At 35.6% G+C, this 118,559-nt stretch overlaps 2 protein-coding genes across 2 annotated transcripts; one reads left to right on the forward strand and one right to left on the reverse strand.

Annotated features, from left to right (window-relative positions):
• Positions 1 to 676: 676 nt before the first annotated feature.
• On the reverse strand, positions 677 to 8,944 carry SREK1IP1 (SREK1 interacting protein 1). The gene is made up of 5 exons (XM_068176325.1): positions 8,854 to 8,944; positions 6,331 to 6,378; positions 4,608 to 4,748; positions 2,975 to 3,053; positions 677 to 1,286 (listed from the first exon to the last, which is right to left on the reverse strand). Exons 1-5 carry the CDS (start codon positions 8,864 to 8,866, stop codon positions 1,097 to 1,099), a joined length of 471 nt encoding a protein of 156 aa, XP_068032426.1. The 5' UTR covers positions 8,867 to 8,944; the 3' UTR covers positions 677 to 1,096.
• A 214-nt stretch (positions 8,945 to 9,158) lies between these two features.
• CWC27 (CWC27 spliceosome associated cyclophilin) lies at positions 9,159 to 105,550 on the forward strand. Its single transcript, XM_068176321.1, has 14 exons — positions 9,159 to 9,313; positions 9,995 to 10,091; positions 11,640 to 11,752; positions 12,944 to 13,087; positions 13,798 to 13,896; positions 14,052 to 14,155; positions 15,125 to 15,194; positions 17,675 to 17,754; positions 19,965 to 19,998; positions 23,853 to 24,028; positions 75,725 to 75,822; positions 85,044 to 85,153; positions 87,948 to 88,051; positions 105,143 to 105,550. Exons 1-14 carry the CDS (start codon positions 9,272 to 9,274, stop codon positions 105,303 to 105,305), a joined length of 1,434 nt encoding a protein of 477 aa, XP_068032422.1. The 5' UTR covers positions 9,159 to 9,271; the 3' UTR covers positions 105,306 to 105,550.
• Positions 105,551 to 118,559: the final 13,009 nt, after the last annotated feature.

Below are 118,559 nucleotides of genomic sequence, written 5' to 3' on the forward strand. Positions count from 1 at the left end.
AGAGACTGATTTGCATTTCAGAGTTTATTCTAAGACAGGTTGCTGACTCTTCACTAGTCTATGCATTCAGCATGCCCACCCCACATACTACTCATGCTTTATTCTTGTCTTTCTTTCTGGAAATAGGCATTTCATTCCGTATCTGAGATAAGCTGACAGGGAATGGCACTCTTTTGTACTGGCATCACGTTTGTATTGCAAGAGCTTTGGAGGCTGTAGTGTAGCAGGGATGCAATCACGACTTGGGGCCTGTACAACAGCAGGAGTTATGCCAGGGTTAGCCTTCAGAAGTCTGATTCATGCAAAGTAAAGCTAGTAACAATTGACATAACTGAAGAAATAGCTAAAATTTAATACTAGAAGTCTTGTTTTGATATTCAAACCTTTACATCTATGTCAAAGATGAAATGATCATAACTGTAAAAGAACAAAACCCAAGGAAAAAGGACTTTAAAAATTGATAGCTTTTGTTTGCATCTATTTATTTTCAGTTTGCTTATAGTGATCCTGCCAAAAGAATGTGTAATTATGTTTCACAGTCTATGACTAGATCAATTTTAGAAGATAATTTTGAAGGATCAATCTTTTTTAGCTTCTCATTGCTCATTCTTCCCCTCTCATGACCTGAACACTGATTCATATTTGCACATACTGATTAATGTATGTAAGCAGAAAATGTTGTGTAAAACATACATTTTTTTAAAGGGTAAAAGAAAATCTTACTTGAATTTTCAAATTCAGCTATTCTGACATTAAGCATATTTAAGTCCATATCTTTCTACACAAAGGCTTGCAAACTGAAATTTACATCCTTTACATCTTACTGTAAAGAATTTCAAACACAATCACAACTGAACTAAAAATAAGAGTGAAGAAGTAGTTGCATGGTTTAGTATTAATAAACCTGAAATACAGAAGCAGATTTTTTTCATAAAATGGTCCATCTAATAATTTGATGCACTGATGTATGCTAATAGATTTCTCAAAAAAAATATATATATATCATTTTAAAACAGCATTGCAAAGCATAAATAAACTTGCTATGAATGGAAAATCATCTTCTCTGCAGAAGCTAAAGCAAAAATAGACCACCATGTCAGTCACTGCTTGAACTGTCTGAACTGTTAGAAGATGAACTTTTTTCCTTTCGTCTCTTCTTTTTCTCCTTTTTATGATGCTTCCCTTTCTTAGATTTATGCTTTTTCCCTTTTTCCTTTTCTTTTTTGTGTGATTTTTGTTTTTTTGACTTTGGCTCATCCTCTTCTGCTGAACTTGATGAGGAAGATCTAGTAAAAAAAATGCAGATCAATATGTAATTAAAGAAGGAAAATGACACAATAATAATTTAAGGTGTCAATATTTTTGTAATGTCACAAATTGAATTTGGTGTAGAATTTGTACAGTAGCATCCACTAGAAAACTTATGATATCTGGGCCTGCATGTTTAAGTTAAATGATGACTTTCCTAATATGACTTTCATGCCAGAAAAGCAGTATGTTTATAATACAGATTAAAAAATAATGGGATAGGCAAGTTGTGTGGGTTTTCAGTCTTTGAGAAAAAAAAGACCCAGAGTACATACCATCAAAAAATAAAGTATGACAACAAGATAGAGTTTCTGTTTTTAAAATTCCACGTGATCAGTAACAATGCTAATTAATGCCTTCAGATATATGTCCCTGATGCAAAAATCTAAGAGAAACTGTTATGAAAACTTTTTATGTTCTTGCAGCTCATACTATTTTGAGGAAATAAAATACAAGACTGTCAAAAGTCACATCTGCATTGTGACACATACTCTAAGAAGATAAGGTCAGGAGTTGAACTAAGCTAAAGAATTCCTGGAACATGTAAACTCAAAGGAATGTTTGAGTATGTATAATCTTCATGAATATGGATTTGACCAATGCAATGAAAAAGTATGTAAGAAAAGTTGTTACAGATAACCACATGCATCTGGCTATGGCTATGCACACAGCACTGTTACTTTTGCTTTATCCCTTATTAAACTTTTAAAAATTTCAAAGAGTGAGCCTCGTTTCTCACAAAACTGACAACCAGACTGACTCTCTTCTGTTCTATTTCTTCACAAGTGTAAGGGCTGTCTTCAAAAGTGGAAGTTTGAGCTACACAATGTAAATAAGGAAAAGGAAAAATGCAAATACAACAGGCATTAAATCCCGGTTTTTGTTCTGGAGGGACATCTTGTGGTCTCCATATACATTTTTACAGTTTATACCTTCCCGTGCAGTTCCTGGCACATTCTCTTATCAGTTGTCCTAATGAAGAAATATTAGTCTCATCTAAAGTCTCACTTAAAAAAAAAAGCAAAAAACCCCAAAAAACAAAGTCAGTCCACAGGCCAGAAATCAGATTCACGATTGGGGGTATTACGACATTTTAGGCTTCTACGCTAACAGGTACACGCAAACTCAACACCTGTTCAATATTACAGAAGTTTCCCTTTTGATAACTGCGAGCTACTCAGAGCCTGCAGGTGTGCTTACATATGTGTGTGCCTGCACGTGTGTTTACATATGCATGTGTGCACACAAAGAACCCTACAGTCTCTGAATTTCTGAGAGCCTTCTCCACCCTGGCTAGGCTGGGGAACCATCGCCACAATCCTCCTGACGTGTTCTTTTCCCATCACAGCTTGCTTAGAGTTGGACAGTCAGGGGCACTTCTGCTTTTTCTGATCTGCAGACCTACAGCTTGCTAGAGCTTTCAAAAGTCCTATGATCCTTACTCCACAGCAGAAAGCCTGTGACTCCAGCATTAATCTAAGAACATTTACCTTACCATTATTTTACCATTAGTCAGTTCTCACTGGAAAAAAGAAAACTTTTCAAATGGAAGAAGTACTTGCAAATAAAGTTGCATCAATAGAAGCAATATTTCCTGAGAAAACACAAGTCTCAAAAGTATTTCTAAAGCTGTGTCTTGAAATTAAAAGAGGCGTGTGAAGGTTACCTTTTCCTCGGTCTTTTTAATTTTGTTTTCTCTTTGCTTTTTCTTTTTTGTTTCTTTTTTTCTTCCTCTTCATTTAAATCTATAGGTAGAAAGTTAAAGTTTACAAAATACTTGTCTGAATTAAGATCAGCATTAAAAAAGTAGGTTCAATAGCAATGTCAATTTACTACAAAATTCTTGTTAAAAAGCTCTCTTTTTCTTCCTTCGAATTCTGGTTAGTTTAGCAATTTCAGAAATATATGGCAGTAGCAGCAGGACTTTTATACACAACTTACATTGTATTGACATTGATCTAAGTACTAAGAATGAAGGAAGGCCTGTAAAATGTAGCAAAAAGACCTTTTCCTATAAATATGCACCAGATTCAGATTTTCATATCTGTTCTTTATCACAGAAATGGTGATAAAGTTCTGGAATGGTCTGCCCAGGGAGGTGGTGGAGTCACCATCCCTGGATGTGTTTAAAAAAAGACTGGATGTGGCACTCAGTGCCATGGTTTATTTAAGGTGTTAGGGCATGGGTTGGACTCGATGATCTTGAAGGTCTCTTCCAACCCAGTGATTCTGTGATTCTTCTGTATTTTAACATTTAACATACATGTCCAAGTCTGAAAACTAGAACAAATAAAGAAAATAATATTCTGTTAGGCTTCCCTGAGTTACTTCCACACATCCCTATTTCATGCTTCACAAACAGCAATGCCATAAGTGAGACACAGCTATTTTTCCTGCAGATATCCATCTTCAATAAGCTTAGGAAAAAACCCAACCTTTACATTCAAAAATACATAATAAGTGGTAAGTATTTATTCCGAAGAGGCTTGGTCCAAGAAAGTACCATTGCAGTACCAATTCAGCACTCTTGATAAACAGCCCATCCACTTCTTTTGAAGTGTACAGCTAACTACAGGATTCTATCTATCCCTTTTCCTTTCTAAATAGCATCTTCCGTAGGAACTAAATGTTAGTGCCTATGAAAGCAAAAGAACAAAACATAATGAAAAACAGAAGGGCGGAAGAGAAGAATGTTCATTCATTTCAAATACATTGAGGTGAAACAAACTCCCCTTCTTGCTTAGGTGCACAACCTCTTTGGAGTCCAAATTCAAATGAACTCAAGTATCTGATAAACAATCTATTCTCACTCTGACAAGGAGTTGATACTCAGACCTTCCAAATATAGAACAGTACTTCTCAAAATATGAATGACTGAATTCCAGTCTACTAGCTTTTTCAGTCAAAATCCTGCTTAGGAACTGGAGAGAATTTCAGGTGTCATATTTCTCAGTAGTTAGAAGATGTTTAAACTATATGTCATAATCAGAAGATTAACTCAGAACACACACGTCATTTTCTTCTAGGCAACTTCTTAGTGAAAGATCAATTAATCTCTTGTATTTAGGGGGCCCTTTTGAGATATTCCAAACAAGTACATTAATAACTTCTTACAGAAGGAATTAATCATAAAATTAAAAAAGTGTGGGTGTATCAAACCTCTGAAGTCTAAACACAAAGTAAAAGACCTATTTTTAAATCACAGGCTAAAATAACTACACGGGAGTTATCAGAAAGGATAAAATGAGAGTCCCTGCACATCAGAAGACTATTATCCAAAACCCAAAAAAACACATTACTCTTTTTTTCACGCATGGCTTGTAATCTCTGTAGTTCCTCTTCCTCGCTGTCTTCACTGCTAGTGCTGCTAACGTCCAAAACAATATCTCTTTGAGGATCTACTCGGAGGAAGTTTCGACATTCAAATGTCAGATGACCAGCTGAATAAAAAAAATATACAGAAAGAAAAATTACATTTTACAAAAAAAAAATCAAAAACTAAAGAAAATTTATTTTTGTATTATTCAGTTTTGAGAAGTGAAAGGAAAAAAGGTAGGCTGTGATCTGTGAAAGGGGCAGGAGAAAGCTTACTTTGAAAAACTCTCCAAGAATCTGATAGGTTCTGCAATACTCTTCTATTTAAGAGTGCTTTATGGCCTCTCTCCTATTCTGCTAATTTGAAGATTTTTTTCAACTTTAGTTTCTATTTTTTAATGGTCTTAGGTACTTTCTTAAGAAATTACCTAAAAACATAGCATGAAATATTTAAAAAACTACATTAAGTGTTGCATTGCTTAACTCCCTCTAGTGAAATGGTAGAATCCTATTTACTTATAAGACATAATCTTTAACAGCCAGCACTTAATACTGACTAAACTACTGCCTGACCAGTAGTTTTTTTAAGTTACATCTTGATAATCATTACCAGCTAGAAACCTTGTGCTGAATACACTCATTGAAATTTTTAAAAAGTGAAATTTAGAAAAAAGGAAGATATGGTTTGGGAGACACAGTAATTCAAGTAGTAATTGAAATAAGCTCACGTTCTTAGTAAGGATGATAACAAACTACCTACACCTTGAAGACATATTTTAGGAACACATAAACATGGATCACATGATATGACTACAAGTTTCCTTCTCTTTCAGAAAGCTTCTGATACTTGCTGCATGTAGAAAGAAAGCACTACATATATATTTATATCACTGTTCTTTGAAGGAACAGATACACAAAGCAAGTCATTGACAAAATTTGTTGTTAAAGCCTGAAGTGAAAGAATGAAGAAAATTTTTTCCTGTCATCCAATGTAACATTTATATAAAAAACCCAAAAAACTTAACTCACTGTGCTAAAAGTTTAAGACAATTCAGTACAAAACAGTGTCCATTCCCTCAGTGTTCTAAAAATAAGAGTCAGTAATTAAAAATTTAAATCTTCACTAAGACCTGTCTCCATTAATACGGAAAGTAGCCACTGACATTTACAATCTGTGTATAATCCAAAGTATGAGCTAAATGCCAATAGTTCAACTTGTAAGCAATAAAGGTAGCTGTTTCTTGAAATACACAGAGCACAAAATAGTATTTTCTTAGCATAAAAGATTATACAAATTTTAAACTATTTTTTCGGATGAATTAGATTGGACTTAACTTCAACTGAAATGCCTGCCTCTTTGCAGTCAGATTCAGAAGAAGCACAAGTGCTTATATCAGTATATATCAAAGAAGGTGCTTTCAATTAAAAGTTTCTCAAGTAATTGCATTGAAATGTAATATGTATGAATATAATAGCATAATTTTTTTTTGTTGAGAAACTCAAAGAGCACTGGTAAGTGTCAGAAACCAGAGAACGAACATGAAATAAACAGAAGAAAGAAAACATTTTAATTTAAATTGACAAATGTCTGGGCAACAAGGGAGAATACTTCTTTCCTTTTTTTCCCCTCTCCTCAAAAGCCAGTTCCAACCAACACCACAACCTGAAGAAAACACTGTAAGTTCATATTGCTTATTACAGACTTACGGTAGCCACACTTCTTGCATCCAGCTCTGATATTATCCTTATTTCCACCTGAAAGAGAAAATTTCACCAATTAGGTGCTGTTGAAGAGAACCTTCAAGTTTCTTTCAAATGTGGCTTGATAATGTCAATATACAGATAGAAGTGATCGCCCCTCAAGAGTATTAAGTACACCAAAACCTCTTTAAAAAAACTGCCTAAGGCTACTTTTCTGTGCAGTAATCTATCAGAACACACTTGACTAATTTAAACTGCTAGAGATCATTTAGTCTTATACAATTTACTGCCAAATCCTAATTTGATTTATTGTGACCTTTTCACTTGTTTAGTTACAGTATGAACACAGTAACAGACATCTAACATTCCAGGGATCTGTATCACACAATATAAATTCTAGCACTGCAAGGATGTTGACAGGCATTCACTGGAAACTCTGAAGTGATTTGTATTTTAATTACAAGAACTGACTTTACAAGGCAATTAAAAAGACCAAATCAAAAAAATCAATCATTGAAAACAAAGAAGGAAATTTAAAAGTCAACAAATTGTTAAACCATTCTGAATCCAGACAACATGACACCAAACAAAAATGCAAGAAAGCAAATGTGTAAGAAAGCAAAGACAGTAACAGAAAAGTTTGGATTCTAAGCAAGAAAAAGATCTGAATAATGCAAATGTTAGGTATGGAAAGTGTGTGATTCTCCCATGTGAGACAACAGTTAAGTTAAACAGACACAGTAGGACAATTCAGGAGAAGCACCAGGGATTTGCCCCACCCCCCAACAGATCAATCTTAATTTTAATAATTTAAGCTATTGGTAATGAAAGTGACAACTGAATTCCCAAAATCAAAGGATGCTATTCTATCTCCCAACTGAATGCAGAAGAAAAACGCCAGAGACTTAAGCAGTCATATACTATCAGAAATTGAGTATATTGGTCCCATTAATTTAAACTATGACTTACTGAAACAAGTACTGTCATTAGAAAATTCTACTCAAAATAATAGAAACCTTCAAACCCCAAGTTGAAAAAACTACCTTGGAAACTTGGACATCTCAGGTATATGCCTTAAAGAGTGTTGGAAAGCCAAGAAACAATGATCCATACATTCCACTATGATCCATACATTCCACTATAGCATGATTTTCTGCAGATCCCAAACCCTTAGTATTACATATCCCCTTCAAGGTCAGCAGTGTTCAGGTACCTGTTTTGTGCCTACCTTTAGAAGGACACCCATGAGACAGATAGGAAGGTAGGGAACAGAGAAGAAAGAGTCACAAAATAAAAATCAAAATCCTACCTATAACCTGCAAAGCCACATCAGAAAAACACTCAAACCAGCATTTGCTTTTTCACTACTCCTTGGGACTAGAAAACAAGATCACCCAAGCCACCTACTTTGTCCCAATTTTCTGAAATATTTCTGAGTCAAGCTCAACCCTACTGCATAGCTGACCCATAGGTAAAGTAGGATTTGGTGTTCCAGCCAAGGGAGGTCAGTAAAGTCATGTGCACACTACAGAAATCTCCCGTTAGCTGGGCTTTCCAAAAGAGACACCCAGCAGATGACAAGAATGCAAATACACTTATCAAATATCCCTACCGAATTCCTAGGACTGAAATTTTGTTATTGTTTTAGGCTTTAAATAATAACGTTAGAAGCAGGAGTTTAGGCTAGATGAAATTTTAACTGATTAAAAGCAAACTAATTGCAAGAAGCTTCCTTTCTCACTCCTTCTTCTCTTATCTTAATTCTCAAGACAATTAACAAGTGGCACAGAACTAAGAACTTTATTCATTCACTGGAGCCTAAGACTGAAAAGAAAACCTGTGGAAACCTTTGAATGCAAACATGTCTTCCTCAAAAACCCCTTCTAAAATGGGAACAAGCTCATGAAGGCCTTCTTTTAATCAGAGAAGTAGATCACCAAAGCTCAGGCCTGTTCAGCTGTTCTCGACCCAAACACTCCCCTTTTTTCAGGGCAGGAACACACTACGGAGGGAGCAATGGCGATCGTGTTCGGCCAACACACACCTGAACACCTCGCAAGTCGCGCAGGTGTTTCTGCCCGCCCTGACTCACAAGAACAATCTACTGGGACACAAGCATTAATTCAGAACGACAGCGGAGGCGAAAAGCCCAGTCTGCAACCACCGTTCTTTAGCTCTAACCTCAGAGAAGGAGGCGATGGGAACGCAGCGCTGGGTCACCCAGAAACTCGGGGGGGCCCGCAGCCCCAAGAGGACGCGCCGCAGCGCCCCTGGCTGCCCCTGCCCAGCGCGGGCACGGCCCCATCTCATCTCCACCTATCTCCCTGCTGCAGCCCCCGGCAGCGCGGACCGGAGCAGCGCCCGCCGCCTCCCGTACGCTTCCCAGTGCCGCGCACAGCCGCGCGCCCTCCCCGCGCAATTGTCCCAGTTGTCCACCGCCCCGCCGCTCGTTCCCGTCCCCACGCTGCCGGGCCGGAGCCGGCCGGCGCTGCCCCTGCCCCGCCGCGGTCCCGGGCGGGCGCCCCTCACCCGGCAGAGCCATCCCGCCGTTCTCCCCGGAGTGGACCGGCCCGCACGCGCAGCGACGCCTCTCCCCGCCGGAAGGCTTTGCCCGGCTCACTCCCGGACCGTACCACTCCCAGGGAAGGCAGGGGACCTCAGCACTCCTAGAGCGGGAGCCACGGTGGGGGACCACAGATGTGTGGAGAAGCCTGCGGATATTTCCCCAGACACTTTTTTTCTTAGTGAATCTCGGAAAGACTCCGGCCGACGACTCATTCCTTCATCCTTTCTTCCGGCTTGTGCAATTTCATCCCCCCTTCCCTGGGCTGCATACGGACGCCCAAGATGGCGGGCGGCGGGGGCTGTAGGTAGTGTTGGCGGCGGCGCGGAGTGTGGCGTCGGCCGCTCGGCAGGGTTCACCGGCCGGGCCGGTCCTTTCCCCGCCATGAGCAACATCTACATCCAGGAGCCGCCCACCAACGGGAAGGTGAGGCTGCCAGGGTGAAGTCCTGGAGAAGTTGTGCATTGTAGGGTTATAGGGGGACAGGCGAGAGGAACACGAGCTAGTTTGGATAGTGGTGGTGATGATGATGGTGATGGTGGTGGTGAGTGGGGGTGGGGAGGTCGTTGTTTCTGTGGTTGATTGGTTTGGTTAAAGTTATTTCTTTGACGCTGCCAGAGTCAAAGCATGTGGTGTGATGTCTGGAGACATAACACAGAGCAGTCCTAGGAGCTTTTAATTTAATTTCCTCTGTTCCCGATTATATCTTACCTCCTTAATTTTGTTATGATCTCTCACTGAATGTAATGTTCTTTGTAAGATCGATACCTTTGGATATTTATGGCTTTTTCCCCCATGTTGTTTCATTATAGAAATGATAAAGGGTATCTTAAGTTTCTATGAAGCATGAGCCACGTTATGTGTTATGTGTTATGTTATGTATTATTACAACTGTATTATACATCTTTATTTTACATATTGATTCAGAGCTGTATCTCAGGTTCTGGAAATGCTAGTTAGAATTAACAGTAGCTACCTGACACACTTAAATATATACCACTTTTACAAATATAACGAATTCAGATTTATTTTTTTTAGGCAGTTATACCTTTGGTCAGTGACTAAGTTACAATAAAACTGAGGCTACATTTATCTGTATCTTTATAGGTTTTGCTGAGAACTACAGCAGGAGAGATAGATATAGAATTATGGTCAAAAGAAGCACCAAAAGCATGCAGAAATTTCATCCAGCTATGTATGGAAGGTAATGATTGAATGGGGTGGGAGTTGTTGAAATTAATTACTATGTGATCTTTATGCCCTTTCTGTAAAATAGAGGTCATAATTATATTTTGACTTTAGTATGTCAGTAAGTTTATTTGTGTTCAGAAATTATTAATTAACACTCTGACAATGTTTTTCATGGTTACCAATGAAGCTGGTGGAGAAAAAAAAGTTAAAATTTTGGATGATTTTCTCAAACTAAGCTGATGACATAGTATTGAAACATTGTCTTTCAGAATCTTGAGAGGCTTTCTTTCAGCAAATGTCTACAAAGTATAACAACATCAGTGTGTGCATGAAATGACAGTGATACAATATTGGACATTCTCCAAAACTGTCATTTCTGCATCACAATTTACACTACCATTTCTTTTTTCTTTTTTCCCTGAGTGCTCCTAATGTTTCAATTACTGTATTTTTTGATTGATAAAAGCTCTGTAAAACTTTCCACTGAAGTAGTGGGTTCTAGAATGAGAAGCTCCCTTCTGAGAAAACTGTAAGAAAAATCTGTGAAAGGCTTGATGCCTTTATATGTTTTCTAACTGGTATTATTCTCCCATTTAAGCATTTGTAAAATTGTGAAGAGTTCTTTTAGCCTTCATCTGTTAAACAACAATAGCAGTCTAGGCTTTGTGCCTCCAGCACAGATCCAGCCTGTTTCGTCCAGTCTCTCTGCCTGAATGTTGAGACTTTTTGCAATGGTAAAGGAATTTCTCAGCCTGTGATAAAGGTTCATGTATACTCAGTGGGCTTTAGTTCTTTTCTGATTTTTTTAATTGTTGTATAGCATCTTGTGCTTTGTAATACATTTAAGTATTTCTCATTAATATCCCAGCATATAACCATCCACAACTGTGTCTAGTTATGCTGCAACATTTGCACACCCTGCTTTGTCTTGCAGCATGCTGCAGATTTATTATTATTATTATTATTATTATTATTATATCAACCAGGGGCTTGGTTCAAGTAAAGTTTTGTTTTCAATCCTTTTGTTTTCTTATGATCTTGTAACCTCTATCAGATAAATAGATAAAAGAAGATAGCTTAGAGAGCAAAATGTACCATGTATTTCATTCTGCAAAAATTATCAGTTTCAGTACAGTATAGGTGTTGAAAGTTGTTCTATGCTGGTGAGTGAAAGTGCAAATCATCTGTATATGGATATTGCTAATGTTGTACGTGAGATCTCATCCAGGATAGGGCACAGTATTTCTACTTCTCCTTTAAAATTGGTGTATTTTGATAGTCATTGCAGTAATAAGATCTGAAAAGCTGAAAAGAATGTAATTCATCAAGGTTATCTTGTCGGTGATGGGCAGGATTTTTTGCAAAAGTAACATGTGACACCACAGGATGTGATTTTGTAGGTTTGTGGGGAACAGAATGGAATCAAATAGAAGCCAACAGTGGAATCTAATTGCAGTATTTGCTTTCTAGAACTTCAGTCTCTGGATATCACTGCATGATCTATGTGAAGATTTGGGTTTGAGACCACTTACATGTATTTAATATCTTTTTATTTTTTTAGAGTATTACAATAACACAATATTTCACAGAGTAGTGCCTGGCTTTATTGTGCAAGGGGGTGACCCCACTGGTACTGGATCAGGAGGAGAGTCAGTCTATGGAGCTCCTTTCAAGGTCTGTATCTATATCTTACACATTAATTGGTTTGGTATTCTCTATCTATTGTTATCCAACTTCTGAAAAATCAAATCTTACATGAAACGCATACATGAGCAGTAGTTTCCTTCATGTGCTACTTCAGTGTGTTTGAATATGCCCTTCTAAACTGAGAGTTCTTAGATCTAGCTACTCTGTTATAATGATAAACCTGGGGGCTCAGATCCTGGACAAAGCTACACACAGGCTCAGCAGATGTGTTCTGTTCCGCCAGAGTGTTTTATTTCAGGTGGGGCAGACCCCTTTAATTTGTGACTGAAGCTGCAAAGCCTGTTTCTGGACCTTCCATCTTCTTGCTGACTTTTGCATCTAGCACAAGTCTGAAGTTTGTGGGAGGGAATGGTACCTGAGCAGAGAACAAAACAAAAATTACCAATATTGTAGTAGCATTGCTACTTCAAAGTAGTGGTATCTCAGTATTGCAGTGTTTAGCATTGTGATATGGCAGTGGTATTCATTGTGTTCTCCTTGCTTTGAAAGGAGCCCTATTTTGTCTTCCTAATTCCGGACAATGTTCTTCCTATGGATTTTTGCATTACTCTATTACAACCAGTTATTGTGCTTTTAGTAACTTTACATGAATTAGGATTTAAATTCAGTTTTCACATAAATACAGTGACTGTCAAGAATAGTATTTTTGCAAGACGTGTATGAAATGCAGTTACTTTTAAAAAGTTTTTTATTTTCTTAATATTGGGGGGATAACGAATGCAAATTAAAATGATGAATAACAATTGATTTTTAGGCAATGACTGAAAAAAGATAAAATTAGCAAGATAGAATTTTTTTGATTAGTAATACGTCTTTCTGTTATTGATACTTTAATTTCTAATTTGTTTGGTGTTTGTTTGTTGTGTGTTTATGGATTCTTTTGAGGATTGTTTTTTTCCATCATTAGAAGCACTAGGGGTTAGAAATACTGACTAAAAATAATTTTTACTGCTCAGTAGAAACTTCTAAATATAATTCTGGCATTGAGTTTCAAAGTACTTGGGATTTATTACTGTCTGAATTTAAAAGAAAATTAACGGCATTTTTTTGTGTGTGCATGTTGATGTAAGTAATGTCACTTCTATCTCGCTGCAGCTAAAGGAGTGAAAAGATAGCTTAATACTGAAGTTGTTCACTTTTCTGTCCTGCTTTTACCAGGATGAGTTCCACTCGCGATTGCGATTTAATCGAAGAGGACTTGTTGCTATGGCAAATGCTGGGCCCCATGATAACGGGAGTCAATTTTTCTTTACATTGGGTCGTGCAGATGAACTTAACAACAAGCACACAATCTTTGGAAAGGTCTGTTACATGAATTGGAGTCCCAGTTTAAGTCTGACGAAACCTACCACAAGTTTCTCTGAAGGCTGGTTTAGTATTGTTTGCTACTATGTGCATTTGAAATCTATTTCAGTGCTTTCTATGCTCTCTCCATTCTCTTTGTTTCTTATATCTGGCAGTAATGATTCTGTGGGTTGTTCCTGTTATTACCTATCTTGCTGTTGTTACTCTTCAAATTTGTATTTTCATGTTGTGCTACCTTTAAATAATCTTACTTGTATTATTATGGCTCTGTTTATTAATCAGTTCATTTAATACTAATGACATGTTAGAAAATTCTATTTAGAATTAATTAGATTCTAATTACCCAAGAAGGGTCATGAAAATGAATTTACCACTCTCATTATTTACTTAAAAGAAAACAAAGCAAGTATTTTTTATTTCAGTGGGTTTTGTTTTTCTGTTTCATAGCTCACAGTAAGACTTCAACATCTTCATCTGCATACATTCTCAAAACTACCTGTATTCCTTCAACTTTTGCCATTAAATTTAAAAACCCAAACTTTTGTACATTGTACTTGCTGTTTTTTAGAAGTCTTACATGCTTACAGTATATCCTATAGCATTTGTACTTTCAAAATTTTTTACATAATAATTGCCTTCTGTTTTGCAGAATAAATAACACAAATTATAGTAATGAAATTTCAAGCCTTTTTTTGTACATTTGCCAGGTTACAGGGGATACGATATATAACATGTTGCGCCTGGCTGAAGTAGAAGTTGACAAGGAAGAGAGACCTCTCAGTCCACACAAAATAAGAAGCAGTGAGGTATGTTCTGTTTGAAACGTGACATTTAAAAATTCTTTTGTGCATAGTCTTCAGAAAATTTGGCTTGTCCTTTTGCATATTGCTTTAAAATATTGAACCACTTAATTACAAAATATTTACTAAAGACGTGTTTAAAATACTGTTTTTTTAAACAGGTTTTGTTTAATCCTTTTGATGACATTGTCCCACGACCAAACAGAAAACTGAAGAAAGACAAACCAGAAGAAGAAACTAAAAAGTCCAAAGTAAAAGGCACAAAGTAAATATATGCAACAGAAATGGTGGTTCATTTTCTTTCACCTTTATTTATATCTTGGCAGGTTTTTACTTCCATTTCTGCCTTTGAAGCACTTCCTTGTTTCTGGGGGGTGGGGTCATGCAAATCTAGATTCTCTGACTGAAATGTTACTGTGCATCTGCTGAACTGTAACTGTTTCATGCACGGTGATAGTTTTCTGAAATAATAGAAGGTAGTTTATCTTTCCCATGTCCTGCAATGTGCAGTCATCTGACTGAGATGACACTGCAGTTAAAACTTCCTGGTGGGAGTAACTGGGTCACAGCTCAGTTGTTTGGGATTTTTTAAACTTATTTCATCAGATACCATTTCTCCCCCACTGTAGAACTTAGCAAGAGGCAGGCATTTTGACGTGGGAAATTTTAGTTTCTGTGAATGAAAATTCACAAACATGCAGTGTAAAGTAATAGGAATGCTAAAGTGGGCATGCTGTCAGTTCTGCTGTATAAAAATAGAACATGTTGCAACTGACTGGTTCCAACAGTGTGAACAATTAACTCTTGAAAAAGAAATTATAGCACATAAATTTTTTTAAATTTCATTATGTGAATGTGTACACAGTTGAGACGTTTCTGAGCTTTCATATCTTGAAAATCTTGTGTCTTGAATGCTGCTCTGTTGAGAAAAAAAATGCAACAGAACTGTCAACATTCAAGAGTCTGGGAAAGTGAGTCAAGACAGGATTTCTTAAACTGTGTCTTAACTGATGCTTTGCTATCCTTGTTTTATCTCAGACAACATGCTTTTCTGAATATTTATGATTTATTGCAAAGCAAAATGCAGTAGTTGGTTGCAATTGGTACATTTAGCAGGACAGAAAGTTTTTTTAAAAAGTCATGTACAACATGAACATAATATATTTAAAGTTAATGGAATGTTACTAAGACAGTATTTAAAATTTTACTAAAAATTTTCTTTTTTCTCTTAAAGAAACTTTAACCTGCTTTCCTTTGGGGAAGAAGCTGAAGAAGAAGAGGAAGAAGTCAGTAGAGTTAGTCAGGTATTATACCAAATTATTGTTACTTGTCTTTTCAACGTAATTACCTTTTCTCCATATTTGTGGAAAGCTTTAAAGTTTTTGGTCTTCTTCTTATGTTTGCATTTTGAGCAATAATAATAGCAGTTGCTTCAATTTTTAGGATTCTGCTGTTACAGCATTTTGAAAAAACAAAAGTTTTTAGCTTTCTTGATTTTGAGGGCACCTTAAGTTACTCCATGAATTTTTACATTTCCATGAACAAAAAGTTTCATAGTATAAATCTATGTCTGCTGTTTAAAAGTTGTGGAAGCAATTGGTACTTCATTCTTTTTCAAGTCCTTTATTTATGGTTGTAATTATATGATAAAATACTTGAATACTGATGATCATCTTATGCATTTCCAGTGCATGCTTAATTCCATTTTCTTACATATATCCATCCATCTGTAAGCAAAACGAAGTGTGATTATTGTGGAGAAAATAGTCCATTATCATAATTTAATAGTGCATTATAGTGAAATGTTCGCATTCACAGAACCAGGATTGCACAGGTAATCTTTGGTCTAACATGTTCTTCCCTGACTTGCACTTAAACAGCATTAGCTTCAAAATTTCTTAAATAAATTTCTGATTTAATGTCTACTGCTGACCAAATTGTTTTGGTAGACTTCTAGGCTTTCTACAGTACCTTGCTCCTTGGATTAGTGATCAGACTACATGGTTCTACATCCTGTACTACAAAAGTGAAAAAATAGTTGTTAGTCCTCAGACGTTAGCTAAAATACAAAAGAAAAACAGTGAATAATGATGGACAATATTATAGTGAGATTATATCAGTCCAAATGATAGTAGAGATTTATTTCAACAGCAGCTTTAACTATTTTCCTTTCTTTTTTTCAACTTACCAGTCAGATAAATTTTACTTGTTTACCTTAATATGCTCATCTACTATTTTGCTCTTGCTGTTTATCTGGCTTCTGATACTGGGTTTGACTCAGTTGCTTGGACTTCCTTTGTTTTCATGCCAAATACTTGTTTTCAGTTAAAAATTATCTAAATAGAATGCCTCTTTTCATGTTAAGCCTACTTTCAGTGTTTTCATGCTCTCTTTCAACTCAGCCTCAAAATCTCATCTCTTATTTTTCCTGACTAAATTCTGGGTTGGTTGTAGCTAGATAAGTAATCACAACAACTCTTTATGAAGAATTTATCTTCATTCTTTGTAACAAAATAAAATCTTCTTTTTGATACCTCATTGTTTGTTCCTAAGAGGTCTAGATCAGTGTCTCAGTAGTTCTAGACATTATCTTAATCTGATTAAGTTGAAGTATGTGAATATCAGCACTAACTTGCATTCTCTGTTTTTGATAAGAAAAATGGAAGGTCAAAGTTGTTATTGAGATTCTTTTACACCTGCAAACTTAGAATCCTATGAGCTTTTTGTGGTTGCTAGATGCAGTAAGTCTTGCTTGTTTAAGAGGGTCAGAGAAGCTCTGAGTAAAACCCCTTTAAGGCCATGAAGGCTATTAGTGCAGTCAGGGATCTGGCTCTAGGGCCCCCACTGGTCGTTGATCAGTGCTAGCCTTCAGTGTCCAAACTGCTTATTTTCTGTACCTGTTTGGAGCACTTTGCCATACACAGCCCCACCACCACTCCAAACACACCACCCCTTCCTTAATAAAGGAATTCTCTTTACATTTGCTGAATGTGTTAGTCTTTGTTTTCTACATAATAAAAAATTGTAGTTGTATTTAAATGAATAAGATTTTGTCCAAATGTCCGCTGTCTTCCCAAAAGCATTAGACAATGCATCTGCAATAGAGACATTCACGGTACAGGTCACAATATGGACTGTTCCTGTAGCAGAGATTTTCAGTCTGATTTTTCTCTGAAAATGAAGAATACTTTTTTTTCAGATTAGCATGTAGAATGCTTCCTAACTGCAGTCTTTCTGCCTGAAAACCTTATGTGTTAAATTTATTTGACTCCTTGTGTCAGTAGATGATTCCTAAATGATGTATTCCAGACTGATACATTGCAGTTTGTTAATTTCTTTTTTTTCCTTAGGGATCTAATTAGTGTTCTTCCAATTGATAAGTACTGTTTTGTACATGGTGGTTCTTTCCATTGTCATCTGTCATTATTGGAAAGTTAAGTTCTTACCTCTTTATTCACTCAAGTGTATATGTGCTAGACCTACCATCTTTATTATGTGTAATGATTGTACAAGACTAAACAGTATCTCTTTTTTTCCTCTCTCTCTGTCCTTTAAAACTAAGTGCATTGCTATCGCAAAAATAAATCTGTGGAGTCAGTTTGATGTTTCTCTTTCTGGAACACTTTATCTTCCTTCTGTTCTTAAAAGTGTTTATGTTTACTGGATAGGCTAAAACTAAAAAGAAACAAGTTATGTTTTTCTTACCATAATCCCTTTCCGCTGTCTAACCTCTTAAACTGAAATGAATAATAGCTTTTTTTCTTCTTTCTTTTTCTTTTAACAGAGTATGAAGGGAAAAAGTAAAAGTAGTCATGATCTCCTGAAAGATGATCCACATCTTAGCTCAGTTCCTGCTGTCAAAAGGTTAGTATGTAATTTCCAATTTCTAAAACAGATCTACTTTCAATATGTTATAACCAATTATCAGCATGTTTACTCATTTAAGAAATGTCAATTCACGTTACTCTTTAAAAAATTAAGAGTGCCAGTGCTAAATCAGACCAAATATTTCTCTAACCCACTAAGCTGTCACCACCACTGGCCCTCAGTGGATGCCCAGTAAAGAGTAAAAGCAATGCAAATGTAAAGTTTATATGAGTAGTCTCCCAGCTTCCATTAACCTTCACCTCAGAGGACCGTCACAGTTTGATGTGGTTCATCTATTTAGTAATCTTTAATAGAGCTCTCCTCAAAGTGTGTATTAATTCAATTGTAACACTGTTTCAATTCACACTATCACGTCTACTGCAGAAGAAGTATCTCCCTTTTTCTTCTGAACCTGCATGCTACTAGTGGCATTTCACACATTCTCTCATTCTGGAAGAGACAGCGAGTTGACAGTCCCTTTTATACCTCTCTTTACCACAATCCTTTCATAAGACTATCACTTTCATAGCCTAAACTTTTAAAGTTACTTACATTTTCTTCATGGTGAAGATGTTCTGTGCTGTGATTATTCTAGAGGGTTGCTTTTCCCAAAGCTCTAACCCTGCTTATGCTTGAAAATATCTTTTTTTTCCCAGATCTAAAGAACAAACAAAATATCAGGTTAATCGAAAATCTGTGTGCTTGAATAACTTGGTTTTCTTATCTATTTTTTGTACTTTATAAATTCTGATTTTAACCACAGTTGAGTTATAAAGTGAGAAATATCCATGAAAATATGTTAAAACTCCAAGAATTTGCTTATTTTAGAATCCTAGACTAGTTGGTTTGGAAGGAACCATTAAAAATTACCACATCCAAACCCCTTTAGTGAGCAGGGACATCTTCAACTAGATGAGGTTGTGCAGAGCCCCATTCAGCCTGGCCTTGAATGCTTCCAGGAGTGAAGCATTTACCACCTCTCTGGGAAACCTGCTCCAGTGTCTCACCATCTGCATCATAAAAAACATCTTTCTTATGTCTAGTCTGAATTTACCCTCTTCTGGTTTAAAACCACTACTCCTTATTCTTTCACAATGGGCCCTGCTAAAATGTCTGTCCCCATCTTACAGACCCATGCTAAGTATGTAAAGGCTGTGTGCTGTAAGATGTCCCTGGGGTCTTCTCCAGGCTGAACTATTGTGCCTTTCCCTATTGGAGAGGTGGTCATCTTCATTGCTCTCCTCTGGAGTCCCTCCATCAGGTTTCTGTCCTTCCTGTGCTGTGACGCCAGAGCTGATGCAGCACTGCAGGTGGGGTCTCACCAGAGCAGAGCAGAGGGGTAGGCCCTGGCCCTGCTGCCCACACTGGATGCGGCCCAGGGCACAATTGGCTTTCTGGGCTTCAAGTGTACATCATCAGCTCACGTCCAGCTTTTCATCCACCAGCATCTCTAGGTCCTCCTTGCTAGGCTGCTCCCCTGTCTGTATTGATATTGCCCTGACCCAGGTGCAGCACTTTATTAAATAATGTCATTGATTGCAACACATCTAGAGTTTCTTGAATGATCTTGATTACTCATTGATTGCTTTTAGCACACTTCAAAGCCTTGACTTGTGGGACTTCTTTAGTATTCCTTGTTTTTTCTCTAGCATAACTTCTTCTTTTAAAATGTGGGCTAAAATCATTCAAGGACCCTTAGTTTGTGATAATTAACCGTGGGTGTGTTAGCTCTAGTGTATTCAGATAGATTTCTTTTTTAATTCACCAAGCTGTAACTGTATAACAAATTTAAATCTTGATGTTAAGCTTTAAGTATCAGTAAAATGCATCTTCCAAAATATAAACTAGTTGCAATGAAATGCTACTAATTGTTTCATAAATGAGATCAAAAGAATCTTAACTGAGTTTTGGTGGTTTTAACTGTACATATTAGTGTTTTGCTTGCATAGCTCAAGATATGGCTAGGATTTCTCCATTGTATGAATGCCCTTGTTTTTAAGCATTTTTAATTAGAAAAGATTGTGATAGTCAAATTATAGAAAATTATATTGATACTTTTAAAATGAATGTGAGGATGATATAAAGTAGTAAGTTTACTAAAATTTCAGGTGGCTAACAATTTTTTATTTAAGAAATTTTGGGTTTTAATATTATTTTGAATCTCCTCTAGCACTTCAAAGTAGTTACTTTTTTTTTTTTTCTTTTAGTGAAGTGGCAAATGAAGAAAAGGATTTGAGTGAGGCAAGTATTAATTTTTTACTAATAATTCTTTGTTTTTTACTGTGTGCAGATAAGATATCCTTTGGGGAACAAATGTTACTTTAGAGATCTTTAAGAACTAGCTCAAGTCAGATTTCTGGCAAAAGTGTGAAGGCTCTCTCTAAGCTCTAAGGTTTGGCTATTCACAGCAGGGTAGAATTAGCATACTACCTGCTACCTTTTATGGAAAATGATGGTATCATATTTCAGTTAGTAGATTAGTTATATAGGAATATGGGATATGGATGTGTACCAAAGGGTGACAAACCACCAGACTGATAAAAACCCTGAAACTGCTTCTAAAAAATAATTAAAATCGAGTTTGTCATGAATAATTATATAATTGCAATGTTTGAGGGTAAGTCGGCATGTAAGTCAGAGTCCTGTTTGAAAGATTTCTTGAAGAGAGCAAAAACTCAGCAAATTATTAAATTGTAGCAGTGAAATTGTATTGTTGAAGACTGTCACCTCTGAAAGATGTGGAATTGGAATAGTCAAACAGTAACATTCTTCTAAACATGGAGGCAGTTTTAAGTACAAGAAAGTTGTCATACATGGTGCTGGTAAGCATAAATTTGTTACCTGAAGTGTGTCTCTGTCTCCAGCCATAGATCATGGGAGTACCCCTTTGAGTTGCCATTGAGATAAGGATGTTATATATGACGAGTGCTGTAATCTCCCATTCATCTAATTGAATCCTGGAAAGTATTGTTTTCTATATCTGTCCATCGTGCACAAGTATTAACTACACTGTGTGTTAACACAGTGGAAGTAAAGGAAGAGCACAGCCTGTCGCATTCATGTGCCTAAACAAAAAACATCTGCTTACACATTTTTCCTTTTTTCACAAGGCATAGTATGAATTAAGGCTTTTTCACACTTCTCCTTTGTAATTCCAGCTGTGTAGGAACATTTTAGTGTTAGAAAGGTTTGGAGAATGGTATTTAAATAGTAATTTTTCAAATATTCAAATATCCCTTTGCTTAGCAAACTGGATTTGGGGAGTGCAGAACATGGATGTATTAGGTTGAAGAATAAAAATGTAAATAAATATACCTAATTAAACCAAAATTGAAAATATGAAGGCTTTTTCTCATTTTTTCCTGTAGAGGTGTTCTCTTTAGATTTTATTACATTTAGGTTTAGCTAACATCTAGCACTTCAGGCAGTTACCTGGGTCTTGTGAAGTGGTACTAGTATTTTATAATCTCTCTTGGAGTTAATTTAGTTAACACATCATAGGATCAGTTTTGCATTTACACATGTGAAACATGTTGGTAGTTTTATAGCCAAACCTGGAAGCAAATAATTCTTCCAGATCTTCCTACTTCCCCCAGCCTACAAGCTCATAGCTTGTAAGAGAAACACTTGTTAGTATTCCCTAAGCACCTGGCCTTGCTGTTCATGCTATTAAATACCATCCTGTTTATCTTACTGCAGTCCTTAAATTTGTACATTTAATTCTTTGAGAGAGCCTTTGTATTAGTAGCACCTCATGGCTATTTTGTTAGGATTCTTTTTGTGCCCAAGTCATTAATGAAAACATTATATGAAATTTATTAACATTTTTTTTCCCACCAGTGACATTTCTTTTCTGCAAATTTTCTTTTTCTCTTCCTTCATATTTGTCTGCCAGTTGCTGAACAGTAAGTTTCATGCAGTACTATATGTAGATAAAATTAGTTATCCACCCCTCAGTTCAATAATTTCCTTAAAGGGAAAATCACATTGCATACAGTAGCCAGTAGTCATTCTGTCACAAAATGTCTCATTACCATTTTTATTTTCATATTAAGGAGAAGAATAGGGTAACTCCACCCAGCTAGTAACAGCAGCAAGAAGTAATACAGCTTTCAGGCAGGCAGTTTTGCATTTCTGTGTGACATGGAGAACAACCGTCAGCCAACAGACCAGCCACTTCCCTTTTGAGTTGCCATGCAGTTCAGTCTGGATTGTTGAATCTATTGTTAGATCTGTTTGTTGAGAGAGAGAGGGACTGAAGGAGGAGATTGGGCAGGAGAAAAGAGTAGAGCTGCAGGAGGGAAAGCAGTTGAGGAGGAAGGGCATATCCTATTTTCTCCATGTTTTTCTCGAAGAAAAATGGTTAAATACTGTGCAAACTGGGGCTTATGTATGGTTTGGGAAGTAGTGGATTTAGCCAAGTGGGACAAGTTAAACCATTTTGTCTTTCCAATTTTAACCCTCTTCCTGTTACTCAGATAAATACAAATTTTAAGTAGCTTACTACTTAGCAAATGCTGTTTGTCTAGAGTTGTGCATTTTTATTCCAGAAGTTCTCCTTTCCAATTAATTGTGTTTCAGTGAAATGCTCTTACCTAAGCCCTAGTCAAATCTCCACCAGGAGTCTGTCTTTATCCTTGACCGTTAAAGACTTCAAACACAAAATCCTGTCACTTTTTTTTGGACCTCCCCATGCTATTGGAGTTTGTAGTCACCCATCTCTCTGACAATTTTTCATGTAAGCAAATCTTCTAGAAGTTTTCATTATCTCCTCTGTCAAATAATATCTTTCTGTTAAGGGAAATGTTGATCCTCTTCCAGTTTTCTCTTCCCCTGCTAAAAAGGAACAGACAAAACTGCCCCAACAACATTTCAGTCTTTTTATTGGCAAAACATTCAGCTGTTTTACTGTGCTAAATATTCAGAAATTCTTTCTTATTTCTGACTGTTCTTGTCTTGTCTAAATCTCAAATCTAAGCATAATAGTCTAAAGATTCCTAAACAGGGACTCCACTACAACTTCTGAAATCCAATTCTTGATTTTTCTCTTCTATTCCCAAATTTTGCCTCTTGCTGCTTTTACTATTTTTATTCTCTCCTCCTCCATGTTTATGGACATGGTCTTCATACTACTCTTCGTCCTACCTGTGTGTCACACCCAGGACACGTACATGTTCTTACTTCCCAAGTGCTTACATTCTGGCAGTCTCCTGGATACAGTGAAGTCCTCCAGATTACTATTTCTAAGCGACCTTTCTTTCTTTGGCTAAAATTAGAATCACATGGTGTCTTACACTTAGCTTTTGCTGATAAGCATCACACCAAAGTAAATGTAAAAAGATATACCATGTCATTTTCAAGCTGTCATTCTTCAATTAAGGTTCATACGGACTTCCTTCTTCAATAAAGGAAATAGTCAAACTTAGATTCCTTGGTCTAGTCAGGCCACTTGATCATTCTCCAGCTATTTCTCCCTTCAAATGTCTTTGATCCAAGGTGCTTTATCCCCTTTTGCCTACCTGTTCTAGGCATGGAGGCCTGAAGCCTCTCCTTTGACCTCTGTAGCAAGCTGCAAAGATCGATTCCACAAGTTTTCACAGCCTGTTATGATCAATTTGTTATTTATAAATTCCCTAACGGGAGCTGATGGGCTACCCTCTTTTATCCATCATGACTGCAGTATAGCCATGTGGTAGGGAGTTAAGTTTTTCTTTCAGTGGAAAATGAAAGATGGTACCATCATGTCTCAATACCTTTGAGACAATGGTATTGTCTCAATCAAATTTTGGATTCATGAGCAATGGTACAGGTAATATCACACTGCTGTGATGTCATCTACAGACTTGTAAGAGTTAATAGTCTAGAATCGACTCTTAGTTTTTTTAACCCTACAGATAAGAAGTAATTTGTGTATGGAAAAGAAACTGTAATATTTGTGATTTTTTTTGTTACCTCTGAAGCAAATAAGGATATATTTCTTTGAAAAGTTTGCTTTTTTCTTGGAAAAGATTATATTTAAAAGAAAAAGATTTCCATATTTGTCATTCTGTACTGAAAAAAATCTAAAGCAGTTTTATCATTTTAAATCAATAAAGGATGAAGAGGAACATGATGAAGATGCTGATAGTGTAGAAGGTGAAGCTGCTAGTAATGAGAGATTTCAAATAAAGGAACGCATTGCCAAGAAATTGAAAATTGATACAAGTGAAAATACTAAACAGCAACTTCAAGAGGAAGAAACCAAGACAGAAAGGAAAACTACTAGTCGCAGGTAAGGATTATGTTGTTTGGTAGGTGTTTTTCTTTAGATTGTTTACAGTTTTAAGGTTTTCGTAATTTATTGATTCCTTGTATGGGAGTTTTATTTTTCCCTGTGAATCAGAAATAAAGTATATTTATATGTATATGTCAGTCTTTACTTTCTTCTCAGTTGTACTATTGAGTTTAGCAGCTTCTTTGGCTGTGTTAATATATAGTAGCCATCCACCACTGAGACTCACAGAAAGGAGAGTCATCCGGCAAAGTCTGGTATAACACAGTACTCATCCCTGCAGTGTACCAGCTTTCCAGCACTGCAGTGGACACATCAGTTTTTCTTTACAGACATAAAAGCATTGATTCCTGTCACGTAATTTAGTTGTGCCAGTGTTTGTGAACGTCCCTTCCAACTCAGTTGATCCTTCTTCTCACCACTTTTTATACTGATCATGATGTCACATGGCCTGAAATACCTCTTTTGTCAGCTGGGGCCACCTGTCTGGGCTTTGTCTCCTTCTACATCCCAGGCACTCCATTTCTCCTGCTTGCAGTACAAAAAGCAAAAAAGGCTTTGGCTCTCTACGTAACAGCTCTGTGTTCAACACAAGTCCAAAACACAGTCTCATGCTGGCTACTGCAGAGAAAATTAACTCCACCTCAGCTGAAACCAACATGAAACTAGTTCTGGAGCACTGATCTTCTATTTTTCAGTGTCCCTTTCTCTCAGTAAGAGCAGTACATACTAGTACATATAGCAGTACATATAGTACAAATTGCAGTACATAAAATAGAGTATCATGATTTTATGGCTATCTTAGACATAACTAGGTATTTTTTTAAAGAACATGTACAAGACATCTTGCAAAACGGATCCCCTGATTTTCTTTCTGTTATCTTTGAAGTTATGTGTGTTGCTTTGGGATTTGGCGGCTGTACTATCACTGCTGTAGGCAAACGGTCACAGGAAGTGGAGATCAATTAGTATGATGGATAACTTCAATCTCAAAATCTGGTTGATAGTCCTGTGGTTGAGATTGACACAATGTTAAGCTTCTCAGAGTCAATGAATTGTTCTTGGTTGGGGAGAATAAACAATTACAGTTTAGCGTTAACCATATTTGGTTGTGGAGGCAAGGATTTAGAAATTTGGAGGTTTCTAAGAAAAGCTCTCTTTGAAAAAGATCCTTGAACTATATGGCAGCCAAATAACTTCTTTACAACAGCCAAGGGCTTTGGAATCTGTACATATTTACTACCTACCTATCTGTCCAACTACCTCTCCACCAATCTGTTTAATTGTCCCTGGGGTTTTATTAGAATGGCTGCTGGAAACAAAAATGACTAAGATGTAATAGCAAGTTTGTAGCATGAAGAGAACACAAAGCTAGAGGATACCCTTAGGAATGAGGCACTCAAAGCCCAAGTTTACATCATGTTATAGCTTTTTTTAAGAGACATTTATGTAGTCAGTCTGTAAGCTGCTGGCTGTACATGTGGTCGGTCAATGTGTTCTGTTTGTGGTTATTCTGCTCTTTCAGGGAGGCAGTAGTAATAGTATTAAAGCCAAATGGGTTATCTTAACTCAGAAGAGGGTTTTATTGGTTGCATTTTTAGCAGTTGGGAGCCATAGCCTTGGGAGATACTGCTTTAGTATCACAAGTAACATAAATTTCTAGACTTACTGTTTTCCAAATAATTGTCTGCAGTCCTCTGGCATGAAAATCAAAGGCACATTATTGTTTGTTATAAATAATGTGTTTTTACATTTGAGGTCTGTTTAGATAAAGTAAGATAAACAATATTGAGTTTCATTGTCTGAAATAGTGACTATTTTCATAGAGTACTGGAGATGTTTAATAATATACTCATGGGTGTTCACCACCTACTGTAGTCAAAGCCTGTGTTGATCAGAGGTAGAAATGTGGGAGGTGTAAATGTCAAACAAAAAGTTGGATGGGCTATCCATAGCTTGAGGGTATTGTCTACTGACGTATCAGAGGGTGAAGAAATTTCTGATAGCTATCAAAATTTCTTCTCCTCAGATACTTAAATATGCTAGTAGAATAATTGAACTCCTAACAACATTTGTTTCAGAGTACTGTCTTTTACATGCATGACTTTTTCTGGAAAACTGTATTCATTTGTATCAGTCCAATTTCTTTTAATCCAAATGTATTTGTGAGGTCTATTTTAGCGAAGCAGTGTGAAAACAATAGACACTTACTCAAATTCATGGTACTGAGATCCAATACCACTTCTAAATGCAACCATACTTGAAGTGCTCAAATGGTGAAGTTAATTTTAGTCATTTCAGTATTTATTTTAACCTCTTATTTTTAAAATAGCTATATACAATTGACAACTTCAGATTAGATAAGAAAACTTGAGAAAAAGAGCCTCCCAGTCATTCTGGCAAGTTGTTAGAGAAATTCTACTGGTCTGGGGTTTTTTAGAAAGCTTAAACCTAAACTTCACAGTTTAAAATAGCTGTTTACATATAGGAATGTTTAGAGATGGAAAAAGTATTTGCCATCATTGCATAAGTAATAAAATTTCTCAGCATCATATTAAAATGGCAGTGGTTTGAGATGTCTATCTGAAGACTTCAGAGTAAGTAGTTCTCTTGTAGTCTGGTAATTAAAAATACTTCTTATACTTTTCATCCTGTAGGTGGAGCTCGGATGCTACACATTTCTGCTTACTAGCTTGAAAATTTTTCAGTGCTTCTTGTTTGCAAGTCATGCAATGTGGGATTAAATACAGTAGACTGTACAGTTTTTCACTGTATAATCAAGTTCAGTTGCGTCCTTGTAATGGGTATTGTATTAAATGGCAATACGAAATAAGTGCTTAAAATAGCTAAACTATTGAGGAAGAGAAGCAGACTTTTTGAGTAGTTAATATCACTTTAATTTAATTTGGTGTTTCTGCTTGTATATTTTCTCTTAATAATCCTATAATTTGCAGTTGAACTAAGTAATCATATTTATTTTGTTTTACAAACTATTACTATCCCAAGGAGATTAATAGTAGTAGTAGTAGATAATTACTGCTATCAACTACTTGTAATTTATAATAGCTCTATTACCACTCCTTTGCATTCCTGTTATTTTCTTAAATCCATTTGTTTGTCATTGGTAAAATAAATAATATTTGAAGCTTTATGTATTTTCTGTGGTATATATAAGTAATTAGTTCCTTCATCCTCAAAGCAGAAACTTGTAACATTTTTTAAGATGTACTTCCTCAGGCTTAGTTTTTTGTTGAAAGACAACATGAAATAACTTGGACAAAGACTTGCACCCCCACTGTCCTGTCATCTAGACACAATTATAATAAAAATAGTTAATAATGCCAGGCAGGGTTTCAAGTTCATGCTAAATCCAGTTCAGACCCTACAGTAAAAATTGAATATTGTCAAGACACCTCAACATTTTCTTGGCATCAACATGAATAAACATTGCCACACTGAGCAAGCAAGTTTGCTTTTCTAAAGTGCTTGTATAGTACTGTGGTGTGTAAAAGCCAAAAGTTATTTTACATGATCACATGGAAATATTTTTTAAAAGTTTTTGAAATCAAAACTTTTCTCTTTATAAATCTGCAGTTGTTATAAACAATGAGCTAGATATTTTGTATTTGTAAATTAATAATTTATGTTAAAATATGTTGTTTTAAATGCATTTATTGTGTGCTTGTTACCTTGTGCTTATAATGCAAGCATTACACTGTGAAAAGTAGTAAAAATATGTATTTATATGTTTCTACTTATTTAAACTTAATCTAGTATCTCGTCTTGTGTTCAGCAACCTACTTCTGTTAATCGGCTGTAAATAAGTATAGTAATGTGATGCCCAGTACCATATATTTAGAGCTACTTATTTACTTTGGAATGTTAAGTTTATCTGTTTCTATATGAACAGATATTTCTTCACAAAACTACTGTTTTAAATTTAATAACTGTACTTTTAATCTTACTAGCATTTTCTTAAACTGAGTGTAACTTACTATCAGGCTTTGTCCAACAATAGAGTTCTTCAGTTGTCAGTTTAGCACCAGAAAATAGACATTGTATGTTAATAAGACTGGCTTTTGAGGTTCTGAATAGAAACTCTTTCTGCTACTGACTTCGAACTTCACTGTACCTAGAGAACAGCTGCTGTTTTCATACAACAAATTCAGTTATTCTCTTAATAGTGTTTTAAGCCAAAGGAGACAATTAGATAAACTGTGTATCTCATGCCATAATTTACTGCCAGTTACCCTTGTATTGAATTCACTGTTTCGCTGCAGCTGAACAGGAAAGGCATTCAAATATAATTTTTGTAGATATCAAGAGAGCGTAGTTTCCTCTGTATTTAGTCAGTGAGTATATTCTATTCCAGTACTTAGATACATGATTCCTAACAGTACCTCTTCCAGTTTTACATTTTAACTTGTCTGGGTTCAGCTTGTAGCTACTGAATTACTTTTTGCTGAGCCTTTTTCTGAAATTCACTTCAGCAGACTCTATTTTCTCTTACTTCAATCACTTAAATTCTAATTGAGTCCTTTCAACAAGCTGTAGACATTAAGTTCTTTCTGGCCTTCATAGTAAGAAATTTTATCTAGTCGTCAAATTACTTTATGGCTTGGGTTTTTTTCCATCTCCAATTTTTTGACATTCTTTAAATCTCTTTCATCATTAATATCTTATTAGCCTTAATAATGCTGTATATAGAGAACAGCAACTGGTTTTTTTACTTCCACCTGTTCATTCGCAGGTTGACCACGTCAGCTCTTCTTACAGCCCTTCAACTGATATCACTTTATGTTGCTTGGGCTTTCCACTTTCTTTTCAATCATCACTCTCTGAGAATTAGTTTGTCATTTTCTCTGTATCGTAGTTCCTAGATCTTAGGCTTTTGTTTTATTCAGCAAACCCAGATTGCCTAACAGTTCTGATATGACAGTTTGCTACTGTGACAGTTTGTGCAATTCACTACTAATGGATTTAGTGGAGTTCACTGGAGTGGATAGGTATATTTCTACTCAGTGGTTATGTGCCTCTGACAGCTTTTTTAAGCAATAAATTTGTAGCCTAGTTCTTGAAGATGGTCTTTTGGCCTTTTTTGTGTTGCAGGTTTTTTTTAAGACTTCCTTACATGTACGTACTGGGAAGCACATTTTCAGCTTTTTTTGCTTGACTCTCAAATTAGCCAAGTTAGCAACCAGTCAGGAACTTATGCTTATTTCTACTAAGAAACTCCCTGATAGCACTGTGTCAAAATTTATATGCTACTCTGAAACTTAAATTTCCCCTCTTTCAATTTTTTCTCAAAATGAAACTCCTTGTACTCTGAAGTTTAACAATGCCTATTGCAAGGTGCTGCACCTTGGTCAGAGCAATCCAATGGATTGAGAGCAGCCCTGAGGAGAAAACTTGGGTGTATTGGTTCACAAGAAGCCTTACATGAGCTGGAAACATGCATTTGCCAGCCAGGAAGCCAGCTGGGCTGCTTCAAAAGTATGGCCAGCTGGGCAAGGGATCCAGTATGAAAGACAGGGATAAACTTTTTAGCAGGGTCTTTTGCAATAAGAATAAGAGGCAATGGTTTTGTTTTTTTCAAAAAAGAAAGGGTTAATTTAGATTAGGTATAACAAAGATGTTTTTACAATGAGGGTGGTAAAACACTGAACTGGTTGCCCAGAGAGGTGTTGGATGCTCCACCCATGCAGTTTGTTCAAGATCTAGCAGAACAGAGCTCTGAGCAACCTGATCTAGTTGAAGATGTCCCTGCACGTTGTAGGGGCTTGGAGGCAATAACTGTTAATAATCCCTTCCAACCCAAACCATTCCATGGTTCTATATTGTTTGTTAAGGGTAATGCTTGTGTTTCGTGGGGAAATCATAAATACTTTTTTTTTAATTAAAAATCATTAATTCTGTATTTCAAAAAAGGCTTGTTCACTCTGTTTAATATGCTTAATTTTTACGGATTTTTTTAGAACTAGGATCCATTATTAGTAATAAACTGGCAAAACAGCTTGTGTTGTTTAATTTTAACTTAATTTGAAGCAGGCCATTTTGTTACTATAAGAAGTGTCCAAAGCTTTAAACAGTTTTGAGCAATTTATATATTAAATTTATAAATTTCAACTTTATGCAAAAGTAGCTATTTAATGACATACTGAAATAATTTTAAATAATATTGAATAAAATTCTAACCAATATTTTTGTAAGAGTGCAAAAGCTCCTATAATGATGAATTTCAAGAGAGCAAGTAAATAAATCTTTGCTACTTGTCCTATTTCAATTCAGGGTAGTGAAATGTTTCTCTTTAATCCTAACTTTTAGTGGTCTTTATTACACTAAACATATTTAGGACTGTTCTAAGTGTTCTGCTTGTTGTTCTTTAGTGGTTAATAGATTTCCATTTCTGTTCTTTCACTCTTGGTTTGAATTGTTGTTTGAAAAGCTTCTTGGAGAAGTACTGGGCATTGAAATGTGCTGATACATATACAGAACACTATGGCAGTATTTTAGTCTTTCTGTTTTTCTGTATCTTGATTGAACTGTTTCCAAGCAAAATTTTATAAGGTTAGTCACTTGCGTTAAATACAGAAGAATGCTAGTTAAATTAGACAGTTCTTCTTGTTCATCATATAAATTCTTGAGAAGGTATTAATTCAAGCATGCAGACTTGGCCGTGAAAACCTGACAAGGTTGTAGGAGATAATGCAGGTAGTACCTTACCTAAGTATTTTCAGTGTGTATCAGGACAGTGTTCTTTCACTACAGAAGCACTTTATGGAAATCTGGACAGGACTCAGCCTCAGTAAAGGGATAGAATTTGGATTATTATTGGAAGTAATGAAGTTATTCTATTATTTATGAATTGACTTTACAGCTTAAGAGCATGGAAAGCACCTGCCAGTTGTCAAAATCAAAATATTTTCTGGGCATTATGCTGTAGTTACAGGTGCTCCATCGTACAATCCTTGCCTCACAGGCCAAACTCAGCTTGTACTCAGAGCGCAAGTGGGGTTCTACCTTTGAAGAGTTTCGGAGTTTATATCAGAAACAAAGTAGACAAAATGACACATGCCTCCAGTGGTTTGCAGATGGGACTCTCCAGAATTCTAAATACATTTAAAATTGTTTAAGAGAATATGTCTTGTGTTTTATAGCCACTGCAAATGATATGCAGATATGCATAAGCTGAAGCTACCTGATAACATTTTTTTTAATCCTGTGGTCTTAAGAAGAAGAAACACAGACACTAACTGGTGGGAGTTCATTGACTAGGTATCAAAAACAGTGGGAATGGGAAGCAACCTGAAAAAGGAACTTATTTTTATATATTATTTTAAAACCAAATTTGGTTGAGTGTGTTAATATAACAGCAGTTCTAAGTTTCCGCCTTTCAGAAGGGATAAATACTTCCACATATTTGTAATTTATAAACTGAACTTTCTGTTTGTTTCTGTTTGGGCGTTCTTTGGCTTCTGTGAACATGTCTTTATACACCAGATCCCCAGAAAAAGAATATTAGATACTTTTATGGTGCCTTGCTTGATCTTGACTATGGCAAATGTTAAAGTGGAAAATCACACACACACACACACACACGTGCAAATTCACTACAGATGTAAAGAGAAAAAAGGAAGATACTTAGTTTTACATATTTCAGGTGTCTGGAAGAAGGGAAATGTTTTCAGAGTATTGTGATTTGGTACTGATACCCTAATTTTGTAATTATATCATATGCAGTCACCAACAGGTCATATAATCTTACAGTCATACTTACCTACATGTCAGATGTTTATTTTGATAGGATTCTACATTAATTCATGTGTATTTTGTATGCTTTGAGTGATTTGTCATAGTATATAAATTCAATAAGGATTTGAACTGAAATTGCTAATTTGTAAATTGCCATTCATCCACAATAATATGAAAATTGCTCACTTTTGCAAATGTTTACATGACTCAATGATTGCAGTGAAACTATTAATGTAAACAAAAATTCATAAATAAGCCTGACAGCCAATGAAGTTCCTTTGGAATGGAAGTTAATGATTTTATGGTATGAGGATAAAGGAGAAAAATAATATTTTGGTGAAAATGACAGAAAAAATCCTTATCCTTGGGACTGAGCGACTTTTTCTTTTTAAGACTGTCTCAAGAGATTGTCATCTTCGGTTCGTGTCCACTTGGCCTGGTTTTCTTGCCAATTTTTATATAACTAAAGTGTTCTAGTTGCTTGTGGCATTCTCAATAGAGTTGATTGCTTACACAACCTCAGTAAATCAAATTCTAAGAAGTAAGCTACAAAATCAAGGCCAGAAGTAAGCTATCATAGACAAGAGACTTCTAAACAAGTTTTAGTGGTATAGAAGGTGGGCAAGGCCTTCCATCCACAGCGTACTGTATAAAAGATATCAGTCTTACAGTGGAATGGGAGCAGCCTCTTGCTTAGATTAGAACCTTGAATGACATTTACTATTGTTTTAATCTTTATATGTTTTATCAAGTAATTTTGTTATTAGATTTTTCTCATCTTCTCCACTAATGCCATAGCATTAATGCTTTCAAAGTACATTTAATTTATATTTTCTTTTGCTTTACATACTTCTTTTCCTCAGTTCATGAGGGATCACTCACTTCAGTCTATTTTTTGTAAGGATAGCAGTAATTGGTTTATCTAAGTGTAATGTTTCATATTTTAATCATTTTTATTTAATGTATTCCTAAGTTATTTTTTGACTGATGATAGTGTCTCTGTAATTGTTTAAGAAACTGAAAACTATTACCTACTTTTCCTTTGATAAAAATGAGTTTTGACGTAATCTGCAAGTTTAAGAATGTAGTGGGTTTCTTTCAATTTGCATTTTTATTTTTTGTTCAGGAAATTCAATATTTTGGACACATATTACTGACACAGGAAAAAAGATGACTCCAGAATTATTTTTAGAAATGCATTTATGTTCCGAATAAGACTATTTTCTTTGTGCTAAGGATTGCACAATTCACTTATTCTTTTCAAAATAATGTAAATTTTTCTGCCTTCTTTACATTAATAATATTCATTGTAAAGACAAAATAATCCCAGACATACTCTTTGTAGAGTTAATGATTGGCAGTAACTTAAAAGCAGACTATACTATATTAAACACAAGCCCAGATTGTTTGGGCACAAAACCTAGAATCCCAGCACTGAGATTTTTCTTGGCTAAACATCAAAGCATGTTAATAGGTAGAGTGTTAGGCTAGGACAAAGACAGGATTGTTACTGTGGTATATTTCATCCTGCTGCTACTTGGCAAGACTCAGTGTATTTTTAGGTGAAGTTTGTGTGTGCATTTGTCTAGTCACCTGGAAAAAAGGATGCGTATATGACCCGTGAAAATGCAGTTACTGTAATGGGAGGTGAGAACGTGTAATCCTTATTATACAGTGAATTGTTAGCACTATATAGTCGGCAAGATGCCATTTCAAAGAGTTGGAGTGTTCTCAGTTGTTTAGCTGCACATGTGATTTTTTTTATTCTTGTAACATAACAAGATGGATTTAACAGTGGTATAGCTGTGTACTTTTTAATTGCTAAATGTTCATGCTCCATTTCCTTTCTTTGTTTCAACAGAGTTGAGTAGCATGGGAAGAGATGTTTGAGAGTTTTCTTTTTATTATAGAATATATTTTCTGTAAATGTGAGTGGTTTATCTGAAAGTGGCACTGCAGTGAAGGATGACTGGAGTATGTTCAAACAGTTTCTTTAAACATCACATTGGATGTTTAACTCTAGACATTCAATCCATATTACAATTCAATATTTTTATTATTTGTACATGCCTTTCTATAGAGCCAAGCAGGTAATAAGTATTTTTAATATAGTGTAGAAGAAGTGATATTGGTTACCAGATTCTGGTTATGGAATGTTTATGAGTAATGGTTTGTAAATAAAAAGAAGGGAATTCAATTATTGCCTAAAAAGTTCTTCTGTTACATTTCTGATAATTAGTAGTTAATAGTAGTTGATAATTTGATAATAGTGAAACAAAAAAAATTACAGAACTTTCTGATCTGAATCACAGAATGGGTAAGGTTAGAGGGGTTGAATAAAATCTGTATCAACATGAATAAAGCAAACCCAACTTGAATCCTTATAAGGTTATATCTGCTTCTAATGAGAAGAAGCTGTTTATCCAATGAAAATGGAAAACATCCAAAAAGCCTGAACCTTGAAAGCATAAGGCAGAAAAGGCTGCTAGGAACATTTCATCCAGTGATTTACCTAATAGAGCACACAGGACTCCTAAAATTTTTTATCTCTTTCTTATCTTTCAGTGGAAAAAAAAATCCATTTTAATGTAGAGAATATATGCCACAAGAATTTTCTTTGGCAATTGCCTTTGTTATTAAGTAAATAAAAATGCTACTGCTTTTCAGTCCTTTTGGCTCCTCTTGGACCCTTTTTCACTCATCTGCTAGCCTTCTGTTAGCATATCTTCATTTGCAAATTGTACCAAATTTCTCTTGGACTTTGGTGTATCAAGTTGACTGGGTATTAACCTTCTTTTGTGGCATTTTACAGTTTTCTCCAGCTTTTGTTATGTGTCAGCTTCATCAAATACTATACTCTGTTTTCTTTCTTCACACAGGATAGTCTGATAGTCTGTCTTTTCTTTATGTCCGCAAGTACTAGAAGTAATTTTTTCATGGTTCTGTTATTTTTGCTCAAGAACACTTTGTCAATCTTGGGCATATAATTATCAGAGTTATATTTTCTCTTTATAAAGAATGATATAACCCTACTGTTTCCCTTTCTTTCACTCCCTGGTTCTCTAGATTTTTCCTCCCATTTTATTCACAACCAGTGTTCCTCATGGCTCAAAGAAAAATGCCTTCTAAAAAACACTTGGAAACAAACTGCATGAGCGTGTTGCTTTTTTTTTTCCTCTGATGCTTATTTTTACTTACTTTTCTTTCTGTTTTGGGATAATTAAAGAAGACAGAAAATATATCATTCTCAGATATCACATCAGGCTTTCTCTGATATATGAACAGATAGAGCTATTGAATCTTTTTTCCTTCTCAACATTGTAAGTTTTTGGTTTTGGTTTTTTTTGGGTTTTTGTTTTTGTTTTTGTTTTGGTGGGGGTTAATCCCTAACATAAAACAATAATAATAATGTAGGGAGGTTTCTGTATGTGCTCAGAGATGAATGTCTGTATATCTTTAGCTGTGTCTCTTGTCATAAATAAATGGACAATGGTTGCTAAAACATCAGTTTTCTATGTAAAAATAATTTACCCTGTGAAATAACATCTGAGGCCAAGTTAAAACTTTTTTTCCTGTATGGTACCATTTTTTGATTCAGGCCTTTGGCAGGAAATTACAAATACCCAGCTTTACCCTTTATTCCATACAGTTGTTTATTCTTTGTATTTTCCTGGACCTTAAGTATAAAATTCAAGATACTGGTAAAATCAAAGTATAAATCCAAATATCATGTGTTGGTGGCATCTTTTTAAGTTAAATTTTTATTGTAAAGTGATGGGGGGTGTATTTTAGTATGTTAAAAGTTGTAAATATGTCTGTGAATATGTCTGTGAATGAACACCCAACAGAAAACTGATTCAGTGAATTCATGTAGTTTCTCCTTATTCTGCTGGAGATTACTGTTGTCTTAAACCCAAAATACCATTACTAATAACTGGATCAAGTATTGCTAGTTTCTGTAGAGCATGGCATTTTGTAGAGACTGCCTTTTTTACCAAGAAGGTCTAAAAGGTTTGGACTAACACTAGAGAATGGCTGTTACTCTGAGGGGTTATTAGGATATTGTAGCATCTGGCATGAGGAAATAACTCTGGTAATGCAAGTAGCACTGTTAATGGCAGTGGGACCAGCAGTTCAAAATACTCAATTTCATGGAGCTGTATATAGCATGTGAATTTTCATTTTACAGTTTGCTACTTTCACTGTGACATATTTTCTAGTTCTCCTGGGTCTCAGAGCTCTGAGATTAGTGGCACTACCCCTTTACTTTCCAGTAAATTAGGGAATGCTTTGAGGTATCAGAGAGATAGGGACCATAAAAATGAGCAGGAGAGAATAATGTACAATGCTGTTTGCTGTATTGTTCTTGTCCGCTCATTTCTAGCTAAGGGATATTACAAAAGAAGGACATATTGCTGGGCAAGTTAGTGAGCAGTCTGACTTTTATTGGATTTTGTTCATTGCTAAAAAAATGGGGCTTAACTATCTGCAAAGAGAACTTGGTTTTAAAATTTGTATAAACTGTGTTACTTCAGTGTAGAATGAAAGTCTTAAAATCATGCCCAGCCTATCAGATAACATGTAGAGACACCCTGTGTGTTCTTGCACATGTTCTTAGAGCAGTGAAGTTGACTCTTTTGGACCACATGATGGTGTGTGGAGTTAGGGTGGCTTATGGAGTCCTGCAAAATCTAGGCTGAACCCAGCTGTATCTCCATAGTGTCTTTAAACCTCTAGATTGTGAAATGTACAGAAACATACTCACCTGGGAGAAGTGGGGTGTGAAGGTAATTAACAAAACCAACCAACAAAATGAACACATTAACAAACAAGCAACCAAGCAAAATCCCACAATAAACACAACAATGTAGTTCTTACCACCACTTCCACTATTTCACATTTTGGCTCATTGTGCACCTGAAAGTCTGTGATCCTCTCAGTAAAAAGGTTAATGCACATTGTTTGACAACTTCCCAAGTTAGAGAACAGCAAAGCATACCATAGTCACAGTTGGATAATTTCGTAATAAAATCGCTTTTTAATGAGAAGTATATAAGCAGTACAGACCTTTTGAAGTTCTTCTTAAGTTTGGCTGATAAGCAGCCATACTGAGCTCATTGATGGAAAGGCATTATTTGCTGAACAAGCCTCATGCTTAAGACTGGAAGTCATTCTTACGTCATTTCTTGGTTAATTGGATGCACCTGTGATTTGTTAACAGCTCTAATCCAGTGGTCCCTGAACCACGTGTGGAAGGGTCAGCAGGAGAGAGTCTGGTGCACTGTGAAGCATTGTTAGAGGTAATCTTAGTTTGGCAACCTGTCATGCCTGTTAAATCCAGATTGTCACTTTTCAGCTCTTGATGTGAGCTTCTCAAAATGAGAATAGTGCAGAGAACTGTAAAATTAAGTCTGTTGTTCTTTTCCTGCAAGGCAATGCTTAGTTAAGAACACAGGGATTTTTTTAAGAAAGTATTAATTTGTAGGTTTCTCTTTTGTAATGAAAAAGTCTTTACAATGTCGTTCTTTTGACAGTTGGAATTTGTTGTGTTTTTTAAAATAGAAGTGTAAAATTAATATGAATCCAGTGAAATACGTCTAGATATCTATAGGTACACATGCATGTAAATATTTTTGTTGGTATTTCACTCTCCCTTTCATGTCATAGAGTTTGGATCCTCAGCAGTCTCAGGTGCTTGTTATTATGCTGCCTTTTATAACTGTAATCATATCTGGTGAGACTGAATTTTCAGTATAGTTATTATAGATAATTAATTATGTTGGTGCTATTTATATACATAAAGTTTCTTTTAACTCCAGTGTGCTTTTCAGGGAGTTAAGTAGTTTGAGTCTTGCAATAAATCAGGAAAATACTTCCTACATATGTTTATCCTATACCTGAATTTTGAAAGTACATCTAAGGGTCTTGGGCAGTAGAATTTGCCTTTGTCTTTTTTGTACATTGTATAATAAACAGGTTGCTAAATTTGTTTAAATAATTTGAATAAGTTTACTTAACTGAAACACCTCTTGTAACATTCTTTATTAAATAGAAATAATCTTGCTAAAAGTTATGATACCAGAGAATCATAAAATTATAGGGTAGGTTGGAATGGATTTACAAAGGTCACCTAATCTAACACTTCTGCAGTGAACAGGCATATCTTCCATCATATTATTTTGCTCAGAGCCCTGGTCAGCTTGACCTTGAATGAACCCCAAGGATGGGATATCCACCACTTTTCTGGGCAATCTGTTTCAATGTTTCACCACACCTGCTGTAAAAAAATGTCTTCCTTACATCTAGTTTGAAGCTGCACTCTCTTAGCTTAGATCCATTACCCCTATCCCAACAGGTCTTGCTGTAAAAAGACTATCTCTATCTTTTTTATACAACCCTTTAGATACTGAAAGGCTGCAGTAAGGTTACCACAGAGCCTTCTCTTCTCTAGGCTGAATAACCTCAACTCTTTAAGCATTTTTTCATTGGATAGATGTTCCAATCCTCTGATCATTATCATGGGTCTCTTCTTCACCTGCTCCAACAGGTCCTTATCCTTCCTGTGCTGGGACCCCAGAGCTGATGCAGCACTGCAGGTGGGGTCTCAGCAGAGGGGCAGAATCCCCTCCCCTGGCCCTGCTACCCACACTGCTATGGATGCAGCCCAGGATATGGTTGATTGTTTGGACTGCGATTGCATGTTGTTGGGTCATGCCCATCATTTTATCCAGGAAATCTCCAAGTTGTTCTTACTGGGGCCGTTCTCATGACATCTTGCAGCAGAGGAATCATGTTTTTTTTCAGAGAAAGTATAAGTTGGTAGGATTTTAATTATTGAATTAACATTTGAATATTGATTGTTAGATCACAACCTCTGCTTTGGAAATTGTTGGTTGTATATGAGATGGAGAGTATTTCTGAATGCATGTGGATTAAATACTAACCTAGTACAGGGTTCATGTTTCATTATTTCCTAAATAATTCCTTAAGAAATAGTAGTAACTTTACATATAGCATGTCATTGTCACAGAAATGGCATTATGGTATTACTCTCATTTTAAGTAAATGTGTACTGTAATTCACTGTAGATGAAGTGAAAACTGTTAATTTATGCCACTTCTGCTGTGGTAGGAGATAGGGTCCAAGCTAATGTTATGAATGTATTTTCCCCCTATAAGATAGCATTCTCAAACAAGTAAGTTGTGTGGCTGTTTCAGTGACTAGAGAACGCAAAATGGAAAAAATTAACTGTTATTGTGAATTGAGGTCAGCAGTAGCATAATCACCACCAGAAAAAGAGGATGGACTTAATGTGTTCAGCTTATTCTGAACTGCAATTTTGTATTTATATTTTTTTAATTTTCATTTTTAATGCTTATTATCTGTGAAACTCAAACTGACAGCTTCTTCTTACTTGGGATGTTAATTACAATATACTTTGGAGTATTCTGATGAAATATGCTGTTTTTATAATGCAAATAATATGGAGGTTTCAGACTATTCCATAGATACTTTATGTGCTCATTTTTTCTTACAATTCAACACTGAGCAATTCAGTGTTCATTCACAGTAACCTAAGACAAAAAGCTACCAAAGTATTCCTTAGGTTTGTTCATGTTGTTAGCTATTTTGATTACGAAATAAAATATCTGGAACTAGCCATTTTGTTAAAATGTCCTAAGAAAAACAGATCACTTCAGCCATCTAAAATGTGAAATTTTTTATCACCATTATATGTTTGAAGTTAAAGTTACCTTTCATCAAAGAAGCGTGTTTTTCTCATCTAAAAATTAAGTGCTTAAATGAAAAATAAACCTTCATCTACTTAAAATAGCTGTATTTCTTATGTCATGGTATCCCTTCTACTTCATAGTGAGGATAGTATCTTCACAGTAATTACTTTTAGTGGGAAAAGCAATTGAATTAAATTTGACAATATTCATTTTGTGTAAAAGCATAAAAATTGAATTAAAAACTAATTTTTATTTTTAAAAATAAGTTCATGGTCCAGTGAAATCAATCCTTTTAATTGAAGCTGTTGGATTTTTTAATAACACCTCTGCCCAGAAAAAAGAGCTGTAGCTGGTGGAATGTTAACAGATTTTAGGGCATTATTAGGGCACTGTCATATATCCTTCCTATGTAACTAAATGTAGGCCTCTTTGAAAAAAATGCTTACGCCTACCAAATAAATAGTATTTATATTGCTTTTCATATTAATCAAAATTCAGTGATACTTTTGAAGAGTTATTATCTGTTATAAACTGATTTTTGTTTGGCAAATCTTTAACAAAAATTATCCGAATAATATGACCATCCTTAATCAGAGACAATTTTTTAATCACGTAATCTATATTCCTCTCCACATCAGTTACAGGGGCTGTCCCTCAATTCCTGTCTGTAATTTGTATGGTTAGAAGTTTCTCCTGTGAAACTTCCAGTGGACGCACAAAAATAAATAGCTTAACTTGTTCAAAGTGTTTTTTAAAATACTTCTATTTTGCATCTGCACAATTTTATCTGCAGTCTGTCCATGGCAGATATACTATTATAAGGTTATAGCAAGGCTTTAGAGTTGTAGTTGTAGCCATTTTCTGATGGTAAGTTAAAGGATTAAGCAGATCTTTTCAAAACTGTGTCATCAGTAAGGTGGTAGAATATTGGTGAAGAAAAAATGCATTCATGGGTGTCTGTTTTAATTCAAGCATTTCCTCCACAAATTTACTGCCTAGTAGCTTTTAGGCTCATTGTTTTTTTTTTCATTGACTGATGAAATGATAGTTGCAGGCTGTTGGCAGAAAAGGATGGTTTTGAATGGTGGCTATTGTTCTGTTAACATTAGACCCTCTGGCTAGAGGATCAGCAAGAATGCCTGCTAAGATTAAGTGACAATGTTGTCTCCTGTTGATGGAAATAACTTGCTGATAAACTATGACAGTACAAAAAGCCCTAAGGACTTGGGGTGGGAAAAGCTGTATTGCTCAGCAGAATTCTCACTTGCTAGCCAATTTGTCCACTAGTATCTATTGGGAAGTAGGAATAAACCTTACTTGTTTGTACTGTTTTGATAATTCTTGAAACAATTACAAATCATGAGGTTCTATTTCTGTTTCTCCCTACTTTCATGTTACTTTTTTGATACTAAAACATCCAAGGCATTATCTGATCCTGACAAGGAGTTTTATAATGTCTATTAAATAAATGTATTTCCAGTGCTTTTACTGAAATTTGTATCCTAAAGGGCTAAATCGTATGTTCGTATTTCATACCTTCATATGTTTGAGTATTTCTTACATTCAGGCTAACTGTAGATAAGCATTTGTTCTATAATTGTTTGATCAAGCTCTGCTACCCTACTCCAAAAGATACTCAGCTTTATTTAAATGCATTTGTGAGAAGTACTATTGTGATTCATATAATGCCATACAAATGCATGCTCCAAAATACCTTAGATTTAAAATGTTCTGTCATTCTTGAAATACTTTAATGTGTACAAAAGTTTGGAATTCTCTAAGAGAATTCATCTTTACAGTATTTAATCTTGACAGCAATGTGTACTTCCAGAAATTTTTAATCAAATGTTAAAACTTTTAATTTAGAATTACAGGATTACTGAGGTTGGAAAGACTGTTAAGATTAGTAAGTCCAAACATAAGCCTGATACTCCCAAGTCCCCCACTGAACCATGTCCCTAAGTGCAAGTTCTACATGTCTTGTCCATAAATACAGTGATGCACAACACCACAGTGTGAATAGAGAAATTCTTAGCAAGTAAGATTTTAATGCAGTTTTTAAAGAGATATTTCTCTTGATTCATATGTATTTGAAGAAGATATTATGGAAATGTCATTTTCTTTTTTTTTTCCTGTCTCCAGTGATGATTTTTATGTTTATCAAGTGTGTTGAGGCTATCCCGTACTCTCAAATCCAAACAATGCAAATTGTTATCTGTGTAAGTGGAATGAAATTATCTGTTTTAGAGCACCTGCAGATGAAGGTGTTTTAGAGCTTCTGTGGTTCCAAATTTTATGGATAATTTACAGTATTACCAGAATATCATGACCCAGTCTTAAAGTGGGATTGCATACATTTATTTTATTAAATAATAAGAATTGTTCAGACTTGAACCTGAAGGTTCAAGTAATTTTTTGTGGTTACTCTTACTCTAGTGAAATAATTTTTTCTGGCTTAAGTTAAGCTCCTTGAAACTTATTAAGCTCCTTGAAACTTAGTAATTTTTTCTTATTATTATTCCATTTTCTAAAAATCTAGTGCATCCTCTTGGGGAATATACTCTGCTGTAGTAGTGGTTGATTATAGACTAAGTCTTTGCTCCATGCATAATATTTTAATCCCCTTTAGCTGTGCAGAAGGAAGGTCTTGATGCACTCTTACTTTGACTTCTAAGAGTAATCTGAATGCAGTACTGAATGAAATACTATTTTCTCATATATGTTACCGAATCATCATTACATCACCCATTCCTTCTTTGCCCAAAGTGTGAAGAAGGACTGTCCTGTGGGCCAAAGCTGAGCACAGCACTAGAGGTGTGGGCTCACCAGTGCCCAGTGCAGGGGGACAATCCCTGCCCTGCTCCTGCTGGCCACACCATTGCTGATCCAGGCCAGGATGCCATTGGCCTTCTTGGCCACCTGGGCGCACCCTGGCTCATGCTCAGCCGCTGTCACCAGCACCCCCAGGTCCTTTCCAGCCACTCTGCCCCAGCCTGTGGAGCTGCCTGGGGTTGTTGTGACCCAAGGGCAGGACCCAGCACTGGGCCTTGTTGAACCTCACACCATTGGCCTCAGCCCATGATCCAGCCGGCCCAGATCCCTCTGCAGGGACTTCCTGCCCCCCAGGACATCAGCACTCCCACCCAGCTTGGTCTTGTCTGCAGGCTTACTGCGGGTGCACTGGATAGAATCATGGAGTTGTTTTGGTTGGGAAAGACTTTTAAGATCCATGGATCAAGCTGTAAACTTAACACTGCCACATCCACCACTAAGCCATGTCCCTAAGTTTGGGACATGCATCTACCCACAGTGTGAAGGAACACAAGTCCTATGAGGAGCAGCTGATGGAATTGGAGTTTTTTAGCCTGGAGGAAAGGAGACTCAGGGGAGACTTTATTGCTCTCTAAAACCACCTGAAAGGAGGTTGTAGTGAGGTGGGTTATGTGGGTATCCCACATAACCAGAACAGAACAAGAGCAAATGGTCTCAAGTGGCACCAGGAGTGGTTTAGAAAGATTATTAGAAAAAATTCCTTCTCCAGTACAGTTGTCAAGCACTGGATCAGGCTGCCCAGGGAAGTGGTGGAGTCATTGTCCTTGAAGATATTTTTAAGATCTGTGTGATGTGGTGCTTGGGGAGATGGTTTAGTGCTGAGCTTGGCATTTGCTGGGTTAACAGTCGAACTCAATGATCTTAAAGGTCTAGTGCAACCTAAAAAATTCTAGAATTTTATTATCTGCTCAAAGAATCTCTCAAAAACTGCAATTAAGTGTGCTCTAGCCTATTTTTCACAAATCTGTATGTTCTTACATTGACAGACAACAAGACAGGGTTAAGAAAACCTGTGTGTATCTGCTGAGATTCTTCATATCATTTGCAAGGGCTGGATCTGTATTTTAAGCTTTGGTAAATAATACATGCTGTCCACGCCAATCAAAATTTTTTGTCATAGACAGGCTCCATTTCTCTCTAGGACAAAAGATCTGGTGTGATACCATTCTGTACTAGACAGGAAATTTGGTCCTTTGTTTCCAAGTCCTTTTCTCCCTTTGCTAAATAAGCTCCTTTGCAGTTTTTTTTCATGCTTAGTTTCAGTCATGGTGATATTAATTTACTGTTTGAAGCCTTATATTTGCCAGTGAAAGAAAAAACTTGTATTTCAAATGGGTACTTAAATGGAATTATGAAGGACTGTTTTTCCAAGTATATATTAAAGAACTCACCTTAGTAAAAGTTCATCTTCTGGAGTTCATGTTTCACAGTATAACAATTTATTTCATATCTTAAGGTCTTTTTCTATGGTCTGTCCTTTTCCCCATAGATTAGCCAAGAAATAAATATTTTGTGGTAGCATTGATGTAAAGAGTTAAAAAAATCTTACTATTGCATTCTTTGGAATCTGCAGTTAAAGGAAGTAGGTATTCTGTTGTTCAAGAAGTGCTTGGACAACACTCTTGGGCGCATACTGTAATTTTTTGGGTTGTCTCATGCAAGGCCAGGAGTTGGGACTTTGTTAATCCTTGTGGATTCCTTCCAGCTCAGGATATCCTATAATTCTGTGATACTATTGGCAGGAATGGTCGTCTGTATTTAATGAAAAAGAAGTCAGAGGAGTTTTTTTTTTTTAAGAAACCTTTTTCACCATTAAAATGAAGATGTAAAAGATATCCAATTATAGGGACTTTCTAGTAGCACAAAGTCATTACATTAAGTAATAATCACATGTATTTTTTTTTTCTCCGAGTCTTGTGGCTGTGTGCTAAATTATATGTGGGTATATCAATGTGGGTAGACAGAAGCAGAACAGGTAACAAACCCAGCAAATGCCATAAACTAGCTTAGTGATTATGAGTATTTAAAGTATGACGGAAAAACCTGAAAAATAGGGAGGTGACCAAATTACTTGGCAAAAATTAAAATTTATTTGATAGTTCCAAATAATCATCAGCAGGTCTGCAGGATTATTTTACCAATCTCTTTACAATCCCTCTCTTACTCCTATAACCCCACCTCCTGCTTTTGCATTTTTACTCCTTACTAAGCACACTTGTTCCAGCCCTCATCAGAGTAACACTGACTTATTTCACTTTCCTGTAAGAAAGTTAACTTAGCAAAAGGCATTAGAAGTATGGCTGCCTAAACTAGATGTCATGGTAGATGAAGGAAGAGCAATTTAGGAGGGTACAGTAGTGCAATACCTTTTGTTTTCAGTGTCAGCTGACTATTAAAACAGCTGGGCTGTTACATCTATGCATGCTGCTAAATTTCAAATAGTTTCTGTAGAATATCAGTGTTAGTTTCCAACTGTCCAAATGTATTATAACACATTCAGTACTTTCCTATATTCTCATCTTTTTATTTCCATTAAATTATTTCATTTGTTAGTTACAGGTAGAATTGTTACTTAATTGTGAATGAGAAATATGGACTGTTGTGATGTTATGGTAGAAAATATTCTTTGAAAAAATATGAAATCATGTGATTTATGTAGAACTGGTACTATTGCAGCACTCACCCTGGAAAAGAAAATCCAAGTGCACAGGAACCCCAAACTTTAGATCATATCTTCAGTTTTCTTTCCCATTATGTTCTGTCAGTCTTGTAGTAGTAAGATACAATAGTGTTTCTTGAGAAAGAGACCTCAGTGTCTCAATGGAAGGAAAGTGTATGTGAATAATATAGCTCAATTATTTTTAAAATTATGTTCATATTGCCTTTGAGATGCATACTTGTAAGAGTCTGGCTCCTTATATTTATTTTCTAGCATGTTGCCAATAACAGTTTTCTATCCCAATATGAATGAAAGAGTGCATCAGTCAACACTTGTACAGTCAATGTTTTAGCATTTCTTCCACTAGTACCATTCTCTCAATAATGAGGAGAATAGCCTAATGCAGAACAGCAAATTTCTTCCTACTATTTCCTTGGGAACTTACATGATGAATTAAAATACATGATCAAATTCTTTCTCTTCTTCAAATGTCTTTTCAAGGTCTTAGATGGTATTATTTATGCTTATATTGTTAAGTTCAGGTAGAATCAACATAAAGAAGAGCAACTTTTCTTAAGTTGATTTGCCTCTCTCCCTGAAAGTTTTTGACGGAAAGCTAGGAAATTACTAATTATTTTAAAGTTGTGATTTCTTTTCTGTGGTATATGTACTGCTGTAGTAATTTGCCATTGTGAGATCTTGTTATTCTGTTTTTCAAATCTGCATGGTTTATTTCTCTCTTAGTTTTTTTCTCTTTCTTATTTAATATTTCTGCCTGATCTACTTTGAAGTCATGTTGAGCATTGTCCCAAATTAGGTTGGATTTTTTTTCTTGCTTGTGTCCTCTCCAATTGGTGATAAGTTATTATCCATTGCTTGGGCTGATTTGAGATTTTAAATGTATGCTACCATAAATTCTAAATATTTCCAGTGTTTTGATTTACAAGCTTTATTTTTTTTATAGCAGGAATTTTAAAACATCGTTTGTTTCATACTGATTTCTTGCAAAATATGCTAAAAGGGAATTCATGTACACCTGATGCTCTTTTCAGGCTTTCAATGATTCTAACTTTATAAAACAGGAAAAAAATTCCATAGCGTGAAATAAACCATACAATGCCCTCTAACTCACTCTCCATGGAAGAGTCTAGGGTTACATAAAATTTTTGCCAACCCATCACTAAAACTGCATTTTTGTCATGGCTGTCATAAGAGTGATGGATTCCAAGATTTTCATGTTTTTTAAAAAATATCTATGACTTTTGACATTGTGGTTTTTTGCATGTGTGTGGGAGGATGTGATGGTAAATAGTTTGAGCCATTTACAGTGAGAACTTTCCAAGTTGCCAAGTTAAGCTTTGAGCTCCATGGGAAGCAAGTGGAGAACAGGAGCTCAGCAGCAGTTCTGCAGTGACACATAGGATTAGGCATGTGAACTCTCAGTGAGAACTTCTGCTTCTTCCAGAGGTAGTTAGGCATCCGCTTTCTCAGGAGGGTGGGGTTTTTTGTTACTTAGAAAGGTCAATAACTGTAGTTATACAGTGATTGCTGTTTGAGATCATGCTGTGGTTCTCAAAACAGATTCCAGTCTGCTTTTTGAGGGGTTTTTGCCTTTTTTGGTGGAGTAGAGTACTTGAGCATCTTGGTGCAAAAAAACATGGCTTATGACAATTTGCACTGCATTGCTGTAGTTTTTAACTTCATCTCATGCTCTTAGCTTTTAAAAAATACCTGAGGAAGAGCTCCACACATGGTTGTTGATTATGGACAATGAATTAAATTTGAATAAATGCTGTTTTGTGTTTTGCTTTGAAAATACGATAGAGTAGCAAAATAATTCAGTTTGTGGATTTAGTGGTTTCTGAATTTGGCTGAGACTAGGGTTTGCAGATAACTTCAGGAACATAAATTAGAACTGCATTGGATTAAATAACCGTTTAGAAATTCAATCTATTTTTACCTTATATGCCTCTGTATTTTCCAGTTGTCTGTATACATGTTACAGTGCTTCATAATTTGATAACTAGCAGATATTTGGATGACAGATTGGCTTTCAAAAGGAAGCAAAAATAACAGGAAGCTAAGTTTTGTACTACAGATTGGTCTTGTATCAAGAGAAGTATTCGACATTCATGTATGAAGTACTCATGTTAAATGCTGTTTGTTTATGATAACCTGTGGTACTTCATGATCTGTCTCAATTGATCTAAACTTGTGGTTGAAAAGAGGTGCAAAACCAGTTATGGTTAATCAAGAATTATTTCAGCCCATGCATACTTTCTCTTAATGAAAGACTCTGTTTTGAGGTTGTTGTCTGTTAGTCTAGGTAAACTGAGTTTTGCAGCTGTGTTGTACAGCAGAGTACAGGGACCTTACGTCAGGCAAGCTCCTCCTTAACAGACCCAATGTATTGAGGCATCATGTACTTTCAGACATGTCCAACAGTCCTCTTTGTCTCAGAGGTCTGATTACACACAGGAAGATTTTTTCCATCAAGTATGTCAGATTTGTACAGAAGGAGTTTTATGTGTTTATTAAAAAGATTGTATGGGTTTTCTAAAAGAAGTTTACTACGAATTTTTAAAATGTATAGGTCAAGAATAAGATGTAACCATTTGATCCTTCATAGATTACGCAGAGCTTGGAAGAGAGTATTTCCTTGTAGGTCTGCATGTTTCTGACATTAACTCAAGTAACCATGGTGTTTATTAAATTCGTCTGAATACTTGAGCTTAAATAGTCTAATAGTATTCAAGCTTTGGAAAGTACAGCATATTCAAAGAATTTTCAGTATATTTTCCTTTTGAATTTTTTGTAGATAAATATCCAAAATTACAATGTTAGCGCAAACCATGTTCTCTCTATGTGAGTTAGTAAATCCTGCCTGATTCTGTCATCTTCATACTAATGATTGTCTGAAGAGATAGTATGTGATGGAAACTTTGATCAGATATCTATGATTTGTTCATTTCTTTTTATATAAAAGTCTGTGTTCTGTTTTATAAATCTTAGTTAACTTTGGGCACTATAGATTTTTGAATACTTGGCAAGGAGGTATGTTTATTTTGGCTAAAGATATGGAAACGTGAATATTTCCGTTTTCCCATCATGTAAACTAGTAATGGAAAAAAACATGGATTTTGGACCTATTAGATCATGTAGTCTGACCTTCATTATACCATGGTTTGTCCCACTTACCCTTTTCATAAGCCCAGTAATCCATGGTTTTGAAGGCAGAAGTTGTGCCTTCAGAACATGTTCAGAATATGTTTTGAAGAGGTGGGTATCATGATATGAAGACAAGAAAATGTGGAGAATACACTTGTTCTTTCAATAGTTTCTGGTAGTAAGAGGGTATCCCTTCTAAGAAACATTTGTGCCCAATCTAAAACTATATCTTTTTGCTTTTCTGTGCTAGTGTTAGTCCTAATGTCTCAGTATTACTTCCTCTTGTTTCATTTGTACATTTATACTGTCTTAATTGTTTTTTCTTGGAAAAACTGACTAGACAGTGTTGTACTCTTTGAAAAAGGTTTATTTAAAAAGGGGTAGTGGAAGACTCGAGGAAGTACTGACCAGCCAGTTTCACTCTTGTGTCAGGCAAGATCGTGGGGCAGATTCTCTTGGAAACTCTACTAAGGTGCATGGAAACAAAGGGATGATTGGTAATGGACAACATGGCTGGTAACAGCCAACTAATGCAAATTATGCCTGACAGATCTGGTGACCTTCTGTCTGGGATGACAACATAGGTGGATGGGGCAGATCTAATGACATTCCCTCCTGGACTTACACAAAGTGTTTGACACTGTCCCACACAACATCCTTATCTCTAAATTGGAGAGACGTGGATTTGAGGGATGGATCACTGGGTGGATAAAGAACTGGCTGGATGGCCAGCCACAGAGTTGTGGTCAAGGGCTCATGGTCCATGTGGAGAGCAGTGAGCAGCGGTGTCCCTCAGGGGTCACTGCTGGGGCCAGTACTGCTCAACATCTTTGTCAGGGACGTGGACAGTGGGATCAAGGGCACCCTCAGCAAGGTCACTGACAGCACCAGGTGTGTGGGGCAGTTGACACGCTGGAGGGAAGGGATGGTATCCAGAGGGAACTGGACAGGCTTGAGGGCTGGGCCAGTGCAAACCTCAGCCGGGGTCAACAAAGCAAAGTGCAAGGTCCTACAGCTGGGTCATGGCAATCCCAGACACACCAACAGCTTGGGCAGAGGAGTGATTGAAGCTGCCCTGCAGTGAAAGATTTGGGATGATGGTAGATGAAAAACTCAACCAGTTCAGAAAGCCAAGGAAATCCTGGGCTGCGTCAAAAGGAGCATGGCCAGCAGGCAAGGGAGGTGATTCTGCCTTCTGCTCTGATGAGACTCCAGCTTGAGTGATGTGTCCAGCTCCGGTGCCCCCAAAATAAGGACAAGGAACTGCTGGAGCAAGTGCAGAGAAGGCCATGAAGCTGATAAGAGGACTGAAACACCTTCCCTGTGAAGACAGGCTAAGAAAGTTGTGGTTATTGAGCTTGGAGAAGAGACTGTTATGTGGGGACCTCATAGCAACCTTCCAGTATCTGAAAGAGGCTGCAGGGTAGCCTGAGGGGCTCTTCATCAGGAGCTGCAGTGCTAGAACAGGGACTATTGGGTACAAACTACAAGAGGGGAAATTTAGGTTACGTATTAGGAGGGTGTGAGGTTGATGAGATAGTGGAACAGGTTGCCCAGGGGGGTTGTGGTTGCCCTAACTGGCAGTGTTCCAAGGCTAGGCTGGCCAAGGCCTTGAGCAAACCGACCAAGTGGGAGTTGTCCCTTTCCATGGCAAGAGTGGTTGGGACTAGATGATTAAGGTTCATTTCAACCCCTTAGCATTCCATGATTCTATGATTCTTTATAAAAAGTATTTTCTTCAGTAGCTGAGCAATTTTTTGGCTCTCTTCTGTGCTGCCTATGAAGTTGCGCTTGTTAACTAACTATTTTCCATACAAATCTTTAATAATGGAAAATTTATCACTTACTTTTTACAAAATACCCTTTTTTTTTTTTTCCTTCTCATTTTTTGTCATATTTAGCAGTTTGTTGATACCAAGGCAATTGGCCAATAGAACTGCTGGATAATCCTAAATCACTTTGCCAAGACTGGCATATTCTCAGTCTTCTAATTTTCATATGATAAATCAAAAGTGAGGAGACAGAGAGTCACTCAACTAATCCTTCTGGAAATTTAAATAGAAGTTGACTGATTAAATTGTATTTATTATTCCATTAGATTAATTCTAACAACTTCCTTTACAACTGATGGAATGAAAAATTGTGCATTATTTTTGTGTAGCATGATTCTGGTTTTTGCCAAACACAGAGATATATTTTTTTATTTGTGTGTTCATATCTCTTGTTGTACACAGTGTTTTTCAATTTGAATTGCTGCATGCAGTTTCCCAGTGAACCAGTCTGGGTTTCCTACCAGTATTGTCCTTTTTATGTGTTGCAGAATTGTGATTTGGGGCCACCTGACTTATGTCTTTAAGGATTTTCAAATGTAATCACAATTTCTTTGCATTCTAGTATTCTCAATTTGAAATAATTCTACAGTCCTTCTATAATTTTTATCAGTGTTGGAGAACCAGCTCAGTTGTCACAGTATTTTCATATGCTTGTGAGCTAGTTTGCTCTTATTTTCTCTTTGTAGTTTGTGATCAGTGGTCTCTAGGCAGTCATTCTCAATTCAAAAACCGACTAACCTTCATCTCATAATGAAGTCTGAAATACTTTGTGTTGGATGCAATATCAGTGATTAAAAGGTCATGTAATGCTCTTTAAGCTCTTTTCATCAGAACTTCCAATATTATTTCTGATTTTTCTCTCAGTGCCTTATTAACAGATAATTTTACATTATTGTACATTTTTGGGGGGGGTTTTATAGACAACTCTAAATATTCTGTTTTCAGGATGTTCAAATTTTTTAGTTATCAGGCTAGTCTGCAGGCCTGGAGAACTCTTCAGCTTCAAAAGTGTTTTTAAATAATTTCTTGACTTCCTTTTACTCTGCACTATCTTTTTTAGCTGGAATTCTAGTCACTGATTTCCTCCTAGGGTTTTCAACACTCTGTATTGATCCTGTAGGTTCAGTAATGTCAATTATATCCGTTACCCAATTATAACGATTAGTTTCTTATCACTTAATACTTGGAATATGGGTTCATTCCTACTAGAAATGAGTACATTGTAGTAAATTCATGTAATCTGAATACAGAAGGGATATATTAGGTCATCTAGTCTGTCATCTCATCAGAGGGGGATTATACTCTTACATATTCTCTAAAATGGTTTTGAGAGCAATATGTTCTGAGTAATGGTAGTTCCATCATGTCTCTTAATTACTCCACATACAAATATGTTTTCCAGCAGCACTTTGTGTGTGTCTGTGTCTGTGTGGTTTTCCTACTGAGTTACTAAGTAACTGAGCTTTAATATACTAGCAATAGTCTTGGTCAAACAGAACTGTTTCAGCAATGTATTTCTGGTTTTGCTAGTTTTGTGTCCTGTTCTTTCAGATGGCAGTGCCTTTTCCTAAAATCCAGTTTATATAGATGCTTCTAAACAGGGATCTTTTGTGCAATTCTGATATCTTTTTCTATTTTTATGAGGACTGCTTCAGTAAATGAGTTCATGTGTCTTAGCCCTCTATATTTTCCTCTAGAATGTTGAACCATTCTGATTTCATTGTTTCATTTCATTCACTGTTGATCCACTGTTCTTCATAGTGTACTGACTTTTTACATTAATATGTAATCATGATCTTGGAAAAGTGGAACAGGGTCATCTGAAATACCATTTCATTAAAAAGTTGGGATCTTAATGTGCTATGGTTCTGTTTAGTATTTTTTTAATCCCTCTGTGTGTGTGTGGATAGAAGTTGTTTGATATAGCCATCTTTGTAATGTTTTTTGTCACCCTTCTCCCTGAAGTCAAGCAATAATTCCTTCATTTAATTGTTGATCCAAATGTTTTCATATACATAAAATACTTCAACAATTACTTCTTTTGTTGTTATTAAAAAGTATTGTGGATTAGTCATGAATGGTTCAGTGCAAATCCTTGACATCACATAATGAGAAGTTACATAGTTGGCCAGTATCTGTTTTTCTCCTTTGGTGCTAGCCATTGACTCTGCTTAAAGTTAGCAGTTTCTGTGCATGGTCTGTCACTGGCTTATACACTAGCAGCAAGTAAAAATTTGCAACAGTACAGCTGTAGTAGTGTGAGTTCTAAAACTTAGAACAAGATTCACGAAATTGCTTTAAATATTTAGTGAGCTTAAATGGAAGTAGCTAATGGCTGTATTCGCCTTTTTTTGTAAATTTTGATTATTGTTTCTACATGCAGTGCATACAGTTCACCTTTTGGTGGAGACATAGCATGTTCTGCAAACATTTCAGTGGAAGGTAAAAGCTGCTGACTCATTGAATTCAAAAGGCTAGGCATTGGGTTGTGTGGTAAGAGGAGAGGCTTGTTAAGACTGAAACTGGAGACAGACAAAACACTGTCCAGGTCTTAGAACTTCTTACGAAATACATAAACACGTAGCACAGAATAGAGGTGAGAGGAGTTTGGAGGTATCTTAAGGAAATGAAGTTAGAGGAAAAGGATGCATTTTAATGAAAACTCACTATGTGTGCTGGAAACGTCTTTTATATGCCCCCCAAGCAGTTGAAAGGGTGCTTTTTTCATTTCATGAATTGAGACTAAAACATAACATCACTACTCTGCTGGAGACTCCTGTGGGACAGGTGTGGTCAGAAAAAGACTGCTAACACTGTCTGAAGAGAGAGAGTCTGAGTGAGCAATGTCTTGAGGCAGTTAACATTCACTGTTTTGTCACACTCATTTACAGACCAGCATTTTTATAAATCTTTGTTTGCTATGTTTTAAGTTATTGACTTGAAGTTCTTTGCATGTAATTCCTGCTCATCTATATTGAAAAATAGCATGAAAAAGCTGTATGATATTAAGTTAATCTAACAGTCTTGAACAGGAGCATGAACAAGCCAGAAGTTTCCAATTACAAAAACAACAGAAGAGCAAATTATTTCTTTCATTGTTTCTATACTTGAAAATATTAAATATATAATACCAGTTTAACTCATTCTAGGTTTTAGTTTTTGAGTTCAAAACAGGAAAGACACAAAATAGTAAAACTCTTCTTCAAGTGGTATCATGAATTGGGAATTTTTTAAGAACAAATAATGGGATACCTATGCCCAGGCAAAATTAAAACAATACAAAACCCACCCAAACAAAGGCCTGAAACATAAGTAAAAATGCATGTGTATCAATAATCTCAAAAGTATTTTATGGAATCTGTGCATCTTCAATACTAAAAACTATTCCACTAAGAAGTAGTTTAATGAATTGTTACTTTTAACCTTTATTTCCCTGGGTCCATCACTTAATATGTACGTCTTTGCAGGTTTTGGGTATATATGAGAGAATGTGTATGCTGTTTTTATTCTCCTGGCTACTAGCCTGTCTGATGAGATATCAAGCTGTTAGCTAACTATTGCAACTCGTAGTTTCACAAACAAGATTATTACTGCATTTCCCAACATAGCAAGTGGGTCTCCACTCCTACTGCAACTTAGACATATTCTGTATGTATTCACCAATCTCTAAAATTTAGTGTCTTCATTCTTAAAAATAATGTTTAGTAGTCCACTGTGCAGATTTTTTCAAAATCACATTTTTTTTCCTGCCCAACTTGATTATTTTTTTCTCCTATTCCTTACTTGCATAGACCAGTTTGGTTTGCACTGGCATGGAATGCAAGATTGCCAATTGTCCCAGAAGTAGCTTCATCCAGACAAACACCATGAGCTGTATTCAATTATTGTTCCAACATTAACTTTTTAAAATATGATATAGACACTGCACTGAATTTGGTTCCTGAAATACTCTTTCATGATGTGCATTTAAACTGCAGGATTGAGGTTTTTGCCATTTACATAATCTACTCTGTATAAATAAGTCTTTCTATTTATTTAGTTTTTGTATTCATATTTAAAGGCATTTGGCAATTAAAACTGGAGAGAAAAAAAGTTACTTTTTGTATGTGTGTATAAATAAATCCAACCTGGTGGTAGATTATGCTTATTTTTAACAAAACAAGCATGTAAAAATTGTAAATGGCTGATCTTTCTTTGCTGCCACTTGATGTAACCTGTTTGGAAGATGGTCTCTTGATAATGATTTTTAAAGTTATGCTTAATATTCCTGCTCATTTTGAAGCACTCAGCAAAGTTGGTTTTTTAAAAAGAAAAGTAATTTATTCTCCCTTTATAGTCTTGAGGTTTATTGACAGTGAGGGCATCAATACCACCATATGTAACTGTATTTTATGCCATTAAAAACTGGATCCTGTGTTAGCATGGAAAGGACACAGTCTTTGCCAGCACATTTCCAAGCTATTGGCAATCAGAAAAGTGGGGCTGGGGCATTGATGCAACATGCAAATACAGAGCACAGAATCACAAGTTTGTGTTTAGAAATTAATATAGTTCTGCTCTTCTTGTTCATTGCTTTGGTAAGTGGGAGTAGGGAAAGACAGTGGGAAAAATAAAAGGACAGAAGGGGCTACTGACTGACATCTGCTTACACATGGTATCAGTTGGGGACTTGTGGATATTATGGCAGAGGATGAGTAACACAGGAGGCTTTTGAGGATGAAGTTTTAGTTTCTGTCTGGATTTTATCACAGAATTTCAATCTAGACAAAAGAGGCAGGAAAATAGCAAAAGAGTGTATGGGGGAGGAGCTGAGAAGTATTTATATACAAAGCTAGACTGTTATGGGAATGAAGTGACTTACCTTTTTTACACCACAGCAGATGCATGAAAGTCAGTTGCCTGAAGTCTTTTTACTTGTCTCTAGCATACACAAATTTTCGTATTCCTTGTGCTCATACAGTCTGATGGGAGTCAAAACACACAATCTTACACAGTTGTATGAGATTGATCTCCTGTTGGACAAATGTAATCAACATTACATGGACATGTGGTTTTGGCATATTCAATTTACTGAATACCAGGATAGCATTTTGAGCTAGTTGTTTCTATTACCTGTACACAAGGCAGAATCTGTATGTTTCATTAATACCAATTAGCACGGTCTTGTGAAGAAAAATAGCAAAAACTGACATTATTTTCTTCTTTCCTATGTTGCCCTTCTTAATGCAAAGGTAGACAAGATTTAAATCATCACTTTGGGTCAATTTCATTTTGTGTTTCTTTTTCTTCTCTCAAATTTAATACATTTCTGTTATACTGCTGTAATTTCAAGGCATCAGTCCTCTCCAGAAGCAGCAAATTCCATTATCTTAAAACACAATAGTAATTTTCTGTTTTAAGGAGGCGTCTTTGAAACTTAGGTTTAAAAACTACATAATCACTCATCTCTTCTTTCCTAAATGCTCTAGAATGTATTTCTGGAGAGTTGTGAACTGCTGCATTTCTGCAGTCTACTTAGCCTGAAGGTAATGCCTTACCGTGTACTGCCAGGGATGTGGGTGCAGTTACTACTTATGCCCCTTTCCAAATGAATTAATTTTCTAGTTTGTTGGGATTTTCGATAGATCTGTATTTTAGTGGTATTTATATGACATCTGTTAACTGGCTAAGCCCTCACTACCTTGGCTTTGCTTTCTAGAGGAACTTAAAACCACAATTTTTAAGGCGTTGTTTGTTCTCTGTTAGTATGAAATCCTTTGTGTAGAAAATGCTGAATATCATGAGATACAGGAAAATTAAGTAATTAAAGGACTACTTCTTTTTCTAATGCTGTACTTTGTGAATTGTAGCTAAGAAGTTAAATATTCCCCTATAAGAATTATTTATTAATTTTGCCCTATCTACTTGAGCAATTTTACTGCTTTCTTATAAATGTTTAAGAAATTACTTTCATTTGTCATAAAGTTCTGACATATCTGCTTAGTGTCAGGGGTGGGTAGGAAGGGCAGACATGAAGCCTGGAAGGTGAAAGACGTGGCTGTACTTTCCTAAGACTCACTTCTGATGCTGCTGGTTTCAGTCTTTTGCATACTTAAATAAACTAGTTGTGGAAAAACTCGTTCTTAATGAATTAACCCTTCTTTTTAACTTTTAAAGTAGTTTTAGTAAAGGTATTGATAAAAGTATAAATACTGTGGCTTTTCAGTATGTCATATACACATCAGAAATGTTAAGTGAATCCATTCTCTTTTTTTTCTTATGTTTTATACCGGATCAAAAATTGTGCAATAATATGTGTAATTTGAAGGTTTCTGAATTCTTTGTAACAAGTGCTTAATCTTCTGCAAGAATGGTAACACAAATATACAAAAGACAGTATTTGGCAATAGTTTAGATAACGATGATTTATTAAAAGGATAAAGAAGATTGTAGAACAGTCTGAAAAGAAAAATAACTGGTAGAAAGGCAGGAAAAACTGTTGCAAGAGTATCTACTGGAAAACTCATGAGCCTTGAGCCAAAACTGATGTCAAAGACATGAATGTCTCATTATGATGAATAACCAAGTATCACAGACTTTTGTACTTAAAATAAATGCTACCGCTGGATCCGCTGGATTTACTGGATATTTAATTTTTCGTGTATTTTTTAGTTTTAAGTTTTCTTGTCAGAAATCATCTGGTTGGTGCTTTTTTTTTTTTTTTTTTTTTTTAATCTGGTAACACAATGAAACAGAAGAGTTTGGTGGCTTCTTGTAGTTGCACTGACACAGAAGAGAAGCGGTTAAGGACAAGACAAATCAATGTTATTCTTGAGAGGGGGAAAAGGGTAGTTCTTTTTCTGCATCCAAACTACATGAAGTGATGTTAAGTACTTGAAAGTGAAAAAAGTGTGTGAAAGAGCTGACTAGCTGCCAGCTTAGTGCAGGTTTCATTACAAGGAAAAAATAGATTTTTGAGGAAAGAAAGCCCGCAAAAGAAGCTGTGAACAAGCTTTAAAAAAAAAGCCCTGAGAGCAGGTGGAGGCAGTGTGCATGAATGATGTATTTATGTAGCTGTGAGACATAAACACATGAGCACAGCAGCTTCCATATAAATGTGGAGTTCAATTTGTCTTTATTTGCAATGTGCAATTTTTAAATGGAATATACTTTTAAAATGTTCTGAACATGTAATTAATAGTTCCATGTTTTTGTGGTTTAGGGAACACTTTGATCTTGTAATGCCTACAAAAGTCCAATAAACTTTTGCTGGTTTTTAATGGGTTGTGTTATATACCACAGTTAAAAAAAAACCTACTTGCCAGGTTTTAACTTGATGATTTCCTATTAATGTTTTTTTGTATAGTAATCGCTTCAGTGGATCACTTAAAAAAGGTATTGGCTGTTATTGAAATCCTGTGTTGGGAAAGATTCTGAAGTAGGGAAATTCTTTGAAAAGTAATGAGTTACAAGAAAGTTTCTTCATTTATTACTTGCTTTGCTATTAAAGCTTTGTTTATATGAGTTTGGTTTTACTAATTGTGAAATGTTCTGCAATATATGTCAGTAGCAGAAATTATTATTTATCTTTTCTTTCTATTATTGTAAGACTTATTTTAAACAAAATGTGCAATGGTTCATGACTGCTTGATCATTTCTGAGACTAGATATGCAAGGGAGATTATTTTATACAGAGTACTTAAAATTATTTATAATATTTTACAGGAGAAACATTTATAGGCCTATAGTCTATTTATTAATACATTATTACTTCATAATACAATGAATGCTTACTGCTTTCCTCAGCTAAATTATGTGAAATATGAACAGCAGCCTTGTCTTTCAAGTTAGAATTTTAAGGATGTAATCGTGTAAATACTAAATTCCCTTGGGAGTATGTGTTGGAAGGCATTTATATAAAATATTAATTAGCTATTCACAAAGTACCAGACTTAAATGATACATAATTCTGCTTTGGTACTCTATTTGTTTTACAACCCTCAAAATTTGTAGAATTGTGGATTATGAAATTCCTGGTTTTGTTCACTAGAAATATTAATTGATTAGTAGGATCATGAATATAGCTGTCTAGCATTTTCTTTACAAATTATTCTTTTTACTGTACCTACTAAAGGATAAGGAAACTTTAAAAGAAGCCAGTTATCCATTTTACTTTTTCAATGCATTTTGAGTACTAAACAGAAAATCTGTTTCTAAAGTATCCATGCTACTTTCATTATTTCTTGAATTCCATTCAGTTTAGAATTACAACTGAATATAGTCTCAACCAAGTGCCTTCTGCCTTGGCTTACCAAAAAACTTGAATTGATATGGTGCTGCAAGATCAATTGCCTTGAGAAGCTGTAATTGGCATTTTAATTTAATATTAATATAATATGCTCTATTTTGTATTTGAGATTGCCTGTGTGTATACAGTTTAACTGTTCAGTGGACACAAGGTAATTTCTAAAGCTTTAGTGCCTACTCATATCTGAGGACGTACAATAGCATATTTCTTAAGGGAGTTTTCAAAGAACAAAACCAGGAAAGTTCCAAGATGTTGAAAGGAAGGGAGAATCAGAATATTTGAACTGGATATCAGAAATATTTTCCAAATTATGAAACATAAGGAAATGATTGCTTGAGATATTTATACTAACAGTACCAAAAAGTGGTACGTGTCTCATAGGAAAGAGGAAGCAGATAAACTAACTTAGTAGATCTTCTGCATTTTCTTCATCCAGCTTTAAAAATAATTTGCTACAAATTTTGAAGTATCCCTTTTTAGCTGTTCCAAAAATCAGTTTAGCATTTGTCATGTAGTTTTTGCAGTGGAACTTCAGCCAGGACTGGTATGACCAGAATATTAATTCCACAGAAATTTTTAAAGAGAACTGTTAATGCTGTCTTCAGTTTTGTTTGCATTGTCTGTGGATTTCTTGCTACTACGTGGTTCTTCCTATTGACTAACTGCACTTTAACTATCTTCCCTAGATTTTTTTTCTTGCACTTTTCAAAACAGAGTTCATTTCTGCCCAAATTTTAATTTTTATAAGTCTTTTAATGCATTTCTGGTTTTTCACTGCAGATAAGAATTATTTAGTGTCTGTAGATTTTTATTAATATTCTGTTTACTGTCTGATTTGTAATTTAGCCAAGTCAGTTTATAATAGCTAGTGAAGAAACACAGTTATGAAAAATACCAACAAATTCACAACAAAAATGATCACTGAAAGGTAAGATTTATGGCTTTGAATGAATGATGACTATGTAAAAATCAAAAGAGCAAGAGCAAATATTTCTGAATAATCTGGTTACATATAACATGCTTATCTTGTGTGTATTGAGTCAGTATAACTGCAGCTCAATCATTATGTGAAATGAAACACTTTTTACAAGAGTAGTATTTAGTCTGAGCTTAAATGTAATTCCACTTTTGTGGAAGTGCAGTGCATCTGTATTAGCAGACACACAATGATTTAAAAAAAAAATCTGCTAGCAGATGGTGTTCAACAAAGAGTACTATTGTTTCAGTATGAGATGCTTCAAATGTTCTGGGCATTTAGCCCAGACAGAGCCATTTTTCCTATAGTATGTGATCAGGCAATAACAAAAAGAATGAAAATAGAGGTGTCAGTCCATATAAAAATATTTTTATAACTTAATATATCTAACAAGTCAGTGGCAATTATTAAACCAAGTTAAATTAACAAAACTGATCAGATCATTCTTTTTACATTTTCATGTCTCTCCAAACAGTTATTTGGCATTATACCTTCTAGGAAAAATGAGTTTGGAAAGTTAAGCTACCTGCTGGTACTGTTTAAATGCCCACAGATAACATAACTCAAGCTGCCTGGTGCCTGAAAGTGAGTGTTGGGGCAATCAACAGGAACAATAAAAATCTGTTCAAACAGAAAATCCACAAATCCCAAGGATTTGGAGCCTCCCTGTGGATTTTCCACAAATTTTGCTGTTTTCAGCAGAATCTAAGCTTTTATTTTAAAGGTGAACTGCAAAGCTGAAAAGAAAATTGAGTTAATAAAGTATGTGCTGAATCCCCTGCTCTCCTTTTGCAGCCTCCTAACTGAGGCTGTGTGCCACATGTGTCTCAAGTTTTTCTTTTTTTAAAAAAAAGTATCAACACACTCAGTGTTTAAATATCATCTAATACTTACTTTTTGACCTCAAGAATAAGCCTCATCTCAATAATCTATTAACACTGAAGAATTTCTTTAATCCATCATTTTGTTTTCTTCAACTGAGGTGTCTGCCATCCCTCAATTTAGTCTCACTTTGTTTTTTTCTGCATTTAACACTTTAGAATATGAACTTTTGAGCATACAGCTGTAACCTTCTGTTTATAAGGATATTACAGATATAAAATAATTTTAGAATAAAATGTGGTACATCTGGCTTGAATGAGGATTGACTACTGATTTTAGTTTGCAAGCATTTTCCCAAGTATTTTTAGATTTAAATTGTAAAAATCAGATGGACTCTGACAAAAAGAATTGAAATATGGTTACTTAAGTGACATGAGAGTGTTTTATGTGAAGTATTTCAATTGACATTCCTTACTTGAGAATATTTAGTAATAATCTTTAGTAGTTCTGTAAAAACAGGAACAGGATTTTATTGACTAATCAACAAATGAAAACCAGATCCCAAAATGCTGATAATGAGAAATAACTAATACTCTAATATTATATTATAATACTTTATAGCATACTGTACTATATCTGTTCCATGTATTATAATACTATACATTTTGAAGTAAAAACCCCTGAATTACTACATATGTGTTATATTTTATGTTATTATGCATAGACTTTATGATAGAAAGGAATTTTTTTATTATAAGGAAAAAGTAACATTGAGGATCATGAGACCTGTTACGTCTGTCCAATGATCTTAATTGTTATTAGCACTGATTAACAGATGCAGTGAAGAAATTAAACATAAGATGAAAAGTAAAAAGAATATTGGCAACTTTTTTACCTTATGTTGTTGCAGAACGACTGCTTCTTGGTATGATCTTTTTATATTTTTCTTCATTAACTGTCAATAAATGTTCTTTGCCAATAATTTCACTAAGAAAATTTAAAAGAAAGGGGCATCCTTTGATTTCTAAGTGTGGGTATCATTATTATTTTAACTGTCTACCTAACTATTTAAGCACTGAATTTTATTGGTTTATTGGTAGACTTTAGTATTTTTAGGTGCATTCTGATTCTAAATTCCAAGCAGCCTAGAGATAACACACCATTTAGTGCTAAGAGGTTGGGACAAATAGACTCCTGGAAATTCTTAGACTTTTTCACGAAACATGTTTCTGTACTTAATTAAAACCCGTGTTGCCGGCTTTCTTATGATGCCACATGCCTGTTTTGTTTCCAAAGTAGGAATGAACCAGTTACTAACTTTATGTTCCTTAATCCAAATGAACACTGTGTTCAGCAGGTGATAGAAATATTTCTCTGTGTTACAGCTGGATTTCTTGTCTGTTTAATGGAACTTGTCTATACCAAGAATAATTTGCATTATTTCATAGAGTGCAAAACATGGTTAAAGTATATGATTACACTATGTAGTATATTATTTTAGCAATAGTAAAGCAGTTGCATGTTTATTAAATAAAGTACTATATATACAATTTATGTGACAGCATGTTTATATGTGACAGATAAATGCCCTCTATAGCCCTCTACTGATCGAATTGATGTCAGTGGTGGCATTATTACAAGAATCAAACTGTTCTTGTGATATGGGCTGTGAACATGTTGCCTGTGTCAGCTTAAATATAAAATTTAGTCAACTGTTTTATAATAAATTCAACTAGTAAGTACAAAAACTTAATTGACCGAAGCCTAAAAATATGAAACTTGCAGGATATTTCCTAACTGAAGCAATTACACATGGTATAAAATACCTGCTAGGTAGCACCTGTCTTAGAAATGCTCAAAAATGAGGTTAGTTTTCCTTGTATACTTACAGCTAGTTGTTTGGAAATGTTTTCAGCCTACATATTTTAAGCCTATGTAATTAATAGATTCATTTGGTTTTTTGTTAGGTTGTTTTTTTGTTGTTTTTTTTTTTCATTTTATTTCATTTTGAGATAGGTATAATACATTAAACTATACTTATAATAACCCAGTAGAATTATTTATATATAAAGCAGTGTATAAAACCGAAGGATTGGAGACTGCACTTACAATACTAATAATTGACGTGGTTGTATATGACAATGTGTTATCTCTAAATTGCTGTGGCCAGTAGAATAAAACATCCTATTGAACATCCTTAACTAGGTTTGATACAGATAATGTTAATTATTAGTCAATTACAAATCTTTTCAATCACACCTGAGTGTGAGATGATCATCTGAAGTAGACTTCTATTGTAATATAATGATTCAGGTCCAGTTTCAGATCTACAGAAAAAATAAAACGGCTTTGCTACTTGATTTCATTTCTGAGATGTGCTTTAGCTCAATTTAGAAATTCTTTTCTTTCAGCCTAAAGAGCTATCAAAATATTTTTTCTGGCTCACATATAGTCCACGCTTAATTGATATACAGATGTGAGATAATAATGTAAGAGGCATTTTAGAGTCATTCTTTATTCACATGAGCCGGGAATGGGTAATGGGAAAAGATTAGTGATTAAACTACTTCATAAGAATGTGAAATCCACCTGGAGTATGAACCAGATCAGCTCAAATATTCCTCTGTAAAATAACTTAGACCTGAGATGGTTCTTGTAGAACTCTGAAATAATGGACCTTACTTTTGGTTATTCATAGACTTCACAGATTATAATAATTGTTATAGAAACTACCACTTAAATTTCATAAAATCTTTTGTAGTGGTCTTACTATGATGCTAATTTTTCACTGATTTTTGTGACTCGTGTAGTTGAAGTTAAAAACTAATGTACAGAATATACTACACACTGAAATACATGCTTTGATAACACTGTGGGAAACTGGGGTCATTTTTCTGGTTGTGTATAAATTGGTGTAATTAATTCTATACTCTTTAGTCATTCTTCAGATAACTCTTTTGTCAGGTGTGGCATGATGGTTGAGCTTTAAGTGTTGAATATGGAGTAAGTTTCCACAGTTCATAAATACTGAGTCAGGCTTTGATTGTATTTCAAAATTTATCTATTGGTTATTAACCTACTTCCTTTTTTTATCATTCATGCATTACATAAAATTAGAAAGCTTTTGCTTTTTGTTTTACCATTGCATATCTCACAGTTGTTGCTTTCAATGTTATATCAAGATTTCCAATTACGTAAAATAGGACTATGATCTTTCTAGGATTAGCAAAAAGACTTCGTTTCTCTCCATTCAGAAAGAGAAAATGATAAACCATTTTCTGTGATGAATATTTTTACATGAGCGATATTTAATTTCTAAAATCAATTTTAAAAATAAATACATTTATGCACCTTCAGACATGGAGCTCTCTACTATGGCAGATACCACTCCATGCTTTTGTGCTACTAAGTCAAGTAAGTGTCAGTGTTTTAGAAACCATAACTGATTTAAGAATAAATTATGCCAAATTAGATCAAAGATCTTTTTAGCCAAATGTCCTGTCTCTTATGGTGGACAGAAGCAGTGTACTGTTGGAATACTACTGGGCAACTTTTCCTTTTTCCAACAATGTGAAGTTCAAGGCTTATTTAGTCAGGAAGTTCATTGGCCTTTTCTGTTTATAGTTCTGTGGTATGTTTTTCTTCTGTGACTAGACCTAGTTGCTTTGAACCTGTTCATGGTTTTGATCTGTTTGGTGTCTTATGGTAATACATTCCTCAGTTTAATTGTTAGCAGTGTGGGCAGTTTTTCCTTTTATTTCTTTTAAATATGTTGTTTTGCAGTTTTATTTTATACCCACAAGTCCTTGTTTTATTAAAAGTAGCAAATAACACCCGTAGCTTACATTCTGTTGAAGATATTTTTGTCCTCTGTTTGTTTGAATGTATTTTTTAGGCTCATTAAGATCTCCATTTATATTGTAATTCACCTTCCACACAAAATGTCTGCAGCCAGTATCTCTAATCACATCCTGTCTCTGATGTCTGGAATCTGATTTACGAATAAACTTTGACATGAGGATGTCTTCTTTTTACTAGATAGCCAGAAGGACTTGATGGCCCATTCTCACCAAAATCCCAGTTGAAACCGATCTGCTCCTCCTGTCAGCTTATTTAGATAAAGGAGATCATAAAATCAAGGCAGGAGGGTTTTAAAACATCCTCTTAACCAGCTTGTGTCCTTATACAGAAGCAGGGGTAGACTGAGCTATGAGTGCTTGACTGATGAGTGAGCTACATAATTTTTCCAGAGACAGTGAATTCACAATATATTACTTTGCTTATTTTGATTGCATTCTATTGTGCAACTCAGGAGGGTAATTCCCTGAAGTGCTATGTTTACTGTGTATGTCTCTGTTTTCTGCCTTAAATAGCAGGATGCTACTACCAGATCATCTCATTCAGCCTGTACCTAGCAATCTCTGTCTTCAGGAGTTCCTCAGAAGAAGTATGATGTAAATTGTTTTGACAGTGGAAATCCTGGCTTTTGACTTTCCCATAGTGTCCTACATCTCTACCCTGTCACATCATGTACATGTGGTTCCTTCATGTGACAAAAGAGGGCTTGGGAAAAGCAGTTGCTGCAGCTAGGTTCTTTTCTTGCTGCCAGAAAAATTTTTTCCAGTCTGCTCTCTCTTGTCTGGATCAGAGGAGCCCCTAGAAGAGGTGGCAGCCAGGGAGGATCCCCAAGCTGGATGAATCACCCTGTTGGATCCTTTGAGGCTCAAATAGTAATATTGGAAGAAGGTGGGGGGGGGTGGTTTGTTTTGAGTGAGGCTCAGTGATTGTTTCTAGACTTGAAACATTCTGCAGACAGTCTTTAAACTGGCATTAAGTTGATGACATTTTTATGGACAAAAAAGCAATTTTATGTAAAGTTGACATTTGGGAAAAATTAAATTATTTTCTCTTCAGATATCTACTCATTTCAAGTCTTAAAAAAAAAATCTGTAGTTGCTTGTGGAGGAATACATTAGGTACATTATGTAGAATGTTTAGCTGATCTTTCAGACATTTCAGTATTGATCCTGAGAGAACCTTAAGACATACTTAGTTTCAAGCTTTTTTTACATTGCTAGAACTACTAGCTACTGTGTACTCAGAGTTCCCAGTTGTAGTCTGCAGTAGCAAATCATTTTAACATGGTTTGGGTTTTTAAAATACCAGTTACGTAGAGATTGCAGAGCAGACTCACTCAGGAATAATGTTGCAATTTTGTAATAGGGAAGAATGTTAAAATCTATAAATGTCTAGGCCAGCTAGCTCTATGAAAGATTTTTGGCAAAATTCTTTTTTTAATACGGTCCTTCAATGTAATTCCAAATAAAATTTGTTTATTTAACATTGCTTCTATTATAGAATTTACTGTTTTGTATTGACAGGTAATATGGTAGATCATAAAATAACTCTGTATATCTGTGGTGACTATATTTTACAGTGTCTGATAGGTTTTTATGGAAGCCATTTGGTGATCTCATCAGCAACAAGTCTGTTGTTTCATTACTATCAGATTCAGTGGGTTTGTGATTAAATCAGCAGAATGGCGAACATGAAGGGAGTCCTGTTCACTTTGCAATAATTTCCATCTGTTAAAAATTTTTATCATATGTTGGGAAACAGCAGGCAAAACTCAGAGCAAGTCTTTTATCCAATTTCCAAGAAATGGTGATATATAATTGGCATATATTATATTCTTAGTTTAATCTGTCCAGTTAGATGTTTTAAATAACCTATAGTTTACCAGTATTAGTAGAATATATAGAATACTATTTCCATCATCCATTGTATTATTTTCTTTTGAAGACTCTGGTGCTGATACAAATACCTTGGTGCTTAGTAATCATGAGCACTGATGACACTTTGCATAAAATGGAGAGTCAGAGTGAGACTTGTAGAGAAAAATATCCATTTGGCATATGCTGCTGTCTGAAGTGTCTTTGCCTCCATTCATGATGTAGGAATCTGCAAGTGGAATTGTCTGGACAGTGGCCAGTACCATTGGCCTCAGAGAACTGGGAAAGGAATCTATCAGCAATACCCATAAGCTGATTTGTAACTAGATGGTGCCAAGGCATAGAGTATTCTATTTCTTCTGAAATTCATTTTTAGCACTAACTGTTCTAAATAGATGTTCCTGGTTTTCATGTAAATGTCAGACATACTTTTAATAATGTGAAAGTTTTTTACCCCAGAGAAACTATGGTCTCATCTGAAAAGTGAAAAATATTTTATCTTTTCTAAATTACTGGGATATTACTGAGTGCCTCCTTGCCTAGATATTAAAAGTTTGCAGTAAGTTGTGGTTTTACTACACTTTTTCATGTTTCTTCTGTCTCATCTTCTTCTAAAATTAGTAATTCCTTTTTTCTTCATCTTCAGGTCAGGGGTCATTTTTCATTATGGGAATAATCTTAGTAATATTTTCTGGAGCTTCCTGTATTACTACATTGGCAATTTTGGCATAGGATATTCAGTTTCATTTATAGTATTCTAGATGGAGTAATGTTGACTGTCTCTTGTAGAGCCACTATAATAATTCTTGGTTTATTCTACTTAATAACTGTGCATTTTCTGTTATTGTTTTCCACAACTATAGATTGGTAGAGATCTTCATTGTGCTGTTACTATTTAAGTTCATAGGCTCTTTTCATGAACTTATTCTGTTACTTTAGAGTAACAGTCCTTGTAACGAGTAGAAGGACTTTGCTCTGCAGGATATTCTTCAGTTTTGTAAGATAATTTTTTTAGAGTTTCTAAGAACCCACTTGTTCCATTTTCCATTTGTGAGCTAAAACCATGAGAAATCACCATATTTTGTCTGGGGTTGGCTGAGTTCCTGATTTTGGATCTTACGGAAATGTATCTCACTCAATTTATTCAAAATATCTAACTTGAAGTATTAATTTAGTTATACTGAAATAAGCAATATAATTGCTTATTCTTGTCTTAGTCTAGCTAATTTTTTTCACTCTGCGCTTTATTTTCAATCCACTTTTCACCCTTTTCTCTCTCTTTAAAAGGCACATTGTATAGGCTTTTTGAATATATAAAGCTGTTCATCTTGTTGTCCATGACTTTGTTCATCCACACTTTCACCAGTCTGTTTGAATGAAATTACTGGATTAGTGAAAAAACTTAGAGACTCGCTGTTCAAGTTTATTTTTCCTTGTTTACTTGATTAGTTACTTCAAACAGAAGCTGTCATGATGTCCACTGTGCTGTCCTTGGCCATCCCTTTTGTTCTAGAGATGCAGTGTTTGTTCCTACCTGGCCATGTGGTACAGCACTGGTTTTAAGGTGAGTTAGTGAAGCAGTCATTTCTGAGTTCCTTTCTGAGGATGTACTCTGGAGCTTTATCACACTTAAAGCTGGTTGAAATTTACCCTTCTGGCACCTCTCTATCTGTTCTTGTTTCATATTTATGTCCAAATCAGATCAGGTTCTTGGAGAGTTACTCCCTAGAATCTTCTTTTGAGAAAGCTGGCACAAATCAATCATTTATCCAATCAGCAGTTATTTTACTTTATTATTGCTTTTAATCCCATGTGACCTACTGACCTCTTGCTTCTTTTACTTCTCTTGTTTAAATTAATTCAATCATTTTTGCATTAAACTTTCAGCTGTTTCATCTTTAAAACTCATCTTAGCCCCTTTAATACACTTTCTAACATAAGACATTTTGCAATCTATTCTGACATCTCTAGCTTTAGGTTTGCAGAGGAAAAACTTTTCTAAAAATTATTTTACTGCTTGCTTGTCACACTAATTAATTGCTTGTCTTTCTGGTCAATTTTTTTGTGAGCTTTACACTGCAAGTAATACTTTTGGGATTTTTTTTGTGCTTAGCCTTGCTACTTCTAAGGGGTTTATTAGTTTTATCTAAGGTATTAGAACCTGTTTGACTTTTCTGGTGAAACCACACTTCTAAAATTTAATATTGAGTTACAGATTTGGTTTGCTTCCCCTAAGAGAGTAGAACAATATAAGACAATGATCTAGATATGAAAATAAGAATATTAAAGATGCTTATTAGTGGCTAAGAGAAAAAACATGTTGAATTGGTTTATTAAAAAAGACTCTGATAAATTAACCTGCCTGTAGATATTTCCTGAGCCACGGTAAGCTTTTTTTCTTGGCTAAATATTCATGATAAAATTTATTTGGGATTAATCTGGAGGAGATGGTTAAAATTAAAGAGAGGGAAATACAGAACAAGAACTGCAAAATAAGTAAGAAGTTGGTCAAAAGTGAATATGAAGTATGTTGAAAGCTATTTTTTTTAATAAAATTTAAGGCAAGTTCTAATTCCAGGTTTTCAGTAATACTTTAAATACTTAAAAACCCACCACAGTTTGTTAATAGAAACTTGTAAAGACTATGAAGTTGGAAAGTAATGTTAATGAGACAGGAATATCCTAATGCAAAATTGTATGATATCAAAAGCTTGAATGATAGAAATAGAGTGAAATTCAAGAGTCAAAGAATCATACAGTAAGGAACAAAACCAAAAAATCCTCCTGTGGGCCATCATTCAGAAGTGACAGAGTGAGAGGAAAACCTCTTAATTGTAAGAGTTCTGTTGGGCTGCAATGTGAAGTGTTATTAAAGAAAAAAAAAAAAAAACAAACCGCAAACCCTACTTCTATAAAGCATTAAGCTAGGCATTTGGAATCCAGATAGATACAGCATTGGTCTGGATGAAAGATGCTATTGATCTCCACTTTTTCTTGTTTTGTTTAACAGTTGTTAACTATCTTGTGGTAAGCAAAGTTAGGTTTTCATCTTAAACTGAGAAAACTTAGATTCTCCTATGTGTTCCAGGATCTGCTGTGAACACAGAAGGTCCACATAGTGCATAAAATCAGCCTTAATATATCATATGTGGTATATGATATATGCTTCTATACATACACTAATGCATACATCTGCATTTTCTGGCAGTGTAACTGGTGGCTGAACAATGTAAGCAAAGAAAGTTTATAGTGAAAGCTAATACCCTTTATTAAGCAAACTGTGGAAGAAAAATAAACTAGCTGAAGAAGAGCTCGTGTGCCCTGAAACCTGTGGGTTTTTTTCCTTCTACAGCTGTGTTAGTAACCATAATGAAATATATTGCCTCTTCTTTGGTATCTTTCTTGCTCAGGTTTGTACTTCATGTTCAGCTTATGGGCCCTTTTTTCTGAGTTTCTCCCAGTAGAGAGTAGAGCCAAATGGTAACATTCTTAATCAGTTTCAGCCTGTAAGAATTCACTGCACAGTACTGGGACTGCTGACATACCACATAGCTTACAGTTCAGTATGTATAATTAAAATAGAGTGCCAGTTTTCTGAAGTGTTAGTGATGTGATGCACCTATTTACACTCAGGTGTATGGTAGTGAAAAGACAGTAACAGTTGGCCATGTAGTCTTTCATAAACTTGCCAGTCCTTTTAGATTTCATCATTGAAATTTTTCCTCGATAAAAAATATAAATAGTGGTGATTCATCCATAAATTAATTCATTGCAGAAGTTTTTAACATTTTATTTTTAAAACATGAAATTGCAGTACTAATTGCAAACTGTAGTATACCAGCTACTGCTAAAATCAAACACAACATTAACTGTCAGCCTTACTGTTAACACAGGTGGCCACACAGGACACAGCAGCTATATTAAAATGTTTCATCTACACTTTTCCATTGTCAAGACTGCTGAATATGTCTGCCACCGTTTTTACATCATCATCTTATTTGAGATACAGTTGCAATACACCATTTGCAGAAAACAGACATGTCTGACTTCTACAGCAAAACCAGGCTGGCAGAGAGACAAAGTGCATATTCCAAATCCATAATTTTTATTCTCATATTTACAGTTGTAAAATTCTTGCAGTACCAGAGATGAAGAGTAATGCAATCCAGATAAAAATAAGATTCTTGAAACCTAGAAAAGTCTTAGATGTATGTGCCAAATGGGAAATTTGCTTCCATTCCAAGAATTGCATGTTCGCAGATACCCCAAGGAGCAGAAGGGGGAATATCAGAAAAGGCTTCAAAACTGACAGTGTAGAACAGAACATTCACCTTGATTCTTCCACACATTCTGCAAATCAGCTAGTTGTGCAAATATGACATTTGATATTGTTTTGTTTTATCATTGAGGTTCTCTATTTGAAAATACTGTTTGTATTTTAACTTAGAATTGGAACTCTCAAGTTTTTCAAGAGTGCATTTTTCAGGAGTGTCTAGCAGAAAACAAAGCTATTATCTGAACAGAGATTTCTGTATTCTTTCTCATTGCTTCTGGTATTATTAAGGTGCCTGCTTGTCAGTTCTAGAATAACTTTTCCATATAAATCATGGGCATTGAAAATTATCATTAATAAATATAAGAACGAGAACATGAAATGTGCTATTAATGGAATTAATATGTTTGGGAAAAGATGTGGCTTTTTGTAATAGGATCTGATTGAATCCAGAACTTCCTTCCAGGCTATTAGTTTACATGATGAAAGGATAATATTGTACTATAGCTTGGTTCTTATTGGGTTTATCTAAACTGAATTAAAATCATCTCTTCTGCTATGAAATTAAGATGAACAGTGTTGAAGTACTTCAGTAATAATTTTATTTTATTAAGATGTTACAGGATTCTACTCCTGTAAAAATTAAATTTACGTAATAATCTTGACATACTTTTTATAACATTCTAGAATTGCTTTTAAAATTAATATGAGTATTTTAGGTTGTTTTCTTTGTTCAGATATGCTTACTTGGAACAACACTTTCTAAATAATGTTACTGTTTAAGGAAAACCAGTTAGTAATTTTTTTTTTATGTTACTGGATGAGAAGACAGAAAAAGCAAATGGAAGGAAATTGTCTTTAAAAAATATAAACAATGTAATTATAATACTAAAAAATAGAAGGGGAAAAAAAACGCTATGCCATCAAAAATAATAATTTAGTCATTACTACAGCACTTCCTTGAATTAATTCCTGTTTCAACCCTGACTTGCATTTTAGAAAAATTCCAGGCCCGGTGATGAAGATGCCATGATCTTTCTGTTGTGCAGTCTCTGAATAGTTCCTCCATTAAAAATTTACTTTTATCTCAGCAAATGCTTTAACTGTGAGGCTATCTGTATTGTTTTGCCACTACCTAAATATTTCAGTTTTGAAAGACTGTGGTCTTCTTTAATATTGGTTGTACCAGCATCAGTGAAAGACTGTGTGCTAGGGTAACCTCATGGAGTTTGAGCCTCTCTAGGGTCTTACGTGGAGTTTAGAGAGGGACATAGTGAATATTCCAAATTGTAGGGAAGTTTAGACTGGAGTTAGGGTAAATTTGGAAATGCATAGAATGCAAGGTTTTCCAGCACTTTGTGATTGGAATACAGCATCAAATTAATTTTAGCATCTTCTGAGATTTGTCATCACTGGATGGGAATAGCTGAATTAGTTTTGAATATATGCAGCCTTTTTTCCCCCTAAATCACAGTTAAAGAACATACTATGCCTCCCTAGATCTTATTTGTGTCTGTATATAATAAATATTTTATTTGTTAGAAACTTGGTATGCTTAAATAAACACAGGTAGTTGTGGTTTATATACATGCGTGCAGAAGCCTATAAGTACAAAGAGGCTTATATATGCATCTAAAGAAGGAGGAATGGTTTTGGACTTGTGCATAGCAAGTATGATCGTATGGTCACTTATGCCAAAGTAACAATTACTGTTTATTTCTATAATCAGTTCTCTTTTCTTTTGCCAAAGTGAAGTCAAATACAGAACTTCTCTTTTTTGAATAAATTTACTTTGTAAATTCAGAAGACCTTTAATTACTTTCAGAAAAACACCTTCAGTACATGACACTTAGAAGCAATTTTATCCATTTAACCTAAAATAATTGACTAAATTTCCAACTGATATTATTTCTTATTAACTGAGTATTATTCTGATCTAAATTACAAAAGAAAAGTAATAAATATACATATTAGAAAGTTGAAACATGGAATATATGTTATTAAGAAGATAACTGCAGAAAATAACCTCCATTTTTCTGGGGACCACCCTGCCTTTGATGCAGCCTAGGACACAGCTGGCTTTTTGGGCTGAGAGTGCACACTGATGGGTCATAACCGTGTTCTCATCCATGAGCACCTTCCAGTCCTTTTCAGTAGGGTTGTTCTCAAACATTTCCTCCCTCGCCTTTTAAGATTAAACATTTTCAGATAACGGAGTTGGCTAACTTAAGTGTAAGAACTTTAGTGAAATTGTAATGCTTTCTGCTTTACTAGTGTTCATTTTAATAAAAGTTAGAAAGCTACAAGAATTCAAAGAACAGAACTACTATTTAATCGTGATAGGAATGATACAGAGAAATAAAGGCAAGTTAGCCTTCTTTCAGTCCTAACCAGGTATAATAGAATGGTTTCCTACACTCTTCAGAAGAAAAAGATATTACCAAAGTTAAAAGTAATGCAAGTTAGTGTGATTTTGTAGGTAGTAGACAACTATTGCCTTTTGGGTAAACTGGAGGCAGGGGATTATATGATACAGGTTCAGAAAGTGTTGACTCTTTGATTTAGAGAAATAACTGTACTTCTGCAATGTTTATAGTACAGGTAGATCTGTATCAAGCATTTATTTGAAAGCTAGTGACATTCTTATTTTTATTTTTTGGAAGTCCTCATAAGAAATTAATAGAGTACATGTGAACAGAATATTACAAAAAATTTGAATTTAATACCTAAGTTGGCACAATACAATAAAAGAATCCTTGTAATATAACTAAATGCTATGTTTTACAGCTGTAAGTCAAGCTGCAGGACAGTACAACTGCTGAATGACATTTTGGAAAGAAATGTCCAAGAGGTGAATTGAGAGTCATTGTAGAAAATGAGTGCTTAATGCAGTGTCGACCTTATGTTCCTTTTTGAGTTAGGAACCAAGTAAATCACCAGCAGAGACGTGCAGGAAAGCTGAAATCCATCAGTATATCTGATTCCGAATTCATCTTCAGAAGGACTGAGGAAATACTGCAGGGAATTCTGGATTAGAAAGAAGTGATTAAAGAGCATATTAGGAGAACATTCTTTCTTTTAAAAAGATGTCTTTACAAAGAGTGTGAATTATTCTGCTAAAGAGAAGCCAGAGTGGTAACCATAATTAACAATGTAGAGTTGTTGTTTCTTGATTGTGCATTCAGATAGTTTACTAGGAAAGCTGATGCCTTGATGTCTTCAGGGTGTGACTAGATTTTAGCAGAAAGTTACCTAAGTAGTTATGGTTCTTAACATCTGGAGTTCCTATCAGTTCACTGTTAACAGTCCTGTCAAACCAAGGCAGAGCTGCACCAGAAATTCAAATGAAATATCGCTATAAATTTTGTAGATAAAATCATTTTATTGTTCTGAGTAGAATCTGAAAATTCTGGTGTTACGAACCATTTGGCTAAATACTTTTCAGTTTTCTGCAGAGGAAGGTTACATCTGCTCTGGCAGTATCTCTGCATGTAGAGAGTAGAAGTTTCCAGGTTGCAGAAACTTGGAAAAAGATGAAGAAGCAGAAAGCAAGAAGAAGAGGAGAGCCTGCTGTAGCTGTGAAATCAAGGGAGCAATGAGACAAGGATGGAGCAGAGAGCTGTGCTTTTATAGCAACAGAAACTTTCCAGGCATAGCAGGCACTTACATTGTTGTTTACAAACTAACAGCTATGTTATGTGAAACCTGAATGCAAATTTACTGCGTGCAAAGACCTAGGCATCAAAGATGAAATTATTGCCTTTCTCACCAACCTAATTTGGCAAAGTGAGCCTAGAAATAAAAAATAGGCCAAGTGTAGTGTCTGTAAAGAGCCAAGTATCAAAGTTGTTTATTGACGTAGTACTGATCATAGAAAAGGCTTGAAAAAATATTTTGGAGTTAGACTTTCTAAGAGTTAAGATTTTCTGTGTTCTGTACAAAAACCTCTTTTGACAGGGGAAAAAGAGGGTGAGGGGAGCTGAATAATAGTCACTAGGTAGTGCATTGTTCATGCTGCAATAGTGTTTAGCTAACTCAAAGAGTAAGTGGGTCCCCCTTACAGGAAACTTCTGATGTGTTAGACTCTGTTAGTCCCACTTTGTATTGCTGTTTGTAATCCACTCTCTCTGTGTTGGTGTCACTGTATGTCACTCTAAATATTTTAAACATGCAACCTTATATTGACGTATGTTGTTCCTGCTGTGTAACTTCAATAAGAAAATGTTGCAATATACTATAATAGTATTGTAATGCAGCTTTTTACAGTTTTACCCTCAAATTATAAAAAAGCAATGAAGATAACTTGGATCAAAAATCTCTCTTTATCTCTTTTCCCCCTATAATTTTCTTTTCAGAGCTGTAGTTTTTTGTAAAAGCTGTTAATCTTGCTTAGTGTAGCTTCTGCCATGCTGTTGAAAATAAAGACCTCCTGATGTGGTTGGCTGAATAACTTTACAGTGATAGTCTTCTTTGCTAGTGCTTTTTGCAAGTGCTTTTCTGTATTTGTGCATACATACAAATGACAATGAAAATCAAAACTTGTCATCACCCAACAGTTCCAAAAAGGGTGTAGTCAGTAGTGGTATTACAGATGAAAATTGAGGTACATAAAACAACTGCAGGGAAAAAATGCTTGCATGTCATGTTCCTACATTGTAATAATTTCTGCAGTTCATTGATTTTGATGAAATTTAAATCAACCAGAACCTAATTTAATTTTTTTTTTTTATTTTAAAGTGCAAAATACAAATTCTAACATCAGAAAAATACTAATTAATTACCAGTTCTTTTCCACAGGTAACCATTAGATGGACACAAATCATCATAAGCTGAAATAAAATTTAAATTCACTTTACAGAAGAGCTTTTTTTTGCATTGAGGGAGGTTAAGTAGTTACCCAGAGACCTTTTGGAGTCTCCATTTTTGGATATTCAAAACCTGACTGGATAGTGCTCTCAGCATCCTCCTGTATTTGGCCCTCAATTGAACAAGGAACCTGGACTGCCTGATCTTCAGAGGTCCCTTAAAAATTGTGATTCTAAGAAGAAAAATATTTTGTTTCATATTGGCAGAATGATCTGAAAATTTTAGTTTCTTTTTTCTAGTGTTATCACATGAGGTATTTGTAGAATTAAATTAATTTTCATATCTAATAATATATGCTTACATACATTTCATGTCTTTGTCACTGAACAACTGCATTGCTTGTCCAGCCAAAAAATCCAGGGAAAATACTAAGATTTATTACTTGAGTAAATTGAATTTTATAACACTTGCAATATTTATTTGGCAGTACCTCTGTTTCAGATTCTCTTCCTGTGCTTCTCATGGCTAATTAGAATGTTAAAATTCAAATGGGGATTCCTTGTTTTATTATTCATTTCCTTAACATATTTCTAATAGGGTCTTAAAGTAAGATGTCTGCTAATGTTCTTTTGTTATCCCTGCTAATGAAAACATGGACTTTCTGAGGTCCTAAGTGATTTTTAAGCCATGTTCTTAGCATCAGTGAGTCCATACCTTCCCTTTGTTTGTATCAAAAATCTATTGCCCATTTACTTTGATTCTGTTTCTTCTGAGTAGTTGTACATCTCAGAAGATTATATTCTTATAAATATTTATCTTTGCAGTGAGGAGCTACGGAAGGAAGCCCGACAGCTGAAACGAGAACTGCTGGAAGCAAAGCACAAAAAAGAAGAAAGAGCTTTAAGACCCAAAGAGAAAGAAGGTAAGAGGTTTTGTGTAAATCCCCAGTTAACATTCTGGTTTTAGAGGGTTTTTTGGTTTTGTGTTTTATAAATGTACATAAATGTGGACTGTTGTTGAAATGTAAGTGGTTTTTTTCTTTCCCTAGGGATGGTAGTAATGTAATGATGCCAATATGTATATAGGTAGCATTTGTTCTCAAATCAGGTAGTATTTCTCCTTCTAAGTGTTCTTTAGTTACATCCATGCTGTGACCTCTTGACCTGCAAGGTCATCTTGACTTTCTGACTTGGAAAGGTTCTTAAATGCAAATGGTTAATCTTGAACTCAAAGCTGCTGACTTCAGCTTTCATGTATCATTAGAAACTGATGGAACTCAAATTCTCAAAGTCACTACCATATTTATTTTCCTTAAACCTTAACAAAATGGGATCTTCAGCTGCCCTCTTCTTTGTCAGACAGTTTTTATATTCTGTTGCTTTTTAAACGTGTATAAATGGCTACATTTATAATAGCATGTAAGGTGCACATTTTAGTCCAGAAGGATGAAACACCCTTTATTAGACGAACTGAAGAAACAAAAAAGTGTCTTTAAACACTGTGGGGTTGCGAGACACACTTTTAGAGTGGATTCTTAGCTCAGTTCTCAATACCATAAAAATATGAAAGAAAATATAAAACTTTTTTTTTTTTTAATTCAGATGACATACAATTTGCAAGAGTGGTAGAAAGTATGACATAATTTTTAGAAAAATTTGTGGACTCTCTTGAATAACAGGTGAGCTTCATCAGCATTTTGACAAAGTAAAAATGCATTATCATGAATTTGTATATGAAATCTGGCACCAAATGTTAAAAATTGTTGACTCTGAAAATATTCTAGTAATCACTGAATGAATATAAGCTCTCACTGGCAAAATAATGAATGCTGTCCCTAGCCATGTAAAAAAAAGAACTGTGTGTAGAGGTATAGCAAAAGTGAAGTGTAATCCTTTTGTACATATGTGATAAATTATCTTGAATAGTGCCATGTATGGCAGTTCTTACAGTATTGCTTAAGCTTGTCCCTGTTCTGGTGCCAGTCAGTGGACTTTGTAATTTGAAGAAATTCACCTTTACAGTGACAGTATAGAGTAATACTTGGGCAATAGTTACTACTATGGAATAGTTTGGAAGGATACCTTCTATTCAAGCAAAGGGAGATTGTATACCAGGGTTGGCGGGGGGCTTGTATTTTCTTTGAAATAAATAGCAGGCAGGCCATAAATCAGTTGAAAATCTGCAGTTACATTAGTTACAGCTAATGGTACAAATAATCTTGGCTTTCCTTTTTGTGATGGGAAGGGGTCTGTTCCAGTACCTGTTGAGAAAGATGGATGGCAGGAAAGAGCCTATTGACCTAGTCAGTGGAGTACCTAACTAAAAATCTTAAAAATAAACATGTTCTAAAATGTAAGGGAAAATTAAATGGATGTTAAATTAGATGTAAGTAGTGAAGGATAAAATTATTAATGCAAATGTAGTGAAAGATTTCAGGTTTGTACTAGAAAATGAACTGAACATGAATTTACACTCTGATGTGACCGTCACTGTGTGGTTGTTGCTACAGATGCAGTACCTGTAAAAGTTTGGTTGTATTATTGCACTCAGTTCTGAGTATTGTACCACCAAAAATGAATTATTTGATAAAAATAGACAAAACCATCCAAAACTAGCAGAACACTATTTGGACAAGTTTATTAGGAGATACTTCAAGATATGTGTAATTTATGTGGAGAGGGGATGGAAGCGTGAAATCTCAAGTCAAAGCAATGAAGCATACCTTTATTGTGAAACAGAATTTACAACTGAGGAATAATAGAATAGAGATTAGAAAGACTTTATCTTGAATATAATTACTTCTAACAGAAGTGTTGTACCAAATAAGTAATTTTACCCCAAAGTTAAAAGCACTTAGTAATTTTATATTTATTGGCCTGAATTTTCATCAGTACAGTAGAGCTATCGACATGGAAGACAGTCTGCTAAACGTATGATAGTTTACCTATTCCACATTAGTTTATATATAAGAAATTGTACCTATTTTAAAAATGCTTCTATCAGGAAGTTTAAGTAGCAGTAGATTTTTCCATTGTTCTCTGCCTATCTTCTTGGGAAGTTTGGGATGGTGAGTGAGTTGTCATGCTGTATCAGATATGCCTGTGCAGATGGTGCAGACACTTGCATTGTGTCTGCCTATGCGTTGAGCTGGCTGCATTAGGAAAAAATTATAGTTCACAGGCTACGTACATAAGTGTGATTCTGTGCTTGATTAATAAACACTATATCACAGCCAGAACTTCCAACCATAGTGGGAGAATTTCACTGCAGATCACATAGAATAAGGCTTAGGTCATACTGGACAAGACTGGATCTTGTTCTGAGAGGATGCTAAGGAAGGGTCAGCAGCATGAAACATCTATTTTAAGTCTACTGCACAGATCTTTATTCGTATTGGCATCACATTTGGTATCACTTCTTCAAATTGTTCATATTATGTTTACCTAAAATTTTTCTGTATTTGGAGATTAGATTAATTAGGAAAGACTGGAGAGTGAAAATTTAAGTGTTTACATTGTTTCAAGAGGTCAGAGAAAAAAAAAATTCCCTCTGTACATGTTTGATTATAACCAGTATTCCAATTTGTAAATAGTATTGTTGACTATGCCAGACTGCTGTCAAGACCTTACTTTAAATAAGATGTTTTTCTTTTATGTGACATTTGTTGTACTGATGCCAGAAATTACATCAAACACTATCATTTGAGTGCGGAATTAGTTCAGCGTTTTGAAGTACTTGGTCAAATATTCAAAAAAGATCTTTTTGAATTTTCAAAGTTCTGTAGAGTAAACCTGGTAATGTACTTCAGTGAAATCTGCTTCAGACATACAGCATCTGCCCAGTTAATTATATGTCCGTTTTAAATAGTAGAAGGATTTAGGAAGTAATATTTTAGTTTCTCTTGTTAGAACATTTTTGTAAATGGACAAATAATCTGTAGACTATGAAATTTAATTGTCATACATGGGAAAACAGAAAAGCTATAAAATACTGTCTGAATAGGGAAACCTAACAACTAATGTAAAAACCAGCATTCAAGGGTAAGAATTCTACAGAGGTATGTTGTACTGAGGCATTTTCTGCTTTGTTTTTTATTGTGATATGGTAATCAAATGATTAAAATGTTTAGAAAATTCTCAAAATCAAGTGAGGATTCCAGTGTAACATTATGTTTTATTTCTGTTTTATTTTAAAGTCTGGTTAATGTCAGGAGCAGTCAAAGAATTAAGCACTGTCTTACATGGAAAGATACTGTCTTGAAGTCTGGGACTTTAATAGGGTGTTGGACCCTTCAGAACACTCTGAAAATAACAAAATCCAAATTTTGATGGTTTGGGAACTTTGCAGGATAAATGAAGATTTTTTTCAGTATATAAGTAGAGCTGCATTGCATTAAAGTATCCATCTGTCATCTTTGCAAAACTTTGTTTTCTCCCACTGTTCACATTTTTTTTTACATTTAATCTCCTAATACCGACCATCCCTATGCAGTCCCCTTCCCGCTAAAGTGAATATTTTTTTCCTTTTTTTCTCTCTGTCTGCAGAAGAAAAGAGAACAAAACCTCACTGTAAACCAGCTTTGATTTTAGTAATAATCTTAAGCATGTACTCAAAATCCACCAACATTTGAAAATTAACTGTATTTTAGACTAGGACCATGTGCCTACCAAAGTTCAGAAAGCATTTACTAGAAACTTGTAGTTCACACTGTTTTACAAATCTGCTCTGGTCTTTCAGATAAGTGTTTTGAACCTCTAGGAATTACTTGTGAGATTTTATTATTTGAGTTGACTAAATGAACTAGTAATTCTGTTCTAGAACTGTTGCTTTTTTCACTGTAGCAAACTGAAAATATAGTAATCAGTCCAACCATGGAAGCTCATTCTTTAAGCAAATCTATTCGGTTGTTCACAGTTGCTAAATATTTACAGACTCCTACCTAACTTCTTGGCAAATAGTGGCTCTTTAGGATCTTAGGCAGGCCAGAGCTATAGCCACATGAACTAAACAGTTCTTAAAGGTGCAAAGAAAACCATAAGTAGAACTAGTCCTAAGCAAAAATACACAGGAGAGGATGTTACTAATTCTCTCAAGCATAAAATTATTTCATATTGGTTTGCTGGTATATTAATTTTTACACTACTTTACACTAAACTGTATTTTAAGTTTCAGATACATAATATTTAAAGCTGTAATAAATTCTTTTCCTGAGTCTGGAAGAAGTGAGTTATTTGTTTTGGTTATTAATTATCCAAAGTGTCTCTAAATTCTGTGTTTATAAATTCTGATAGGAATTCTGTTTTAATTCCTGAAATATTATGGCATATTAGAATTTCTTTTAGAATATGTGAGGATTTTATTTTGTTTGGAGCCAAAACAACTTCTCTTTTTAAGATTTCAGTCTCAGTAAGATTTTTAAAATGAGTACTGCATACCTTTACAATTCAAAAAGAATGCAATATAAACTGAATGTTGATGAGCTGAAAGTGGAATATACTGAACTAATACAGGAATGTGTTTTAGATCTCTTACTCACCAAAACATTCAATCATAATTACTTTCTCTTCAAACAAGAAGTTTTTGAGATTTTTTGACCCTTTGGTATTTAGTCTAGCTATGCCATGCATTTTCTGGAATTTCTGTCCAGTAGGTCTTTTACCATATGAAATGTGTCATCTGAGTTGCTAAAGAATACATTCTGGATACTGAAGAAAACTTCTGGGCCCGCCACATTTCAAACATACACAAACCCTGCTGAATAAACTGGGATACCTTTTTATATGTGCATCTTTGTACATTCTTCTTGTCGGCTTATCTCAGTTCTGCATAAACTTATGATTACATATGAAAATTTCATTACAATAGTTAATGGGATTGCTTTAGCATATCCAGAATGTTTTGTAATATAAAATATTTAAGTGTGTGTAAATATCTTCATGCTAGCTGTTATCTCATCAAAGAAAAGTCATAAGTCTTTCACTGATCCTTTTCCATGCTATAGGCTCTTGCTTTTTTATGGTTATATTAAATCTTCAGAATCAGCATGTATTTTTCTCTGTCACAATATGTATTTTTTTCTACCCTTCATGTGTGTTTCTGGTAATACTTTCACCAAACCAAATTCGCTTCATTTTCCAATGAGTGTTTTATACGCAGCTTCATTATCTCTTTCTTAAAAGGAAATCAAATCTGTAGAATTTCATACAGATTCTAGTTATAAGAACAGTAATTACTACAAGATTTGTTTTAAAAAGTTTGTATTGTGGAAAATTGTATGCGTACTCTCAGACCTGCATTTGTGTGAAACTGTACCTTATCTGTGCCCAATTGGTGGACTTGTTATGGCAAAGTTACCCTACCTGCAGTGCTAGGAATGGAACCCAGTCTTCAAGAGCAATATCAATGTGAGCATAAGCAGTGATCATGCTGTTCTGATCTACCACAGGCAGCTGAATTAGAATTCATATTTCTTGGTTTAATTTAGTGGAAGATAAAATTGCAGTTCTGGAAACAGAACACTTCTGATACATCTTGTGTTGAATGTTTATTATGTTGTTAAATCTACCAGATGCTTTAGGAATTAAGCTTAAAATTACCAAGCTTTCTTTTCTTTTATTAGGAATTGATCATTCCTAAACCATCCACTCATTTTAGTTTAATGCTCTTGGATCAAGTTTTGCCTTTGTTGTACTTCCTCCATTTGGTAGTTAAAAACGGACATCATTTGAACTGTTCCTTATTTAAGTGTGAGCAAAATAAGGCCTTTCATATTTTTTTTTAAATCAGTATCTTCCTTTCTGTTTTAAAGACTTCAGAATTACCTCCTTAGTTTGAGACTATCACTGTAAACCATGTCCCAAACTCAAAGTTTTATGTTAGATTACATCATCATGTTGGCATGTGTTTGCCATGATTTCAGGATAGAAGAATCTGTCTAAAGGAAATTATTTTGACCCAGTAAGATGAAGACTTTCTTGGTGGGAACTCAAGCTAGCTTACATAAATAACAATGTACTTATAAATTCTTTTGAAAGTAGGATTAAATGTATTTTCAATTAGGAAGGTTATCTGCTTTCTTTTTTTTTCCCTTCACCTTCCTTACTGATGGAATATAGACAACAGCTTGTTCAAACTAAAGAAGAAATTCTTTGCTTCATGCTTCATTTACACTTCGTTATGAGATCCTCCTAGGGAACAAGATTCCTATAACTTAAATTATCTTCTGCATCTTGTGATACCTAAATTGAATTTAATTGTTATTTTACTTCTGTGTATCTATGTAATTTTTCATTAACTTTTGTCTGAAGAAATCATCTTGGATTAAGGAGATGAATACCAAAGTCATGATCCTTGTGCTTTCACTTAGTGAGCAAGGTGGACCTAAATTTGTCAAGCTTGATATGAAGGTTAAGTCCATCATACAGTGCTGCTGTTCCTCTTATTTTCAATTCAACTGCAAAAGACTTGCAGGGAATCTGGGTTGCAGACTGGGAGATGAGTAGTAGGCAGCAATCTACTTTTACATTTAAAAAGGTTTCTTCCCACCAAGTCTCTCTCTTCTGGACTTTTCCCCTTGCTTGCTAGTTATCAGTCAGACACAAAGTAATTTTATCAAATAATTCCTGCATATCAAAAATGGAATATATAATTTCTATTAAAAAGTACTCTGTGGTTTTGTAATCATTGGAGTTTTCAAGTTTTAAAATGTTAATAAGCCATTTGCTTAGGGGCTCTTGAAAGACCTTATATTTTGTTGCTTGCTTTAAATGTTGTGTGATAGGTTGCAAGACTTCATGAAGAAATACAAGCATGTTTTTAAGTCATTTTAATGAAAGTTGGAAAAATATGATGCGTACAAGGGCACAGCTCTTTCAGTTGAGCCACTCTGAAGTTAGTTCAAGTGGATCTGATTATCTTTTGTCTGAGTTACGAAAAGGCTGTCCTAGGAGGCAGAGAGCATGAAGTTGAGGATTAGAAAACCTCTGACAGGCAAAGACCCAAGAAACAATAATAACAAAAGAAGACTTTAATTGAAATTTAAATAACTTAACATCAAGTGGCACACATAGGAGTATGATAAAAACACACAAATACACAGCGTGAAATTTTACCCTTTTTGTATAAAAATTGTATTTGAGCTGCACTACATTAAACTAAATTTTAGTCAAAAGACCTTTATGAGTAATGATCACATCTTTAAATTCAGCATATGTATATCAAAGGGTAGATTTCAGGTTTAAGTGTTTGTGGCCAGTTTGTGACTGGTATTTTCAAATATGTTCAAGAATACTCTTCTCAGTTCTTTTGCTCGTCAGAGATGGGCAATTATATTGATCATGGAGTAAATGTCATTCCCTTCAAAGCACTCATTTAGGTAAATGTCACCTGAAAAGTTGTTTTTTATAAGGAATCAGATGGTTTTGTTCTTCAAATTATTTATCTAGGTGCTATATGTTAGTAAAAGAAGACATTATGTTGTTTCCCGATAGTCAACACTCTAGATACATGCATTTATGTAAAAACTAATGCATTATTTTGACAAGGGGTTGGTCTTGAATGAAGAACAAGGTTTTTAATTAGTAAAAAAGATCGACATAATAGGGGGAAATACTGTGATTTTTCATTATATGTGGTAGTCCTTTCATGAGCTTCTGTTCTCCTCAGTTCATCTCATATTATGCTGCATGAGATTTTATGGCAGATTTTATTTTATTCATTCAGCTGTTAAATCATTCCTAAATGTTTATGTGTATGTATTTATCTATTTTGGTCATTCTGGAAGATGGATTTTTCTTTCTTTGTCTTGCTGGTGCCTGTCATACTCTGTTCATCATTATATCCAACATATCAACTGGAAAACAGCAAAAATCCCAGCTCTGAATGGTATTAAGTATGTTTGATTATTTTCCCTGGTACATTTTAATGCAATGCAGAAAAGGTTTAAATGTTGTTTAAATGCAATGTAGAAATTAAGATAAAAAGGAAATAAGATACTTTATTTGTAGAAATATGTAAACAAGTATTTTATATTAGTTATATAATTACAAATTTATTTCCTTTTATTACAAACTGCTGTGTTTATAAACTTCATAGAAGACTTGAGTTGCAAGACAAATTTAGTTTGGAATCAGAAACTTTTTCTGTATAGCTGTCAGCAGTCATCTAAAAAACCTGGTAACAACAAATTCTTTCAGATTTACAGTTCACATGGACATATATCCTGAAATTTTTTGAAACAGTTTTCAATGAAAAATGTTTTCATTTGCAAATGTTCATCATTTGCAATGGTCATCCAGGAGGTTTATTCTTCTGTTTGTTACCAGGAATAACAGTTGTGTAAATATGTGTACATAAATTTTAGTATACTAAATCAATATGTACAATGTCTTAATGCTGTTCCAAGAAGAAGAAAATAATGTGAAAGTATGGTATTGGTCAATTTTCCAGTTCAGTTTTTGTCCTATTAAACTACTAATGAATAATTTATTCATTAATAATTTAATGGGACAGTGAATACTCTACAGTGAAGACACTGTTTAAAAAAGACAAAGAAGAGTAGCTCCTGACTCTTCCATATATCACTTTATAAAAAAGAGTTTTATTCCTGAAGAGTTATGTAAAAAGAGTTTATTCCTGATTGACAACATGGACTTTGTTAAAAATTTAAATGTTACTGAGTTTTTTCCATATTGCAAAATCAAGGATGTGATTTGTGGCTGCTTCAGCCTACAAAAGAGGAAAACGGTGAAATTTTCTATAAATTGTATTTGTTTACTTTTGAACAAATAGTCACAGGATATCAATACACATAACATTTCAACTGCTACAAGAAAGATCTTCAGAAATTAAGGTCATCTGGCTAAAGGAATTTCAACAGTTTTCATCAGAGGTTTTATTTCTGCTATCCTGCTTTCCCTGGCTCCATAGTAAAATATAATTGAAACAAAAATCTTTTGACTCATTCTCTGCCCAGTGCAGTGGTGTGTTTTTCATTTCAGCAAGTAGCAAATCATTCTACTGCTGAGAAAGCAGTACAACTGAAATGTTTTATGGGAGTGTTTTGCTTGGTATTTTATCTCCAAAAAGACACTAAATCATGAAACCAAACTAAATTTGTTCAACCAAATATGTTTCCTTATTCAGAGGAGGAACCTGCTCAAAACAGTGTTGTTGAAGAATACCTTCAGGAGAAGAGAAAATATGAAGACAAGCGAAAGCAGCAGCCAAAGAAAGGAGCTTCCCGTGAAGATCAGGTAATAGTTTGATAGCCTGGGCAACAAAAATCCAGAAAATTAGTTAAGTTCATTTTTGAATATGTTTATCTCTTAATTTGTACAAAAGCAGAGTTTTAAAATCTGGTGTTTCATTTTCCAAGAAAGTTATTATTCATAAAAATAAATATTTTCATTACCCAGGTAGACAGGTAAATTAATTTTCAATGTGTGTTTGAAAGGGCTCCCAGTTTAGTTACCGAAATCTTCTGAAAGGAAATGCTAGTCACGAAAAGGTGTCCTTGATTACATTAGTAAGAATTCTTATTTCTTCACCTTACGCTTTCCTTGCCGTAAGATAACACTGGGACAGGAGTTTACATATTTGGCATTTGTTCTAGCTGGGGTTTTTAACATTTTAAGTTACGGTTTAAAAATATTAAATTCATCAATACTTCTTTTGTGAAATGAAAGAAATAGATTATAAGCAGTATAAAAAGAGAATATGTTTAAATACAATTAAATTATTATTCAAAATTAGTTAGCATGTCTGTAAGCTTTAGTAAGCAAATATGAGCAAAGTAAGTTTTGCTGTAAAAAGGCATTTGTTTTTTCTAAAATAGGAAAGTCTGAAATGGTTAAATATATGAAACTGCCTATGAAGTGGAAATACCATCAACTTAAAATCTGTGCTGTACATCAAACACATTGGTTTGTAAGTGCATGTCAGTTCAGCTTCGAAGATGTTCCTGTTCACATGTTGAATCCAGAAGGGATTGGAAACTTAAGGCTTAGTAACTTCAAAGCAGCATTTGGCAAACCTTTATATATGCAGCAAGCTGATTTAGCCCTAAACTAAGAAGTTTATGGAAACTTTGTACATTCAAAATCCCATTATCTTTGAATCAAAGAGTACTAAAGCTCTGTTGGCAGTGTGGATCAAGGGACTTAAAACCATGTCTAATGAATTTATATCAACCCTGTCCTGGACATCACTGGAAAACAAGATGAGATGATAGGGATATATATTCTAGGAGATCTTAATTTTTATTTACACAACCCTGCTGGCAACTATTCAACAATAATTAATCAAGTTCTTTGTAATCTTTTTCACTTGTGGAGAGCTTCTTCTTGTCTCGCACCCCTTGTAACTGATCCTACAGCGCAATACCATTTTCCATCCTCAGTGCAATAGTCAAGGAAGAGGGAAAAAAGGTATCTTTCCCTAAAATACTAGATAATGGAAGTCCCAGCCCTCCTATTCAGCAAGGGTCAAATTATAAAGTTATTCAAAGCACAGTATAGCATCTAGTGACTCACTGCAAAAATGCCTACTAAGATATTGCAAAGTTATTTCTGTTATCAGGTCTAGTCACAGAAATGCTGTCACCAGAAAAAAATTAGACAAGACACAAGGAATGTGGCTTTTTTTGGTCACAGTTTCATATTAAAAGGGTCAGTTTGTTCCCTTCTGATGACCTCAGCAAAGATTTCCTGTCTCAGGTGTTGCAAGTACAGTGTTTGTTTACAATAGTATGGAAAGCTATAGAACTAGAATGATTTGCAGGACCAAATGTCCTCAAAACCTTCCTCTCTCTCACCTTAAACAGAAGATTAGACAGAAAATAAAGAACATTAATGCAAAAAAAGTCTTCCAAAATATGCCCTTGGTAGTGCTAAAATACGCTTTTGAAAGAATTCAAAAGCCAGGAAACTCCTCAAGTTAAGATTGCTCCCAGAAGGAAATATGATTCCAGTGAACACTTCTGGTATTTCCTATTTCTGATTTCTATTCTTGTTTAGTTTTTATTCTTTTAAATTTGAAAAACTTGACCAAACAAAACTACACAGCCATACAAAGGTGTTTTACAACACAGGTTTCCAACCTATCACCTACAAATCAAATGTAGCCTGCCACATAAATTCAGTTAGGCATTTACTCCCTGGTGCTTTCATTTTCAGGAATGTCTCAAATATCAGAAAAAAAAAAAAAAAAACAAAGCTGAGGGTTGTGCAAATTATTCATATGCTCTTCTCTTTTTTTTTAAGACCCCCCCCTCTACCATCACAAGGCTCAGACATATGACTTTTGTATAATCAACTCCCATTTGAGATGATCAGAAACAAGAACTATGGTGTGATCTTCAGGTGTCATCTGAGATTTGGTGACTTCATTGTCCCTGAAAGATCAGGCAATGTTCATTTGAGAATAAAACAGCAGATTGAAATGAGTATGAGCTTTATGTGTGCAGCATAAGAAGCTGTACCTGCAGAGTTAGTTAAGCTGGTTCCTTTTTTTTAGAAAAAACTTTGATTTTTCTCAGGGTCCACACATAATTTAAAAGATCACCAACATAAAGTATATAAATATCAGATAAGCTGGGTCTTCAAGGCTTGAATGGTTTGTAATTTATACAGTGGATTACTTTAAAAGGGGACAGTAGCATGTCCAAAAAGTAGAATTCATTGTCAGCACAGTTATTTGGTCAGCTGTTTTATTCTGTAGGTAGCTACAAGTATTTTTTCTTTAAATATTCCTTTTTATTTCACTAGATAATGAGAGAAGTGGTTTTTCACACCTGACAGGCCCCTCCCTGCTTCCTCTTGTTGCCTCAGCATTGCCTGCCCACTCACTCCATCAGCGCTCTCCATGCAGTCCCACCCTCACACCCACCATTGCCTCCCACTCTTACACTTGCCTCTCTAAAGTGTTCCTCCCAAATTCATATGAAACATCACTCTCATTGTGCTTTTTCCCAAAATAATAAAAATGTTGTATATGCCTGTTAGTGTGTAGAAATGCACAATTTCTCTAAAACCATGTGTTTAATTTCAGACACTGGCTTTGTTAGACCGATTTAAAACAAAGTTAACCCAGGCAATTGAAGAAACTCCTGAAAATGAGCTTTCTGAACCTGATGTAGATAATGACGAAGGATGGTGAGTTTTTTTCCCCTTGAATTTCTGTGTTTACCAATACAAATCCTGCTGTACTAACATAGTCACACTGGTAAGCATAAATTTGAGTAGCAGAAAACGCCAAATGTTAGGGCAGCTGCTTCATTAGGAGTCAGCTAAAAGGTACTGGTTTAGCACTCTGAAAAATAAGTCATGAGATAGATGACATTTAGTGTACTGTAGTTTGAAATCCTTCTAAAACTGTGTTGAGCATAGTAAGTATTTTTAAATGATGGATGAGATGAAAATAGTCTGACTCATCTGAAGTGTAGGGTGACCCCAAGGCAGTGGGGTATTACTGAAGTTGATAAAGCACTGCAGAAGTTACTGCCTTAATGCCTCCCAGAAAGAATCAGTGCGTACCCCTGTTGTCTTACATTCATCTTTCATGCAAACTACCCACCTTAGGTAATCAAGTGGATAAAAATCAATATAATTTGAAGTGTGATCTTGAAATTCTAGGTTGCATGCTGTTAAATGCTCTTAAAAGTAGGTGTAATGCATAAAAATGCCTGGAAAAAAGAAAAGAAATCGTAGTAAAAAAGTTTTGTAAGGATAAGTCATCTCCATTTATAAGACAAACACTACAGCTGGTCCAACAAAATAAGCTGTCTCTGCCTCCATTTTTTTTCATAGTTGTGTACATAAGGCATTGGAGCTGCAGCAAAATTACCAAAAAAATAGAAACTTTAACAAAGTTCTTGGCAAATGTTTCAAGACAACCAATATTTCTGTATATCAGATGACTTAAAATTATTTTATTGCTTCTTCAGACAGTGTTTTCTTCCTTCATTATGTCTTTTCGTACCTCAAGCTCTTTGAGGATGAGAGATAACATACAATATAAATTTCTAGATCCTTGGATTTCACTGATATTTTGAGATCCTTCTGAGCTACCAAAGTGCTTCTAAGTCCTCCAAGAATTATACAGCAGCTATTTCATCTGGAAGGGACCTACAGTAATCATCCTGTCCAACTGCCTGACAGCTTCAGGGCAGGCCAAAAGCTATGTTGTTAAGGGCATTGTCCAAATGCCTCTTGAACACTGACAGGCTGGGGGCATTGACCTCCTCTCTAGGAAGCCTGATCAACTGTTTGACCACCCTCTTGGTAAAGAAATACTTCCAAAGATCTGGTCTAAACCTCTTATGTCCACTATAAGATTCCTTTATCTGACCTTTTTATGAATGTTTTATGAACTTGATATGCATGTCAAATATTTTCTTGTCACAGTAATACAACCAGTCTTTTAAATACTTTTATGAAGTTCAAACATATCTTTCCTATTTCTTTCTGAGTAACTACTGATATATAATCGTCAGTAATGCTATCCACTGTCATTCCTACGGAATTAAGTGCTGTAATTTCAGGTTATGAAGTTGTATTTTTGTTTAGAAAACAATACTACATTCAGAATTGCACTAAAACAAGTACTTAATATGAAACTACATAATAGAATAATAATTAATATCATTAATTTTGCAGCTCAGTAAGTGTTCATGTTAACTTTACAGACAGATGAAGCAGCCTGTTTTCAAATAATTTACTTTGAGGCCAAGTAAATTGTAAAATGTATGTTACACAAATTGGCTATAAACAATGTTAACAAAGCCATGAAATCTTCTGAACGCTATTAATTATTGTGTGAAGCACTCAGAAAGTTAAATTGCATATTTTGGATTAAGTGTTTACATTTTCAGTACCTTTGTTGCATAGGAATATTTGAGATAACTATAGTCATTTTACATTTTAAAATTATTTCTTAATTTGAATCTACTTCTCAAAAGACAGTAACTTACTTTATTTGATTTTTATGAAATATAGTTAAGGTATGGCATATTCATATATGATGCACACAAACAACGTTATTCCTCCAGACATTTTGTAGGTTATGGTTGCTGTTTTTATGGGAAGGGAAAACCTGCCAGTATGCTTTGCTCTACTGTCAGAGTGTGTTATCTGAGGTGAAATGATTGCTTCTGAGACATTTTTATGTGTCCATGAGTGGCCACACATTGAGGTATAATTTTCATTCTCTGTCAAGATAGAAATCATTACCAATTTGTTATGTTTTCTTTTGTTTGGCAAAATTCTCTCTGCATATTTGGCTGAGCTGCTGTATTGGCATGGCACATAGCAGACGTTTGGGCACTTTTCAGCAGCATTCTACTTTTTATGCAATAAAAAAGGAAATATGACTCTATTGTAAACAGTGTGTATGGTGTTTGATAATTATTACCAGACTTTACTGTCTAAGAACACATCTGAAGCAATGTTGTGAGGAGTGCTAAAGAGAAATGCGTAAGACTAAGTTTTAATGTGGGATATCAGAATTTTTGCTGAGACATTTTATTGCAACCTCTACTGCTCTGTAAGAATGATTATCTGTATTTGTCTGCAGCAATCAAAATTCAATTTCCCTTACAGAATTCAAAAATATCATAATAAACATGCTATCTGCTCAAAGAAGGGGTCAGAGAATAAAAATGTCTGACAATAAGTAAGTGGACACAATTTTACATCATCTGGGTTCCTTAGAAAGACATTCTCGATCTGTGTTCTTCCAGCCATTTTTTTCCTTGTGGCTTCATGTTGACAACTAGTGCTTGTGCTTTCCTCTTAATGATTTGTTAGATGTTCTCAGTACTATTTGATCACTAGTTGTTCTTTATTCACTTACAATCCAAATAAGTAGGACTCAGCATTACTATATTCTTTTTTCTTTAAGGTTGTATAGAGTGCTGCCGAGGTACGTAGAGATTATCTAGCAGAACTCAGTTACATTCTTGGCGTAGAATCTTAACCAAGAAGACTTTTCCCAAAAATGTAGGTGAGGTCAATCACAGTGGCAGTGAGATATCATTTGCTTGCTGGTTAATATTATGAAAACCAAATATGTCATGACAGAAGACCCAGCTGGAATCTACTTGATATTTGCCACTTGGATTACTCAACAGACCTGAATTTGAAAGAGAAAATACTGCACAGACTACCCTTATTCAGAGCACTGCTGATACTCATCTTGTGTAGGACTTACTGTAACACATATAGTTGCATGCATGTGATACCCATTCAGTTATAGTGACACTTCAGGTTCTGATGATAATAACAAATAGTTGCAACTGTAGTGAAAGACAGATTTCATTCCAGAAGGTGTTACAGCAACTGCAGATAATGAAGCTAACGATGCAGATCCTGTGAACATGACAAAATATTTTTCATAGAGAGAATTCAGCAATGGGATAAAAAAATTCTGATGCAATCAAGTACATTCAAAAATTGTTTCAGTTAATCTGTGCAAAAAGTTCCTCTTCAAATAGGATAAGAGTGATACTTAGTACTGTAAAACAACCTTCGATCAAGTAATTCTGAGAGTTCCAAGTGCTTCTTTCAAAATGTGAAATCTGAGACTAGATATAGCACTCAGCTAAGTCTGTCTGTGTTGAGTGGAAGGATTACTTTTTTTGTTGCTGTTTCTTTCATACCTGGTTTCCTTTCCTTTCTAAGCCACAAATCCTTTCCTATTGAATGGTTGCCTAACTTAGTTCTATCCTGTACCCATACTGTTGATCACTCTTATTGGAATTTAGCCATTGCACTTTTAAAATTGTATCCCATTTTTCGTACTGCTACTCCTGTTTGCCAAAATCACATTAATTCTGGCTACTCAAATAAACATTCAAAACTTCATACTATAGATATGTTCTGTAATTATATTCTTCTCCATTATAGTCATAAGTGGAAATGAACTAATCAACCATTACCACATTAAGCTGTTCACTTTGGCATTAAACCATGGCTGTCTACTCCTAAAAACAGGGCTCTTCAGCTGAATTTTTAGAAACCTTACATGCTTGTGAAATATATCTACACTTTCCTATATGGAATATTGTTTTTTGTGGAAGGAACAGATTCTCTGCTATAAAAATACACATCATGTCCTTCACCAAAATTTGGACTTACACTCTTCTCCCTCTGATCTTTTAAAACAAGTGGAGGCTTCCTGAAACTACAAGATTTACTGACATACTGAAGTATATCTAGTGCTATGACAACTTTTGAGTTGTTGGAATTTTCTATGGTAAGGAAGCCACCACATTACTTTTTGAAAACTCACCTGGTTGCCAAGTCAATGTAGCATATATCTGTGTAGGATCTCCATTATTTATACAGTCTCACAGACAAAATGCACAAAAAGTACCATTTTTGAACTTAAAACTTAATTGTCCTTGTCAAGTAACTGAAAAATCAAAATGATCATCACTCCATACCACCAAAATACCATACATTGCACATAAAACCAGTCAAGTATACAGAACTTTATAAGATGTGGAAGACACATAGGTTAGGAAATCATGATGGGGTTTTTTTTGGTTTGATTGAAAAGACATTTCCATTCATCCACTTCTTGAGACTGATGCTCTTCAGTATCTTTATCAGTGTCAGAGGCAGTGGGACCGAGTGCACCCTCAGTACATTTGCAGTGACAGGAAGCTGAGCAGTGCAGGTGACACTGCAGAAAGATGGGATGCCATCCAGGGGCACCAGGACAACCTTGAGAAGCAGGTTCGTGTGAACCTCATAAAGTTCAACAAGACCAACGTGATGCATCTGGGCCAGGGCAATCCCAGACAAGAGCACAGACTGGGAACAGCCCTGCCCAGAAGGACTTGGGGGTGCTGGTGGCTGAGAGGCTGGACATGACCCAGCCATGGGCACTCACAGCCCAGAGAGCCACACGTGTCCTGGGCTGCATCCAGAGCGGTGTGGGCAGCAGGGGAGGGAGGGGATTCTGCCCCTCTGCTCTGCTCTGCTGAGACCCCACCTGCAGTGCTGCATCAGCTCTGGGGTCCCAGCACAGGAAGGACAGGGACTCTTTTGAGCTGGTCCAGAGAAGGAACACAAAAATGATATCTGGAATATCTCTCCTGTGAGAAAAGGCTGAGAGAGCTGGAGTTGTTCAGGCTAGGTAAGAGAAGGCTCTGAAAAGACCTTATTGTGATAGATACTTCAGTAATTAAAGGGTGATTAAACAAAAGAGGGAAAGTGACTTTTTGCTTGGGTAGGTAGGAACAGGATGAGGGGTGATGATTTTAAATTGAGAGATTTAAATTAGATGCTAGGAAGAAATTCTTTACTCAGAGGCTAGAGGCACTAAAACAGGTTGCCCAGAGAGGTGGCAGATGACCAGTGGCAGTGGGGTTGGATTGGGTGACCTTTAAAGGTCCCTTTCAACCCACATCATTCTATGATTCTATAATAAAATCATTGCATTGAGGCAGTATTCTGTTCCTGCTTGAAAACTGTTTCCATGCTGGTAATCTGGGTTCTGATACATACGGTTTTACACTGTTACTTCTTCAGTTTTGACTTCATGGAAGATGCCAGATTCATTCTGTTGGACCTTCAATATTCAATGTAGAAACTAAAATATTAACATGTGAAAGTTGTTCCTTACCAGATGGACATGATTATGTGAAGTACATTAAAATTGCTGCCACCAGGGAATCAGCCAAAATCTGTATCATCCTTGGTAGAAGGATTTGGTCTGTTATTAATCCCATCAGTTCACAAGTCAGGGCTGCAAGTAGACCCCCAGTTGATTTTAGAATTTGTATTACAGTGAAGCCCAGTAATTTTCCTTCATTCTGCACCTGGCTAGAAGTTTAGGATTTCTTCCTCAGGATTCAGATCTCATCACTGGCCTTTATCTGCTCTCAGTAATGCACTCTGCAGCCTTTCAGAATTTCACTGAGACTGCCAGCATGCTACATAGTTAATTTAATTAATAGTACATGATGCCAATGCTTCATAACTGAACCACTGCAATGTTTCCTGGGTGGAATGTAAGGTGTTACATGTGAAACATAAAGCTTCTTAATCTTTAGAAGATATCAGCTTTTCCTTTCCCTGTGGATTGCTGTCACAGCTGTAACTAAGCAACAATGTAAATAAGTCACTTAAGTTTTTTTGGAAGTATGTCTAGACTCTGAAACTTGGTCTTTCTTTTTATTTGAAATAACATAAATCCATTCAGCTTTCAGATATACTGTGGGACAAGAAAGAATGAGCAAAATGGGAATTTTGAATGAGGTGGTAGTTTTTCACATGGTTTTTCAGTCTAAAATTCTTCTGGTTACTTACCTTTGTTGAGTCTAAACTATTCTAAATGTTGGTTAATTTGAGGTATAGGAAAAATTTACTTTTTAAAGTCAAAATGAAAAAGTCGGTACCTGAGAGTACCTTCCAATTTGCACAAAAGTTTGTTGTGAAAACTGTGTGGCAGTCAAGGTCTTCGATTTTAAACAAAAAGGTATTTCATGTCTTGCCTAATGGATGGTTTAATATCCATGTTGTGTAATTACTAGTGTTGTCAAAACTATTGTCCTATAACTTATTTGTAAAAAACCTTATGTAAGATAATGAAGATTAAAACCAATTCAAATGAATGTAATGACATGTGTACTTTAAAGTCACTGTTTAAAATCTCATATGTCTTAGAAAGCTTTTAAACATATCTTCTTCTTGGTCATAAAATATCGTGATCTGCACAGTGATGCTTTACATAGATCAGATCACCTGATTTTAGCAGAAATTGAAGGCAATAGGTCTGGTTTTATTAATTTATTGGTTCTGTGGACAAAAAACTCACAGAAGTTCAGTGCTAATCATTTAAAGTGCAGCCGGACTTATTTAAGTCAGATACTGTTATCTGTTCCAAATTCTGAATTTCAGAAAACTGTCACTGAGGCCACTTAAATATTGTGGGAACATTGGATGCTAATGCTTAGTTCTTTTTGCCAGGACAGTAATTGCAATTTGAGTGTACAATTTTTTACCCAGTTTGTAGAGATAGTTTCATTTTAGTCTAGAACAAACAGAAAATAAATCTGTATATTAAATTAAGGTATTCTCTATCCAGCATCAATAGTTATGCCCTCTATCTTCTTTAAGAAATGTTTTTGTTCATAATACAAGGAAGTTTCCTTTCAGAATAGTTATGATTGGTTTCATGAAAAATATGGCACAATTAGGAGTGGAAAACCAAAATATTTTACTTACCTTGTATTCTCATAGTAAAAGATTTTGTAACAGAGGGTGATTTGGGTCTTAAAACACTATCAAGACATCACTTCCCAGTGTCTGTTGTATAGGCTAGAATTGCTTTGGGCTTGGGTATTTTTAAATTGAAATAGCAATTCTAGAATCAGGTAAATGCTAAAGTTAGCCAGACTGTTTTTATATTACAATATTTAATTTCTGTTAAGAACTAAAACACAATGCACACTGTTAGTATTTAATCCATATGCATTTGATAATGTATTCAGTTTTATTTCCAGGATTTCCTATTTACTGCAGCATATACTATTGAAATTTTCAGGGTGAAGTTCTTCAGGATAGACACCTAAAAATATTGGTTATATTTCTTTTACAGACCTTGTTTTATATACATTTTTTAAAATGCAGATTTTTCATTCCTAACAAACCTCAAATTTAGGGTTATGAAATATGGCTTCCTCAAGATTAGCACTAGTCTTTGCAGCTTCAGATGCAGAAGCTTAACTGTGACAAATGCAGTAAACCCCTGAAAACTAAGCTGCAGTCTGTTTTACATGCTGATGCTAGCTTTGGGAATGACAGAAAAAGTGCTGCTGTAATTTATGCCAGTGAGGCACAAAGATGGATTAAAGCCATGTTTGCTCCCCTCCTCCCATCCAGACTTGAGCCAGCGTTCCTTCACTAGTCTGGAAAAACTGGCTCTATATTAGGTCTCTCCTGCTAAGGCCATTGATTTACTCAACTACATTTTTTAAAAGTTGACAAAATACTTACTTGATTGTTACAAAGGATAAATGAATGCCAGAGGTCTGTATTAGAAACACATTGGAAAGAGAGGTTTCTTTTCTATTTGGCAAAAAAATAAGCATTTTGTTTGGGTTTTAGTACTGCCACTAACCTTTAAAGGAAGAAAAAAAAAACCCTTCTGCTGTAAATCTTTCTTTTTTTCCTCCAGTTTTGTCTCCACCTTCACCCCTGTACTGCTAGAATATGGTCAGACCTTGCTTGATCTGTAAATGCCACCCCCTACCCCACTGCTTCAGTCAGTAATTCAAATTAACAAATTGTTCTTCTGCTGACGTTGTACATTGATTGCCTCTAGCTGTTCAGCATGTCTGAGAAACTCAGAGCATTTAAAGTGGGATTTTTTGCTTGCTTATTTTTTACTAATTCCTCTGTATCTTACCTTATTTGGACTAGGCATCTGAATTTTGACTACTGTTTGACTTAAGTTCAGAGATGATCCATGCTTCAGTCAAGGGATATCTAGTTTTAGATTTGCTGTCTGGAAATCTGACTTTTTTATTGCCAGAAAATCTAGTGAAGAATGAAGAAATAATCTTCTAAATCTTTATTAGCCGGGTTTAATCTTCCTGTATATTTACACACCTTTTCAAGCCCCCCAACTTCATCACATTGAATGACAAATTTAAGAAGTAAGGATTTTGTTATATTCAGAATGAGAGGGGGAAGGGCAAAAGAAAAGGGAGAGTGTCCAGAGAAATCTGAATGTTTTGAAAATCTGAGTATTTTTGTGCTAGAAATACTCTCCTCTCCTTTCTTTTCACTCCAACTCTGTGCTGTGTTGATACAATAATGGCTGACTGCTTGTGTTAACTTGGGGTGGTGATTTGCTGGCTCACTTCAGAGTATCAGATGTTGTACAAGCTACTGCCAGAGACAGGATGCTAGAAAGGATAGATCACCGGTCTGTTCCGGTATGGTGGCTCCCGTGTCCTTGTAGTAAATGCTGTGTAGAGCTTTTCTGTACTGGTGTGCTGTCCAGAGCAACGTCTGGAATTTGCATTTTAGTCTTCCATACCAGTCTACTCTACCAGGAGCAGTTATCTGTTTAAAGCAACCATCTTCTTGCATCAAACTACCTAACATTTTTGTGAAGGGGTCAAGGATATAGCGAAAATATACTATACATATTAGTTGTTATAGAACAGAAGCAATATCAAGATAGGATAGGATAACTCAAGATAACTGAATTTTATTCAGAAAAATATTTATTGCTTGAAAAACTAAGTCATCATAGTTTAACATAGTTCTGATATTATGAGAAGTCATCACATTTTCCCACAGATTATTATGAATAAGGTGAGCTTTTTCATAGTTAAGGTGATTTCCCCTTCTCTTAGAACATTACCTATAGTTAAATGTTCTTTCAAAAGAAAAAGATTTTTAATACTATCTTGAACAATCCAAGGATACAATACTATATTCGTCTTCACCAAGATTAGGTTACTTTGTTGTTAGCTTTGCGAAAAGTGGTATCTTTGGGGTTCTTTTTAAGCTGAGGTCCCACGGTTAGTGAAACTATTAGTTTCTTTTTCTAATTTTGGCATTGATTATTTTGTGATAAAACTAAGCACATTACAGTTCAAATAAACAATCTCAGAAACTATTATTTTAGAAATATCTACAGAAGTTCTGTTCTCACAATTTTATGCTATAGGCCAACACAAAGAGATAATAATAACAATTAATTCTTCAGTCTGTGGGGGACACAAAACTTGCTGGTTATTCTGAAGAGGTTAAGCCAATTTTCAGTCCTCCAGTAACTGTAATATACAAATTCAAAGGGCTAGTTAAAGTTACCAGAAGTGTGTAGACTGACTTTGCATAATATTTTTAAAGTGTGTTTTCATCAGTTTTACTTACTTAGCACTGGGGACCTTTTTGCTTTGTGCAAGAGCAGCAATAATTCCTCCATTGTTGTCATGGTTTAACACAGCCATCAGCTAAGCCCCAGGCTGCTGCTTGCTCACTGCCCCACCAGGAGGGTGAATTGGAAGAGTAAAACCTGAAAAACTCATGGGTTGAGATATACACAGTTTAATAGGGAAAGCAAAAGCCCCACATTTAAGCAGAGTGAAATTATTAATTAATTATTTGATTAATTATTAATTAATTATTAATTAATTCCCCACTTCCCTTGGGCAGGCAGGTGTCCAGCTATCTCCAGGACAGCAGGGCCCCATCCTGCATGACAGTAACTTGGGAAGACAGACACCATCACTCCAAATATCTCCCTTTCCTTCTTCTTCCCCCCATTTTATATACTGAGCTTGATGCCACCTTGTCTGGAATATCCCTTTGCTCAGCTGGGGTCACCTGTTCTGGCTGTGTGTCCTCCCAACCTCCCAGGCACTCCCAGGCCCCTGACCAGTGTGGCAGCACAAAAAGCAGAAAAGCCCTTGACTCTGTGTGAGCCCTGCTCAGCAATTACAAAAACATCATGGTATCATCGACCCTGTGTTCAGCACAAATCCAAAACACAGCCCCACATCAGCAACTGTGAAGTTAACTCCACCCCAGTTAAAATCAGCACAAACAGCTGAAAGCTGAAATATTGTAAACTAATAGACTCTTCTGGGTCTTGCATTCAGGAGAGTGCACGGTGGGGTGGTGTTTATAGCAACAGTAAAATTTAAAATTTCTGTGTAAAATCTGTATCATAATCACTAACATGGATTGAAACAATATTATTTTGAAGTAGTAAGTATTTTATGTGAATACTTAACATTTGAAGTGGACTGCAATATGGCTCAGCTGTATTTTTAACTATTTTTTCACTACTCTTCTAAGTATTTTTTAACATTTAAAACTTCCATGCAATAAGTAATTATTTGCATTTTGCTAAATCTGAATAACAAACTTTATTTCCCTTTTTAAATATCAAGTCAATAAACATGAAAAATACAGGGTGTTATGAAGGCATTAAAAAAGGTACAAGATTAGGGAGATGAGGAAAGAGAAACAAGGAATGTGGAGTGGTGAAAACAAGTACTGAAAAAAAGGAAGAGTGAAATCTCTTAGTGGTAACAATCACAGCAGAAGCCTAGGACCAGAAATTATTACTAGAAAGTATTGTGTGAGTCAGTCTCTTCTCCCATTTAATAAGTGACAGGGACAAGAGCATGTGGCCTTAAACTGGGGAGGTTTAGATTGGATATTGGGGAAAATTTTCTTTACCACAAAGGTTGTCAGGCATAGGAACAGGCTGCTCAGGGAAGTGGCTCCATCCCTGGAGGTATTTAAAAGGCATGTAGATGTGGCACTTCAGGACATGGTTTAGTGGGCTCAGCAGTGCTGGATCAACAGACAAATTTTTTGATCCAAAAGGTCCTTCCCAACTTCAGTGTTTCTATGGTTCACTGATTATTAACTTGGTTAAAGTGAAATCATACCTGGTTTGGCAAACTAGGCATGGTGGAAATGTGTGACACAGTGTAAGGTTTAAATACCAAGTGCTACAAAGGGATACAGGCTTTTGTAGGTAATTTAGCACAGCTCCAGTACTATGAGTTAATGGAAATACAATACTCAATGAAACTATTTTCTGAAACATCTTTTTTGAGACAGAAGTGTCTGTGTGAAACAATGATAATTAAAGACATGAATCTATCTTTGAGACTATCATGGTACTTAGGATGTCAACCCTCATTTCTGTAAGAATTAAAAACTACTTCAATTACTTGGTAAAAAATTGTTTTTCTTTTAATTTTCTTTTAATTATAAGGGAGAGAAACTTGGATTACTAAACTCCTTTGCATGAAAAGAGAAATGATCGTTTATGTTACACAAGAAGGAAAACAAATATGGATGTTGAGATAGGGCAAACAGAAGCTGCAGAATTTGCTTACAAGAGTTGTATTACACAGAGCACTTAGTGGTAGTTGCAGATTTCATTAGAGACACAAACATACTTCCTCTCTCCTGCTGCATTGTGTTTACAAAATTATTTATCAAGCTCTTGGACACACTTATGCAAGGAATAATGATAGCAGCCTGATCCAAGAGACTTATTTTACTTGTAGCATCTCAATTTTTTTTTTTTAATGGAAAAAGGTTACATGTTAGTAATGTATTTCCTCCTTCAAACTTCCCTTTGTTTTATGGCCTTGACATCCTTTTTGCCTTGTTCATACTCTTGTTCTCTTGTCTTGATTCAAAATTTATAGTTCTTTTTGATTGTCATTTGAAAGTTTTCTTCACTTGATTTACATTTTGATAAGTCTCTTTCGCACTTTTTTTGTTTCTCATTATATTTTTTAGTCTATCCCTTCCTCAATTTTTTTTTTTTTTTAGTCTCTTAACTGTGTCTCAGTGTTTCTGAAATGTCTCACTTCTTCCTGTGCCACCCACTACTGTGCTGGGAGTGGAGAGAGTGCCAGTGAGTTCATTCTTCCAGAAGAGCGTAATTTTTTTTTTCTTGGGAGAGACATCTCCTTCGATTTGATCTGTGGATTCTCATCTGTTTTCTCATCTATTCATTTGAGTTACTTTTCTGTCCACTGCCTAGGTATCTTGTGGATGGTGGAAGAAAAGTGCTGGAATGTTTCCTACATTAACAATTTTTGCTTACACTTCAATATTTACTGTATTTGAAGGAAAATTAGCATTAAGTAGAATATAATTTACAGAAAGCAGTAGTGTTTGAGTACCTATCATTTTTTTATTTAAATACAGGATGCTTTGTGAAATTGAGAAAATAGGAAGCCTGTTACTTGCAGTTAATATTCTACTCAGAAACAAATGGTACTGCTAGTAATTGTGGTTCATAGTGGTCCCATCTGTTTAGACAGCCAATACAATACAACTGAATTTCTTGACACAGATACTTATTCCTTCTGCATTCATTTTAAGCAACCTGATGGAAGGGACCAATAACTATCATAAAACACAGCTATAATGTTCAAAATTATGATACTCTACATTTTATAGCAACATGATTAGTTGCTTTATTTATTTTGTGTGCATTTAGTGTAAAAAGAAGGAGTATGGCACCAACTGCAGTGTTTTATGCAGGCACATCCAAAGTGCAGGCATCTGCCTAAAACTGCTTAAGAATTTACTGCTGCTCTGCCAGAAGCTACTACCCTTAAAACGGAGTTCGCAGGATGTAATTTTGCTCACACTTGTTCATGATTTCCTGTTTAAAATGCTGATGTAGTTGAGTGCAAGATAATGTCCCAGGTTTACCTCCAGGCATGAGGAGGTTTGCTCTCTAGAGCCACCTGTGCAAGGAAAGTCAAGGGGGGCAGTAGACAGGTGGTAGCAGACAACAGCTATATCAGTTTGAAAAACAGGTGTGGTCTTAGGCAATACATCTTTGCACTTTCATTTCACTAAGTATAAAAATCACTGATGCATGAGTGTACCTGGAGGTTTCAGCTTCAAAAGAACAAAAGCATAGTGCTTCCTTAATCTTGCCAAGATTCAAAATTATTCAGTTCACTGATTTCCACTTCAGTTCCTCCCAAAAGAGTTTCTGAAAAGGCCAAAGCTGTTGGACCAAGGGGCTTCTCTTTATGCTACACTTAACATGACTACCACCTATCAGCAGCTGGCACATGGTTCAGATCCAGTGCATGGCTCACACATCTCAAAAGTGGAGGGATCACAGTATATCATATTTTCTTACAAGTACCATCTCACTAGAGTAGTTCAAAAGAGCCTGATCTGTTTGCTGACCTGAGAATATCACTAGGCCACAAGAGTATCATTGTACCTTTGAAATCCTGTGCTGTCTCTGAAACTGTATTAAATTAATTTGTGTATTTCAGTCTAACATTTCAAGACATTCCATTTTTGGAATATAGAAGAGAGCCAACTACTGAGTGTTCTTTAATAGCATGAAAGGAAAGAAATGCAGGGCAGCTTCTCCCCCATTACATGGGATAGGTAAAGTCAACTTGTAGGATGCTGTCATCTGGTCAGGGTAAATTCAACCTCTTCAGCAATAAATCTGTGCAAAGATTGCTCATTCATTTCTGTTAAGATTATGAGCATCTTAACAGAAATCTTGTGACTGTGTCTTCTGTTTAGGAAGAACAACAACTTGCATAGCTATGTTCTTCAAACCCAGAGTAATCAGTTTTGGCAAGCTATTTTATTTTACAACTTCTTAGCAGAAAAACTAAGCTGCAAAATTAAGGTTTTGTTTTCTTTTGAGTTTTGCTTGGTAGAACTGACTTCCTCTCATCCTTTAAATTTTGAAGAAAAGTAGACTTTAAAATTGAATGTCTCTCTTATATAAATTGAGCTGTTAATAATCAGTGATAAGCACAAGTTTTTGGGTTTCTGAAGACTAGAGACACAGAGATGAAGTTATTACTTTCAGCACAGTGACTGCAGAAACATGACTGGGCAGCCAGCTCCTCACCGATCCCAGGAGCCTGCAGAAGGGAAGAGAGCTATAAATTGAACAAGGAAAAGTCTTATGAAACTTGTATTTGTGGAACTACGCCCTAACTCTGCACTTGGAAAATTATGCAAAGGCAAACTTCAGTTAGAGGAACTTGAGTAAGATTAATTTAAATTCAAATGCTTAATATAGAAATAATTATTAAATGCTTCCTATGTTCCTTTAAAAAAGAAAAAATTAATTGCTTTTGAAGAACAGTATTCACTGTGATTCACTGTTCATATAGATGCAGAACAGTTCTACCTGGGAAGATGACTGACTTGCTAAAATAAGCTTAAGTTCACAGAAGGAAAATATTTCCTAAAATCTCCACTGCAGTCTGTGTTTATTTTGCTTTACCTCTGAGATGCTGCATCTAAAATTGATTCTGGGAATATCAAAAAGTCTCTTAATATTGGCTTATTTTTAATCACAGCTGGGAATGTCTTAGTGGAAAGTTATGAATAAGAGTCAGAGACTATGACTTCTTTCAGTTCTTGGGGAGAAGTAAATATTGCTTAGTCTGAATCTACTGCATCTAATTTGCAAACTACTTGGAGCACTGTATGGCCTGACCCAAGAATTAGAGATGTATTTAATTTTAATTCCTATTAGTTGAATCCTGCAGATTATGTCCTGTGCTACAGTATTCTTGGAAAACCTGAGTTGATGAAAGGACTAAGTGTGACTACACTTCTACTTACACTCCTCTAACACACTTTAAAACCATGCACCAAGGAATGACTCTATCTCTTAGGCCTGTACTTTATTCATACTAGGACAGAGGGATTTGATATGTGTACTCATCTTTAATAAGTTGAGAAGAATATGACAAATGCAGAAAGCATGTTAGCTAAAATAAATTACTTCAGTCCCTCCACTGTGAGACAATGTTTTTATAATTAAACTACAAATATGCAACCATGAGTCACTCTGATGGTACATTATGTTATTCTGAATTGTAGAGATGACTAAAAAAAAACAAGTTTGGGTGTTAGTAGTGTGGACAGAGTTATAAACTACCTAAGTTTCTTACACTGGAAACAACTCCTTAAGTATTTATGAAACACATATGTCAAGAATCAGTTGTGATGAAAATTCTCAATTTTTGTTTTTAGGAATTTTCTAAAGCATTCAAACAGATCACTTATGGTCTATACCTCTGATTTTTTTTCTGGTTTCTTTAATAGTACTATATTGTAATCTGCAGCAATTGAGCTGGTTCTCCCTCCCTTTCCTTATGTATGCAGATTTGCTCTAAAGCTCTTTGCAAACTGTTTAGTTCAGGATGTCTTACATGTTGCAAGCAGTACTTCATTGGCCACAAAACTTTCCTTTTGGAACTTGCTTGTTTTCCTGGATTTTCTGTCACAAAAACTGTTGACAAGGACATGCTATAGAGATTGATATGCTAAGATTCAGATCAGTATAGATCTTAAGTTGTCCTATTGAAGTCAAAGACATTTTTGAAATTGATCACACAGAATCCAAAGGTTAAGTGTGTTTTTTACCTATTTATATGAGTTGGCCCTGAAAAAATAGCACATCTCTGGGCAAGCTGTTCTGGTGTTTCACCACCTTTGTCTTTAAAAAAGTCTTTCTTATCTCATCTTAATATGTGCTCTGTTGGTTTAAAACCTTCACCCTGTGTCCTGTAACAACAGGCACTACTAAAGGGTCTGTCACCATCTGTCCTAGTAAGTCCTGTTGTGCACTGCAATAAGATCTCCTGAGAGCCTTCTCATCTCCAGGCTGAACAGTCCCAACTCTCAGCCTGTCCTCACAGGAGTGCTTCTCCATCCCTCTGATCATCTTTGTGGCCTTCTCTGGACTCTCTCCAGCAGTTCCATGTCCTCCTTGTGCTGGGACCCCAGAGCTGATGCAGCACTGCAGGTGGGGTCTCAGCAGAGCAGAGCAGAGGGGCAGAATCCCCTCCCTCCTCTGCTGCCCACACTGCCCTGGATGCAGCCCAGGACACGTGTGGCTCTCTGGGCTGTGAGTGCCATGGCTGGGTCATGTCCAGCCTCTCAGCTACCAGAGCCTGTAAGTTCCTCTTGGCACAGCTCCTTCAATCCCTTCTTCTTCTACCCTGTGTTGTTATCAGCAGTTGCCCAGGTATGAGATGTGGTATTTGGCCTTGTTGAACCTCTTGAGGTTCACGTGCGCCACTTCTCCGTTATGTAACAGTGATGTTTTCTGATTAGTGGAAATTTGCTGAAATTAGGAAATATCTAATGGGGGGAAAACTTCTAATGAACAGTAGGAAAAACATTGAATTGAACAAGGCATTTGTTTAGTCTGGTATTCTGAGAATTGAAAAGCATGATCTGAACCAAGTTAATGTGGAGCAGCAGGACATTAAGCATTCCCCTTTTGATCTTCTGTGTACCTACTTCAAGCATTTTCCATGTAAACTCTTCCCCACTTTGGTAAAACCCTCCACCCTGCTGAAAGGTGTCTAAAGTGACTAATAGGAAAACTTGAGAAACACTCCCTGTTCCTGGGAAAACTTTGCCATACATTTCGGAAGATATGCTAAATAGAAAAAAACAAGAAAGCAGAGTTTAGTATGTGAAATAAAATCCAGAGAAAACTCTGTCTGTATTTAGCTGTATTATAAAAGGAGTGTTTATCAAATTATCACCTTATAATAATTATAAGGGTCTTCTAATAAATTAAAAAAAAAAAAAAAAAGGTCGACAAAAGAAACCCAGGTCAGTTCTTTTTTGCTATGACCAAAAATAAATCAGAAATCTTATCATGATTACAAATTATAGCTTCCATTCTTTCGCTGAGTTGGAGTTTGGTTTATTTTTTAGGATGTCACATGTGCTTCAGTTTGAAGACAGAAGCAGAAAGGTGAAAGATGCAAACATGCAGGATGAAGATACTTTTGAGATCTATGATCCACGGAATCCTGTAACTAAGAGGAGAAGAGAAGAAAGCAAGAAGATAATGAGAGAAAAAAAGGAAAGGAGATAAAAGGAGTGTAAAGTTAGCCAGAGCTGCCTTGGAAAATGACTGCAATAAAGCTCTGGCTCTTTTGTAAGCTGATCCTAAAAATACCACTGGACAAGTGTGAAAAGGAATCTCTCAAGAACCTGTTGTGCAGTTTTGAAGCAGAGCTATCATTTGTTTCTTAAGTTGTGCGGTCAAGTGCTCTCACTGTATATCCAACCTCTCTAAAGATTTTTGGAATGATGTATTTAATAAAACAGCTGACTTGACTTTTGTCCGTGTTTTAATTAAAGTACTCAAAATCTTTGTTTAATCAAAATACGGTAATCAAAAAGTTTTCAACATAATGAATGGGAATTTTTCTAAGTGAGGGTCAGGTTAGAAGATGGAAATGCCACCTGCAGGCTTTTAAGATTTTATGAAAGTACAATTTTAATTATTTTCATTGTTCTTTAAAAGACACATAAACTTTGCCTGCCTGAACCACTCTGACACAGAATTAAGAGGATGCAGTACTTTTTAGAATGGTCACAGCTTTCTTGAAATGAGCTAAATTTAATTTGAGAGTCTGGCTATTGCCTACTTCTTTTGAAATACACATTCCAGTAAAGACCCCATCTTGGAAATCTGGGATAATACATTTTAGATGTGTTATTTCACTACCCACACCACATGAATAAAAAAAGAGAATCTGAATATGCTGTAATGGTTGCTTAAACCATTTGTTGCAATACCAGAAATATCCCTTTGGTAGAATTTTCACTGTAAAGTGGCAGGTAGTGGAGATTGGATTGTTAATTAATCCAGTGCAGAAGCAACAGGAAACATGATCAGTCTTGTTAAAAACATAACCCTGCTTTAAACAATTATTCTGTCATCTAAAATTGAACTCATTTGAACTCAAGATTCAAGTTTTTAGATTTTCTTCATATTTTACAACCCTAGATGTTAATATTTTTACAGATAAACAGGAATTTTCATTGCTCCTTTTTTTACAGCAGTTCTGGTGCCACAGGAACATGCATCACTCAAATGGCCAACAGCTAAAGAAGAGTGACCGCGGTCATTAAAAAGTGCCACCAGAGCAGTGTTTTTGCTGATGTTGTTTTTAGAACAAGTTCAGTAAGGTATGGTGTCCTTATCAAGCTGCCACTGCCAAATTTCTTGATAGGGTTTGAGGTGTGAGATACATAAACCTGCATTGGTGGGTTAATATGGCCCAAATATCAGAGGTTAGATTAATACAGACTATTGCTTTAATGCACAATGCAACCTTTGAGATAAGGAGAAAACTTGGAGGTGTGAAGTGAGATCCTGTATAAAGCAGTCATTATCCTCCTCTTAGGCGGAGTGAATTATACTGTGCCATGGCGTAAAGAAGTTAAGAGGGGTTACATTCCTTAACATGGCCATTCACAAACTACTGAGTCAAAGGTTTTTAATCATTAAGTCATTTCTGTCGGGTGGCTGCTGGCAAAGTGAAGAACATCTAATGTCACATGCTGTTACCTCTATTCATTGCTTTGTTTGTGGAGAAAATTTTAAATCAGTCATTACAGGAAATGAGCATATCGAACCCCCATTCTGGTGGAGATGGGAGAGAGGAAAAGGTGGTGAGCATGGGGAAAAGTGAGGGCTAGATCTGAAAGGAACCTTGAGAATCAATTCCAGGACAGTTACTGCCCCTGGAATAAAAAAATGTTCTAATTATGTATTTTTCCTGCAAGCTAAAGTAGGATGCATGAGTCAATAAATGGACAAGTTGACTAACACCCTCTTAGCTGAATATTTTTGCCGACTACCTGCATCAACTCTGAATAAACTGTATTAGATTATTCCCAGTTTTGAGCACTAGAGAAGCCCAAAAAGGAAACTTAACTTGAGAATTAGGACTCTGCTCAGTTGAAAGAGGTTTGAAACGTCTGGACTTTGCACAGGACTGGTAACCTGACAAGAACAAGAGAGTAACTATGTTGACATTTTCTTGGTATAAAACTCTACATAGTGCATTGAAAGTCAGATTATCACAACTAGTCAACTGAAAGTTGATGAAGTTGACTAGAAATGGGCTAAGATGTCTAAATTTTATTCATTTTGCTGAAGCTAAAGTAGTTCTGTATTTTATTTAGGAGACATTTGGAACAAAGTTAAGAAAAGCTTATTTTAGATGTACATTCTCAGGTAAAGTCAACACCAAGGAGTAAGAACCTCACAGAAAGAAGTTTAAATGATGACACTTGTCTGAAACAAGTAGTTTGCAGTGTCACAGGTAACACCCATTCTGCCAGTAACAATCCTGCCAGTTTCCCATACTGCCACACTAGCAGTATCATTTTAACTCAAACCTATTTCATTCATCATCTGGCATTTCTCTAATTACATAAAATGTTGAGTGGTACAGTATTGCAGTGTTCTTTTTATAGACTCTGAAATGTGTGTGCTCAGAGTTACGCCTTAGAATTTGTCAATTCTGAAAATCAAGTGGGGAATACAATGTGGGCAGGTGTCTCCCTCTCCGTGAAAGAGTCATACTGAGCTAGGTTAGTGGCTGAAAACTGAAGGAACAGTTTGTTTTGTGGCTGAAGAAAGAATTTTTTCTATGGTAATGAGATTTTTGACTGATTATATTTTCTTAAGTCTTTATTAAGCATCTCTCGTGTTCCAGCCTTATGGCCACCACCTCACCTGTCTGTATAAACATGAGCATAATCTCTGCATAGTTGTAACATAAAGCTAGGTACATTTGTCTATGCACTACCAATAAAAAAGTAGTGTCTTAACAGTTGCTTGTGAAGCTTCACTTCCTAAAAATGCTAATTATGAGCACAGATTGCCCAGCTTGAAGATGTAAACTACAGTGCTGATATGTAATAATTTCTGTAGACAAGACAGGGTTAAAATTGCTGAGTATGCTCTACTTCCCCACCATCACCACTTGCTTTTTTGAATACTCGTTACATCAAGCTAAAAATTGTATAAACCAGACTATGACTGAATTTTGAGTTAGATCTACTAAAGATCTACCAATATTTAGTGGCAGCTAACCTGCAATTTCAATACGTCAGCTTTGCTACCAACACAGTGGGCCAGTGTTGACAAATGTTCTGTGAGACAGTCCCTCCAGTCATTCCTGCCTTTCTTTTAATATAAACTTTAATGGAACCTTTCATTTTGCAAGAGGGAATGTGACTTTCATAGCTGAAAAGAAGGGGTGGGGGAAAAGGTTTACCCAGGATTTGCAACAGTTTTCATCCTTGCAGATACCCTTATGTTGGTAAAGTCAACAATGTCATTTCCAAACCAGCTGGATTTTGAGTAGATAAGATACCTCTAGGCCACATCTGGTAACAGCAAGATCCTCGAGAAGAGCTTAAAGGCTTGCCTCAAATGCTGTTAGTGATGCCAACAACTAGTACAATGTGCCTTTTTGCATTGCAGCTAAAAAAACCCTGAAGTAAGTTCAACTGAGTCTGGTTTATTTCTGTCAAATAGCCACTATGCCTAGGTTGCTAGGGGTGTAATCTGTAATGCCACATTATGTAGCTTTTCCTTAGCTGTTGGCTTCCAGCATGAGCAGGTTTGGGAAGAAGTTTTTCCCATACTGTCTCCTTTCCCCAGCAGAAGAGCATCTGAACTATAATGGTTAAAATAATTACATAGCAATGTTGTCTGCTTTCATCTAGAGAACATCAAGTTTGCAAAAGACACAATTATGATTTGGCAACATAAAAACTAGCTTCAGACAGAAAGGATAGCTCCAGACTCTGCCTCATTCTGGCAGAGACATGTGCATCTGTCATTACTTAAAGGATGACAGACTTGGGCTGTTAGATGAGGGGACTTCTTACCTATGTGTTCTTAGTAAAAGATGTAGGTATTTGCTTACATCTTTCACTGTAACAATGAATGAGCTGATCATATAATGGCTATATTTATAAAGTTCCTGATTATGTACATACAGCACAGAGAATGTAAACGGAGAAGTTTTTGAATGCATCTGATCATCCCTTGATAGCACATTCCTGCCCTACTGGTATAGCAAGTACCAGCAGTTTGCTGCTTCGCAGTTGAGTGCCATAAGGTAATTACCTTCAGTTATCCTGGGCAGATGTGCCATATTCCAGCTTGATAGTCACAAATTCCTCATGCAAACTGACAGACACCTTGTACCCCGAGGAGGGCTCTCTGATGGATGAGTTCTGGTGTGCAAGGCACCCAGGGCAGGTGGCACACAGGTAGGTCAGAGACCTGGTCACCTCAGATGCTACCACAACAAAATATTCCTCTGAATTAATTTTCACAGTACTTTTTCTTGGCTGGATTTCACTTCCACTTTAGTATCCATCACAGATGGGGTTTTCCATTTGATTTTTTACTTCTTTTGGTTTTTAAGAACCTGCTCACACAGCACAAGTTTCATTTGTAAGTCACAGATTAGAAGAGTGTGTTTAAAAAGCTACTGTACACTTGGGCAGGTCTTTCTTACATATCTCACACAGACATGTAAGAATTGGTTTCTGCCTCCACAGGCTTCATCACCACTTCTCTGGTCTCATGCCTTTCATGTCTGCCTCTATTACCAAGGGCCAGACAAAGAAATTATGTCCTCCCTCTCCTTGACCTTTCAATTGCTTTTGCATTTTTAACTAACCTCTGCCCCACTGTCTTCTCCAGCTCTCTTTATGTCACCTGGCTTCCCAGTGCTGAGCTGGAGAATCCGTAAACCACCAGATAAATCACACACAAAAGCTAAAGCTTCATTTTATTTTATTATGTGCCTGTGTAGATTCTGTACATACTACAAATGCAAAAAACATGAAGCCACATTTCAGAGAGTAGACTTGAAATTTATATTTAAACTTTTTTTTTGTGTTTTTAACGCTTCTTTTGTATGTAGGTTTTTTTTTTTTTTAATTATTATTCCTGAAACACATACCAAAATAGCATTGTACCCAGTCTGGCCACAGAATAAGGATCTGCTGATTGTAACCTACAATTGTTGTCTGCTTTTGCTCCAAAGCAGAACAAAAGCCTGAAAGCTACTTTTTTTGAAAAAAAGTCAAGGCCTTTTTATAACACAATTTGGTTGGTACTAATAACCTTCTAGTCTTAAAGCACTGTTTTAAAAAGCACAAGGACAACTCTAAATTTACAGTCATGAAAGAGGACTACAAGACAACAAGACAGCACCTTCTGGGGGAAAAAAAATCCTAAACCTCAACACATCAGAAAAAAAAAATGCTTTTTTAAGAATAATTCACCAAATCTAAATGAAAAAAATGCATTATAGGGAGGGTAGGTGGGAAATCTACACTTCTGGACCTAGAAAATCACATGGAAGAGAAAACAAGTCCTGACATGAACAGGTTCATGTACTTTTACTATTTCCAATTTATTAAATGCATTGGTTTTGGAACAAAACATGATATGATGGTCATATTTGTACGTCAATGGGTATTACACACTTGAAAGTCTGGTCCAATATTCATAAGATTATTTAAGCTGCACACTTGCCCTTTGTGATTTGTTTGTAGTAGTAAAAGGGCACAGTTACAGAATGGCCCTGGGATAGCCTTTAGTTTTGGCAGCTTTATTTGGCAGCATTAAAGCATTGAAAGCTGAACCTCTTTATATTGAACACATTCTGCAAGATCACATTTTTGCAGCCACTATTGAAACTTGGTTCCAAAATCACATATGTTCTTCTTCAGAAGTAACTTCTGAGTCAAACAGATTTTAATACAACATTGCATTCAAAGGATACTTCCTTCACCTGCTTGAACAGAAACTCTTTACAGCCTTGGGAGGCATGGTCTGACCTGTATACTGAGGTATTGCATCCTTCCATCTAAAAAGTTATTGCACTGGAACAGCAGAAAATAACTGTCAGTATGTGGTCAGTCACTTTAAAAAATATTTCCATTACAGCTACAGTATGCTCTCCCTTAAGTTTACAGAATATACAAACCAAAGAGTTTACACATCAAACACATAAATTATTTCAAATATCAGGGCATGAGTTGGTCCTAAGTGTTTGAGTAGACTTGGCAAGATGGTATAGTAAGTATGAGCATCTGGATAACGATTCAGGGGCATGAGCTGGTAAATGAGGACATTAACTATAATACCTAACCCTGCCCTACAGATTAGGAAGACAGTTTTTAGGATGATTGACCCTTGAGGGGAAACAGAAATATTCATCTTGTGCATCTTGTGCAAGATATTTTTATCTAGAGCACCCAAACAACCAAGTTATCCCAAATGACAACAAAAAAGCATTTGAAAGAGCTGTAAATGGGGAGGAAAAAATAATTCTGACCCAACTATTCCAGATTTACTTATATTTAAAATGTAGTCAAAAGATTTTCCTCACAGTGTTTCATATCATTTTATTTTACAAAGAGAAAAATCATTAGACAGGAAAACCACAGTAAGCAATTTTTGCCTTTGCCAAACAAAGAATTGACATAAAAGTTTGCAAATAGATTTAAAAAAAAAACCAAAAACTTAGCCCAGCTTTCTTCAGCTTCTAAATCTGATGCACATTACTGTTTTTGTTTAATTTCAGGTGGTTTCACTGCTACAAGATGAGACCTCATATACCAGAGAGACCAAAATATACTACCTCACTGTCATATAATTTAGGCTCAGTCATACCTCAGACAATATTTTTACAAGGTCACTTTGCAAAAGTATGTCTAGCCTATCCAAATGACAATATTATTTATGCCAAAGGTTTTGCTTTACAGATGGAAGTATTCCAATCACTGTTTAATAGGCTGTATGGAGAGGCTAAGAAAACATCATTTGTTGCACACACAGCTTAAGTATACAATATAGAACCAAAGTGTACAGACTGATCATTGGCAACATAGGCTAAAACTGGCCTCAGTGAAAAAAGCCACAAAAGCAATGAGCTTCTGAGTTTTCCTCTCTGATATTATTTTTGGAATTCCTAAGCTTTACCAGAAATATGAATGCACAAGTGAGAAATAGATGTGAATTCAGTAGCTACCTGGATATTAAAAATGCAAAAAATATATTTTTCAAAAGGGACTTTGTAACACAGACATGACTTCGCAAGCAGACAGGACAGCACATTCTCAGCTGCAGTCTCAGAACAGGGAATGGATAGGAGAGTAATAACAGGAAATCCAATAAAAAGTTTTTCAAAAGTATTGAGGTGAAGACAATATAGTCTTCAAAGCCAAAGTAATTAGTACCTGGACCAAGTGTTTCTGAAGGCAATTAGAGTAAAACAAGCATGTTTCTTCTCAAGCTCTATTCTTAGAAAACAATTTTCATCCATCAACTTCTAGTCAATTTGTAACAGTTTTTCTGTTAAACTCTAATTCTATAGGGGCTGAAACTTGTTGCTGCTGCTGACTAAAATCATTGAGGAAATTGCTAAGATTAAAAAATCTTCACCAGACAAGCACTATCACATACACCTGAACATTGTTGCATGTGAAAATCAGCTGGCACCCAAACAATTTCAGTACATCAGACTCATTAGGAAAGTGTAATTGAGATTTGGAGGAACAGAAGCACAGTAGGAGACCCCAAGGGCTGAGGAGGGAGCTGGAAAGGTATCTGTGTAAGGATCTTAGCTAGGCAACCATGGTACACAGGCTACTGCATAATATTCTGTAATAGTTCTGCTTTCAATATGCTAAATTAATGCTTTTTTACCCTATAGAACTGTGGAATAGCTGCCATTCTTCCTCTGTTAAAGTGCCAATTAAGTCCATGTTTTCTGACAGTACCAAAACATGCAGGAATCTGGGAGTTTTTACCATATGATAAAAACTACAGCAGGGTAAGCAACCCTTTTTGTTGTTTAATTTTGAGAATATTTCTTGTAGACTAGTGGTCAAAGTAGCAACATTACTGAGACTGGCAGCAGACAGTGGAGTGTTGCTTTCTGTTTTGGCCATTCTGATGCTTTGGTCTGATCTGTATTTCAGAAATATAAATTGGTCTTTCAGTTGTCAGACCACAGGTTTAGTTCAGGTTCCAGAAAGGAGGGGGAGAAGCAAGTAAAGAACTTCCATAGTGACAAAGTGTTTGCTATATCCACAATGTGGCTTTTGGAATAGTGGTCCCTTGTGATCACAGAAAGCCACAAGCATTCAGAGCCATTTGAGTAAGCCAATACAGTATCACACAGCTATGGACAGACAACATTTGGCTTCTGGACACCCTGTGTGGAATGTAGTTTTAGAAGAAAAATATGTTAAACTCTTGGTTAGAGGGCAAGTCCAAAGATATCTCACACAAAGAAAGATTCAGTGCCTCAAGTTATTTATTGATTTCTACCTTGAATAACTAAAGTACACATTTATAAACAGTATGAATGCACCTAAAAAGAGAGTTTGGAGGCTGAGGTGCTATTTATTCACAAACTAGTGAACAGATTACTGCACACTATTGCACACTAATTATTGCACTTCAGCAATATAGGCAACATTTTGAAGGGTGAAGGCTGCAATGCTAATAAGGTGAAAAAGGATGCTATTGTATGAAGGCCAAACAGGACCAAACAAAAGTCTAGAGTCCTTTAACAGCAGTGAATTAATCAAGAATGTTTACTACCAAAGCTATAACAACACCTAATGGAGCTACATATGAAACAAATATTCCTGAAACGTCTCTTTTCATGCTTTTTTTGGCTCTCAGCTTACATATAGCATCCTATTTCTAGTGTGTTTCCAAATAATAATAACATAGCCACTAAACATCAAGTCAGAACAGACAACACATAAATATACTTCCATTATTTAAGAGGTTTGTCTAACCGTCCTCAACACTACGCCTTTTTTCCCAGTGCGTGAATATTCCTGCCTTCAGAAATATTTTTCTAAAACCTTACCTAAATCTCTCTTGCTGTAGCACAACCTGTAACTTCTTGTACCAGTCTGAATGAATAACCTTTTCCGCTCTGCAGCAATATTTTATGCATTGAAAGATTTATCATGTCCTTTTTCTCCTTTAGAATAAACAATCCCAAAATTTTAGTTCTCTCCCTAGCAGTAATGTTTTGTATATCTCTAAATCATCCCTACTAATCTTCTCTGGCTTTTCTCCCAGCTGGCCTACATTTTTCTTTACCTGTGTTACCTAAAGAAAGCTGGAAACAGCAATCTCACCAAAGTCTGATTTGTGCTAAAAACAGAGGAATGAATCTCAACCCACAAAACCCCTGTCTGTACATGCTAGCATGGGCTTTCTTTTCTCCTCCATTTGCACAGGTTTTTTCTAATGATGTTCAGCTCTGAATATTTATAATCCTCAAATTCTTTGCTATTAACCTACTGATTAGCAAGTTGTTTTTTTTTTTTTTTTACTGTAGCAATTGATTTTTCCTGGGAGTGGTGTTTGGTATTCATCCATATTGAACTGCACTCTGTTGTTTTGAAGTGTTTTATCAATAGTTGCAATTGTCATGAATTTGTCTTGTTCTCAACATGCTTGGAAAGCCTTCTAGCTGTAGTTTCACCAACTCAATACTTCACAGATTGCTAATCAGAATGCCATATGAGACAGGTCAAACCATCACATGATCAAACCTCATTTCTCCTCTACAACATGCAAGTGCTATTACCCTACACTAGACTTCAATTTGGCATTAAAAGCAAATTTATGCTATCAAAACTAAGGTCAATTTCATCATGTTCTGAAGAATTATATAAGGGAGGAAAAAATCTACTCCTTGGAAGGAAATATATTCTGAGATGCAATTTATCCTTAATATTATATAGACTATGTAAGATAAGAAATGCTTTTCATACTTGACTAAATCCAGCAGCAACAAACAAAGCTAATACAGAGCTGAGGGTTAAAGCCTGATTATCCAGTCAGTTACAGGCATTTCTCTTCCCCACATGTGTCATGAACAATAGTAATAAAATGCCTGTCTGCAAAAAGCAGGAATTAGTATACCTCAAACCTCAAGTCCTTTAAACTATCTGGATGAAAGTGTAGAAGTGAATAAAAAGGCAGCTCTGGGTCAGAACAGAATGATGTGAAGGAGGTAAACACTCCTGACCTTTCTTACACTTTCATGTTAGCAAGGGTGTGGAACTCCTTCTGAAAAAAGGGAGTCTGTAGAGGATTCTTACTTGTGTTTACATGGCAAATTGTGTCATGTACACACAGTAACTAAAACTATTTCCTTTCTTGTAAGTCCTCATATGAATAGCTATAATTCCTCTTACCAAGGTAGAAAGTGAAAAGGAAAATAATTAAAGTGTCAGAACCACTGTTCTCATCTGTCATTTGATAACTGATCTGCCATGTCGGCACAAGGGAAGTGAAGTGCCTCCAGCCATGGTTCTTAGATGGATTTCACATGGTTTGTTACACTTTAGTCAAGTGTACTGCTACTGAAAGGAAGCCCACAGGCTACAGAGAAGGATGATAAGGGAGATGCTAAGTGTGTGAAATACTTAGTGGTGACTGGGAATGTAAAACAGCATTTCACATTTATGAAAGCCAACTGCACATAGGGTAAGATAATGGGATGCTTTCTAAAAAGTCCCCCAGCCTTGAATGTGAATTTATTCGGTCAGTGGTCAGGCTGATGGTGAATCTCTCCTCTTTTATCTTTTGAAATACTGGACACATAATCAGCAAACATCTTCTATCTGAATGTTGTAACTATTCAGTTCCAAATATATTTGTCCTATGTAGCACAGTCTTTGCTATAACTAGCCCTTGATTCTGGCACCTTTCTTCGTACATTAGTGAGACTTTAGGTAGCTTGATTTGGCCATCTTCTCAGAATCAAATGCCATGTTTTTTGTGAATTGGACCTGCTAGTTCATTAAACAAAATCTAAGGGAAACAATACCTGTTGTCTTGAAAAGTCTGTTGAACTGAGAAGCAACTGCCTTTCCCTGTTCCTGCTGGTATACCAGTATAGTTTAGGGGAATAGGGTTTCCATACAATGCTTTAATCCTGGGAATTAGTAGATCAACCTGTTACAAGTAAAAAATAGTGACAGTTGTTTCCTGAGAGCTATTGGACATATATTGCGATTACTCCTTGGTATCAACATAGTCTTCATGCTCTGCTGTTGATGCCTTCTGTAGAACTATCCCTCCCAATCCTCAAAATTTTGACCCTTCTTAAATGAGACACTTCTTGAACAGAGCCCCTGCTTTCCTCAGACCCAAATATGATATCATCTGAATAAATGAACACTTCTGCATTTCTTCAAAAGTCTTTTTCTGTGGGCATTACCTAATCAGAACAGATGTGGCTGTTGTAAGAGTAGTTTGTGCCTTAGAACTCCAAATTTTTGTTCCCTGGACAATAAGAAACAGCTGGCCAAACAACAGTCAGAGATACATCTCCTACAAAAGGCACACCAGTATCATTTTTTTGAAATGAGAAGATTTTTTAGCATGATAAACAAGACTAAAACCTTTCACTGTAGGATTCTCAGAAAAAAAATCTTTTCAGGTCTAAAGCGAAAGATTAAATATTCATCTTTCCATAACTGAATGAAAGCAGTCCTATATCAAGGCTGAGTTGGATTAATACTGTATTGCCAGCCTCTCATCTCCCAAGCAGAACTCAGAGGCAAAACACAGCCATGTCCAAGTGTTGCAGTCTGGGCTGTACTTCTGAGAAGCACATTGCAGAAGCTTGGTCTGTCTTAGCTGGAAACACCTGCGTGCTGCTTCAGACACAGGGCTAACTTATCTCCTCTGTCTGCTGGCACCTCATTTATGCTGTGATGCTGTCCCTTGAAAAAACAATTGTTTTCCTGTTAGAGCAAAGCACAGGGCATCAGAGGTAAAGAGCTCTACTTCTTTATACACTGGTTGCATCAAAACAGTTGCTTCTCTTTTACCTAACATATTTTTACTTACTTGATATTAGAAGTTACTGTTACCAAGAAGCTGTGTTTGTTTTGGGGTTTCATTTTTGGCCAAAATCTGTCTTGGAAGAAGAGCAAACAGAAAAACATGTATTAAAGCTTCCATCTTATTGCATGGGTTTTACTAATATGACATTTTTCTCTTTACCAAGTATTTTTCCATAGCATCCATGCCAAATTTCTCTTAGGCTGTAGGGAGGCAGAAGACAGACAGGGACAATGTTATTTGAAAGCAGTTTAATTCACCTCCAAAATAATACAGCTGCAGTCTCTTGCTACACTGGCCCATACTCACTAACAAAACTGAAATTAAGTGCTTGAAGACAGCACTTCATTCCCCTAAAATCCAACAGAGCATATCCCTGCTTAGTACTTGGGCCCTGATTGCATTTTACATGCAGGTAGAACTAGGGGAAGTTTTAGGTATTGAGTACTGACCTGGTATTTCAAGAGCAGCTCTCAAACTGAGGATTTTGGTTTTAGACTAGCTGGAGACCTAAAAGCCATTCTGAAGTACTTCAGAGTTTTGAAACTTGAAAGCTCTAAACATTAGACTATATTTCTAATGAGAAAAAAAAAAGAGAAAGGAAAAAAATATCATCATGCATTTTGTAATGTTTAGAGGTAGTTTTCTGAATTCTCATTCACCAGAATTCTGGGAATATTTTTCTGGAGCAAATGGAGTTGTTGTGAACCAATTGCAGGACCAGCACTTGGCCCTACTGAACCCCATACCACTTTTTCTCCATCTCTGTGGAACCCAATGTAGGAAGGGCATGGACCTGTAGAAAAGGGTCTGGAGGAGAGCCACTAAGTTAATCACAGCACTGTGAAGGCACATCAAGAGACTTGGGGTTGTTCAGCCTGGAGAAGGGAAGGGTGCATGGAGAGCTCGTATCACCTTCTAGTTCCTGAAGGGAACCTACAAGGAAGAAGGAGAGGGACTTGTTACAAGGGCTTGACAGGACAAACTAGGGAGTGTAGATTAGATGTTAGGAAAAAATTCTTGACTGTGAGGGTGGTGAGGCACTAGAACTATCTGCCCAGAGAAGTGGTGGGTACCCCATCCCTGGAGGTGTTCAAGGCCAGGCTGGATGGGGATTTGAGCAATCTGGCCTAGGAGAAGGTCTCCCTGCAAATGGCGGGTGGGTTGGAAGAAGATAATTTTAAGATCCCTTTCAATCCAAACCATTCTGTGATTCTATGATTCTAAATCCATTTGATGCACAAAATAGATTGAATGTGAATACCATTAAAAGATATTCAGATGGATTTTCTTCATTCATGATCAGTCTGAGGAGTGTCATCATATATCTTTGGAGGTTGCTGAAAGAAAAGTCTCTGAGCTGATTACAGCTTTTTCTCCTTCTCCATAATCAACATATTATGG

This window comes from Anomalospiza imberbis, chromosome Z (genome assembly GCF_031753505.1).
Source record: "Anomalospiza imberbis isolate Cuckoo-Finch-1a 21T00152 chromosome Z, ASM3175350v1, whole genome shotgun sequence".
In the NCBI taxonomy this organism is placed as follows: Eukaryota; Metazoa; Chordata; class Aves; order Passeriformes; family Viduidae; genus Anomalospiza; species Anomalospiza imberbis.

Excerpts from the sequence above, each read along its gene's own strand:
- SREK1IP1 (XM_068176325.1), bottom strand. Across the intron at positions 3,054-4,607 it reads AGCCATGCGTGAAAAAAAGA|ATTTAAATGAAGAGGAAGAA; the intron begins GTAATGTGTTTT and ends TTCTACCTATAG. Across the intron at positions 1,287-2,974 it reads TTAAAAAGACCGAGGAAAAG|ATCTTCCTCATCAAGTTCAG; the intron begins GTAACCTTCACA and ends TTTTTTTACTAG.
- CWC27 (XM_068176321.1), top strand. The coding sequence starts at position 9,272 with ATGAGCAACATCTACATCCAGGAGCCGCCCACCAACGGGAAG. Across the intron at positions 10,092-11,639 it reads CATCCAGCTATGTATGGAAG|AGTATTACAATAACACAATA; the intron begins GTAATGATTGAA and ends TTATTTTTTTAG. Across the intron at positions 13,088-13,797 it reads AGCACACAATCTTTGGAAAG|GTTACAGGGGATACGATATA; the intron begins GTCTGTTACATG and ends TACATTTGCCAG.